Below are 144179 nucleotides of genomic sequence, written 5' to 3'. Positions count from 1 at the left end.
CAAACCACCCAATCAAGACGGTAATGAAGTTAAACTGCACAAGATACATATAGCACGACAAATTACAAACATAATAAAATTACAATCCCCTTCAAATCGAATAAAACCAATAGTATATACTAAAGCGTATACCTGGATTGAGTTTAAAGAACCAATCTGAGAAGGAATTTCATGAATAGAATTTCTACTTGTATCCAACACTCTTAAGGAAGACCCACAACCCCATACTTTTTCAGGTATAACCTTCAATTTAAGAGATCTCCTCAGCAGCAAACTGCTGCTCCTCACCCTTGTATGAGACCTCAATCATGGGCTTGTCAGCTGGACCGGATAGAACCTTGAATGGCCAGTGCTTCATATCACCCTAGACAGTGGTGTTACTGAATCTCCTACCAATCAAAAGCTTGGCATTTTGTAAAGCCAAACAATGAAATTAGCAACAACTCTTTGACAGCACGCATATTTGCAAACTACCATCAAAACAAATATAACTAAACTCTTATACTATCATATCAGTGCAACTGACAGGATTTATGAATACATGTGCAAAAAAGATTGATACTTGATTCATACACTTAAAGATGAGTTACATGAAAAAATTTGAACTTATTTAAGCAATGAACCCTACCTATCATGTATAATTATTAAAGAGACATAAACTTAACACTAAACCCTATTTATGCAATGAACAGTACATACCACAACTAAAATCGTAAATCATAATCAGAAATCTAATATGCTCTCAGTTCAGATTGACTAATCATAAATAATAACTATGTACATCATATTGAGAAGGTTTATAATCTGTTTACAATGATTCAAATCAAACCCTAATTAAATATGGCTTCGTCTGCAGAGAATCAAACCCAACCCTAAGAATTTCAATACCAAATCAAACGAGTAATAAGAAACCTAAAATCGATTGAAATACTAAAACCTTAAAATCTAATTTACAAACTGAAATCCTACAGATGATAAATATTTACAGAGATTTGTGAAATCAAAAACCTAAACTCGCGTAACAGATGATTGAAGATCAATTCTTCAAAGATCAGATGATTTGATAACAGAATAGATAAAACCCAAAAACTGATGATGAGAAACTGAAATCGAAACCCTAAAATGATGATGATGACGATGATGATGATTAACAGATGATTGAAGAACTGAAATCTTCAGTTGAGAAGACTTAAAATCAAATGTGGTGCACATCTGAATATCCATGGGGAAGATAAGAGATGGGTTTACTCGATGAGAAGGGGGAGAAAAAAAGAGAGAGAATGGGAAAATAGAAATGGGGTATACTCGATGGGAATGGGAGGAAAATCAATTCTTCAAGGGTAAAATTATCCTCTAGCGTAATCCATGTTGGGTGGAAAAAAATGGCACACGACTGAATGGCACACGCGCAAATACACATGTTACCCGACTCTAGTGTGACCAAGCGTGTGAGCAGCACGCGTAAATAATTAGCCTGTTACGATTCGTAACAGCTGACACCTGTTACGAATCACAAAAAAAATTCGTAACGGCTTCAACCTGTTACAATTAGGTTGTAACGGCTTTTTCTAACTGTCAATTTTGTAACGGTTGCTGGGCCGTTACGAATTTTAGTTACTATTCGGGAAAAATGGTGTAGTGTATGCTTCTCGGGTATAAGCAACACATCACATTTCTCATTTGCCATAGACTAGTGCAATCATGTACTTGAGTGCACAATGAGCATCCATGTTTAGGTCGTTAGATTTGTTATTATAGAGAAGAGATGCGCATAAAGTTATATGAAATATAACGGCTTTAATATGCATGTTCATTGTGTTGTTTTGAACACAAATGCGTGATAACAAGGCTCTTTACAATAAAAAACCAAACAAAAAAAAGGAAGAGTAAAAATGAGTATAGTTAGGCTGGTGGTGATCGAGTTTTAGATAGTGGTAAATAGGTTGTCGTTCGCTCGGACTTGATGAGATTGATTTTAATAATTAATAAACTAAAATCAAAGAAAAATATATACAAAATATTATCACGGGATGAGGAGAGTTACTGGGACTAGGATTTCGTCGAATTCATAACATAGGGTTCAATTTATTTATTCTCAATAATTAAAGCTCAATAAATAAAATTAACATGGACTCTGATTTTACCAAGGTAGATTCTCAAAAGATTAGTTATAAATCCTAAGCATGATGTATCAAAACATTTAAGTTAAGCATACCTCATCGAATTAAATGACAACCAATTAATTCAAATCGTATTTCGATTAGAATTAATGAAAAATTCTTAAAATGAATTAAATAATTTTACCCATGTACGAAATTCGTCTTCCTCTGTCGTCCCAGTGTTGGGGTTTAGCTCATCACGTCGAAAACACACTTAGAATATTTATTCATGGATCAAAATTGCTTACAATGGTGAAATTGGAGAAAAAATAATCAAAGTAGCGTGTTTGGAACGATTTATGGACGTTACAGAATCGCTGTTACAAAGCAGTGTTACAAGAAAACTGTTGCTCAAAACTGTTGCAGTACAACAGTTGCAAATGGTGAGAATATATGTCACATTATAAACGACAGACTACCACTGTAGTTTTTTTTTCTTCTTCTTCTTCTTCTTCTTCACCTCTCTGCCACTTGATGTTTTCTGCTCTATACTACTCCCTAACTCTTCATATCCCTTCTGCTAGACCCCAACAACATATTTATGCACATTTGGACCAAGAATAACTCCTCATTAATCCAAGAAATCTTCCCATTACTCGGCAGTCAATGAAAATATTCCCGAGAGCTCAAGAAGTATATTTCAAGTGTGTATCTTAAAGCATGTGTAGTGTACGTGTGGTGTAACCGACAAATGTTAATTAAGACAGATAGATGACCGGTAACAACTGTCATCTGATTGTTGGTCAATGTGCAGACCAATCATAGTCTTTAAATACCTGTCATCTCTTTCATCGAGTCTGTAACGAAAAACACCTGATTAAATGAATCAAAAACTTTCAGAGAGAATTGTCTAGCGACATTGTTCTCTTTACATTATGTTATCAAAAACTTTCCTCATCTAAGACAACTAAGATTCATTTTTTTGATACCTCTCCATATAGTTCTATAGAGATATTTAGCTTCCTCCAGAGCCTCATCAATAGTCAGACACCAAATCCTTCCACAAGAATGACTCAAACATATTTATTTTTTGTTTGTTTTCTCTCATTTAAAATAAATTTTAGTTGTTACCTATTGATATTCTAATAATATCATGTCAAAAAGGTTGTTAATCCGCCCAATCCATGTGAGATTAAATGAATATTAGATGAAGTATGCTTCTTGGGTAGTATATGGAACATAAAATTGATAATTACTCCTTGTCAACACGTTCGCCAAAATAAAAAAGTCAATATAACCAGGCAACCCCGATATGGTAAACGAAATATCTCCCAATTGATTTAGCTGCAAAACTCAAAACCAACCACGGAACTCGTATTTGTTTTGTCAGCTTATTGTTTGAGAAGGGAAAAAATTGGGGAACATTTTCGTACATTTAAGTGTGTTGATATTTAAAAATTCTTTTATGCTTTTTCTCCTTTCAAAAATGTATTTTGTAGTTGCTGCCTATTTATATGATAATAAGAGCATGTTAAAAGGTTGTTAATCCGCCCTATCAATGGGAGATTAAACGTGTATTACATGAAGGATATGCTTCTCGGGTATAATCAACACATCACATTTCTCATTTTCCATAGACTAGTGCAATCATGTACTTGAGTGCACAATGAGCATCCATGTTTAGGCCGTTAGATTTGTTATTATAGAGAAGAGATGCGCATAAAGTTATATGAAATCTGACGACTTTAATATGCATGTTCATTGTGTTGTTTTGCACACAAATGCGTGATAACAAGGCTCTTTACGATAAAAAACCAAACAAAAAAAAGGAAGAGTAAAAATGAGAATAGTTAGGCTGGTGGTGATCGAATTTTAGATAGTGGTAAATAGGTTGTCGTTCACTCGGACTTGATGAGATTGATTTTAAGAATTAATAAACTAAAATAAAAGAAATATATATACAAAATATTATCACGGGATGAAGAGAGTTACTGAGACTAGGTTTTCATCGAATTCATAACATAGGGTTCAATATATTTATTCTCAACAATTAAAGATCAATAAATAAAATTAACATGGACTCTGATTTTACCAAGATAGATTCTCAAAAGATTAGTTATAAATCCTAAGCATGATGTATCAAAACATTTAAGCTAAGCATACCTCATCTAATTAAATGACAACCAATTAATTCAAATCATATTTCGATTAGAATTAATGCAAAATTATTAAAAAGAATTAACTAGGACATTAATCATATTAGAGCTAGAATGAACTGGGCAATGAAATTTCTAGCTCTAATATGATTAATGTCCTAGTTAAAAACAATTTCTCTGAAAAAGAGTGGTTGTTAACAGGTTTTTATGGGTCACCTTATAAACCACTCAAGTTAGATTCTTGGAAATTTTTAGAAGATATAGCTGTTAAGGTAAATTATAACAAAATTGATTGGATGGTAATAGGGGATTGGAACAAAATCCTAAGTAAAGAGGATAAACAAGGAGGAGCACCTTTTGTTGAAAGTGAAGTTGAACCTTTCAAAAGGCTTCTTGTTAGATCAGCTCTAGAGGATTTTGGTTTCCAAGGACCTGATTTCACCTGGAATAACCATAGAGAAGGAATTGAAAATATCCAAGAAAGATTGGATAAAGCTTTTGTCAACATAGAATGGCAAAACCAATTCAATGACTCATCTCTTAAAGTCTTAATTCCAGTAGGGTCTGATCATTGTCCTATGTTGGTTAACATGGAGGGACAAGATAAGAAGAATTATTCATACTCTTTTAAATTTTTTGATACTTAGTTAAAATATCAAGCTTGCCTAGATCTTATAAACTCTTGCTGGATTAAAAAGTGTCCTAACCAAACTGAGGCTTTGACTTTTAATCTTCAAAACTTGGGAAACCAACTTTCTTTTTGGAGGAAAAATGTTTTTGGGCTTCCTTCCAAGAAAATTAGGAATCTTTTGACTGAAATTGAAAACCCGAATAAAAAAAAGGTTCCCAAATTCTTATAAACTCTAAAATGCTTTGTTTGGAAAAACTTTACGATTCTGAAGAAGAAATTGCTAAACAGCTTTCAAGGGATAATATAGTTAACTTAGGGGAAAGAAATACTAGGTATTTCCATTTAGAGACAATGAAAAGAAGGAAAAGAAACAATATAGATTTCCTTATTAACTCTAATGATAGGGAGCTAAATGATAAAAAGGAGATAGCTTTAGAACTTCAAAATTAATTTGATAATCTGTTTAAGGCAAAGCCAACCGACCAAAATGAAGACATCTTCTCCCATCTATATGTAGGAGTAATAGAGCAAGATAACATAACTTTAATGACCACTCCTTCTCATGAGGAAATCTGGGAGGTGGTAAGAAGTATGAAACCTAATAAATCACCGGGACCATATGGGTTCCCGGTATCGTTTCTTAAGCATAACTGGTCTTTAGTTGGAGATCAGCTGGTGGGGTTAATTAAGGAATTTTGGGAAACAAAGAAACTAAATCCTGAACTTAACAAAAAATTTCTCTTTTTAATTCCTAAATGCAAAGAACCAAAACTTTCTTCTGATTTTAGACCAATTGGCCTTTGTAACACTCCTTACAAAGTAATCTCTAAACTGTTAGCTAATCGGGTGAAATGTTTACTGGATAAGCTTATTTCTCCTTATCAGTCGGCATTTCTGTCTAACAGGCAGGTATCTGATAAAGTAATTGTATCTCATGAGCTAATTTATTATACTATCACTACACCATTTTTTCCGATTCGAAACGATTATTGAGTGTTACAAAAGCGGGGTTGTAACGGTTTCTGACCGTTACGAAAAGGGGTGATACAATTTCTTCGCAACGACCCAGCAGCCGTTACGAATTTTTTTTGTAACGACCCTTCTAAAGGCTCTACGTGGCACTGTCGTAACATGCGCGAGCCGTCACAAATTTATTTAGTAGCAGGACGCTGTAACAAGTTGAAGCCGTTACGAATTTTTTTGTAACATCAAAAAAAAAACTTCCGGTCAACCTTGACCTGGTCAAATTTCCGGAATACGCCGGAATTCCAAATAACCACCTGCATATACCTTTCATTTATCCTTCACAATCAAAAATATTTTCTTCAACCAAATTCATTTCCATTCAATCAATTCTTATCACATTCAAATGGATTCATACAAAAAAGAACTTAAATTCTTCTAAGTACCAAATTTTATTTGTTAAGTATCAAATACTAGGGGAATATATATTAAGTATCAGTTCATAGAAATTCCTATGTTCAAAAATTCATCAAACTTAGAATGTACATAGAAACTTACTACAACCTAATATCTTCCTTGTTCTCCAACCTTTTTGCTCCAAACTTATCGCAGTAGAGCATCATCCAATTAAACTGCAAACACAAAAAATATATACTTAGATGGAAGTATGCGCAGAAAAATCATCCTTAAGTTATGAAGTTACTTCTGCAAGTAAGAAAAGTGGAGGATCATACTACATTAAGTTCTTGTTCATTTCGTAGTAACCTACTTAAGTTCCTAAGTTCATTCCATTTCGTAGAAACCTAGTAAATTAGGGAATACATAGAAACCTACTTCAGATCCTAAGTTCATTTCATTCTCACTTGAAAATCATTATAAGTAGATATTGTAGAAAGTTACTCAAAACTTGCAGCTTCAATCAATTGAACCGATAATCTATGATAATTATCTCATTTATGGTTTTTCAGAATTATTATACATACCGAGGCTGTTACGCCATCTAAGGACATAAATAATAAAATATGGAGTAAGCCTTGAAACACATCAACATCTTGACCAACTTGAAGCTTCAAATTTTAAGACATCTCGTCAGAAATCCATGCATAAAGTTATAGATCAAAAGTATCTTCTAAGTTTAAACTTCATTAGCATATATACCAACCTATGTTAAAAGCAGATAAAACAGATGAAACTACACAAAAATATATATTGGGGAAAAGAACAATGAGAAATACTTATAGTGGTTTTGTAATAAAGAACAAGCCCATGATTTAGTCATCAAGATCTTCAACTGAAACTGTAACCACTGATCCAGGCCATCATTGCAATTGGTCCTGAAACAAACCAAAGTCCATAAGCTCTCTCGCACGCGCAATAAACCAAAGTCCTGTAAGAAACATGGAATCTAGAAAATATACAAGTTAAGTACTTACCTAGTAATCTAGCAGGTACACAAGTTGATGCCAATCCAGCTGTAGTTCACTTCCCACCATCATAATACCTCGCAAGTATAAATTGAAGGTCAAAATCCACAAATTTAAACTTTATAGTACAAATATAACCAAGTGAAGTACTTACCAGAGATTGATATTTCCCCGTCTGGCTACTGCTACTTCAGCTGACCTTGTGTCCTGTGCATTCACATATAACAGAACAAAAACCATCCACACATATACAAATAAATGATGAACTGAAAGTGCGTATCCATTCATAAGCCGATTTTTGTTCACATAATTCAGGAAAAAGTTTGATTTGGCTCCATGAATGTGTCTGTAGTGGAAATTGCTGAGGTTACAATTGCGATCTGATGTTGGTGTGGTATTAATATTTGCTGATGTTGCTGTGGTACTCCTTTCTATGCAGAGAATACAGTAGGATTTAGTTTCAAACTAAACTAATAAAACATATAAAGGAAAAAAGATGGTTCTTAATTACTTCATAGCCACTAAACATTACCAAGAGAATTACAGGCTTATGGGCGACGAACAATTGTGTATATGGGTCAGGGGCCTAAGGCTTACCAAGGTATGAAGTCCACCTAAGCAGTAACAGACAAGATCCATATCTTGGAATTTAGGCCTATGGTGCAGTGTTCACGACCACAAACTCTATAGGAAACCAATAAGGGAGACACAAATTTATATACGAACTCAAAAATATGTGAATCAGTTAATTGGTCCCGTGAGTCAAGGGCATTATAATTCCTTACTCAAATCGGATTGTATCAGGAGGTAAGTTTGAGCCAGATCGCTAGTCAGAGTTGACTCTAAATAAAAACATCTGACTCGAGCTGAGTCAAGGAACGGGTCAGATTCAGACGCTGAGTCTTCATAAAACAAACTTTAAATTTCATTCTTGTAAGAAAATTCATAAATAAGTAAAAATGTCGAATTAGAAGATAATCAAACCAATAAGGGAGACACAAATTTATATATGAATTCAAACTTGCTAGAATCGCGAGCGTTGGTTCCTAGTGATCACAACGACCAATTTTCATCGAAAACACGATATGTTAATAGGTTTTCAGCAGATTCATCTCCTGCTTTACTACCTGCTCCTCATCAGGTAACATCTCTCTCTAAGTAGCAATAATCTTGTTCAAACTTTCGATTGTTATGGGAATATCACTAATTATCTTGACATGAATTTTTTGTTAGGTTGTGGTTTTGAGGGTGTCCCTCCACTGCAAGGGATGTGAAGCTAAAGTCAGGAAACATGTCTCCAGAATGGAAGGTACAACTAAAATTCACAAATTTGCTACTTTATAAATTCTTGCAAACTAATTTTTATGCAAGACTGACATTTTTTCTTTTGGTTTGCAGGGGTGACATCTTTTAATATCGATTTTGCGAATAAAAAACTGACGGTCACGGCGATGTGACGCCACTGAGAGTCCTCACTAGTGTCTCAAAGGTAAAGAACGTTGAATTCTGGCCTGCTTCTTCGTCGACAACATCGTCACCCACCTCCAATTAGTTAAGTTTCAGAGAATCAATTAAAGTTTAATTAATTTGTAATTAAAGTAGTGGTTGTGTATGGATGTGTTCTATTAAAGGTATTCTTCTATCATTTTCATCTAATGTAATCAATTCGTATCATTTGTAATCAGACCTGTATCTTTTTTGTTTTAATTGTATAAACTATGAAAAAAAAGAAAAGGTAAAGTAAGAATTTCTTTTGAATTCGTTTAGCAAAACTGGTAATAAGTCCCGTATTGTTTGTTTTTTGCCGACTCATCTTAGCTTACGGGATCTGACTGATATCACCTGATTCGTCTATATCTGATTTTATATGTTTATTTTTAAATCAAATCTTACTCATCTGACTCAAAATTATGTGAATCAGTTAATTGGTCCCGTGAGTCAAGGGCATTATAATTTCTTACTCAAATCGGATTGTATCAGGAGGTAAGTTTGAGCCAGATCGCTAGTCAGAGTTGACTCTAAATAAAAACATCTGACTCGCGCTGAGTCAAGGAACGTGTCAGATTCAGACGCTGAGTCTTTAAAAAACAAACTCTAAATTTCATTCTTGTAAGAAAATTCATAAATAAGTAAAAATGTCGAATTAGAAGATAATCAAACCAATAAGGGAGACACAAATTTATATATGAATTCAAACTTGCTAAATTTCAAAAGAACACAAAAAATACCTTGGGTAAAAGTGTTTCATAAAGCTTGTGGTATTTAGCTTCAAGGGAAGCCCTCTCCTCATAAAACTTCGCTTCGAGATCATCATGTTGGCCCTGCAAAGTATGCACCAAAACTTTTACTTCTCCTCAAACTCAACTACAAGCTTACCCCCACCAAGTTCAAGCTTATGATCGAAATTGAGCAACTTATAAGTGCTAAATACAAAATAAACATACCATACAAACACTAACACATGAAAAGTAGCAAGAATCTCCAGTGTGCAAAGAGGAACTTCAGTCATATATGGCACTAGATCCTCATTGTCACCCAATCCAACAACGCCTTGAAACTCCTGAAAACAACAGATGCAACATTTCCTGGTAAAAGATCGGTTCTAGAGAGATTTATCCACCTATTTTCAGCAGATAATACTCAAGTCAAGAATCATTTCGAAAAATAAAATAAAATCTAACAGTTAAAAAACAAGAATCCACAGATCGATGATAAACACAATCACAATTCACATAACATAACAGGCTTCTATGAGGTAAAGAAAGTTTACTTTAAATCAAATTCCTAGCTAGATTGAAGTAGTTGATCTTGATTCCTTGTTATGCCTCAATTGAACTTCTGAATCATCACTTCAACCGCTAACCATCAATTTCATCTTAATCGCCATCATCTATACTCAAAGCCAGACAATAATTCCCAATTCCTTGTCTCTAATCAAAGTTCAAAACATCGATTCACCTCTTAAACCACCAAACCCAGTCTTTGATTTCTTCTTAACTATTACAAAATTGAACCTCCAATCAATTTCCAAACCCTAACTTCGTCTCTCTGAATTTAAACAAAGCAATTCATATTAACTGAAACCCTAAAATAGAAATTAAACAAATTAAAATTAAACAAATCAATTCATATACCTTCAACTTTAGTTCTTAAAAGTTCTTCAATCTTTCAAACCCTAGAATGAAATCAGAAAATCAGATTACTATATATCCTTCAAACCATATATCTTTCAAACCCTAAAATTTGATTTAACAGATGATGAAATAAATACTTCCCAAATTCTTTAACAGATAAAACTCTAAAATGAAATCATAAAAATAAAGCATATTAGATTTATCAAATCAAAAAACCCCTAAAGTGAAAAACCTTAATGAAAAGAAAACAGACGATTGAATTAACACGACTAATGAAAACCCGAAATCGAAAAAACTTACAATTGAAATAACAGATCGAAACTGTTGCAAAACTATAATATTTAGTCTCTTTGATCGATTTATCATATGACTGAATTAACGGGTCGAAACTGGTGAAACCCTAATCTCTGCAGGGGAGGCGATGAGAAGAGAAAAGATAGAGAGAAGGGGATAAGAGAAATGGTGAGCGTAGTCGATGATGGTATTGGATGAAATATCCCTTATCTCTTCAGGGGAGGAATTATCCTCTAGCACAACCAAAGTTGGGTGGGAAAAAATGGCACACGGCTGAATGACACACACACAATAAACCCTTGTTAGTGTGACCAAGCGTGTGATTAGCATACGTAAAAAATTAGCCTGTTACGATTCGTAACAGCTTTAACCTGTTACGAATCTGGAAAAATTTTCGTAACGGATCTTGCATGTTACGTCTAGGTTGTAACGGTCTTTTGTAATAGGAAAATTTATAACGACTGCTGGGTCGTTACGAATTTTAGTTGCGATTCGAGAAATATGGTGTAGTGTATGAACTATAGGAAAACTAAAGAAAAAGGTTTAGGAGTTAAAATTGATATGTCGAAAGCTTTCGACAGAGTGAGTTGGGATTTTTTATTAAAGGCTATGTTTCTGCAAGGATTGGTGTACCTTAATAGGACAATGCATATCCACAGCTTTAATTGCAGTTTTTTTAAATGGTTCTGCAGGAGATTTTTTTAAACCTTCAAGAAGATTAAGACAATGGGATCCACTATCCCCCTATCTCTTCCTCATTTGTATGAGGTTTTTTTTTTAAGATTTTTGATTTCAAAAGAAAGTTCAAAAAAAATTCAGGGTTTAAAAATTAGTATGAGCAATACTCCAATTTCTCATCTATTCTTTGCAGATGATTGCCTGATCTTCACTAAGGCAAATCCGCAAAGCTGCAAAAATTTACTAAATGCTCTTCATGACTTTAACCTGGTGTCAGGGTAAATGGTAAATTTTGAGAAATCATGAATCTTTTTTAGCAAAAAGATACACCATAAGCTGAAAAACATATGTCCAAGCTATTAAAAATAAAGAAAATATATATCAAAGATTCTTATTTAAGAATGCCTCTGTTTATTGATAAATCAAAACTTTTGATTTCATTGTATCTAGAATGGAAGAGAGGATAAAGTCACTTCTCTCTAGTATGCCCATCTACCAAATGGGGTGCTTCAAACTTCCCAAAAAAATCATAGCTAAGATTAATTCAATTCAAACTGAATTTTGGTGGGAAAAAGAATCAAATGCCACGGGCTTTTACATAAAATCTTGGAAATTCTTTTGCAAACTCATCTCCATGGGAGGTTTGGGATTCAGGGATGCTGAAAAAATGAACCAGATACTGCTGGAACATATTTCCTGGAGGATCACATCAGAACCCAATTCAAACTGGGTTAAAATGTTTAAAAAAAAATATTTCAAAAAAAAATCTTTTTTGGCTATTAAAAAAGCTACAAGATCTTCTTGGATGTGGAACTGCATTGTACAGAGAGCTTCCTTAATTCATAAGCATACTTTTTGGGAGGTAGGGGATGGACATTCCATAAATATATGGACTGACCAATGGATACCCGATCTAGATATTACTCTAGATCAACTTTGTTCTGAAAGGAACACTCAGTTAACACTTGTATCAGATCTGATTAATCCTGATACTAATAGGTGGAACCAAGACTTAATCATTTATTCTTTTCCTCATATAATTGCTCAACCTATTATGCATATTAAATTATTTATGGATAGAAATGATACCTTAGAACAGGACAAACCTAGGTGGAAACTAACTAGGAATGACATTTTCACTGTTAGGTCTTTATATGATAAACCTTGTGATAAGCATGATATAAATATAGACAATCAAAGATTTTGGAAGAACTTTTGGAAAGGAAAATTGCCACAAAGAGTTAAATTATTCTTATGAAAATGTATGAATGGTGCCCTGCCTGTCACAGAAATCCTTAGTAGACATATGTCCGAAGTAGATAACAAATGTATCTTTTGGAAAGATAATATAAAATCCGTGCAACATCTGCTTTTCGATTACTAGTTCACTAAGTCCATCTGGATGCAGCCTCCCTTTGCTGATGGAGGTAGGTATGATACTGTAAAAAACTCCTTCATGGATCATTATAAATGGTGGCAGATGCAAGGGGATATCGTAACAGAAATAAATTCTACTAAATGTTGGTTCATTTGGAAAGAGAGGTGTAATAGAATTTTCGAAGAAATACAAACTTCTATCATCATTCAGAGAAACTTAAACTTCTGGAATTACAATGGAATAAACTTAGCTATTCCAAATGCTAGTCCTACTATAAGTTTAAATCTTAATGTTCCATGGAAACTACCTGATTTTAATTGCTTTAAGCTTAATTATGATGCATCTTGGATTCCTGCCACAGTTTATGATGGTTTTGGTCTAATATTAAGAGATGATGCAGGTAATGGAAGAACAGCAAAGGGAGGGGTCTTCATGGCATCAAGTGCTGAAAAGAAGAAGCTTTAGCTCTTCTACAGGGATCTAAATAGGCTAGAGATGAAGGTTTATCACATTTCTGGCTGGAGGGAGACTATGAAAGGATTGTAGGTTTCATTCAGGGAAGAAACAATTTGATGGACTCGAGAAATCAGATGGTTGTCAAGGAAGCAGTGCAGATCTTAGAAAACTGCAACAACTTTTTGGGTTTTAAATTTGTCCATAGATCTGATAACTCTGTGGCAGATAAGTTAGCGTCGGAGGCAAAAAAATCCTCCATTTTTAACACTTGGAAGGAGGATTTACCAGCTGTCCTAAATAATTTTCTTAGTATAGATAAATTAGGTAATTAGTACGAAGATAGCAGTTTTACCATTAGGTTGTCGTAGACATCTCAATTTAGGGCATGTCCTTTTTTTATAACATGACAACCTGCGTTGTTTGTATTTCGTCCGTGTTTTAATGCATTTCACTTATTCACAAAAAACAAAAAAAAACCGGTGGTATCATACAAAGTCTATAACAGAGACATTTCCTATTACAGATCCGTAAGTAATAAAGTATACAACAGAAGACATTTCCTATAGAAATTGGGATCAGAGAAACATAGCATATCAGCCTTGGTTTTGATAGTTGCTCTTTTTCTTATGTTAGTATGGAAACGACAATTAAATAGCAGATAACCTCTATAAACTAGTTAGAGGTGACTACAAAGAGTGTTTTATTTCTTTCGGAAATTTTCCTTCTAGTGTATGTACATTCTTAGCCAAAGATCATAATTTTCATCGTGGTTAATGCTTATCAATAAATTCCTTTTAGTATAAAAAAAAAACGAAAAACTCTTCTCCAACTCGTTATCGTGGACTTGCAGTGCCATAAAAATAATATATTTGTGATTTCAAGTATTATGTACTCTTTACACACAACTAACACCCGCCTCTTTAATGCAGGCAATAGCGGAGTCTTTTTTTTTTCTTTCTTTTATTTTCTTAATAAGAAAGATAGATTTATTAATAAATTTAATGAAACATATCGATTAGATCCTGCCGAATGTTGTCATTCAACCACCCAGGATCATGTTGAAACCAATTTTGCCTAATAAAATTTGAAATTGCATGTTTTGCAAGCATATCTGCTGCTTTATTTGCATCTCTAGGTTGAAAGGTGCACAACCAGTAATCAAAAGAGCTATTTAAAAGAACAATAATGTCTTCAATCCATGTGTTTGTTGTCCATCCAACTGCACTTCTTGCTCCATTTATTGCTCTAATCACACAGCTGGAATCTCCTTCTAGGTGTAGTCTTTTTATCCCGAGTTATTTTGTTTTTGGTATTCAAGTTTTGACCAACTTTGTTGTTTGGTCTAACATTTGTCCAGTTTGGTGTTTGGTACTTGTAAATGACGTTGTTCCGGAAGAAAGGATTTTTTTTTTTTTTTTGAAGTACAGAATTTAGAAACCGAGTTAGTAGCTCAATCCAAAAATTAAACATATAGGTTTCTCTGTTAATTAGTGGTTTACTAACGGTTTCTAGACTTTTGGATCACCATGATGAATATATGTAAGAACGAAGATTTTGTACTCTTATGGAAAAACGACACCGAAACATGAAAGTTCGTTAAAAATGAGCAAAAACTACGATAAAATCAAATGGAACACCAATGTTTCAGGTAAAGGACGAACTGTGTGCCTAAATCAAATGCGAGACATATTTATCGAAAATTCTATTAAAAATTAAAGTCAATTTTCATCTATGATACTGATATCTTAACGTACCAAAATACGTTGAACCGGGCTAATGCTGCTTAGTTACATTTAACATAAATATTCTTCAAGTCTGTCAAATTCTTCTTTTAATTACATCACCAATCACTATATTAGTCTTCAGAAAAGAGTTATTATTTGACAGTTCCGCTACAAGGCATAGTTCAAGGAAAAAAAAGAGAAAAAAAACTCTAGAACTTCTTCTCCTTGCTCATATTCAGTTTTTTTGGGCTAGATCTCAGTAAGGATATTTAGTTTTTTATGAATAAAAGTAGTCTAATTTGTAGTTTTAGTTTTTTTCTTTTGTAGTTTTTGGTGTTTATGGACACATTTCTTCGCTATTTGGGCGATCTTTTTTTCGTCTTTAGGACGATTTTCTCTTCGCTCTAATAGCGATTCTCTCAAAACTCCATGGTGTTTCTTGGCTTGGTATTCTCGATTCATCAAGAACATCTATGATTCTGCTCGGATTCTCTTTGGATTCATCTTCAACAAGAGGGATTTAGGGCATCCGGATTCGTCTGGATCTACAAGATTTTGGAAAAATTAATCCATTTTAATTGGATCATCTCTTATTGAAGAAGATAATTATTTCAAATGGTCGGAGTTGATTTCGGTTCACACCATCATTCGTCAATACTAGTGGTACGAAAATTGGATATCTTTTGGTGTATTTGCAATTGGTGTCATCATTTATATTTGGGTTTTGATTATCTTGTATTTTGGTGTTTTTGATAATCTTGTAAGAGCGACTGCAATGGTACGACTAAACTCAAAGATCAAAGACCAAAAAAAAAGACTAAATATGAGTTTAATCTGTATTGTGACGTTATGGGGAGAAGACCAAATTTGGTCGCGCGTAAAACAATTTTACGCATGAAGACGGGCGGAAGTATTAGTTACGTTTCATTTCTGCGCGGAATTATAAATTACGTTTCAAACGGGCGTAAATATAAATCACGTTTGTTATCGAGCGTAAATATAAATTACGTTTGGTAAGGGGCGGAAGTATTAGTTAAATTCCGCCCGTTGATCAGACGGATTCCAAATGACCGCTCGAAGAAACGTAAAACTAAATTCCGCCCGAGTTAAACACGGTCACACAGCACGTGTGAGATCAGACGGGCGAACATCTGGTGTCCGCGTGATGAATTGTACGGACGGACATCTGCTGTCCGCGTGATGAATTTGTCAGGCGTAAAATATTATTACGCCTGAGACGGGCGTAACCAAAATTTCCGCCCAGTAGGTTTTCATTAGGGTTCAGGGTTATGGCGTACTCTTCCTGTCCGTCTGATCAAATCGGGCGTAATCTTAATGAACCCCCCTTCCACCAATACCGCCTCTCCTTCCCAACCACAACCCATCTCTTCTACACGAGCCTTCTTCTTCAGTTCAGTTCATTTCTTCCACAGTTCATATTCTTACACAGTTCATATTCTTCTTGCTTCACCGCCCTCTTCAGTTCATATTCTTCTTCTCCATTCCCATCTACCAACCGTACAATACCCTAAAAACTCCACAAAAACCCTAAAAACTCCATTATAAGGTATGTATTTTCTACTTTCTTTATTCAATTTGTGTAATAATAATATCATGTATTGTATTTTTTGTTCGAATTTATTTCAATTTGTGTAATAATAATATCATGTATTGTATTTTTTGTTCGAATTTATTTAGGGTTTTTACGTTGAAAATTGAATCAGACTTTATTACTAATTGGATATTCATATTGGGTTAATCAAATCTTATTAAAATTGGGTTAATCACATCTTAATCCAATAGTATGTTAATGTTAATGTTATTACTTTTGTTACTGTTTCGTAATTTAATTTAATTTTTTGTTTTATTTAATAGTTATAAATATTAATAATTGGATAATTATTTTTTGTTAATTTAGTTACGTGATTTAATTTAATATATTTTTTTGTTAATTTAATTTCGTAATTTAATTTATTTTTTTGTTAATTATAAATAGTTATAAATATAGTTAATTGGATAATTATTTTTTTTAATTTAGTTACGTGATTTAATTTATCTTTTTGTTAATTTAGTTTCGTATTTTAATTGAATTTTTTGTTAATTATAAATAGTTATAAATATAGTTAATTGGATAATTATTTTTTTGGTTAAATTTATGTTTATGGAATTTTATGATGTTGAAATTTTGTTCGGTTAAATTTATGTCTATTATGGTTCGTGGATTGGTCTTTTAATTATGAAATTGTATTTAACATGTTTGTGCGTAGAATGAACAAGTTTATATCGAGGTTTAGTGGTCGCCAAAAGACCAACAAGAGACAAAAATCTACCGAAGCTGATTACAACTTAATCTCTACCGGTCAAATTGAGGAGGTCGACGTCCCCGGGTTAGGGAGGTTTCCTATAGTGGAAGATGATAAGCCGCACGCTACTGAAGACATTACATTTTCAGACGCACCAACATTTAAGTTTAAACATCGTGGATGTCTGGCATCGGTAATTCATTATTATAAATTTATTTCAATACATTGTCCTAGAGTTAAATATTTGATTGAAAAAGCGGGGTGGGAAAAATTGTTGAACATAGAGTGTAGCGTTACCCAACATGCCGTTGTTGATTATATTGTTGAGAGGTTTTGGGATACAACCAACACGTTCCATTTTCCATTTGGTGAGATGGGGTTCACGCCATTAGATTGGGTCATGTTAACTGGACTGAGTATCGGTGATGGTTATGTAGTTCCGTATGATTCGAGCCTATACCAATTTGACTATGTCCGTGAGAAGATTTTTCCGGATATCACACAGGGAACAAGAGGCGCGTCGTGGATATCAAACTCAATTACAATTACATATTTAAGCTCATACTTCAAAGAAGATAAGTTGGTGGCGGCTAATGAAGATTCTCTCCTCGCCCATAGAATAGCAATTGCCTTTTTTATGTATGTTTTGGGTCAATTTTTCTTTCCTAATGCAAAGAACTATATTGATGCTGGATGGTTAGCTGCTTTCGAAGAAATTGATAAAATACAAGACCTTGACTGGGGGGTAGTGCCTTTTCGAGATTGTATGCAGGTCTCCGACAAGCTTGTAGGAAACAACAGAAGGCACTAAGCGGGCCCTTCCAAATATTAGAGGTATTTTGGTAATCGATTTTATTTTAATTTTCAACGTAAAGTATATTTTCATTTAAGTTTATTTCCTTGGATATATTAATTTGATTCATTAATTTTATGGACTAGTTTTGGGGGTATGAATACCTAGGCATATGTCGACCAGACATCTCAATGACCGGTAATGAACAGAAATGGCCTGTAATTTCCAGATGGAATGGAAGGAGGTGTCAGAATGATATTATTCGTTGTAGGATTTTACTGAATCAGCTGACGATTGACCAAGTGACATGGCACCCATGGGAATCATACACCGACGTCCTCAGTTCTGAGATGGGAAAGTCTGCTAGGAAGCTGTCGGACTCGAGATGGATATTTTCTTGGAATGGCGTTGTGAGTTAGACATGATTTTTTATATTATATCATTAATATTAATCGTCAATAACATAGTTTTTTATTTTTCGTTATTTATCTAATTAATAACGTACTCACTACAATTATATTCCCTTTTTGGTTATACAGCATAATGTTTATTTAGGAGAAAGATGTTGGAGGCAAAACCATCCCTCGTTTGCTGTTCCCATGAAACTACATGTAATTATTGGGCATTTGGGTGATGACCAAGCAAAACTCCTGCTAGCGGACGGTTTTGTTGATGCAACCGAGGTGGTGCAAGTTGTGCAGTATGAAGTATATTTAGAGTATTGGAAAAAGGTTACTAATTTCAGAAAATATGTGACACATCCTGATTGGGAGGTCCAAACATTTGGGTACAGCGGTGACTTCTATTCTACCGAACTTGGAAAACCAGATGAACATGTTCTTATTCCACCGCAACAACAATTATCGCCCGTAAGTGTTCGTTCAACTTTACATTGCTAATTCAAAAAAAAAAAAATCTCATCTATCTCATTTTTTCATGACAGGGCGATAGTTATGCATTATTCCAAGAATATGCTGATTTTACTAAACAATTTCGAGATTTTACATTACGAGAAACGAAAGATAGGATGGAGTGTCTATTAGCGAAAGATGAACTTATAGGAAACCAGAATAATAAGATCACGGAATTGGAGTATCAACTGTCTCTTTTCCGAACGCCACACACCATCCAACCTTCCATTGGATTCGGCGCCTTTTCCCCCACATTGCCACCACAAGTGTGGAGTTCTATGAGTCAAGGATCATCTTCAACGTCCTCGGTCAGGCCCATTCCGAGAACGGCTTTTATCCCACCGCGATCGGCGCCTCCGGATACGGGAAATGTTTAGCCTGTGATGACTATTTATATGGTTTAGCTTTGAATTTATTATGTTATTTATCTTTGTTATGTGTAGTCATACTAGACATTTATTATGTTATTTATCTTTGTTATGTGTAGTCAGCGAGTAGTCATTTCAATACTCAATCAAATTTCTATCAAATTTCAGCGAGTGGTTATTTGAATCCTTTATCAAATTTCAGCGAGTAGTCATTTCAATAGGCAATCAAATTTCAGCGAGTAGTCATTTCAATATATCAATTTCTATCAAATTTCAGCGAGTAGTATTTGAATACTTTATCAAATTTCACCGACTAGTCATTTCAATACGACAAACACCTCACTGACAAACAGTTTACAAAATTTGTCAAATACTTTATGTTATTTTATTTATTAATCCTGATGGAAAATGGAAGCATGTGATCTCCGTCACTCACTCTATAAATACCAACACACCTCTTTTTACAATCACACACTTATTCTGATTCGGATAGAATATGGAAGCATATGAGAATACCGCTCACTATTGTTCTTCTGTTTCATCTTCTTCTTCTTCTTCTAATAGTAGTTTTTATTCCTCGGATGATGATTCAATAGCAATTATGCAAAATAACATGGCCGTTAGTATGGGAGTCCTTGTTACCAATTCTAAATGGCCTCAAACTCGTATCAAAATACCAAGAGATCGTGAGACTGGTGCTGAACTTCTGTGGAACGACTATTTTTCTCCGTATCCAAACCAACCACCTAATGTTTTTCGCAGAAGATTCAGGATGCGTCGACAATTGTTTAACAGAATAGTGGAAGGTGTTACAGCCGAAGACAGATATTTTGTGCAAAGGCCCGATGCGTGTGGAGTTTTAGGATTAAACCCTCAAAAAGTAACTGCAGCGGTGCGAATGTTAGCTTATGGATGTGCGGCAGATGCAATAGACGAGTACTTACGCATAGGCGAAACCACGGTGTTGGAAGCAACTCGGAGGTTCTGCAAGTCGATTGTCAATGTGTATGGGAAAGAATATTTGCGTGAACCTACGGCTGGTGATGTTGAGTTGTTGCTCAACCAAAACAAAGATAGAGGATTTCCAGGGATGATAGGTAGCCTAGATTGCATGCATTGGAAATGGGATAAATGTCCGTCTGCCGAATCAGGGGCTTACACCGCGTATAAAGGGAGCGAAAGTATCGTGTTGGAGGCGGTGGTGTCGTATGATCTATGGTTTTGGCATGCATTTTTTGGTATGCCAGGCTCTAACAACGATATTAATGTGATGAACCGTTCATATGTTTTTCGAAGTCTGGTCACGGGAAAAGCACCACCGGTGAACTATGTGGTAAACGGTCATTCTTATGACATGCCGTATTATCTAGGTGATGGAATATATCCAGAAATTGCTACTATTATTATGGCGTTTAAACATCCGCTTGGTAGGAAAAAAGAGATATTTTCAGCGATGCAAGAGGGTGCAAGAAAAGACGTAGAGCGGGGATTTGGTGTACTTCAACAACAGTTTGGAATCATCAAACAACCTGCTAGAATGTGGAATCCAGATGTGCTTGCCTATATCATGAAAACGTGTATTATCTTACATAATATGATAGTCGAGGATGAGCGTCTACCCGGTGAATGGCCACATGTTTATGATCATCGTAGCAACCCGACACCGGTTAATATATTAAGAGGCAACAGTGAGGAGTTTTCCCAAATTAGAGCTGAGCAACGCCGACGTCATATGCGCAGCAAAGATAGGCATATTCGCTTGCGCGATGACTTAATCGAACATATATGGGCAGAATATGGGAATTAAAAGGTTGGAGACGAGGACAAAATATTGGAATTAAATGTTGTTTCCCATATGAAAAAATTATGTGATTTTATTTTAACGAATAATTTTATTGAAATGTATTAACTCTATTTCATATACTCATCACTTGGTAAATTAAAGTAAGATGTTACAAAATAAGTTAAAGTTGATTAAATTAAATGAAGATAAAATTAAATCCCAAATATTACATAATAATACGACTAATGACAAAATTAATACATATTAAAACGTAAATAAACTACTAAAACTATTATCACTTATTATTAGACTTAATACTTAAGGTTCGAACTATCCCGTTTTGACGATTATAATTGGCTCCTTTTGTCCCGTACTATTAAAGCCTTTCGAAGTTCGAAGTACTCCTTTTGTACATGATCCAATTTGGAAAGATCCATCATCATGATGCGAAATTCATCGTCTGCGACCTCCTTGGCTATTTTAGCCGCATGCTCAGCTTGTTTTTGTGCAAACTCGGCCTTTTTTTGTTCCATCTTGAATCTTGATTGTTCCCGGTAATGAGAATTGAAATTTTCTTGCTGTGTAATAATTATTCCCATCAATTCCTCTTGGGTTGGATTTCTCTCGCCCGGTTTTCTTCAGTCGTTTAGCTGCTTTTTTTCCCATCTGACGAAGGTATGTATTCTCTATGTCTCCTTTATCTGTGTCGTTACCGGACTCGACTTGAGTGCCATCTTCCTCGGTATTCACGCTACTATCCAAATCGTGCGTCGTATCAAAAACAAAAGTCGATCGACGATTATATTTTATATTTTCTATGACAATTGGGTAGCACTCTTCGTGCCTAAATTTTCTTCCATGATTGCATTCCTTAAACCGTTTGTTTACTTCTTCGAGCTGTTAATGTTTTTAAAAACAATTAGGTTCATGGGCATCTCAATATTAGAAAATAATTGTTTCAAAACAGAGAGAATACTCACGGTCATTTCCGGACCCCATCCCGTATGATATTCACCTTCCACTTCCGCCTGTTTTGCCGAAAACAACGCCACTTCTTTACTTATTCCCTGAAATCGTTTTTTCCAGGAACTCCAAGACCGCTCTGGTTTATCCGGTAAATGAGCTTCAATATCATCCTTGATACGAGTCCACAACGCAATCTCTGATTGATCGGCTCCAACGCCGGGATCTTGAGATATTGATAAATGAATTTTACACATCGTGACATCTTCGATTGTCGTAAAATTTGGACCTCTTGCTATTCGTGGTGTTGACATTAAAAACGATTCGATGAAAATTTTCAAAATGATTTGAAATATGGAAAACTATTTTTTCTTCCTGATACTATTTTTATCTTGCCGAATACAAACGAATGATATGAAAATGTGAAAGGAATTCATCTGGTATATATAGGTATAAAATAAACCCGTTATTAACATTCAATTTCAAACGTTCGAAAGATATAAATATCTTACCAACGGTCAAAAATCTGCTACGCAATCTCCAACGACAACGTTCGAAAAATTTATCATTCTAACGTTCGAAAATTTTCATTTCATGTTTCATAATTTTGCTGATAAGGCGTAAAAAAAAGTCCGTTTGAGAGGGGCGGAATTTTGGTGTCCGCCCCAGAGAGGCGGAATTTTGGTGTCCGCCCCAGAGAGGCGGAATTTTGGTGTCCGCCTGGCAACGCGCGGAATTCTTCTGTCCGTCTCATCAGGCGTAAATTTATGTTACGCCCGCAACAAACGTAAATTTAAATTGCGCCCCACCAACATACGTAAATTTGGTTTACGCCCGTTAACAAGCGTACTTTAAATTTACGCCCAGCATCAAGCGTACTTTAAATTTACGCCCGACTATATTAGAATTTGGGATTTGGTCGCGACCATATTTGGTCTGGAATTTGATCTTTGGTCCAAATTTGATCTTTACTCCGTCCCACTGTGTTAGGATCTCATCCCATAAATTTGGTTATACTCGCCCACTGTGGATGCTCTAAGAGCAACTGCAGTGGTGCGATCAAAACCAAAGATCAAAGATCAAAAAAAAGACCAAAATTTGGGTTTAGTCCGTGTTGTGACGCAACGGTACATGATTAAAATTTCGTCAGGCGGACTTTAAAAGTCCGCCCCATTTTTTTTTCATCAGGCGGACTTTAAAAGTCTGCCCCATTTTTTGTAAATTTCATCAGGCGGACTTTAAAAGTCCGCCCCATTAAAATTTCATCAGGCGGACTTTAAAAGTCCGCCCCATTCTTTATAACTTTCATCAGGCGGACTTTAAAAGTCCGCCTCATTCTTTTTTTTTTATTTAATTAAAATTTCATCGGGCGTAATTTAAATCTCCGCCCGTTAACAAGCGTACTTTAAATTTACGCCCAGCAACAAGCGTACTTTAAATTTACGCCCGATTATATTAGAATTTGGGATTTGGTCGCGACCATATTTGGTCTGGAATTTGATCTTTGGTTGGGATTTGATCTTTACTCCGTCCCACTGTGTTACGATCTCATCCCAAATTTTTGGTTATACTCGCCCACTGTGGATGCTCTAAGCAATCATGTAATCATTGTTTTACTTTGAATGAATTGAAATGTGATTTAAAAAAAAAAAAAAAAAGAGTTATTTATCCTAGCAATACCGTATCTCTTTTTGTTGGCACTAACATCTAAGCAGCGAATTAAACCATTAATAGAGACCACTAACATCAAAAAATAAATAGATAGAGACCACTGTATCTCCTTGGATCCTTTTCAACGTTCTTAGTTGGCTTGTTTCAATTTCCCCCTGCATCTTAAAAATTATCCAACTTCTCTCTAAAGTGCGAGCGTTTATTACTTCATCCAACAATGAGTTATATCTTTTGCTACCTTAGAAAAATAGTATTAGCAGAGGAAACAAATCAATATCGTTTTGTTCTTATATATGGAAAAATACACCAGTTGTATACATATATAGCATGCTTAATAATTCATATTCTGATGCCTTAAAGGCCTACTTAGACTCATTGAATTGACATTTCTGAAAGAAAAAAAAAATACTTAAAAATATCGTGAGGATCAGTTGCAAAATGAAATTGTTGCTTCATTTTGTTTTACTAAGACAGGAAACCTTATCATGTCCAATAAATATCACGTTCTCGGATCGTTCTAAACAAACAAAAACATTGCGCTCTCGGTTTATTCCTTATTTTTACCATTTTGCTCTTTTAAGAATGATTTTTCCCAGCGGGTTAAGTGAATATATACACTTTTTTATAGAAAAAAATGTAAGTTCGACCGTTGGTTTTATAGTGCATGGGTTAAGGTAGATGCAGACAAGCTTAGCGTATGTGCCTATATATATGTTCAGGAGATCCAACACAAATTTAACTTGTAAGCCAAGCTCAAAATCCATTAATTGATTTTTTGGGTGGTAACTACTAATTGCCACTAATTGCCACTAATTGATTGATAAACTCTAATTATCACAGATAACATCAAAAACTATTTTAGGAGATATAGAGATAGTGGCATTATAATTATATTGCACATTTGCATTAGGTGGAACCTGCCAATGAAATGATATATATGCAACCAGTGCAAATGATAATGGTTTATCAGGAGCAGTGTCCTCAAAATGGTCAGACACATATTGGATGAGTATGAGAGTAACAATCGTGATTCATGAGGCCCATCTGAAAATTTACAACATAGGTGTCACTAGAATGTATAGAATGTACTGTACCATATACTCAATTTCACATATATCACAAGCAATTACATGGACCACTGCAGAATTTCAACGGAAATTTTCTTTCAATGATGAAAGCAAACATTCAGCTCTCCCTCTTCCTACCAACTTCAACTACCAAAATATGCATACATACTCAATTTTACCAACCCTCACAAAAGTATCCGCTCCATATATATAATTCCAAAGTGATGACTGGTTTCTGTTAACAGAAATCCATGACACAACTATAGATAAATCTAAGGTTGGTCATTAGAGATCCTTTTTGTTTTTTGTTTTTGATACAGAATACAGGCCTATACCATCTCGCCCGCACTATGGATGAAAGGAGGTTGGTGTTGTCATTGTACTGGACTGGACATTGGAACCCAAAGTTTAGAGATTCATTATTAGGTCACTGGTTCTGTATGTGACATTGTCATAGGCATCAATTTAATCTATATAATCTATCAATTCATGCTTTCATGGGGTTTACATGTCAAATCTTCCTTCTCTTCCTTTGCTTTTGATTGATACCACATTTTTGGGCATAGGCTATTGCAAAAGAAAATGGAAAGTAAAAGGTTTTAGTTCCACCACTATCCAACCAACACCATTCGTCAAATGCCACCCCAATAGATAACTAAAGATACTATTTTATTCCTTAATAATTCAGTAACTCATGATGATCATAGATTTAAAGTAGTATGCACAACTAATTAAACCACCTTCATTGGCGAATATCAATAGGACCCAATTTATTTAAATTTTGATAATCTATTTTTTGTTCCCAAGTATGTATATATCTAATCTAGCTAAATAGTCAAGAGAACACTTTAAGGGCGGTGCCACAAAAAGAGATCGATTTTCACTTTAAATTTGTTTATTCCTTCTTTACAACAAGTATCTGTACCTACATAAAAGAGATGGATAATGTTTCTTCTTCTTCTATTTGTTCTTGCTTTGACAATGGATATGCTTTTAGACTCTTAAATATTGACTACAACGAAGACTTGGGGTCTCTCCCGATGGACATCTTTTATTTACATTTTATATTTCATATTCAAAAAAGAAAAGTTCATTTCATATTTCTTCTCAAAGAAAAAATTGTGCAGGAACCATCCCCCAGTACCATCAATTCCTATCTTCCACCCTGCAGGGAAAACTTGAGGGTTCGAACCCTCTTAATACCAGCCAACTTAATAAATCTTACCAGAACAAATTTCAACTCTGTTTGAGATTTGTTCTTGGTTTTGCACTGATTTCGTGGCCAACAACAACATTTTGCTGGCAAACTGGAAATTGCATGCCCCCAACTAGTATTTTCGGTTGCTGTCATCGGAAAAACCAGTGACAGGGTTTGCGAGAGAAAATTGAGTTTTGTGGCCAGCAGCCATTGGGAGGGCTACTGCCCTTCAAAGACTACTAAGTATTCTTTTTCTGATTTTCTACACATGCATGTTAAATAAGAAATTGTGTCAAACAATGTGCCACAGTACGGTTACGGTTAACTTGTGTTATTTTACAAACTAATTAAAGGCCCACGTCTTTTGACGCGTGATTGGAAAACAAAATGAATTTCTATTGTACTATTCTAGCTAGAACGAATATAAAGAGAAGGTTCGGAGAAAAAGAAAATGATAATTAATTAATGTGAATACAAAAGTAGTGTGGAATGGATCAGATCAAACCACATGTTCAAACCCTAGTTAGTAAGTTCGCGAATGATACGCGAATCATTCGCGAATTTTTCCGTATCACGAGTTTTACCGTCTTATTCGCATACGTTTGCAACTCCGAATCCAAGTCGCGTATTATATGGTATTTTCGAATTATTCGCGAACCGTTCACGAATTTTACGTATCCCGAATGATACGTCCGCTTAATTCGCCATAAATTTTTTAGCTTTTACTTTTCAAAAACTCCATTTTTTAGACTTTACTGCCTCCCGAGCATACACGACCGAATATTAGACGTGTTGTGATTTTTATGAAACAAAAACGACTGAAGAGATTTGAAGGTGAAGGTGAGAGAGATCTCAAACTCACTAACCAAGCATCTAAACCACCATACGACGTCCTCTTGGATAACTAATGTTGTATATATTATTAATATCATCATATTAAGTTTATTTTTTCTTTAAATAACTCACACATATGCATAAAAATTGGTCTATGACCTTATAAATACAAATTATTTGTTATATATAGATACCGAATTTTCAGAGCCGAACTCACATTTATAAATCGAATCATACACGTACTATGCCGTTCCGAATCACTGACGAATCACGTCCCGTTGACCGAATTTTGGACCGAATCTGAATTTTACAAAACCGTATAATACTCGTACGTTTGTCGTTCCATACGTTTACCGAATCCCGAATTACTAACTAGGGTTCAAACACAAGATGAGATCGAATCATAGATAATGAACTATATATATAAATATATAAAGAGGAAAAAGTAATTTCACGTCTGATTCTTTCATTAGGAAATATATAGGGGAGAAAATGGGAACAAATGCCCGAGCTAATGTATTTGTTGTTGACGACTGTTTAAATCAAAATTCATTAATACGGGATATCTTCTCGGCGTACCAGGAAGAAGTAATTTCCAAGTTTCCATGCACTGTTGTTAATCCCTGATGACCGACCACGAGCAAAATGATATTTCACGCAACTACTTTAAAGAGCGGCACTGAAAAATCGAGGCACACAGCAACTTCCTACTGGAGGTGGCACTGGGACCTAGCTCAGTACTGCTACTTTATCAGTCAAAGAACTAAACTACCCATCAGATTCCAAGCTTAAAAGGACATCAGAGTGAGCTCATTCGGATTTTTATTTCTAGCTTACACCAAACGCATTTTCCATATAAACACAAACCATCCCCTTGTTGTTTCAGTTGTAGAAAAGTTATTTTAGAGACAGAGAGAAAAATGAAAGGAATAGATCTTTTTTGTTCATCTTCAGCTTCAACAGCAATATGTTCAAGTATGGATCAAAGATCCATGGTTCGTAATCGTCATCTCGGCGGGAACAGAAGACCATTCGACCATCATCAACATCGTCGTGGTGATTCGCATGGAAGATCATCGGTAGATTGTGGATCCAGAAGATCGAGAAGAAGAGGAAGTACTAGAATTCTAGCTGCTACTACTAGTACTACTCATCCAGCAGTATCCACAAACAATAACCCAGAGCACAATCACCACCATAGTACCAGTGGTATTACTAGTAGGAAAACGTCTACCAAGCCAACTATCAGTCACGGGCATGACAATAATCTTCTTGACTCTTCTAGATACTTATTGAGTGACGCTACTTTCCTCGACGACCATCAGTACTCATCCGAAGTGAACATGCCCGTTTTGGATTCGGTTCCTCGCCGTCCACGTCCTTTTATAAGGTCTGCCCACGCTTTGGGTCATTATCTTAATGAACCACAGTCATCGCCACCACCATCGTCAAGGTCACGGGCTTTGGTTCCCCTTGACGAACCGTCTTCAGTAAGGTCAACCCCTGTTTACAATGAAGAACAACCACGGTTGTCATCATCATCATCGAGATCTCGTGCTCTGGTACCTCGTCATCATGAAAAACAACCACGGTTATCATCATCGAGAAATCGCGCTTTGGTACCTCATCATGAACCACTACCATCGCCATCAAGATCGCGTGCTTTGGTTCGCCATGAACAATGTTCTTCATCATTAAAATCGCGAGCGTTGGTTCCTAGTGATCACAACGGCCAATTTTCATCGAAAACACGATCTGTTAATAGGTTTTCAGCAGATTCATCTCCTGCTTTACTACCTGCTCCTCATCAGGTAACATCTCTCTCTAAGTAGCAATAATCTTGTTCAAACTTTCGATTGTTATGGGCATATCACTAATTATCTTGACATGAATTTTTTGTTAGGTTGTAGTTTTGAGGGTGTCCCTCCACTGCAAGGGATGTGAAGCTAAAGTCAGGAAACATGTCTCCAGAATGGAAGGTACAACTAAAATTCACAAATTTGCTACTTTATAAATTCTTGCAAACTAATTTTTATGCAAGACTGACATTTTTTCTTTTGGTTTGCAGGGGTGACATCTTTTAATATCGATTTTGCGAATAAAAAAGTGACGGTCACCGGCGATGTGACGCCACTGGGAGTCCTCACTAGTGTCTCAAAGGTAAAGAACGCTGAATTCTGGCCTGCTTCTTCGTCGACAACATCGTCACCCACCTCCAATTAGTTAAGTTACAGAGAATCAATTAAAGTTTGATTAATTTGTAATTAAAGTAGTGGTTGTGTATGGATGTGTTTTATTAAAGGTATTTTAATCTAATGTAATCAATTCGTATCATTTGTAATCAAACCTGTATCTTTTTTGTTTTAATTGTATAAACTATGAAAAAAAGAAAAGGTAAAGTAAGAATTTCTTTTGAATTCGTTTAGCAAAACTGGTAATAAGTCTCATATTGTTTGTTTTTTTGCCAACTCATCTTAGCTTACGGGATATATCACCTGATTCGTCTATATCTGATTTTATATGTTTATTTTTAAATCAAATCTTACTCATATGACTCAAAAATATGTGAATCAGTTAATTGGTCACGTCAGTCAAGGGCATTATAATTCCTTACTCAAATCGGATTGTATCAAGAGGTAAGTTTGAGCCAGATCGCTAGTCAGAGTTGACTCTAAATAAAAACATCTGACTCGAGCTGAGTCAAGGAACGGGTCATTCTTGTAAATTTCATTCTTGTAAGAAAATTCATAAATAAGTAAAAATGTCGAATTAGAAGATAATCAAACCAACAAGAAACTATTAGCTTCCTGGTTGTTTTCGTTTTCTAGCAGTAGAAGTCGCAAAAGTAAAAATACTTCTCATAATTGGTGAATTGGTTATGTCTGCCTCAGCATTTCGCATCACGACGTTGATCATTTTTACTTTGACAAAAAGTATGCACCCAAAGGATAAACACACTTTAATGATGATGGCTTTGTATGGAAATTGCACTCTCAGTTGATGTGATGACAATATGATTTCCTGAATCCAGGCTTTTTCTCCCCTGCTTTTCTTGCTTTTTCGGATTTTGGAAGCATTCGCTTTCTTCTTTTTTCTTGTTCCAAACTTTTGATCCATATCCCCGGGTTGAGGGTGGAAAAACAACAATACGGATATGGCAACTTCTTTTCTGTTTCAAGATTTTGTCGGATATCAAACAGTATGTCACCAATCACCTAGATCATCATCATTTACGTTATAGATGGTGTCAAAACTTTCATTGATTCATAGATTCACAATTTACGCACATTTCTGAATTCTAGTCTGCCTTGTGGCTTCAAGGATTGTCCGAGACGAGAACTGTTATATATAAGTAGATGCTCAACAGCGGAAGGTGCCAATATATACACTCCCAGAGATGCTGCTTATGTTACTGGAAACAGGTAATACTAATGCAGTCGCTGCCCCTTATCATCTAATTTTGGTGGTATGACCACCATTTCATGCATCAATCCAATACTTGCACATTCATAGTCTAAGTAGTTGTGGTAAAAATTAAAATGTGTACCAAAGAAAAATTAACGTGGGCGGTTTCTGTTACGGTAAGGATTTCAGAGTGCCTTAGTTGGTCGATAACATAGCATCAACTAGAATGCATAGAATGCACTTTTGGACAATGTTCAATCAAATTGGGGAGAAATTTTAGTCTAAATTTTTTGCACTTTTAGACTATTTGACTAACGTCAACGATCCAAACTCAAAGTTGGACAAGCTTGAGACCCAAACTCTAAACCATACCAAAATTTACGACCAAAACACTAATTAACTCTAATTTTCTTAGGTAGAGTTTAATTATTTGGGGATCACTTATTTTGTCTGTAAACTCTTCTACTGGGTCTTTTGTTTTTCGCTTCCTCCTGTAAACTTGTTTAATGAATTTTCGTATCTGCCGAGGAAAAATAACAAAAACAAAATCACGTACCTAGATAAATTCTATTTTACACTTTTAAACATTTCTTTACCAGAGATTTTGGAATTTAAGGGTACCATTTACGGCGTTTACCAATAAACTCTGAGAATCTTGGTAACCTGGTCATGAATGATGAATGTGACCATGCATGTCCATGTACTTTGTATCATGTATAAGCTCGGAATTGATAGAAATCTTGGCTTTAAATGATAGAAATTGCATGGACATGCATCTTGGCTTTTATTAATGCAAAATCTAGTAACCTGGTCATGAATGTGCTCATGCATGTCCCTGAAAAATCTTGGGATAAAATGTTATTTCTTACTTAATAATTTCTGTTTAATTTGACAATGATTTTGTTTAGAATCTTTGCTTTTATTAATGCAAACACAAGTTCATGTACGATATTATCTATAATCCATATTTGTTAACCTACTTACTGCAGTGAAGATTTAAAGACCAGGAGATTTTCTCCTTAATTATTTGATCAGAAGATTTTTTTTATATTAAATGAGCACCAAGAGCGCATTTTCCGTACAGAAGTGCTTCTGGTTCTAGCATACTGGTCCGATGTTAGGCTTGCCTTATAAATTAGAGAAAATTGTATAAATAATTGAAAAGATAAAGAAGAAAAACAAACAGAAAAAATGTCTACGAATTTTCTTGTTCAACTACATAAGCAAACAATAATCCTAATTTTCTTCTTAATCTTCTTCATTGTTATTCAAGTTGTTCAACTATTTCCACAGATGCTGCTGGTCTTGATGAACAAGAAGGGAAGTTGAGATTTGTAATGCATCCTAAAGGCCGTGTACCACCATCTGGACCTTCTAAAGGTGTACCTCCATCTGAAGCTGGTCTTGATAAATAAAAAGGAAAGTTAAGATTTGTGATGCATCCTAAAGGACATGTACCACCATCTGGACCTTCTAAAGGAGTACCTGTACCTCCATCTGAAGCTGGTCTTGATAAACAAGAAGGAAAGCTAAATTTGTGATGCATCATGTGCCGCCATCTGGACCATCTAAAGGTGTACCTGTCCCTCCATCTGGTTTGGCTCAGTAGTCATATTTTCTCTCTTCAGTCCAGAATTCTTTCAAGTTTTTTATCTTTCATTGCCGGCATAAGTTATGTGTATCAACATTCGATATAAACTTATGATCCTAGCTAAAAGAGGATGCATCCGAAATCGCATGTTTTCAGTTCACTTTCCATTATGTATATATGATGATTGATTAAAATAAAAGATAGCCTAAAAAGAATTCCCCAAGAAACAACGTTGGGCATTTTATTGAGCTTTGATGTAGCTGTTATTTTTATTTTATTTATTTATTCAAAATTTAGATATTCTAACATGATTAACTAATTGGAAGCCTAACAAGCAACGTACTATTACATAGGTTGAACAGGTTGCCGTGCTAGCCTACCAGCGAGCCTCATGAGGAACAAAGCTGAAGAAGCCGAAGCGGATAGTGTGGTTAATGTCTTCGCAAGGGGGACAAGCTAACTCTAGCGTCCATGTCAAACTCTGTAATATTGCACCATCTGGAACTTGAATCTGGGACCTCCTGCAATGCATGAAACCTTTGTGAAGCGCATGAAACCAGCTGATCTACAGGTTGTATGATGTATCTCCATCTGGATTGTACGCAAACTCTTTACCTTTGGTAATTTTATAGTGGTTCAGGTTGCTGAACATCAACGTTAAATAATTTTAATTAACATGCAATTAAAAAGACATATTTTCATCTTACTTTTTTTTTTCTTTTCAATTTGTGCTTGGGTAGGCGTCCCTCTAACATATTCACTTATGCAAAACTGTACCCCTCTCGGCCATTCGTTAGAGTAACCTTGGCATCTCCCAAGATCAAGCGGCAAGGTCCGAACGAAGCCTTCACTGGCATACTTTGAGCCCATCCACCACTTGTTTTTTCAATGCTCGGACGATAATGATCCATAATCTTGTGTTTATAGTGAATGGGTTTGTCTTGATCTGGCTACGACCCTGAACATGACTCTCGTAAAGGATAGTGAGAAGTATTTAGGTGTTACCCTCCTTCTAGGCAAAGTCTAATGTGAGTCTTTGAAACCAATTCTTCAATCTGTTTGGTTTAGACTTAAAATTTGATAAAACATGTTTTAAATTCCGTCCAACTCATCATATGAATTGTTTTAAGATTTCTAAACGTCTTAAATGAAGTGATGCCCTTCAAAGAAATTTTTGGCGGAACCATCTTGATAATAGAGGCATAAAACTTATCGGCTGGTATAATCTTCAAAATCCAAAAGCTTTAGGTGGCTTAACTTTTAGAAATCTTGCAATGTTCAACCGGGCTCTTCTTAGCAAAATGGCATGGAAACTTTGTAATAACCATGATGACCTATGTGTTCGAGTCATCATGGCCAAGTATGCCAAAGATAACGATTTCTTACTGAAAATGTGGGGTACCAAAATTCACCACCAACTTTTTCTTAGGAAATCTATATAGACTAAACTCAAAAGCAATTCCGATAGTTACAACATTATGAATGTCAATCAAGAATTACATTATTAAGAGTTTATATTTGTATCTCACAATCAATATGTAAACGGAAACAAGTTCGTGAACCTGATAATGTCGTGAGTGTTCTTGGATGATTCTACATATCAATATCCAAGATCAATCAAGTCGTATCCAACAATTACGATGGACGTATCTACTTTGATTGATTTACATATAATTTGTGATATTTCAATTATAAAAATAAACCATATAATGCGGAAAAACAAATAACACAAACACCAGAAATTCTGCTAACAAGGAAACCGCAAGTGTAGAGAAACCCAGAACTTGTCCAAATTTGGACACCAAACTGTATTAAGGCGCTACAGGCTCAAGACTACTATCAATATTTCGAACTAGATTGTAGTTGAGAACGAATCCACCATCACATTAATTTAGTTACAGTCGCGCTCGTTACGCCTATTGAATCCCTTAGATGACGTCCTTTACATCCTAAGAGTTTCTTCAACTCAATTGAAAACTTTAAACCAATCTACCTCCCACAGATAAGCCTATGTGTGATTTTCGTTTTGATCAAAAGATCAAGGTGAGATAGGAAATCATTTGGAATAGACAAATTTTAACAAACCTTAAAATCCGGTACTTACGACTCCCGAATAGCATCCTAGACTATTATTCACCTCACAAGTAAAACCTACTCCAACTTCAACAAAGTATCCTTATAGAGGAATATACTTTTGGAATCACAAAGTCTAAGACGAAGAAACTTTGCGATTTTTATCTATCTTTCCTGATTGGAGTGACACTCAACAATCAATTACAAGATCAGCATACATGGCGTATCAAGATAATGATAGTCAGACCTGGCTTCACAAATTCCTAAGCGAAGTCTTTTTAGTTTTTAAACCTAAAAAGGGTTAAAGGAGAGGAAGACTCTAGTCTAAAACTAGGACACACAAGAAAAGTGTCGGGGATTCAAAAATCCCAGTTGCTTGAGGTACTCCTCATATAGACTTTCAAAATCAAAGGTTGCTTTAGATTTAAACTAAGGTAGCTTTGGAATCAAGCAATCAATATCCACCTCTAGATGAATATTTGATTTGAGAATAACACAACAAAATATACACTCTGGTTAGGATGAACTGTAACCAAACCGTGTGTAATGACTTTTTCATGAAAGGTTAGCCGAACCTAGCCATACGATCAATAAGCTTAACCATTTTCCAACAATACTTTAAGACTTTAATCTTGAGTTACAACCATAGGTTATAATGTGATCAAATATGTCTAGATGTGTTTTTAGAAAGTTATTCAAATGCCGATTATCTCATAGATATAATTTTGATGCATCTGAAAATATTCAACCGGGTAAGTAGGTGTACCTGTTACTTGTACTGACTTCCAGTTCGTGAGTTATTTTATCATGGTATATGTACCGGGTTTGTATACCATAAGAAAAAAAAAGTGCAAGAGTCCACGAGAGTTTTATGGTGTGCATACTAGGTATGTGTTCACGAGTCAACAAATATTTTTAGGTATGCATACATGGTATGTGTACCAAAATTCGTTTCCGAACTATAGATACGCCAGTATGTGTACTGAGTACATCTACTGCGGCTCCGTACATATAACAGTTGTGCCAGTATGTAAGCCGATACGTGTACTATCGTGTATCCATATTTACATTAGTTCTATATTTCTCTAATAATCAATTTGAATATTCCTGAATAACATCAATGACACATATCATTGTTCCATGATATTTTCAGATGATTAACTTGAATCACGATTTAGGTAATAAACAATAAACTTTTCTTAACCAAATTCATCAAGTATGAACAAATGTTCTTAAGCTTAGTCATACATATTCCGAGAATAATTAACAAGAAAAAGTTGACTCGAAATTTTTGATGTACATGTAAAGTCCAATTTAGTCATGCGACATAGTCTCATAGATAGAAAGGTGCAAACTTTAATATAGGTGGTTCAGTCTTTACTTAACTTTTGTTGATGAAGTTCTCCAAAAGCTTCGGTTGATCTCCGCCTTCAAAAGGTAGAAAACAATGATTAAATATAGACTAGAAATCAAGATATAGTTTTGATCAATTAAATTCGACAATAAGCTTGAGATATCAACGCTTGTGCTGAGCAATGCTCTAACACTTACATATAGAAAAATGAATAAGGATAACTCTTGGATTTGGAAGGGTTTATATGATGGTCATCAAGTTGTTAAGAAGTTTTTGTTTGGATTGTTAGCTGTGGGGCTAGAATTAATATTTGGTTAGATTGTTGAGCTACATGTCTTGCTATCCCGTCAGAGCCATCTTTTGGTTCGTATAATCATATAATCTATATAAATTTTTTTGTGAGTTGTTTGTTGCTAAAACTGAAATCTGGAATGAAGATCTCATCCGTTCTATTTTCTCAGCTGATAATGCTGAGAAAATTCTTGCAATGAGGATGTCATCTACGTGTAATGATACTCTTTTACGGAAAACGGATAAAAGAGGTATGCTTTCTTTCAGGAGTTGCTATAATTCTCTTTGTAAATTTGAGTATAACAATCCTACCGTTCCTGTTAAGATATGAAAGTTTATTTGGGGTCTTAAATTACCACATATGATTAAATTTTTTATATGGAAATGCATTAATGATATTCTCCCCATTAGGGATAAATATTTTTTGGTATAATCTATAAATAAATACCCATTATAGTTTTTTTATACTAATATAGAATCTGGAGGCCATCTTTTCATTAATTGTTCATATGCTAGATCAATGTGGTTACGTTAATATAGGTATCTTTCGGCGTCGGTTTGGGAACCTTTTAACTTGGGTTATTAGTATGCTCGATTTTGTAGGGAGTAACGATATAATTTATTCAACATTGGATTGTGTTTACAGGTGTATGATTGCTCTTTGGTATGTGTGGAAAGATAGGCGCAACCTTATATTTCAAGAAATGAAACCAAACATACACGATACTATTGTAAAAATTATTAACATGACTTCTCATTGTAATTCTATTGTTGTGAATGGTAGAAATAATGAAAACTCTTCCACAGTTGGATGCCTCTAATTCAACATTTCTTTAAAATAAGCATGGATGATTCTTATATTGAAATCTCAGGGATAACCATTAGAAATTCTGCAGGTTACTACTGGGACAAAAAGGAGATATTATAGTGGAGGACTGAATGCTAAATGTGGAACTGAATGACTAAAGTGCTAGGCAATGGAGGAAGCAGTAAAATGGACGTAAAACTTGGGATCAGAGAAAGTTGTTCTCGAGTCAGATTGTGAGTCAGTAGTCAAGTAAGTTGATGAGATTAACCGTAGTGTTCACTGGTCAATTCTGGGTTCAATTTAGACATTAAACTAATAATAGGTAGTTACCAATTTTGGCACTGGAAGTTTGTGGAAAAACTTGCCACTAGTCTTGCTCATTCTCTGGCTAGAGATGAGACAAATAAATTTTCAATTTTATGATAACTTTCCACCGGACATTATAAGTTGGTTGCTCAAAATATAATCTCTTTTAAGGAAATAATTTTTCTTGCATTAGGATTCAAAAAAGAAAAAAAAAACTGTTATATTTGTTTACCAACAACTGCTTACCGTATTCCAGATCGTAAGAGCATCTCCAATAGTGGGTGTTAAAAATCTTATGTGAGATTTTTTTAAGACCCTTATTTAGGAGGATTTGCACATATAGTAAATGCATGACCCCATGACTAATAAACCATCTCCAACAATATAGAGGTTTGACCTTCAGAAAATCTTATGTGACGAAATCTTAACCGTTTAATTGCATTTTAATTAATTGTTAAAAATAAAAATATGACACGGAGGTCATTCAAAACGTCAAGATAAGACTTTCCTCAAAACCTTCAAAATTAGTATTTCATCCATCCTGTTTTGTAGGACCTACTTTTGGAGATGAATTTAGTTAAATGAAGGTAGGGGTGTAAATTTTGCCCGGCAGCCCGAGGCCCAGTACCGTCCGTCCTGTCCCATGAGAGCCCATGGGTGACCGTGGCCCTTTACGGGCTGGCCCGACCTAGCCCATTTAAATAAGAGGGCGGGCACATGGCACAATTCAAATTTTCTTGCCCGGCCCAATACCCTCCCTATTATCCCGTCAATGCTACCCGCCATGCTAGCCCGCCAGTGTAATCCATTTACCTAGCCTAAGTGACTGTTCTCATTTGTTTTATCCTAGAATTACTTGGTACATATACTTAACACAGTCAACCCTCATAGTTTTCATATGTATTTCTTAACTTTTATTCCATTGGAGTCTAATTTTGTTAACCTTATAGAGAAAATATTGAGCAAAATCTAAGGCAGTTCCTTTTCCGATGATTCAATTCAGGAAAAATTATAGGAAGTTTGGTTTATCTTATTCCCATCTCAATTCTCGTATTTGATTATTAATTTTAAGTAAAACTGATGTATTATTATTATTTTATTTTTAACAATATATATGTATAATATATATATTTGTTTGTAATATTCAAGGCCCTCCCGACCCTACCAGCCCGAGCCCAAATTACAAAACAGGCTTGGGTAGGCCATGGGTACTAACTGTAGATAAATAACCCTGCCCGCCCGGCCCTTTTAGTTTCATGGATAAGAGATGTTCCGGCCCGCCCTATTCCGTCTCATTTAATAAATAGGTCGGGCTGCCCGGCCCGGCCCAATTTACACCCCTAAATGAAGGTTTAAAATCCTATCACTAGTGGAACATGCAAAAAAAAAGTCTGCCAGAGAGACACTTAAAAACTCTAAAAAAGACTGTTTCTGGGAGCCCTAAGATTGTAGTCTTATTTCTCAAAACGTCTGCTTTTGATATTCTTTGATTTTTTTCAAATTACAACTTCCTTGAACAGCCCAATAATGGCAGCTGGTGGAAGCAACTGTTTCATTAATTTATAATACAAAAAAAAAAATGTCAGTTGTTTCATTAATTTATAATACCAAAAGAAAAATGTCTCAACTGAATCTATAGCTGAAATAAAATATCAAAATTCACTAAACACGTGGATTTCATTTTACAATGACAAACTACAATCAGTTCCAAATCTAAAATAATTCATGAAACATCCAGAAATCTAAAAAGAAAATCATTGTACAAAAATTACAAAGGAAACATGAGTGATGTTTTGCATAACCATAATGCTTCTCCATAATCCCGGTCCTTGTCGGGTGGTGTCTTTGAAGAAGGGGAATCTGCAACACTTGAAATAGGAAGTAGCTGCACTTGGTTTTAAGTCAGAAACTGATAGGTCAAAGAGCTTGGTATTGCATTTTAAGATTCCTGAAAGCATAAAGCAAGAATCATAAATCCAGTGAAGATTAACAAAGAGACCGCTATATGGAAATAGACAATTAGATGTGAACTAAGATGTAACCAGTATTTGTAGCGACTATTGTAATGACCGCAAAATAGTGGTTATCTCATCGGCTACAACTATGATAGTGACTCCAAATAGTTTATTATCTCAGCAAGCATCAAGATTTTCCATATAAAAATAACCAATCCTTTATTCCCAAACAATTTGGGGTAGGTGTCACATGTCACAACAACAAACAAAATAAAAAATTGAAATTCGAAATGATGACTGAAAAGAGCCATTACATTTCAGAAGTTTGTGGTGATTGAGAGTGCAACGAGCAAGAGAGTCTTCCTGCGAAGAAAATAACACAATCTATGAGAGTCAAATAACAGGAGAAAAAGGTGTAAAATAACTATGAAAGACAAGAAGGAGCACAAACTGAAAAAAAATTACAGACACACATACAAGACATTAGTTAAGGTCCAAAATCAAAGTTACTACTGAAATAGTAAGACCATGACACTGGGGAAGCGTATAGTTGTACCTCGGATGGATGTATACCAACGAACAAAATGCCATGTTTCAAACTGTTAAGACGATAATAAAACAAATACCCAAGCGCATCTCATTTCATAGTCAGATTCACATCCAAACAGTATGATTCCGCTAGAACCTACAGTGTATCAAATAGAGCAAACATTAGTAAATGCAACTGGTAATACTTAAGAGCCACACCGAATCATGACAATCATGAGTTTCGGAAAGTTACTCAACTAAAAACCAAACCATGGGCTCATGTATTATGCAAGCTATACAACGAGTACACAAGTATGACTAATGTTTTAACTGGTTACTTGAGAAACTCTGCTAAACCTCTTATTATTTGAGCAACTTAAATATCTAAATATCTCAATGACAGTCACAACTTGAAGGAAATATCACCAAAAGATTATTGAGAAGAAAAGAATTAGTGAGGTTGAAGTTGTGCGTTTTCCGTGTATTAATCAAGAGAACAGTCAAAACAGATCACACGATGAAAACTGGGAAATGAGTGGAACTTGTGGCCACTTACAGGAGATCGAAGAACATGGTCCACTAGAAGTTGAAGGCCTGCATAGTACATAACTGCAAGTAATCATTAAGAATTGGACAACGCAACATGTTCTTCGTTTCCAAGCACCACTTTCGGAAGTTTTTCAACCGTCCTGTCACAAACTCTTACTTAGATATGAGACAACCAGTGAAATAAATGACCAAACTAATCAAATCATACCAACTATTTAATGATCTCAACAATTTCTACTTCTATAAGTCCTTTCTTACCGAGCATAAGAGAACATTCAATAGAATCATGTGCTGCTACAACAGACACTTCATCAGAATAAGCATAAACCAGAAAAAATAAATATTCCTGCAATAAATTTAACATGAAAAGCATTAGAGCAACCACAGTCATGAAACGGACCAAATACCAAAAGCCAGACTAAAAACCAAAATTTTTTGGTATTTTGGGTGACCCAAGCGCAGTGGGATAACACCAAATTTGGTGAAGCGTAACTTACACTAACGCCCGATGCCAGACGTAACTTATACTCACGTCTATTGATGAAGCGGATTTTTATTATGCGTTTGAATGAAACGGAGGTATAATGCCCGCTTGATTGAGGCGCAAGTATAACTAACGCCGGATATGGGACGGCGATGGAAAGTGCGTCTACTGGGACGGAGATGAAAAGTGCGTATCACTCGTACGGAGATATAAAGTGCGTATGTTTCGGGCGTTAATGGATTATGCGTATGTTTCGGGCGTTAATGGATTATGCGTCTGGGTGAGACGTTTATAGAAGAAGCGTCTGAGTGGAACGTTTGTAATACCTGCGTCTATGTGGGACGTTTGTAATACGTTCGTGTGAGAGGGACGGTTGTAATACGAGCGTCTGAGTGGGACGTCTGTAATACATGCGTCTGAATCAAGCGTTTGTAATACGTGCGTCTGAGTGAGGCGTGCACGGAAAATCCGTCTGGATATAGACGTCATTATCTCTTCTTCTCCTCCTCCTTTTACATAAACAGTTTTTACAGAAGAAAAAAAAAAGACGAAAACAGACGAAAAATCTAGGGCAAAACCTAAATCGAATGTGACGGAAATTTGATTGGGTGCGGGGAAACGAGTTCTTGCGAAAGAAACGAGTAATCTTATTCGTTAATTGGGTGCGGGGAAATTTGATTGAAGATTAAAGGTATGATTTGTTTTTGGGTAATTTGTTTTTGGTTGGATTGAAGATTAAAGGTATGATTAATTAGGCTGTTTTTGGGTGGAATGAGTGGATTGCATGTTGATTTCATTAAGCATAACCGTGTTTGTTTGATTTCATTAACCATATAACATGAGGTTACTGTTACTGTTCTTTGTTTGATTATGTTTGATTATGTATAGAATGATTTGAGTGATAGAATATGAATAATTTGTTTGTTTGATTATGTATGAATAATTTTACTGATAGAATACAAAGGGGAGATACAAAATGTTGTTGTTCATCTTCACTGATAGAATAATTTTACTGATAGACTAAGTTCACTGAAATCCATTAAACATGAATTGTTGTTGCTCACAAAGGGGAGATACAAAATGTTAAACAGTTGTATTATAAAGACGGTGTCTAGATTTTTTCTGTAAATTTTTTTGATCTTCTATACTGTAAGTAAATAAAATATAATCTTGGGGTTTATTTACTGTAAATTTTTTGGATTTTCTATACTGTAAATTTTGATCTTCTATAATATAGAATAGAACTTTTTATGGATGCTGTAAACTCAGAAAAAACAATTACTAACTTGTATTTATATCGTGCTCAGATGTTGAGCAGAATAACGTCGAGATTTGCACAAGGAAAAAAGATGAATAATAAGAAACGCAAAGGTAAAGGTCCAATGGAGCCTGAAATAGACCCTAATGTTGGAGATTTGGAAGTTCCAGATACCGGGTTCGATGAAGATAGCGAAGATGAAACAACACCGTCCGTGGTATCCCTAGATAACTACAATTGCCTGGAAGATAGTGACAAACACGCTTCTACAGATATTACATATTCAAGCGATCCAAAATTCAGGTACCAACATCGTGGTTCACTCTTTTCGGTCATTGTTTATTATAAGGAGATAACAAAACATAGTCCAAAAATTAAATACATTATCGACAAGGCAGGATGGGGACGTTTATTAGCCATGGAAATAGGAGAAGCATCACACCCAGTGATTGATTATCTTGTTGAACATTGGTGGGATACAACGCATACTTTTCACTTCCCTTTTGGTGAAATGGGATTCACGCCGCTTGATTGGGTAGTGTTGACAGGATTGAGTATTGGAATTGGGGATGATGTTCCGTATAACCCAGTCAAGTACAAATTTGATTATGTCCGTGAGCATGTTTTTCCAGAAATAGAAGAACCCTTAGATTATGAAGATCCCCCAATCTCTGGAAAAAAACGCCCCCCGGCACAGTGGATTTCAGATGCAATCACAATTAAATTTTTGACTACGTATTTCAAAGAAGATATCTTGGTTGCAGCTAATTTGGATGACAAACTTGCAGAAAAAGTGGCGAGGGCCTTTTTTATGTATGTTTTGGGAAATTTTTTCTTTTCCAATGCAAAGAACTACATTGATGCGGCTTGGTTAGCTGCTTTTGAGGATCTAAATGCAGTTGATATGTATGACTGGGGTGGTCCTGCTTTTGCAAAATTGTATGTGGCACTCAACGCATCTGGTAGGGGACAGAAGTCATTAACTGGGTCGTTCCAAATATTAGAGGTAAATTATTATTTATTTTTATTTCATTTAAATGTATATTTTTTGGCAGTTGATTTATTTGGTTGGTTATGATGGAGTAGTTTTGGGGATATGAATATCTGGGCATATGTAGACCGTGCGACCCAACTAGTGAAGAAAAATGGCCAAGAACTTCCCGGTGGAAAGCGAAGAAAAAGACTATCGATATTGTTCACTGTAGGAATGCGCTTAATCAGTTGACTGCAGACATCGTGACATGGAGACCGTGGGAATCCGCCATTGGTGTTCTTGACTCTGATGTTGGTCGCAGGGCTGTGGAGCTTTCAAACAAAAGGGTTATATTTACTTGGATTGGCAAGGTCAGTTAGTACGTTGTTTTTATATGAACATTATTACTTCAAAGTTATCATTTTATCCTAAGTTGAAGAACTTATTTTCTCTGATTACTGGTAATTTGACAGAATATGTGGTACCTAGGAGAACGATCTTGGAGGCAAAATCATCCTACTTTTGGAATTCCTAGAAATCCACCATTTAAAATTGGCGAGGTCAGTCATGAGAAAGCAAAACTTGTGAAAGAAGCTGGATGGGTAGATGCAAATATGTTTGTGAAAGCTGTTTCATATAATATGTATCTGCGATATTGGCGACATGTAACTAACTTCCATCAATTCGTGACCAAAGTCGATTGGGTAGTTGAATTACACGGGGTTGATGGTGACCGTGTTAAACACCTTATTCAACGACCTGCTCAGCATGTACCTATTCCACCACCACAACAATTATCATACGTAAGTACATCCCGTCATTATATTAAAATATATGGTAATCTCATTTCTTAATTAATTTTTTTTAAACGACAGCCTGAAGCTTATAATCTAGTTCAAGAACATGCCGATTTTAATCGTGCGTTTCGCGAGTTTGTATTATATGAAACGGAAGACAGGATGATACGTTTAAAGGCAAAAGATGAAGTAATACGAGGCCTTGCAGCTCGTAACAATTACCTGGAGGATCAGATGCAATTCCGTATGCAACAAACGCCGCGTCCCCCTATTGGATTCGGCAGTTTTTCTGAAACTATCCCACCAGCGGTGTGGGCTCCAGTGAGTCAAGCATCAACAATGTCGTCTGTTAACCCCCATCCGAGAATGACGTTTATCCCACCACGGCAAACACCATCGCATACTCCTACTGATGAATAAGTAACTTTTTAGCCTCCACTTTGGATATGTACTTTTTAGCCTCCACTTTGGATATGTACTTTTTAGCCTCCACTTTGGATACTCCTACAAAGTGCGTATGTTATCTCTATATAGGGTTACTTTTTAGCCTCCATTTTCAGACTCCATTTTCATTCTGACATGTTGATTTCTTTTCAGCCTCCGTTTCGGTACTTGTAGTTTAATTAGTGTTATTTCTTTTTAAGCCTTCATTTTCAATCGGTCAGTGTCGCTTCTTTTTAGCTATAGTCTTAGTCTTTGCAATCGTTCCTGCAATGATATTAATGTAATGAATCGTTCTTATATTTTTCGAAAACTTATCAACGGGAAAACACCACCGGTGAACTTTGAAGTAAACGGGCATGCATATGATATGGGATATTATCTCGGTGATGGCATTTATCCACAGATTGCTACTATTGTGATGGCCATTAAACAACCAGATTCACCGAAAAAATATAAATTTTCATCGATGCAAGAGGGAGCACGGAAAGATGTAGAGCGTGGATTTGGTGTACTGCAACAACAATTTGCCATTGTCAAACAACCTGCACGAATGTGGAACCCGGATGTGCTTGCCTATATAATGAAAACGGTTATTATTTTACATAATATGATAGTGGAGGATGAGCGTCTTCCCGGTGATTGGCCACATGAATATGACTCACGTAGCAGGTCGGCACCGGTGAATATATCGAGGGTAGGTACTGAGGAACTTTCCAGAATGAGAGCTGCACATCGGCGTCATGCTATACACAATAAAGAAACACATTTTCGCTTGCGTCAAGATTTAATCGAACACATATGGTCAAATTTTGGAGATAATTATTAAGTTGGGATGGAAATATGTTGTATCGTATTTCTTCATCGGAAAATATGTTGTAACGTTGCTTACTAATGTACTATTTATCATATAAAAATTAAAATTCACTAAAATTGACTAAAACTCACTAATTTTTTTATTAATGATAAATATTAAGGTTCAACTAATTCGGTCATGCTTTAAGATTGGTTTCTTTTGCGTTGTAGTATTTCCATCTTTCGAAGTTCGAAGTACTCTCTTGTTACAGTGTCCAATGTAGAGACATCCTTCAACATTATGGCCAAGTCATCGTCCGCTTCTTTCTTTAAATCGAGTTTTTCTTGCCTAGCTTGTTTCGCCGCAAACTTTGCCGCAGACTTAGCTTGTATCGCCGCAAACTTTGCCGCAGACTTAGCTTGTATTGCTTCAAACTCAGCTTGTCTCTGTCCCATCTTCATTAGTGATTGTGCTTTGTAATGTTCATTGAAACTTTGCTGCTCCTTAATTATATCCTCTAGCATTTCCTCCTGGGCATTGGATTTTGCTCTCCCTGTTTTCTTTAGTTGTTTCGATGCTTTCTTCCCCAACTGACGCTTACGTGTGTTCTCTATATCTCCAATATCTAGATCATCACTGGACTCGCCTGGAATTGTTTCCTCAATATCAGCGTTTTCCTCACCACTCTGAGAATCTTCCATTTCTTGGCCTGAATCAAACACAAACGTCGACCGTCCTGAATATTTGATACTATCTTTTAGAATTTCGTAGCACTCTTCGTGCTTAAATTTTTTGTTACCATTACTTTGTTTGAATCGCTTTCTTATCTCTTCAACCTGTTATTATTTTCAATACTCATCAGTTCCAATTACATGTATATAATTATTAAGGGTGCAAAAATTGACGATTACTTACCCTCAAGACTTCATTCCATCCGCTATGATATTCACCATCAACTTCCAACACTTTTGCAGAATAAAGTGAAACCTGTCTACTTATTCCCTGAAATCGACTCTGGATAGAAGTCCAAGTACGTTTTGGTTTACAAGGCAGGGCTTCTTCCAACTTATCTTTGATCCGACTCCATAATACTCTTTCTGGTTGATCGGTTCCGGTAGCAGAATCTTGAGATATGGCTAAATGGATTCTACATATCATTGTATCTTCCTCTGTTGTAAAATTGGGACCTCGTGGTGCCATATTTCTATATTTCTTGAAATAGAACACCAAATTTTAAATGATAAGATTATGCAGAAATAAGTTTGTCAAATGCTATATATAGATATACGAAAGAGCCGTTGCAATCTATCAAACGGTCGGAAAATCAGAAAACCAAAATCAGAATTCCAAAATATAACCGTTGGCGCACGTAATACATGCGCCTGGTAACAGACGCTCGTAATACATGCGCTCCGAACAAACGCTCATAATACGAGCGTCCGTCCCAGACGCTCGTAAAACATGCGCCCACTCCAGACGGTCCTAATATATGCGCCCATCCCAGACGCTTCTAAAACATGCGCCCACCCCATACGGTCGTAATATATGCGCCTCACTCATACGCCCATAAAACATGCGTCTCACTCATACGCCCATAAAACATGCGTCTCACACAGACGTTAATAATACGTCCGTCTCCCGCATACGGTCATAATACATGCGCCCGGAGCAGGCGCTTTTAGTAACTGCGTCCAAACCAGGCGTTTTTAATAACTGCGTCTGCTATGGGGCGTAGGTTTTATCTACGTATGGCCCGGCGGTGTTTATAATAACGCCTAACTCAAACGCTCTATATACATCCGCCCCATTATCATACGTTATTTATAAGTACGCCCGATGTGGAGCGTCCACTATACTTCCGTCTGAAATCATACGCCCACTATACTTCCGTCCCACTATAATCATTTTAGTCTCGGTTGGCGACCACATTTGGTCGCAAACCCTAATTAACTGGACTAAATATGGTTTTAGTCAGTACCACTGCGGCTGAATTTGGGACCAAATTTGGGTATAGTCCCCAAATTTGGTCATGACTGTGGTTGCTCTTAGTCTCAAAATTTTGACAGCTAAAATGAGTTTTTCTCTTAAGAGACATATCCCATGACTTGACAATTACTGCATTTTTCAAAGTCCTTCAAATAAAAGGATAGTTTTAGAGTTGAAAACCTTTTCAATTTGGGACCGGTTAGTGAGATTGAGTATGTAAAACCATTCATGTCCTAAATATTTTATCCCAAAATTTCGATACATTTCGAGACAATTTTAGCTCACCAAAAACATGAACTAGCTCGTCTTCGGAGTGAAGCTACACTTTAACAATAGTCCACCAATAACAGATACAAGTCCTTGTCTAACTTTTCCTGGAGGATGCTCACAAAGCTGCAAAAATATAAGGACATGTTTGTGTATCCCAAATTATGACATTACATATGTAAGCTTGAACGAAACATGGAAGCTTGAATTAACATGGGCATAATGAGTTACCAATGAAGAGCCTTACATGACGAAAAGTTGCCACTTTCCAGTGACACTAGTGAAAAATGTATCCCAATACAAACCCTGAATACATAACAATTTAAGATTCTTCATCAAACACATTTGACAAAATAAATTAAGCTTCAGCAATGACAGAAGCAATTCAATCAACTTTTGAACCTCAAAGCAGCAATACACACGAGCCAAAATCTAAAAATTTTAATTTTTCTGTATTCCAATCAAACAAAAACATAAAAACCAGATTTTAAAACTTCATATAAACTTAAAAACCACAATAAATATTCAATCAATAGTCTGTATAAACCCTTGTGAACTTCTAAATATCAAACCAAAACCAAAACCAAATTAGACCAATACAGACAAATCAATCGAGAAAAACACAAGAAATTCTAAGAAAACACTGTTAACTTGAGCAACACCATGAGAATCATGAAATTGATACCAATCTATGATGGGGTTAAATCCTTCGTTACGAATTTACAGATGATTTCTTCAACCTAATAGACTCAATAAACAAACAAAAAAACCACCAGTAAGGGTTAAAGATAGAATTTTGGAGTAGTTATGTTCACAATCAGATTTAGGGGTTTTGTTTCTTACTCTAGGAGAAGAGATCTTCAACCTACTAGAGGAGTTATCTTATAGGAAAAAGTAGAAAGTGAATACCTTACTGCAAAAACGAGAGAAGATTAGAGAAATTAAAATCGTTAATAATAAAGTCTATTAAATTTATGAAACAACAACAAGATTGATATTACCTTGGTGATTTCGGGAGCAAATCAAGTAGATCCTGGGTTACAATGTTTGCTTTAGATTTCTGCTGATACATGGGTTAGGGTAATTGATTTCTGCTGAAAGGTTTGGTTGTTTGGGTTGCTTTTGATATAGGCTCACGATTCATCTTACTGAGAAGTTGGATTCATGATTTCATAGCATGAATCTAATGAAAGAAGAGAACTAGAAGAGACTGAGTTGGAGAGAGACAGAAGACTGTTTGGATGGAGAGGCGAAGATAGAAAATGAACGAAGAGAGATACCTGGGAGTCTGGGAACATGTAAAGGCAGATATTTTTTTATTGTAATAAAATACCCTTCAGTATTACGATTTCTAGGAGTGCTCGATTTAGTTTTATGGGTGAAACGTTTTCCATCAGAAGCCCAGTCCATTAAGAAAGCCTTTGCGAGTCGTTTTTATAAAATCTAAGCAGACTTAAAAAACCCATTTTCCACCAGTGTATGTGTCGTTAAAAAATAAATCTTGCACCTTCTCTTGGAGATAATCAAATAGGACCACCAAATTCTTCTCCTAGATATAAGGAATGACATTTTTTTAACTTTAAGTAATTGTTGCAAGGTTTTATTTATTTATTAAAATAAATGGAAAAAAAATATTTTACCATTCCATTCGTATATTGTCCAAGTTTACAAGGTTTCTATATTTGATTAGCATGTTTAGGTTTTCCTTCCATAATTCAGAATTTAGAGCGAGTTCAGAAAAAAAGAAAAATTATTAATCGAAAGAAATGATGTCTAAGAATTATCCTTTTCAACTATCTAGGTTACAGACAATAGTCCTAATTTTCTTCTTAATCTTCTTCATAAGTGGTTCAACTATATCTTCTGAATATGATCACGTACCAGCATCTGGACCCACCGAAAAAGTTCTCTTGAAACCAGCGGCTGGTTTAGAACGAGGAAAGTTGAGATTTGTGATGCATCCCAAAGGAGTACTTATACCAGCATCTGGACCCTCTGAGAGGTTCAATGCACATCCATTTAGTCTCTCGGAACCAGCACCTGGTTTGGAACAAGGAGGAAAGTAGAGATTTGGGTTGCTTCCCGTGTGACCTTAACCACCATCTGGACCCTCTGAAGGGGAAGTACCTGTGCCCCTATATGGTCCACTAATTAGTTATATTTCTTTTGGTTGATTTCAGTATAGGTTGTTTGGAGTTAAATGGAATTTGAATATTTACATGTAATTGATTAAGTTTATTATTTTAATTTTATTGTTTATGTTTGTTTCGCTTTGATTGGTTTGCGGAAACTTTTATTGTGGCTCTGATCGCTGAATATCAGAATTAAACAATTTTACCACTTAGTTATTTCAAAAACATGTAATAGGTGTAGCTACACCAAAACTTGTTATTTCTAGGCCTCTTAGTCATTTTTAAGAGGCCGACTTATGAAAAAAAGAAAAGAAAAAGGACAGCTATCTTTATAAAAAACAATTAATTGGGGGATATTTGTAATTACTGGAAACCCAGTAGCACACCCAAAGTGATAGTAACCAAGATGTAAGACATCTTAAGTAAAGTAAACACTGAAAATTCTTATTGATGAGTCATTTAAAGTAACAAATATACAAATTCTTGAATACCAGGAAATCCTAATCTCTCCCCTAGGTTAAACTCTCCGCTCTCCAAAAATCCCCTCCTTATACATTGCCCAAGGACCTCTATTTATAGGCCATCTAACCCTAATGAAACACATCTCATTTTATCTCGTCGCATTCTCACAGTAATGCTTTACACTTCGCCTAGACCGTTTTCCATAAAAAAATTTCCCTTCTTTCGCTTACTTCACATGGGCTTGTCGGGACACCTGTCTCCTCTCTTGCTCCTTAATTTATCTATCTCGTGGATTGCCTTTTCGGCCAAGTTATCTTACTTCGTCCTTTTTTACTTCGCGGCAGATATCTTGTAGGGTACTTCATGGATCCTTCATAACCCTTGTTCCTCTCGGAGCTTACTTCGTGATGAGACACTATCTCGCACATAGATTTTTCCTCGTCGACTTGTCAATAATGGTGACTCTGACTTGATTTGACAAGTCACTGACGAAGATTTTCGTGACAAGATGCAGGATCTTTAGTCCGGATTCTCTCGTCTTCCCTATGTCCATGTGGCGATCCATATTTTGGTATCCATATTTTGATTTGACAAGTCACTGACGAAGATTTTCGTGACACGATACATGATCTTTTCCCAAATCTTTCGTCTTCCCCCGAGGGAAATTCAGCGAGGAACTCTGCGATTACGTGCGACTTCGTAGAAGTATGTACTTCATACTTTAGCTTAAATTGATCAATCTGGGTATTCCATTTTTCTACTCTCCCAACTCTCTTTGAATTCTTCAGGACTGATTCTATAAGAATTCTTGTAAGGACCTTAATTTTGTGGGTTTGAAAATAAGTTTGTAAATTTTGTGACGTGTAAAACAATGCCAGTATCAATTTTTCAATCTTTGGATAATTTTTCTCTGCGGAATTGAGGGTTTTGCTGACGTAAAAGATTGGTTTCTCTACTCCTTCATCGTTTTGAAGTAAGACGGCACTAATAGCGTTTGGTGTCGCCGTAAGACAAAGCAACAACTCCTCTCTGGGTTCTGGTTTTTGCAAGAATGACAATTTAATAAGGTACTCCTTTATACCTTTCAATGCCTCTTCACACTCTTGTGTCCATACGAACTTTGATCTTTTCTTCAAAATGTCAAAGAAGTGCTTACATTTGTCTGAGGACCGCGAGATAAATCTTCCCAGAGCTTCTAACTATGCGTTTAATTTTTGTACATCTTTTATGGTCGCGGGTGAGGGAATTTTTAGTATAGCCTGGACTTTTGGTGGATCAACTTCTATGCTTTTTCGTGAAACTATGTGTCCCAGAAACTTCGCCGGTTCAACCCCAAAGATGCATTATTGGGTTTATCTTCATTTTGTATTTCCTCATCTGTTCAAAGATCTCCCCCAGGTCTTCCATATGATACCCTGAATCCTTTGTCTTGACCAACATATCTTCTAATTTAGTATGTACCCACTTGGCGAAAATTTTCTCCACCATCCATTGATATGTTGCCCCCGCATTTTTCATTCCAAATGGTATTCTTGTGTAACAGTACAACCCCTGGGAGAGAAGAAGGCCGTGTGTTACTGGTTTTCCTCAGCCAAGGGTATTTGATTGTATCCACAATATCCATCCATGGATGACAACCTTTTATATCCTGATGCTGATTCCACCATCTGTGGGATATTTGGTATGGGAAAACTATCTTTGGGACACGCGGTATTCAGGTCGCTGAAATCAATACATATTCTTATTCCATTGTTCTTTTTTGGCACGATTACCATGTTCGCAATATAGTCTGGATACTTTGCTGGCCTTATGATTCCTGCCTCCATCATCTTTTGAAGTTCCTTATCGGTTTTCTCATGATATATTGTGGCGATCTTCCTTATTCGTTGCCTGATTGGATTGATTATCGGATCTAGCTCCAATCTATGACATGCCACTCGTTGATCAATTCCTGGCATTTCCTCCATGCTCCACGCAAATATGTCTCCATATTTTTTTAGCAATTCAATTAGCCTCTATTCTTCTTCTTTGTCTATTGTCGTCCCAATCTTTAGGATCTTGGGTTCATTGTCAATCCCCAAGTTTACATCCTTTGTTGGTTCTACTGCAGCAAAGTTCATGACCAGTTCTCCTGATGGTGTCGGCTCCCTTATCGGTTTCACAATATTTTCTTCTTCTTCTGGTATCTCGATGGGTATTGCCCATCCATCTTTATCTCTTGCCATGTATACCCTTAACTCGTCCTCTTTTTTCAACTCAAGCATTTTCTTCTTTCGTTCCTTCTTCCTTTTCAATCTTCCCTCGTAATTCTCAATGTCCTTCTCATCACATTCTTTCGCGTCCTCGCTGCTTCCATGTATCCCACCAATCCCACTGGGCATGGGGAATCGTAATAATTGGTGATAGGTTGACGCGATTCCCTTTATCCCATGGATCCACGGTCGGTCCATGAGGGCGTTGTAGGGTGACTCCACATCCACCACGCAAACGGTAACCATTGTTTCTAATTCTCCTGCGAGGATCCTCATACATATCTCGCCTTTTGGTTTCATTGCCAACCTGTTGAATCCGTAAAGTCTATATGTCGATGGTATCATGTCAGAATCCTCAAACCCCAAGGCTCTGAACGTATGGTACAAGAGGACATCTACCGAACTTCCCATGTCTACTAAGACTTTGTCCATAGCCCACATTTTTTGTTGGCTTTCTTCTTTCAACAAATGTTTACACATGGTCAAGGTGATGACCAATGAATTCATGTGTTGATCCCCTCCTTTTGGTGCATCCCGTGCCGAAAATTGTATGTCTCTCTTTTTCCATTCCTCTAGTGTCTCCTTCTTCTCTACTAGCAATATTTCGTTCCCTTCATAGTCCACCTTGTATATCCTTGGGAGCACGTTATCTTGGAAGTTGAGGAAATCTTCCTACGAATGCACTACAAAATTGCAGCCGAACGACCTCCCTCCTTGGTTTGTTTTAACTTGATGTTGTCCCGTCAGGTACCCATAATAATATTGTGGTGCCGGTGGCAGCTCCCGACCTTCTACGTAATGTGCGAGTTTTCCCTGTTCCATGAGGCGAAGTATGATCTTCTTAACACTCCTGCAATTGTTCGTATGATGTCCATGAAATCTATGATATCTGCAGAACTTATGACTCTTCCTAAGAGTTGATTCTTATCCCAAATTTGGTGGTGTTGGAATTTCCTCAGTCAGTATAACTTCCTCCATATCCTCTCCATAGTTGCGTTAAGCTTCGGGAGTTCTAACTCTGTCCAAGCATTTAATACTTGCATCGTCGGCTTTATGTTCCTCAGCTGGTGTCCTTTGGCTTTATCACTTTTCGGCTTTCAATCCTTCTGCAAGGATTTTTCCCGCCTTTGGTCAACCCGCTTCATCTCTCCTTCCGAGATTGTTTTCACCATGACATCCAACATAACCTTCTTCTCCATCCATTGCACCTGGCCTTGACTTTGCGAATTTCCCATCTGAATCCTCAATCTTCGCAGCTCTCATAAGATTTCGTGGTCCGTAATCCCTCTTACCGATTCATCAATATCTATTCTCGCCTCTTGCTTTCGCTTTCCTCCTTACGCCTTTTTCCTTCTTCTTATCTTAGCTTATGATTTTCCGTTCTCTCCTTCACTAACAGCCTCCTTATATCTCTTTCCCGATCGTATCCTTCTATCAAACTTCTTCCTTGTGTTATTCGTTCGTCCTCTTCTTCATAACCTTCGTAGGGACTCTCCTCCCCATATACAGGGTCCTTTTTTGAGATGAATCCGTTATCATTTTTGAACTAGATTTTTCTTCTTGCGAGATTCCAACCTTCATTTTACTGCCACGTTCATACTCCTCTCGTTTCTCCTGTCTGCCTCATATTGTCGTTCCTGCTTGCCATTCCGGCTGGTACCTTACTCGCCCCTTATCTCGACGAGTTGTTTTACTCGGTTCTTTCGATATCATGTATTTATCACCCTCGTTCCCCTCCACTTCTTCTCTATTCGTTTCACCTTTCTTAATAGTCCGGCTTTCATGATTTGAGCTGGTTCCGCCATGGATTCATCCTCTACACTGTGCTTTCCTTTACTTTGCCTTGTGACTTCTCGTCTTTCATCTGTTGTGGGAGTTTCTCCCTGCTCCCCTTTCTTCAGTTCTTCCAACCGCTTGCTCCTCCTTGCCGACGATGTTCCTCCTCTTTCCATTCTTCCTCCCCTTCAGGCTTCTAATCGTTTGCTTCTCCTCATCGCTATCATGTGTGCCTCCCGATCTGGTGTTCTAATCATCGATTTTCCCTAATTTCAATATTGGTTTTTCTCTAAAACCTAATCTTAAAAATGGATGTTTGCTAAAATCTCTTACTCTTACAACTTTAGCTAAGATGTCTTGCCAAGATCTATTACTCCTAAAACTCTAGCTTTTCTCCACTCCTAAGATGAGGATGAATCCCCAATTTAAGTCCCTGTTTCTGGACGCCAAAATGTAACTACTGGAAACCCAGTAGCACACCCAAAGTAATAGTAACCAAGATCTAAGACATCTTAAGTAAAGTAAACACCGAAAATTCTTATTGATGAATCATTCAAAGTAACAAAGATACAAGTTCGTGAATACCAGGAAACCCTAATCTCTCCCTTAGGTTAAACTCTCCCACTCTCCAAAAATCCCCCCCCCCCCCCCTCCTCCCCCTCCTATACATTGACCAAGAACCTCTATTTATAGGCCATCTAAATCTAATGGAACACAGCTCATTTTATCTCGTCGCCTTCTCGCAGTAACGCTTTATACTTCGCCCTGACCGTTTTTCATAAAGTTTTTCCCCTTCTTTCGCTTACTTCACATGGGCTTGTCGGGACACCTGTCCCTTTTCTTACTCCATAATTTATCTATCTCGTGGATTGTCTTTTCGGTCAAGTTATCTTACTTCGTCCTTTTTTACTTCGCGGCAAATATCTTGTAGGGTACTTCATGGATCCTTCATAACCCTTGTTCCTCTCGGAGCTTACTTCGTGATGAGACACTATCTCGCACATAGCTTTTACCTCGTCGACTTGTCAATAATGGTGACTCTGACTTGATTTGACAAGTCACTGACGAAGATTTTTGTGACACGATACAGGATCTTTGGTACGGATTCTCGCGTCTTCCCTATATCCACGTGGTGATCCATATTTGGTATCTACAATACTCTTTTTAATTGGGGATATTTTACTGTAGCTGCCGGCATGGTTTTTCAATGCCGGCAATCCATCGACCATGCCGACATCATTGGAAGATCAAGCAGGCAATTAAAAAAATTATCCCCCAATTAACCCCCGTCTATTATAATATCTTTTTTCGTTGCTTGGATATTATTTCCGTAGAATAATTTCCTGCAATGCAGATTAGGGAGAAATTCTAAACGTTTTAGGTGATGCGTCTCTCTCGAGCTCTCGACCATTACTTATGTGACATGAGACATTTTGCTAGACATTTTGACACAAACAACTCGTGGTTTTACTAAGAGCATGGCGCATTGTTTTAGAGGAAATATGCAAAGCTAGGATTGTTTGAGCCAGCACTATGGTGGAGGGCATCCCTTTTCTATCCCTTATTTGTAGGGAAGGGATAACACAAGGAAGCCAATTTCACTATGGTGACCTCCTATCCCTTCCCTACACAATACGAGTAATCAGTAGTTGTGTGAATATATAGTGCCAAGCGGCTACTCAGTGGCCGTATTTTTTTTCTAGTTTTTTTTCCAATGGGAATATATTTGTCTTGGTAAAAAAAGATATTTTAGAGATAAAAAGTAGATATAATAAGTAAAAAAAGAGTTTTAGTAAAACAAAAAGAGTAGAAAAGGAAAGTTTTAAGGTAAAACTTTAAAAATCAGAAACGGTTAATCAGTAGCCGTGTAAAATGCTACGACTACCCAGTAGCTGTAAAATGTAAATAAATACCGCAACTGAGTAGCCGTGTGATTTCCCTTCCTTACAAGCGGATCAGATGTGATCCTCCATATAGGGAAAGGGGGTGATATCCCTACACATGTAGGGAGATGGGAGACCATAGTAGATGGGTTTTGAATTTTTTGAGAGACACTGAGGGATGGGGAAGGGTAGGTCTAGCTCTTAGACCACACACTAGAGTATGTATCTTTTCTAGCTAACTTAGTCGGCTTATCTTCTAGAAGATATGTACTCTTCCGAAAAATATACTCCAAACATCACAGAAAACTTCAACGATTCAAATTTTGACCCATCCTACAAGGAAAACTGGATTAAGCAACCGGGCAGTTTTGGTTGCAAAAGCCCATATTAAGTCGCACTAACCCTTAGAGCGACTTAATTTGGCTCTCGCTCTTGACTTGCAAAAGGTGGTATCTCTATAGGTCTAGAGCAGCTAGGCACTCGCTCTAAGAATGTTTCAACTACCATCAGCGATTAACAAATATGCTTGCTTTCAGTTTATTCCAATTATCCTAGAGTGAGTTGCTCTAAATTTATTTCAACCATCTTAGCGAGTAATATGTTACGTTGACAAAGGTTTAGAGCAACTTAACTGACCAATAATAAGTTTCTCAAGGGTATTGGATGTACAAGATTTTAGTCGGTGCAAACTTTCAGCTTGTCTGAAATTAGTTGCTATAACCTTTGAGTTTGCCAAAAATTAGTTTCTCATTACACAGAATGTTCCGGTTCATTTAAAGGCTTCCGACCAATTTTGACTCGGCTGAATAAAAAATGAAATCATAATTAAACAAAAAGCAAATACACAAAAAACGAAATGCAAAATTAATTTAATTTAATATCATTAAATTCAATTTAAAACATCAATTGTTAATCAGGAAAAATTACAATCTCATTTTACAAAAATTAAATAAAAATACAATCTCATTTCTTTAAAAAAAACAAATTACAAACTCTTCAACATACTTTAAGTTTGAAGGCTACATCATGCTTCTTCTTACCAAATACTTAAAGCTTTGAAGGCCACATCATGCTTCTTCTGAAACTCACTCAGATTCATACTTTTGCGACCTGATACCATATTTTCTAGATCTGGTTTTGATGTCAAAGTTTAGGCTGCAAAAGTAGAAGGATACCCAACAATCCTAGCTACTGCAGAATCAGCACCAACAATCCTCAGCTGCTCAGCACGCCATCATCTGCTCTTGTTGTGAGTCTCTAGATGCAACTTATTCAGCCATTCCACCTGTGCGAAGCTCTCAGCAATTCAGTGCAATAACCTCAAACCAAAAGCCTACAACATACACAACCAGCACCCATCATGTCATCCATTTCTTCATCACCAGAAGTACCATGAACAAACATCAACAACAAATCTTCCCCTGCAATAGAAGACCCATTGAATTCCTTCTGTTGCTATTTGAGAAGCAATACTGTGATCAAGAAAATATAGAGCAGCTACCATCACAGCTGGTATAATGGCATAAATGACATTTTATGCAGCCTGGCATAAATGACATTTTCAACAGAATTAAACTCAAATAAAAGCTGAATGCATGTGTTAGAGAGAAAACTAGCTGGATATTATCAGTACCTTCTCGCCAATAGCCTCACCCCCAGGATATTGAACTGATCATAAGAAGAAGTTAGATAAAGGAGCTTATACAACATTCAAAAACATAAACCTTTAAGTAAGTGTTGTACCAATTTGTTCCATTTGTTGATCATGATAATGATGCCCATATCCAGGGCTTGTTGTCGCATGAGCAATTAATCTTGTTGTATAGTGATTTATACCCAGAAAGTCTACCGAGTTCCTTAACAACTCTCTATCTTCATCTGAGAATTTTGGAAGCCGATCTCCAAGTTTCTCACGCATGGTCTTAGGATAGTCTCCAAAATATATTGGATCCAAATACCACCCAAAATGAAAATCAAGACGCCTTGAAGCAGCAATTTTATCCTCCATCTTATCCGAAAAAGGCTCTGCCCATTCACAATCAACTATTCCTATTTCACCACCACTGCTGAGCCTACAAGAGATACAAAATTACGAACATGACAAATGGTGAAATTGATGGGAACTGTTAATAGGGACGACAGCAACAGTACATTGAGACTATTTAGTACTCTTATAAGCATATGTATTAAAGAATATAAATCCCGTGTCAGTTGAATGATGAGGTTGTTTTCACCATATTTTTTCGGCACTGCAGAGCATCTAACTGCTATTGTAAACAAACCGTTTTTTTTTTCTTATCATTTGCACATAAATCGTCCGTGTTTGTAGCTTACTATAAGAGAAAATGGAAGTCTATCCGTATATTAATTATCAAACTTGCCGTATATGAGAGAATGTTTTTCTTTTTTTTTGTTTCAGTTTTCATAAGAGCCACACAAATAAAGAAATTTAAAATTTTAGACAATTATCAGGAAATGTAAAAGCATCAAAGCACAGATCGAAGAAATCACCTGAAACTTTTTCTTGTATATGGAAACAGGTGCTGCATGAGCCAGAAGTTGATAATGTGCAGTCAGATATGGTTCAGTAGAAGAATTTTCACTTCTTCCAGGAGCAAATATCCCGATATCATGTCCATTTACCGAAGTTTGAAGAGGTTCGTTTAATGTGATCCAATGTTTTACTCGGTCCCCGAAACTCGCAAAGCAAGTCTCAGCATATATTGCAAAACATTTTCTGCATGATTCCCAAATAAAGTATGGCATCCACTCATTAGTTCATAAGCTACACAGAATGGGATATGCAAAAAATAAGATTTTATTATCAAACTTACACAATTTTGTCGGATAACCATCCTCTCACTGACTCTTGAAGATGGTTCGGTAGATCCCAATGATATAATGTCAAGTATGGCTGCAAACCTGCAGAACAAACGATATTCAACTAAGCAGTTTAATCATCAATGGAAGGGACAGCCAAGTAATAAACAAGGACCTTTATCAAGCAGAGCATTAATGAGATTGTTGTAGTAGGCAACTCCTTCCTCATTGACCTTTGTTCCCAAACCATCTGCGCTAACAGAAAGAGACCTAAATTTAGTTCCATAAAGAGTTGACGGTTGAAATAAATGAAGAAACAAAAGAGAGTGATATTCTTTTACTTCACAACTCTCACAAAACAACAGGAGAGAAACATTTAATTCGACAAGGTAGCAGATAAATTACAGGAAAATACGAGACCATGAAACAGAAAAGCGGTAAGCCGCAAATCCCAGCTTGGACATAAGTCCAACATCTTCCTATAGAAGGCAAACATGCTTCTTATTATTATCAAGCATATGATGAATTGTGATACTAGTACGATAAAATTACACAGAGCTTCTTAGCATCACAAAGATAATATATTACCGCTAAACTGGAAAAGTACAAAACCATAAAGAAAATTCACTACCTTGTAGAGATGATAAAATCAAACACCATTATGTTAAAACAATGACAAAGAAAAAAAAAAGTAAAAACACAAAGTGAAATCCCAAACATTATACACAAATAATACTTACAATCCAAAAATTGTCAACACCACCAAGTACAGCAGCAGCAAGCTTTGATCTAAAAGGTAACTAGACTTTGTACTCAATCACTTTACTACCACCTTTCATTCCACCACCACCACGACCTCCTTCTTTGCTTCCTCCTCTGCCTCTACCACCACCACGGCCTCAAATTTTTCAAATCAAACATTCCCATCTCTAATCTTTCCCGTAAAACCTCAATTTCAGTTTCAGTCACTTGATTCAATTACATCCAAGAACCCTAATATCTATATTGGGAAAGAACAGAAACCCTAGCTTCTCTAATATTCATTAAAACTCACACATCAATCACTAATTCTTCCTCATCATACTGTGTTCACCAAACCCACTTTAATTTCTCAATTTCTAACTCCATTACCGATTCACCGAGGAAACCCTAGTTCTCGATTCATAACAGGACTCAATCCTATTCTTCATAATTAGCAGAAACACCAACTCCTTCTTCTTTGATACATCCTCACGATATAAATTTCTTCAAGCCATACCTCAATATGACCTCTCGATTTTCAACTGAAGAAGAGCAGAAAAGAAGAACGAAAAAGAAGAAAGAAGAAGAGAGAATAAGGAGAGAAAATGAGTTTCAAATAAGCAGGTGAAGAGGGGGAGAGGAGATGGCGATGAAGAGTAAAAGATGGGTTGAGTGAATTAGATTTTCCCAAGTAATGGCGCCGGTCATCGATCTATGGAGGAGACGAAGAGCAGAGAAGATGAAGATAGAGCAAAACAGATAGAGTTCGAGTGGTTGGGAGGGTTTGGTGGATGAATGAAAGTGATGGACGGAGTTCGTTGGATCCAGCCATACGGATTGAGAAAAGAATCTGACGGTTGAGATGTTATTTGTGATGCTCATACGGATTGAGACGCATTTGTGTTTCTTTTGTGTTAATACGAACTCATGTTTTCGGTTTAATTATCAATCTTTAACATGAAAAAAAAATCAAAAAAAATATAAATAAATTGATAACATTATTTTCGACATTCTGATATAAAAAAATCCAAAAAATGTATAAGAATGAATCGGGAAAATGAAAAATGAATTCGATAATTGGTGGGTTTCGTTGTGCGTTCTCTTTGTGTTTTTGTGCTTTCTCTTTGTGCTTCGGGTTTGAATTTCGACTAGTCATGAAGTAATTTTTACAAGTCATATAGGTCATGAAGTAGCTTTAATTCACACTGGTAAACTCAGGTTATAAGATTACTAGAGATGGACCACGAAATTCATGATGGTTCAGACCTCAAGTATATATATCGCCAGTAAGTCCCAAACTCAGATAAAAAGGGCATGCATACTAATGGTAACAGTTGGTTATGCATACCGTGTATGCATATCGTCAAGAAGTCTTGAAGTAATATCATGTTCTGGCATATTGTACACTGGTACGTTCTTACATAGTTTCCGACTTATAGTAGTCCACTCCCGGCTAGGTTTCGACCTTGGAACCACTTTCTTTTTCGAAGTCGCCGGAAAAAAGTTTCATCCGTTATATATTAATGTTATCCAATCTCTCTCGGCCTCACTCAATTTCTCTTAGATTCCCATTGGTTTAATTATAAGGTTACCGATTAATTCAAATCAAATTTCCATCCACTTCATTTAATTTTATTTGTTACCGGTCAATCTTACCAAATTTAGTTGTCGCATTCATTTTCAATCAGATATATCGGTTTTCTTCTAATTATTCATCATTTTAACCGTATGCGCCGATTGACTATAGTCAATTTCACATGTTATCAATCAATTTTATTTAATATCACTCGACATCACTCGATTGCTCCTGGAGTCAATGGGTTTATATGGTTAACTATTAAATCAAATCGAATTTTCATTTAGTACACTTAATTTTTTTTTATCTGTCAGTTTTACTTTATGTCGGTCGACCTCACCCACTTTCTCTTGTATTACATCGGCTTCTCATGTTATTGATAATTTTAGCCGAATGTCCATACTCTTTAGTCAATTTCACCTGTTATATATTAACCTTATCCAACATCGCTCGCTCCACACGATTTTCCTTGGATTCCATGGGTATAATTGTATTATTTCCTATTAATTTCAAACGAATTTCACCCGTTATTAATCAAATTTATTCAATAGTTACTCTATTTTTGTTGGATTCCATGCGTTTATATGGTTGACTATTAAGTCAACTCAGATATCCATTTAGTTCACTTAATTTATCCGAGACCAAAAATTTCACCTTGGCCAAGCTGATTTCTATTTTTCACCGAGATGAGAACTGATGCGTTAATCGGCATAATTGACCAAGTTCCACAGATTTTTTGACCGAAGGAATTATCGATATAATTTTAAATTTTCAAGATTTCGGTAAAGCTCCGAGATCTATTTCATGTTGTAGGATAGTTTTTTGGTTTCTTTTGTTTGTTTGTTTTTTCTCATTTGGAACTAGTTAAAACAGTAGTAGCCAGAAAATGACCGAGCGGACTGGGATCGGTTTCAAACGCAACCGATCCATCAATAGTTCAGTGGTAGTTTTGAAATTGAAAACCGAGTGTATACGGTTTGGTCAATGGTTTTGCCTAAAAACCATACATACATGCCATTGTGCACCCCTAATAGTAAACTAAGATAACAACCATGATCCGTATGACACTAATCTAACCAATAAGAAACTAAAATGAGATCATTATCGGTTTCAAATGCCTACTTCCAAAACTGACTTCTCTTTTGAACATGTGGTGGCCGCTTAAACTTGGTTGCTCAGAGAGAGGTTGTACCAACCGATTCATTTTTTAGTTGCTAGGAGTCGGTGCCTCAAAGTGAATAGCTACCTGAGCACTTTTCAAGCTGCTATTGATGACTTGAAAGAGTGATGTAGCGAGCAAACACATTCAGTCGTGGCTAGATATTAGATGACACAGGTTTGTAGCCGCCAAATTTTATGGCAGTTGCAACTTTGGATGCTTAAACCCTTAAAGTGACTAAAATTATGGGCTCTTGCTGGGATTTTGGTCGCTTAAGCCATGTTTTCTTGTAGTGGCAGAAAATCTTGCCTCTATAACTAGTCAACTAATTTCCAGCAACCACAAGTCAACTAATTTCCAGTATCAACAGTTTATAAACGGTCCATGAACAACCATGTGTTCCATGGTACCTTATAAAAAGAAAGTGCATGGAACTGCAGGCAGTTTCAGTAATATGCTGTTGGTATCTACTGCAGTTTTTGCTGCTGACTTGCATCCCATCGCCATATCGTTCCATCCTCACAGCAGCCAAGAATGATGCTGTCCAAAATTATTTATTTTCATTGAGGTCATCCGAAGAAAGAACTACTATTTACAAACGAATTTACTGTTTGGGAATTACCTTCCATCGAACGATGTAGCAGTTTGCCTAATTTCAACCTTGCTTTGAGGATGAGATAACCTGAAACAGCAAAAAGAGTTCGTAACAGAGATGAGATGAAATGAAATGAAAACACAGTGCTTGGAAGTACATCCAGTTCATTATTCAGTTGTCACGAGTCATGATCCACTTTACTTCCCACGCAGAGTGAGCGAGCATTGAAGGGGAATAAAAGTAAAACCTGGCTATGAGAACAGGTGGGCTAGATTGGAGCTCCCACGCGAAGATTTCCCCTTCCCTATTTCCTGTTAAACCAGAATATGAGATTTCTAGAAGATTGGCCAATGAAGCTTGACCAGCCTGGATTAGCAGTTTCCCTTACCTATTGCAATTATATTGTAATGAAAGTCACAGGAAAACTTGATAAACCATCTATCACACTCCGGAACAGGATACTTTTGAAGAATGTCAACTGTACTCTGGAAATTGAAACCAATATTGACAAATTATAAGGGCTGAAAATATGCATTCTGGCTCGCATGTTACATCCGTAATGTATCTTTCGGAATGACACAGTTTCTTAGATGCATGAATAAGCTAAAGTGAACAAAAGGAAATATTGCGAGTTCATGTACCAACCTCTCCAGGGCCTTGCTCCCACAAGACAATTACGTTGTCAACACTCTGTGTTGTGACACAAAATTCAGTGACAATAAATCATGGTGTTAAAGTTAATTTATCAAATCCCAGTTATACCACTCGGATAATGCTACAAGTTGAGGTCAGATGACTGATATAGTTGATGCAAAGCATGGAAAATACATTTAACTAATATAACCGAATGGAGAAAGCCACTGAAAGTAGATCATGGACATTGACCAAGTAAAATTACCTTTGATAAGACAAAATCACCAAGCCACCTAGTGCAGTCAACATAATTGGTATGCATGGTAAATACCTGGAAAATAAAAAGTCATTATACTGGAAACAAGAGTAATACATACCTCAAAGAAGAACGAAATTGTGGCTTCTACTTACTGGGAATTGCACATACTTTGTGGTAAACTTTGACGGAAGGTCTGTCCATGTAAATGACTTCTCAACATATTTCCAGAATTCTGTAAGAGTTGCAAAGGTTGAAATTAGGATGCTAACAACATTTACAGTTCAGTTTGTCATTTAGTAGCCATAACACATATCTTCAACTTCACGATATGTCAAGAGCACAACTTGGACAGCTTACATAGTTGTTCAACAAGCAAGATTAAGAAAGATTAGACTACTACCTTTGATCGACCATATCTTAACGGTGTTATCCATGCCACTACTTACAATACGGTATATGTCCGAAGGATGGAAATCCTACAGCACACGAGTTCCAGTTATATATATATGCAATATGCACCTAACTATGTCCACCCCACTACATATTATTAAACAAACATAAACGAAAGGAAAACAAAAGGTTGCACCACACTCAAAACTTCGTCACGATGACCGCCAGCTCCAGCCAAAATCAAAATGCAAACCCCAGTATGTACATTCCAAATCCGTACAGAGTGATCCTGTTTAATTGATCATTTAAGTAACCGTATATGCTAACCAAATAATAGAACAACCATATTTCTCATAGTTGGAAAAGCTGGGCATTCTTTACTTTACTAGCAGACACCACAAGTGAAGGTTTCAATGCTTGCGTCCTGATCTCGTTTATGGAGTCTCCATGACCAACTAAACTCTGCGGATACACCACACTAGTATCAATTCCTGTTACCAATTCTCCATAACAGGAGTTTCTAATATCGGGACAACCAAGATTGGATACAGAAAAGGCATTTGATTATGAATTTAGTTACAAATTTCATGGAGGTCACAGATATCAAAAGATAAAACAAAATGGTGTCTGAGATACCTTATGTATTTTTTCACTACCAGCATCAATGACACGTATAATACCCTTGAGTCCACCAGCAACTAACAATGGATTCCCATCAATATTACAAGCCCAACTCAAAGTATAGAATGACTCTTCCTCCTGATCTATATACAATACATGACCAAACCAGACATGCATCAGATGGTTAAATCACCAGCTCGATCATCTTTCAGAAAAAAAAAAGTCTTTACTTACATCTTCATCAACATAAGACTGTAGAACAGTAATTACTCCTCCTTCAAGGCATTGGTAAACATTTACCTGGAAAAAGCTTAAAAATCAAAAATTTAGGGGTACCCGAAATTTTATGCATTGACCAAGATTATAATCATATTTACTGACCCGGTTTTGACCAACGGTGCCAAAAACATTGAAGTAACGAGAATCCACAAAATTAAAGACGACTGCACATATTGGACCTTGCCCCTCTTGAATTCTGCTGGTAACTCTGTAATCTCTCTTTTTGGTCGAAGTTAGCGTCAATGAACCTACTGCTGCTTCACAACCTAATTTTGTTGGTGGTGGTAGTGGTGTTGGTATCTTCGCCATTAGAGTTGCCCTAGTGCAACAACGGTTGACAATTTTTAGCTGCAAATTCTCAGCTGATTTGCGATCTGACAATTTTTTCTTTCAAAACTTAAGTTTCGGATGGAGTTAATTATTTTTATAGATATGAAAAGAAAATACTATATATTTTTACGACCTTCGAAGTTATTACGTTATACGATGGTTATTTGTCAAAAAGGAAATTATTCTCGTAACCTGGTCATGAATCTAAATTGTAACAAGAGTACAAGACTAAAATGTCCTCTCTTAAATTCCAAAAACTAATCGTTAGATCTCATTCGTTGCATCTTTGCTTTTTTTAATGCAAAATCAGGTAACCTGGTCATGAATGTGATCATGAATGTGATCATGAATGTCCATGCATAATCTTGGGGAAAAAATGTTACTCCGTACTTAATAGTTTCTGTTTAATTTGGCAACGATCTTATAACCTGTTTAGGATCTTTGCTTTTATTAACGCAGAATCAACAAAAATCCATTTACAATATTATCCATAATCCACATTTGTTTTACTGCAATGGAAGATTTGAAGACCAGGAATTTTTTCTCCTTAATTAGTAAAGAATCAGTTAATTCCAAAAGGACCTGAACCACCAATTGCACCCTCTGAAGGAGAAGACGTGCCTGTACCTCCTCCATATGGTCTGGCTCATTAGTTATGAACATTTGATTATTTGTAGGTTCTATTTAAATGCATCCATCATCTTATATTTTCTTTTCGCTTTACATTAGGCGTGTTGGATAAATTTTTGATCCGAGTTGGGTAAATTTTGTTTACATGTTAATTAAACATTTAATTAACTACTTTATTGCATTAAACAACATACGTAAGGAAAATTCTGAACATTTTTGGTGAGTCCTATATATCAGCTGGAAGATATGCATTAAGCAACATACATACAAGTGGTGCAAGTTGATACCATGATCAATATCCCAAGAAATCTAAAATTTGATAGCACTGTACACGTGAGCTTCCAACCTTGGCTTAGGGTGAACCATTAAAGGTGAAGCTCTTGACAATCCAAGACCATAAGCTTCATCCATGTTCAAATTCTCAATCACTTGACCTTCTGATAACTCCCAATTAAAACCATGAATCAAACTAGCAGTCATAAACTGCACCATTCTTAATCCTAAACTCATACCGGCGCATATCCGCCGTCCAGCTCCAAATGGTATGACTTCGAAATCATTTCCTTTGATATCAACATTGGCCTTTTCATTACCGGGTAAGAACCGTTCGGGTTTGAATTTCAGTGGGTCAGGCCACATCGACGGATCACGAGCAATAGCCCATATATTAGTAAGAAGAGTGGTGTTTTTAGGAATGAAGTACCCATCAATTTCACAATCTTCAGCTGAAACCCGTGGAAGGGAAAGTGGCGTAGATGGATGAAGACGAAACGCTTCTTTGGTTACGGCATGTAGGAACGGTAGTCGGCTAAGATCGGATTCAGATACAAGTCGGTCTTTACCTACAATTGAATCCAATTCTTGCTGGGCTTGGGCTAGAATGTTAGGGTGACGAATTAGCTCTGCTAAAGTCCACTCCACTGTACTTGTAGATGTATCAGTACCTGCTGTGAATAAATTCTGCAACGCACAACTTGTGAGAGTTAGGTTGCAACAAGCAAAACATCCACCCTATGTTATTAGCTCAGAAGTAGTTATTTAGAAGTTATTTCTCTCCGTTTCAAAATAAAAGGTTGGTTTCATGCGCATTTTTTAATAGAATAAAATTCTGAGATCAGAAATTTATAATAGAATTTTTTTCTCTTCTGATTTTTCCACTTTCAAAAATCAAATAACAACCTCTTTAAATGATATTAGAACAGGCTACCATTCAGCAAGAATGAACGAGACATAAAAACTACTTACCAAAAGAAGGGCCTTAATTTCAGTGTCAGTTAGCTTCCATTCTCCACCATCCACATCCTCCTCTTTGTAACCAATCAATTTACTCAGAAAATCTGACTTTTTTGACCCATTACCTTTTTCATTAGAAGCGGCATTGATCTTATTATGATCATCAATTATTTTAGTTAAAAATGCGTCAAATCTTTGATGTATATTCTTCATTTTAGATGCAATTCCTTGTAAATCTAACCACTCTAAAGAAGGTATAAAATCACCAATATTAAAAACACCTGCCAATACCATAATTTCAGCTATCATGTTTTTGAAATCTTGTGATTTTTCATCAGCAAAACCTTCACCATCTCCACATACTCTTGTCCCTAATAGAACCCTAGATAAAGCATTCGTTATGCATACAGTTAGCAAGTCTGTTAGTTTCACTGGATTGCTCTTGCTATTTTTGCTTGATTGTGCCAATACTTTTGTCAACACAGCCACTTCTTCCTGCAAAAAAATGCGTAGCTTTTAGTTAATCCAAAAGGATTATAAATGAACAATTTCGTAACATATATGTTTGTGTCCATAAAAAGCTATGAAAGAAGTCACTAAGCATTTACAGTAACAATACCTGGCGAACGTACTGAAACTCATCAAGAGCTTTGCCGGAGAACAAATGAACAGCACATATTTTTCTAAACATACGCCATCTACGACCATACGGAGCAAAAACAAAATCTTGATTGTTATACGCAATATATTTAGCCCCGGAATTTGGTGGTCTACTTGAAAAATTGGAATCATGGGTTTTCAAAAATTGTGAAGCTATAGATGCTGAATATGCAACAACCACATCAACAGATCCTAACCGTAGATATATAATAGGACCGTATGTTTTGGCCATAGCTGCTAGACTTTGATGCACTGCCATACCTAAGTGAGGTAAGTTTCCAACAACTGGCCATGGTTTTGGACCAGGTGGATATGGAAGTTTCTTGCGTCTTAGAAGAAGAATTTGACGTAATTTTGGAATGAAGTAAATAATTAGGATTACGCAAAAAGTTGGTATCAAAATCTCTAAAGAAGAAGAAGAAGAATCCATTTTTCCTTTATCATTTTGTAGTAAATAATTTTGTAGTGATAGTTTTGTTTATATAGCAAAGGTTACAAAAGTTGGTAGCTACATTATCAATTTAGATTTATTTATTTTTATCAGTTTACATTTATTTATTTTATTATCAGTTAAGATTTATTTACGTTCTGTTTTAACACCTTCAATAAAAGAAAAATGCGCCCCCTACATCTTAACCAATTTCAAGTATCAATAGTTCATAAATGGTCCCTGAGCAACCATGTGTGACAAAATACACCCCTCATAATTACCTTACCAAGAAAAGAGCAACTTGTACATGTGTCTCTGTTACATTCTCTTGTTTTTTTTTCACAACCACGGAAGGTTTATTCTCCTGTTCTTTTTTCACAACCACGGAAGGTTTCGAAATATGTGATATTGATAGTCCAACAATCCCATCAATATTTTGGTGGAAGTTTGACTTTAAACAAATTACTCACTTGCCATACGAGGTAATGTGATCGAAGCCGGACTTGATATCATGGTTGATCTGACGTAAGGCTTCGATCACTCTATGTCAGAACTACTCCCTCCGTGCCATTTATATAGCGAGATGAGACAATTCTCTTAAATTAAGAAAAGCATATTGGATTCATAATTTTTTATGCTTTTTCATGTTCTACCTCTTGTCCTATTAACAATGTAGTTATTCATGTACCATTAATAAGGATACATGTGGAAATATTTATCTTGGAAATAGTAATCCGCATATCTAATGGGACAATCAAAATTCAAAATTCCACTTATATATGTGGTACAGAGGGAGTCTGCATTAGCGACGGGTGGTGATCCTATTAATTACTCATAAACTTTTCTTCTGAAACATTTTCTAGCTAGTAGATATAACCGATCTGAACACCTCCTCCGAGATAATGGTTGGTGGAGCCGAAGCTTCCATGATGCGATTGTTCTGTTGGTCGGTGGAGATCCTTATGATGACATAATTATTGGTGAACTTCCTTCCGTTTGGCGTAACTATCCAAGTAACTGGCCAGCTTCCCTGATGTGTCGGACTGTAATTACATTTTTTATAGGTAAGAATTCCAGTGTTGGCGAGTTTCGTACTCATATGACTTTACCACTGTAAGTAGCTTTTCACATACTTGGTGGGTACATAATTGTTAAAAATGACATTACATACATTAGTGTTTGTAAGAGATGTATCCTAGTGGTGGAATTTTTGCATTTCCTTTTCCAGTTTGCTTAAAAGCCACTGTAACTTAGGACCAACCCTTTTAAAGGATCAATGTCTTACAAAAAAAAAAATAGAGAATACGACTGTGTTGAATAGAAAACTGATTTTTGAAGTTTTCAAAAAAAAATAATAACTTATTGGTTTCTTTTGCGAATGAAACTTTTTAGTCCCTGGTCGGTTATCAGCCGACGCAAAAATGATTTAAGTTCTTTCACTTTATGATTATAAATAAGAGTATAGTTATAAGAACAGATTCGTTCTACAAGGAGATATGAGTTGTTATTTGTAATTGAAAACTTAAATAACCTGGGGAGATTTTCGATTTAGGTCTAAAATAATTAAACTAATAACAATAGCAAAGAATGAATAAAGAGAATATTGGTTAAGGGTCCATCATCAATCATAATACATGCAATTCGACTAAAAACTGGTGTTGTCACTCAATCATTCATTATCAAGAGTCCTAAAGTACCCCATCGAGAGCATACTCCGGTACATTCCTTATGTCATCACATACCATAACGATGAATATATGAATACTACCTAGTGAACAACCTAATGCAACGTGCTATTAGGTTTAATCCTCCAAGAGCTTTAAGGTCTATGAATTAGACTAATCCATGCAATAGAAATACTACGAGTAAACCATTTAATATAGGTCAAGCTTCTACTTGCAATCACACAAAGCTTTTGAATACAATTGGTAATCACAATATGTTACTTGTGACAAGGTTCATCAACAATTACGTATCTCAAAACCCTAGTCTAGCTGTAGATATGCATCCATGCTCATTTAGTAGCGCTCATAAATAAACAATCATACACGATAATAAATAGGAGAACAACACAATGATGATTTGATTGAGATAACGAAACCAATATATTAATCTAGTAGCATGTTTATGATATCCAACTACATTCTTCACCAATATGGAGTGTTTAGCTACTCATGAATTTATTAAAATCCATGAAAAATAAAAGAAGAAAAAGAAAGCAAACCCTAGATTCAATCGTGATGATCAAATCCAAAATCACCAAGCACTGGCTCTTGTTCTTCTCTTCCCAAAAGTATGATAAAAAATGAATAAAGGATAATTGAAAATATCTCCAGTTCTATCTTAATAGTCGTGTGAAATCATCTCCCAGCCAATGGACTGCGTCAATTCATCCAAATGCCCAGCCCACTTGATCTTTGGCTTGTCAGTTCCAGGAAACTGACAACCTACTCTTTTTGCTTCATCACAATCACGGTTACTCACCCAGCCGTGAGTTTTATATTTCAACGGATACTCTCACCTGAGAATATTTTTCCCCTGGATTTTCACTTTCCTCTCTTCGGATTCACGACCACACATCACTCCGTGAGTTTTAAAAGTTACGGGACTTTTATTTGTTCGACCAACTTTCACGGTGACTCATCCCTCGGTGAAAATCCAAAACACCTGAGTTTACTTTTTCCGGTCAGGAATTCATGCATACCAGGCCCTCCGTGAAAAATCCACTTCTCTGAGTTTCTTTTACTCGACCCATCTTCATAACAGCGACTGCATATCTCCGGATTCACTTCACCATCACTGCCATGAATCTCATCATCTACTGCTTTCAGCTTTTGTCTCGAGCTTCAACCATCGTCTCCATAGCAACAACATCATTATCTCTGTCAACTACCAATGCGAGCAGCTACTCCTTCCATCTTCCAGCAACTTCAAGCATTCAACCCTTGATCACCAGACTCTCTCCATTTTTCTGTTGCTGTCAACCGTCCACAGCTCCGATCAACAGCCAACTGTATGATCAATCACCATTACTGCCAGCTTGAAAACCCGTGACATTTATGTACAGCAACACCATCGTTAATCATCCATCTCCATCGAGTAAACTCGAGCTTCACTGCAATCATAAGTTCACGAGCAACGACCATATAATTCAAAAACAAAAATGTAAAAAATGCTGCATTATCTTATACAGTTATACTCGTAATTCCTTACCTTTTAAATGAAAAATATCTCCTACTCCCCGCACAGTAAAATGCCACTCTAGATTATATCAAATCTAATCAATCAACTACTGATGAAAACAGAAGACATTTTTGGACGCATGCATAGGTTAACCAAGACACTGTACTTGTTGCGCCTTCTGCTAAGATACCTAGATCACTTGTTAAGTGGCGTTTTCCGAAGAAAGGAAATAAAAAATTAGCGAGAGAGATAACTTTGGGCATGTTAGCTACAATCCATATATTAACTTACTAATGACAATATTCAACAAGATATAGTATACAGATTCAATGATTAATCTTTCTGTTCTACTTATGTTTTCTCTCTAATCATGATCTACTTTTCCAAATAGTTGAAGTGTTAAGCGATTGTAGAATCGCTTTTAGGATCTTCTTAGATAGTTCTTTTTTACTCTTAGACCATTCTTTTGGTTTTTCCATCTTTTTGTTTTAGCTTTCTTGCATTCAAAGCCTGAGTGTTTCATATACTCATTTTATCTGTTTAAAACTCCATGAAAATATACTCTTTCCTATCTTCATGTGTAGATAACCAGGAAAGTAAATTGTGGGGAATCCAATGGTGGAGTTTCAATATTCTCCTGCATTTGAAATACATGCAGTGGTGTTATTGGCAGTGGGGCTCATCATCTTTTCTGGCAAGGGGGTCCATACTAGTAGAAATCCTACAGCTCGATCACATCAAAATTCAGAATCAAAGGGAGTATTATCATCGTCTTCAAATCCAAAATTTGCACGTCTATCACCCATCCAGTCAACTCAGAATTCAAATTTTTTTTTGCCTCCTAAGCTGCTACGCTATCAAAGGAGTAAAAAGAGGAAACAACCCAACCAAAAAGGAAATTGCATGCAAGTCACAGGTTTGACTTCATATGAAAATTTTCATCTCATTAATTCTCTCATATTGTTACGTTATCAAATGAGTAAAACAAGGAAACATCCCAACCAAGAAGGCAATTGCATGCAAGTCACAGGCTTGACTTCATATGAAAATTTTCATCTCATTAATTCTCACATATTGTTACGATATCAAAGGAGTAAAACAAGGAAACATCCCAACCAAGAAGGAAACTGCATGCAAGCCACAGGCTTGACTTCATATAAAAAATTTCATTTCAGAAATTCTCGTATATTGTTGTATGATAATTCTCTATATATTCGGATCTGCAAAACAAACTCGAAAGGAAAGTCATATCATATATATAGAGTCTCTCTTCTCCAAAGATCACACACATCTCATTCAAGAAGATATACAAGAATCCAGAGAAACCCTAAAATGTCTGCAAACAAAGAAAACCTAATCAACATGCTCTCAAGACAACTTAGGAGTGCTGCTATTGAAATCCCAGCCACTAACAGACATGCGGTGGGTACTTCAAGAAACATCAGTGCTGCAGCTGAAGAATGGACTTATGCTTTGCTTGGAAAGCTAAAGCCAAAAGCAAAGATTGACATGAAAATTATACGTGTAGGAGTGAACTCTCTTTGGAGGCAGTACATGGGAAAAGAGATACGGTTTATGGGTCATAACCTAATGCTGGTGAAGTTAAACAATGAAGAAGAGCAAGATACAATTATAAAGAATGGTCCTTGGATCATTGGAGGTGCACTGTTTGTTGTTCAAAAGAACAACTCAAACATTCCCTTACAAGATTATGTTTTTGATACTCAAGTTTACACTATTGAATTCAAATATCTAAAACTAGAACATATGAATGTCGCTGTCATCGACGAGGCTTTGGCTTACATGGGAAAGAATATTTCAACAACACCAACGAACTGTAGGCAAAAATATGGAAGTACAGTCTCTGCCAGAATTAAAATCGATCTCAAGAAACCTTTACATCGAGGAGGCTGGTGGAAGACAGTTTCTGGTGAAGAAGTTTGGGTCAGATACCATTGTTGCTTACAACCTAACAGTATCTGTGACAAGTGTTGGGTCATTGACAATGTGGATAATACCTGCATGCAAACAAACTATCTCTTGCATCTTGATAGTCTCTCTACTGCAGAGTACGAAGCCTATATGCGTGAAGAGGCCGATGTTTATGAAGCAAATGATGATGAAAGAAACACGGATAATTCTTTTGCCTAGAAGATGGATGTTGAAGCTGAAGATACGAGACAGACCAAGAGATCAATAAACTCAAATCTCAATCAACCACCCTCAATGAATCCACATAACTTGTATGTGGTACCACCAAGCACAGGGGGGAGATATTACTTCTACTAGTATGGACAACCATTCTGCGGAGATGATGGAATTTGATATTACAAATGCAGAAAGCCATTTGAACATCTGCTCAGGTAACACATCATAAATACTTTTTAACTCTTGTTTTAAATGCTCACGCTTCCTTTTATTTTTTCTCTAATACTCACAACAGTATTTTAGTTGTTTTCCATTATACTCATATCATGAAAATTGTATACATCTTGGAACTGCAATGGCTTTGGATCCAAAGATACTAGAAATTATTTTAAGGATTTAAATAAAATGCTTGAACCTGATATAGTGTTTCTTCAAGATACAAAAATAAACTCTCACAAATTTTTAAACTATATTAGGCCGCTAAATTTCCCAAATAATTGTTATGTTCCTTCTATTGGTAGATCTAGAGGAATTTGCCTTCTCTGGAAGATGGGGTTGATTTGGACATTATTTATAAATACAAAAATATGTTCCATTGTCTTCTATGTAGTGATCCTGCCAAACCAAAATGGCTCTTGTCGTGTGTGTATGGTTCTCCATATCCACAAGAAAGAAGCAACAATGGAATTTTATTGAGAATTTATGTGATAACTTCAACATTTAGGCCCCTTGGGTCATGGTAGGTGATCTAAATATTATCTTGAATAGTGAGGAACGCTTAGGTAGTAATGGTTCTACTTCTCAACCATCTCCCATAGCACAGATAGTTCAAGATATATGACTACATGACCTAGGATTTCACGGCAACCCCTATACCTGGACAAGCAATAAGCATGGTACAGGGAGATGTAGATCTCGCCTGGATAGAGCCCTTACAAACACTGATTGGACAATACACTTTCCAAATGCTTGTCTTAAACATCTTCCTTTCTTAGGATTTGATCACTGCCCGATTTTCCTTGATATGTCACCTACTGGTTCTCATAATGCTAGAAATTGGAAGTTTTTCGAATGTTGGTTGCGTGATAATTCTTGTAAACTTCAAATAACCAATGCTTGGGACAAGCATGTTAATGGCTCTGCAGCTTATAGTTTGGATCAAATATTAGTAGATTCAAGGAGAACTTTGTCAGTGTGGAACAAAACTACTTTTGGAAACATTCAACAACAGCTGAAAAGTTTGCAGCAGCAACTGGATGATTTTCAACAACCAGGACAAATACTGGACAATACTGACAAAGTAGTTGAGCTAGAGAAAGAAATAAATGAATGGCACATCAGAGAAGAGGAATTCTACAAGAAAAAAGCAAGAGATACAAGTTTTCATGAACCAAATCATAACACAAATTATTTTCATGTACAGGCCAACAAAAAGGAGGGCACGGAACAGAATCGAATCCTTACAAAGACCAAATGGGAGTTGGTGTAGTGGCAGAGAAAACCTAGAAAATATGCTTATAAATTACTTTCAAACAATTATGAGCACTACTGATCCAATACAAGATAATGACTTCCTCAACATACTACCAGAATGCATTACAGAGGAAGATAACATATCTCTTGTCAAAGTTCCAGATGTAGATTAAATCGAAGCAGCTCTCAAAAACATGCAACCATGGAAAGCACCTGGACCGGACGTCTTTACACCAGGTTTTTTCAATCTCAATTGGAAGTTGTGAAACATGATGTCATAAAAATGGTACAAAGATTTTTCGTCTCAAGGAGAATGCTAAAGAAGATGAACATAACCAATATTTATTTGATACCCAAGACAAATCTCCCACATACTCCAAGCGACTACAGACCGATAGCCCTATGCAACTCAACATACAAATTAATCATAAAGATTATGGCTAACATACTGAAGAAGCATCTCGTCAAAATCATTTCACCTATGCAATTATATTCCGGGCAGGAAGATAGGTGACAATATACTTCTGGCACAAGATCTCATCCACTGTATGAAGAGGAAGAAAACAAAAAAAGGTTATATGGCTTTAAAACTTGACATGAACAAGGCTTTTGATCGAGTAGAATGGACGTTTCTAAACAATGTTATGAGAAAACTTGGTTTTAACAGCAAATGGTGTCAACTGGTACAAGAATGCAACAACACTACTGAAATACAAATACTTCTGAATGGATCACCATGTAAACTCTTTAAACCAACGAGAGTTATATGAAAGAGTGATCCATTATCACCCTATCTATTCCTTCTCACGATGGAAGTTCTAACCAGATCTTTGGCACAGGCTGAAAACTCAAAAAAGTTGCAAGGAATCAAGATATCAAGGAATGCTCCACAAGTTACTCATCTTTTTTTTATATACGTTGCTTGTTGTTTGCAAAAGCCGATATGCAGAATGTTAACACACTTTTGGATGTCATTAATAACTTCAACAATATTTCTGGGAAACAGATAAACTTTCAGAAGTCCGCGGTTTTCTTCTCCAAGTATATTCATCCACGACACTGCAGAATTTTATTGCGGAGACTCAAGATGAAAAAGATGTCATTAGATGAGAAATATTTGGGTATTCCATTGTTCTTAAATAGGAAAAAAACCACTTATTTCTCTGGCTTGGTAGACAATATGAATGTAAGATTATCAAGATGGAACGACAAATTCATAAATCAAGTGAGCAGATCTGTGATGGTTAAAAGCGTACTCAGCACTACATCTTCTCACCACATGAGTGTGTTTAAAGTACTAGATGCAACTATAAAATAAATGCACAAGGTTCATCGTAAGTTCTGGTGGGGAAAAAAAGGATGGCAAGGGTTATCATTTTATCTCATGGCCATCTGTTGGGAAAGATCAAGCTATGGGAGGTTTGGGTTTTCGTGATTTACCTTATTTCAATCAGGCGCTTCTAGCAAGAACAACATGGCGTCTCTGCAATCAAAACGACCAACACTGGTCAAATTCTTTGAAACAGTGTTACTTTCCAACAATGAATGTGATGCATGCAAAAAGAAAACTCGAACTGGGCATGGCAAAGTGTATAAACACATGATGAGTTTTATCCGTCAGTTCAGTTTTTGGATGATTGGTGATGGAAGTAAAATGTGCATATCGCATGATGTTTGGGTTCCTGGCAAAATCTTACCGCCAACTCCAAAAATACCAACAGATGAAGCACATAACTATAAGTTTGTGTCAGAATTAATTGATCAAGATACAAGATCATGGAAACAACAACTAGTTCAACAGTTGTTTAATCAAGAAGATGCAGCAATCATTCTCAAAATTCGTATCCCATTGATCAAAGAGGATAGACTTATTTGGACTTTAACAAGAGATGGTCGTTTCACTGTTAAATCGGCATATAGAAAGCTCGTTGCTATCAAACAGAATGGAACTGCAGTCTACAACACAGTAGAAGCCAAATTCTGGAAACAACTATGGAGTTGACACCCTACCTAAGATGAAGCACTTCTAATGGAAGTGTCTTACTGATAAACTCCCATCTAATGAAAGAATGACAAGAGTGACATGCTATGGAGGAGGAATCTGTAAAATATGCAATCAAGGGGTAGAAACTACTCGTCATGTTCTCACTGAGTGCATCTTTTCTAGAGCATCTTGGCTTACTGTTCCAGGTGCAATGCATAGCATACAAAACAATGAAAACTGTGTAGCAAATTGGATACGGAGCTGGTTCTCAAATGGGATGAAGGACCTAGTGGATGATTGGACAATAAGAATGGAAAACACAACGTGGGAAATATGGAAAGCTCGCTGCAACAACATTTTTCAGGATATCAAACCTAACCTAGATGGAGTAATAAAGTGTGTACAGCTACTGAGTTTGGGAACAGGGAAAGCCATGAAACAAAACCGCAAGCTTCCTAATAATGCTCAACAAAATACATATCATCTTCCTCAGTAGATATCACCATCTGCACCTTATTTATCCATATGTTGTGATGCTTATTATAAGAAGAGTAATAATTCTCATAATTAAGGGATTGGTCTAATTGTGCGAAATTTTGCAGGCTCATACGAGTGCGGGAGATGTCTCTATGCAGATACATATGTAACTGCAGAACAAGCTGAATGTGGATGTCTATGGCTAACTTTGACATGGGAGAAGGGGAAAGGGATCCGGCAGGCTGATATAATATTTAATGTGGGTTTGTAGTAATAAAGGTTCGAACTCTAAGATTTGTGAAGGTGAAGGATTTTTACATTTATAAAAATTATATACAAATATAGAAAAATTGGTAGAGAGGTACTGGGACTAATGATTCGGCCAATCTTCATAACATAAGGCTTAATGATTTATTCTCAACAATAATAGCTCAAAACATATATGGACTCTTATTTTGCCAAAGTCGATTCTCAAAACATTGGTTGTAAATGTTATGCATGGAAAATCAAATCACCTAAGCTAAGCATGATCCATCTAATCAAATAACACCCAATTTAATCAAATCATATTTCACTTAATTTTTAATGCAAAAGTCTTAAAAAGAATTAATAAAATTACCCATTTATGAAGCTCGGCCTCCTCCGTCGCCCCAGTGTTGGGGTTTAACTAATCATAGTAAAAATGCTCTCAAAATATTTCATTGATGCTCAAAAGTGTTTTACAATGAAGAGAAATACAAGAAATTGATGTAAAACAGAACTCTGCGACCCACAGAAGGCGTCCAGAATCAACGACAGAGCTGAGTTGCTGTTGTCGTTGAAGAACTACGACCCACAGCGGACAGTCGATGTTGCTGTTGAAAACGACTGCTTCTGCGAGTCCGTTCTTCGTGTTCTTCAGGCGTGTTAATGGCAGCAGCAGCAGCAGGTAACTTCTCTGCAACTCCTCCTGCGCCTCTCTGCTCGCCTCCAAACCTCCCCAAACTCTCGACAGCCTCTCTGTAGCACATTAGGAACATATTTATACGTAATTGAACCATTGAATCTCCTCCATTAATCCAAAAAATCTTCCCATTACTCGGCAGTGAATGAAAATATTCCCGATATTTTTTTCTTTAATTCTCTGATTTGTTACGGATTGTTCCATGTTTTATCTCTTCTCACGCGTCATCCTTGAGCTGTAGGGATTGTTTCCAGCCAATAAAATCAACCCATGCACGTCTCTTCCATCCAAGAATTCCAAGAATAGAATATTTTTCTTATTTTAGAATATCTTCCCTGATTTGATTACCACCGGTTATCTAACCAATTTTGACCGAATCCAACACCCATACCAGCTCTATCTAGGCCCTAGGAACAAACCCATTTAATTTGGGCCATTGAATCTCCTTTAATCCCGTCCAAACTTCCAACCCTAAATCTGCCAGTTGATAACAATTTTTTCCCGCCAATTTTGTTTTTTTGAATTTGGGAAGAAGATGTCCTCCCCCTAACCAGAACTTGGGTGCGAATAGCAGCTGCCTTGGGGTGACCTGGGGGTGCCCCTTAGTAATTAGGTTACCCCTTATCCAAAAGCGAGAGTCCGAATAACACTTGTCCTCCGGGTGACAAAATCAACTTTTCGAGCAGAATTTTCCAAAAATGTTTATTTCCAAAAAATACCTACAAATACATAAAATAACAAAATTAGTACAAAATCGAGTGCCAACAATATATAGTATTGAGATCAAATTAGACAAAAAATGTGTCTATCAAATACCCCCAAACTTATTATTTGCTAGTCCTCGAGCAAAATTTATTCTTGAAAAGTGACCGAGTTAATCTCGGGTGGGTTTATCAGAGGTGTACCCACAAAAACCAATACTCCAGACCCCAGCTATCTACGCAGAACCTTGGAAAGCACTAAAGAACCTCCTTGGTTGGCATACAATTATTGACTTTAAGAGGAAGAACCCTGATGCGAAATTCCAATTGCTGTACACGAGTTTGCACTCAAGCATACTAAAATTCATATAAGTGACAGAGCTCTACTAAGATAGTTTCACGATGGACATCATACTCGGAGTCAGACTAATCACATGAAAGATTAAGAAGATGGAAAAAGAAAAATGTAGATGGTTGAAAAGTGAACGGTGTTTCCCATATCTGTCTGAAGGCCTCTGCCAAGGTGAACCTAACCTAAATGACTGAGATACCGGTCTGACTAATATTAACACACTGGCATATACAAGGGAACCAGTGGTCAATAACTTAAATCTAGATCAACAAACTGGCAAATACAAGGGAACCAGCAGTTGACTACACATAACAATAACCATTTTTTTTTTTTTTTTTTAACTTAACGGCATGAATAGATCTTTTGGATCCAAGTGCATGCTTCTTGTCAGCAGATTACACGATAGTTCCCACGGGTCCTGCATTCCACGCTTGCTTAGGCGACGGAAACAGGGAGAACACACGCATATTGCTATCCAAGTGTTAATACTTATTCCGATTGGTCTAACTGGTCCGGTTTTTTTTTTTTTTTTTTTTTTTTTTTTTTGAAAAAGGTAACTCAGTCACTCTATTTCACCCTAGCAAAGGTAACAACTTGAATCGTGTGCCCCACCAAATCACTTGAAACAAAAGAAAACTAAAAATAGAAAGTGAAAAGGACGACAAGATATGGCGAAACTATCATGTTATTTCTAACACCTGAGCTCTGTGCTTTTATGAATAGACTCTATAGATGTTTCCATCTAGTCAGATTGGTTCCTCAACTCCTAAAACAAAAATGTTTCCATCCACTTAGATTGGTTAGTGCTATCCTTAATACGCATAAATTTCTAGGCTCTGGAGTTTATTTATTGCAACTAAAAAGTTTCTCCCATACCCCCAAACTTAAATCTAACATTGTCCTCAATGTTCTAAAGATGAAACTAAAAGCATGAACAAGGAGAAATTGTTACCACTTGAAGCAAAAGAGATAAGGAAGGATATTACCATGTCGCAAGAATATTGGGTTACCTCCCAAGAAGTGCTAAGTTTAAAGTCTTCAGCCAGACGTAGGAAAGGTTTAGTCAACTCGAACCGTATAAAAGTAGCCGGAATAACTGTGGGTCTTTAAAACCAAAAAGAGCTGACAAAAGGAAACTGCAGTGAACCAACGAAATGAACAACACTAGCATGCCCTTACCTAGTTTCCTGATAACTATCGCTAATTGTGGTTCAGGTTCAGGTTCTATGAAAGGGTCTAAATAGAAATTTTCATTGGCTGCGTTTCTTCATAGTTGGATCCAAATTAGGTTAGAGTCTGGAAAAACTCAATAAAAATAATAATAACCTAAATAATTGCGGATCCTCTAAGTCAATCAGATTGACTTACAATTGACCACAGAGAGTAGTGGTCATTCTTAAGCAAATGTGTCGATTCTAATTTCCTAAGGCATTAGGTTTAGTCTCACAACTTAATATTCGACACATTTGAATCTATACGTTCCCACAGTTGGAAGAAAACTATTTGGTGGGAAAACAAAATCAATCTTGGTATTATTGCCTGGGTTAACCACATCAACCAGAGGATGGGTTTCTAACATTTGAGACTCTTGTTGGATATCATTAGGTTCTGGAAAACGATTATGAAGATAATCTTGTAAGATGGTTGAGGCATTGATGTCAAGTCCCAAGTGAGGGACCTTACTAAGAGTTAAAGCACATGGAGAATGATACTCACCCCCAAACTTAGAGTTTTCGGCGTCTCTAGATAGACTGGTCATAACCTCCCTAATTTCTAGGTCGGCAATTGATTTTTCTAAGTCAGGTTCATCCTCGCTAATCTCTACGAGTTCATCTAAGACTATTGTTTCTAAATCGTTTGACTCGATCTCAAGATAAACTGGTTCCTCTAAACCATCATCGGTTTCGTAAACAGGACATACTACATCGTCTGAAACGGGGGTATCTCTAGTCAAATCCTCGTCCTTTTGAATAGGTGAATAATTTTTAAAATTATTAGGATCTGAACCAGAAATAATATAATCATTATAAGGCTAGGGGGTAACAAATTCCTGATCACTATTCCCACATATTTCAGATTCTTCATCATCACTATCCTCATCATCATGATACAATTTTTGAAATTCAAGAATTCTCAATCTTTGTTCCAAACTACATGGTCTATGTTTATAATATTTCTCATAGATCGTTAGAGGTGATTCCTCAATAAAAGTTGGAGTATCCATATATCGCTGCCCACGCATATATTCACCAAGAGTCATTTCCGAAGACGTCTCTTGATAACGAGAATTTCTAGACATATATTCTCGCAACGTCATCGCAGGTGGCGTCTCCTCAAAAGGATTCATCACCGAAGAAATATAAACTACAGAGGGATTCTATACAATCACAAACAAGGCCGACTCGACTCCACCAAAGCAAACCTAAAGATTTCTAGCAAACAAAAAGCATGATGGCTCCACTTAGATTGTTTCTAGACCAGCTTCTATCTTTCGAAAGGGAATTCGTTGCAATTTGAGCAAACCCCTCTGGAATCAATCCGAGTCAAAGTAAGTTGAATTGAGGCGAGGGAAGCTCAGTGGAGCTTTGATACCCAAGGCCTCACCGCTATCACAAGGCGGCGCAGTCACGCATTCAACCCACAGAAACCATCATGAACTTTGGAGTGTGCTTAAAGAGCAACCAATATTTTTCGAACGAGTTTCCTATTAAGCTCGTTACCCTATCGGTCTCGTTCTATTCCAAATTTTAAAGCTTAGGTTCGCGTTCGGTTTCGTTTTCCTAAGGCGGGCAAGAAGAGAACGGTGATGAAATCCGAACCCTTATCTTGTTTAGGCCAGGCCTTGCCCTTTACTAGGAAAATAAAAACAGTCTGATTCGTCCTCAAACAATTATCACCTTAAGGCAGACAGTAACCCGCTTGCAGGAGATTCGCGGGTGTTTCGATTGGACTTACCTCCCGTACCAGACGGGCGATGAACCGTTGTCGTCGACTCGGGCCACGACTCCTATGCCGTGTGCGAACCCGAGGGGCCGAGACGATATAGTAATCGTCGTCCTTCCCTGCACACAGTTTATATAATAATTTTTTTTTTTTTAATAATACCCTTCCGTAGGGTTAAAAAAAAAGAATAAAGTCCAATTGTCCAGAATAAAGTCCAAAGTCCAAAATAAATAAAAAAAAAATTTACAGTTTTCCTCACACACTCAAAAAAAAAAAAAACAAATTTAAAAATTAAATCCTAAAATTGTCCTTTTTTTCTTCTCTTTTCGCTTTTCGCTTTAAGCTTTTTCCTCTCCAAGTCCTTAGTGCTCCACTTCGAACCTGTAAATCAAAGACAAAAAGACAAATTAAAAAGGAACAAAAAATAAAGAAAAAAAAAAAATAAACATAAAAATTCTACCTAAGCACAAATCCGCGTCGGCGGCGCCATTTTGATATAATATTTAATGTGGGTTTGTAGTAATAAAGGTTCGAACTCTAAGATTTGTGAAGGTGAAGGATTTTTACATTTATAAAAATTATATACAAATATAGAAAAATTGGTAGAGAGGTACTGGGACTAATGATTCGGCCAATCTTCATAACATAAGGCTTAATGATTTATTCTCAACAATAATAGCTCAAAACATATATGGACTCTTATTTTGCCAAAGTCGATTCTCAAAACATTGGTTGTAAATGTTATGCATGGAAAATCAAATCACCTAAGCTAAGCATGATCCATCTAATCAAATAACACCCAATTTAATCAAATCATATTTCACTTAATTTTTAATGCAAAAGTCTTAAAAAGAATTAATAAAATTACCCATTTATGAAGCTCGGCCTCCTCCGTCGCCCCAGTGTTGGGGTTTAACTAATCATAGTAAAAATGCTCTCAAAATATTTCATTGATGCTCAAAAGTGTTTTACAATGAAGAGAAATACAAGAAATTGATGAAAAACAGAACTCTGCGACCCACAGAAGGCGTCCAGAATCAACGACAGAGCTGAGTTGCTGTTGTCGTTGAAGAACTACGACCCACTGCGGACAGTCGATGTTGCTGTTGATAAACGACTGCTTCTGCGAGTCCGTTCTTCGTGTTCTTCAGGCGTGTTAATGGCAGCAGCAGCAGCAGGTAACTTCTCTGCAACTCCTCCTACGCCTCTCTGCTCGCCTCCAAACCTCCCCAAACTCTCGACAGCCTCTCTGTAGCACATTAGGAACATATTTATACGTAATTGAACCATTGAATCTCCTCCATTAATCCAAAAAATCTTCCCATTACTCGGCAGTGAATGAAAATATTCCCGATATTTTTTTCTTTAATTCTCTGATTTGTTACGGATTATTCCATGTTTTATCTCTTCTCACGCGTCATACTTGAGCTGTAGGGATTGTTTCCAGCCAATAAAATCAACCCATGCACGTCTCTTCCATCCAAGAATTCCAAGAATAGAATATTTTTCTTATTTTAGAATATCTTCCCTGATTTGATTACCACCGGTTATCTAACCAATTTTGACCGAATCCAACACCCATACCAGCTCTATATAGGCCCTAGGAACAAACCCATTTAATTTGGGCCATTGAATCTCCTTTAATCCCGTCCAAACTTCCAACCCTAAATCTGCCAGTTGATAACAATTTTTTCCCGCCAATTTTGTTTTTTTGAATTTGGGAAGAAGATGTCCTCCCCCTAACCAGAACTTGTGTGCGAATAGCAGCTGCCTTGGGGGTGACCTGGGGGTGACCCTTAGTAATTAGGTTACCCCTTATCCAAAAGCGAGAGTCCGAATAACACTTGTCCTCCGGGTGACAAAATCAACTTTTCGAGCAGAATTTTCCAAAAATGTTTATTTCCAAAAAATACCTACAAATACATAAAAATAACAAAATTATTACAAAATCGAGTGCCAACAATATATAGTATTGAGATCAAATTAGACACAAAAATGTGTCTATCACAGGCGTGTTTCGAACTAGATGCACAGACAGTAGTGGAGGCAATCAATGGTGATCAACACAAAGTAGCTTGGGAGAATCAGTCATTTTATCTTAGATATTAAGTTTATGTTTAGAAACAACCCTCTATGGTGTTGCAAGTTCATTAAAAGAAGCTGTAATAAGCCAGCTGATATAATGGCTATGCATGCTAGGGTTTTCAAAATTTCAAGAGTTTGGATGCATAATCCACCAATTTTATCTCAACTGCAATTGAGAAAGACAGAGCATTAGAGCTCCTGTAATTTACCCTCTTCATTAATAAAAGCTTCATATTCAGTATCAAAAAAATAAAATAACCAAGATATTGTACTTTTTATTTTTTTAACATAATTTTCACATCTCTATTTAAGATCGAGGTTCTTTGGAGAAGACTAGTGTATTTTATCTTTGAAAATTAGTAATTAACAAAAATGTCAGAATTTTTTTTCTTCGCTTTAATCATATATAATATAATTGGTGTTTGCAGCGATACTAATACTTTTTACCACCAGTTCTTGTTCATCAGGAATCCTTTTGTCGAATGCTTCGAAAGATCGTGCTTTTTATATTGGAGGACTTCATGAACATGTTAAAGGGTTCGAGTCCGCAAGCAGACAGTGGAATGAATATAAGGAGTCATGTAAAATGGCGCACACTACCGTCAAAAATGGGAATTTGATAAAGCATGTCGCACTTGCGGATATTTGCTTCATTGTTTTTTCTTTTGTACTTTGTACCTTTAGAGTAATATCTATGAAAAATACAGATTGCACACGACTTGTGTTAAAATGATAGGTTCACCAGTAACTATCGCAAATCCAAGAGTCCAAGAGAAGTCTTTGTTGCCATATTCTGAGCCCATCGGTTGCTTCTTTTTTCTAAAGCTTGAGCTTCAACAAAATCAACCAATAGTTTAAGGAAGGGTGGTGTGTATGTATGTGGGCTAAAGAGTGGTTGAGATCGTCGGAAAATTCAGACGGTAGAGATTATGTCTTGGTCCCAAACCTAAACTCTTGCGGACTCAACTCTAACTAAACCGTGTAGTCTGTCTAAAAGTTAACCCTTTCTTAATCCAAAAAAAATTCATAACAAAAAAGTATTTTCACGGGTAACAAATACCATGAATTACATTGAGATTTAAATAACAAAAACAAGTTTTCTCTTGGATATTCTGCAGACTTATCGTTCAATACCACTGAAATTACAATAACGAAGCAAGTTTCACTGAAATATTCTGGAAAATATGAGGTATGACCATTAGATTTTACAAATTATTTTAAAGATCACATCATTTTGAACGGTGGAGATTATGTCACGGCCCAACCTAACCCTAACTCTGACCTGTCGACAACTAAACGAAACTCTGGCTCACCCCTAACTAAAAGAGTTTTAATTTCTTCTTCTCATCACGTCTCGCATATTGGAATGTGTTTATTTCTCATCCTGTTTAACAGATACGATTGATTAGTGCAAATTTTGGACGTCGAAGATTATATCTTGACCCAATATATAATCTTAATGTAACCCTAAACCTAACCACAACTCTAATATGCCGTTGTACAACTATATTTAACCAATAAATCGGACGGAAAATGGGTCATTTGTCCAAATATTTTTTAAAACATGGTTCAAATGGACGAGTAAAAATCATTATGGATGAAATGGACACCAAGAAAATAGAAAGGATGAAACTGGATTCATCCTGATTTAAACTTAAAAAATAGCAAACATAAAACTGGATGCATCCTAATGTAAATTAAAAATAAGAAAAAGTATTTTAAAATCGGTAGGATGAAACTGTTTACATCCTGGCTATTTTTACATTTTTGTCTATTAAACAGTATCAAAATCTAAATGTCCTTTTCACCCAGGAATTATTGATTTTGGTCTTTTTAACCAATTTTATGTAAATCGGAAGCGCAAGGTATATACTCGCAGGCTTTAAACAATTCTTGGACGTTCTCTTGGCTACATTTGAAGGGATTTAACGGGAAAAACAAAACTTCCCTGGCTCTAGAGTGACAAGGCTGATTAAGTAAGAAGGAACATACATTTATTCTAGAGGAAGAATTTATGGAGAGCTGCTTCTGATTGATCCTGCAACCCTAAAACTCACCAACTTACGGGCTATGCGCATGAAAGTAAGGAATGTTAATGGAATAAATTCCATACCTAGAGTGATAAAACTATTTTCTGGAAAACGGATGATCACTGCACACATCCATGGTACAGGGAAATCATCATCGGCTAGAGAAAGTTTCCTTATCACTCCTCCTGTGAATACGGAAACAATATCTAACGGAATATCAGTTACACAAGATTTGTTGGAAAGTGCCAGAACCAAAAAGAGAAAGTTCATCCAAAACAACTATGGTACAGTTGTTCCTTGTGTGATGGTACCCCGTAATGCATTAACTGCCAATATTTCGAATATCACAAATTCTGTTTATAAGGATCCTGTGAATAAGGATTCTGTGTTGAATGCGACTGCTTCAATTACGGAAGATATGTGTAAACCTACGCAGAAAAGACGCTATCGTAAAAAGAAAAGAAACAGATCCAAAACCAAGCCCATGAAGAAAATCTGGCAGCAGGTTAAGTGTAGGGAACTTACTTCTCAGTTCTCAAAAATTATTGTTGCAGAGCCAGTTATCTTAGCTGAGGTGGAATCTGAGTTGGCAGAAACATTGGACGTGGCTACTGACATGGAAGTTGATGAGATGAATAAGCCTGCAGCATTCAGGATTTCAATTCCTGAAACTTGTTTCGAACCTGTAGCCAAAAAAAACTGTGTAGATGATGTTAATCTGCTAATGTCGCCTTTCAAACCTCTCGTACAACACCTGTTATCATTCCCAAATCCATCTTCAATCCAACCTTCATATTTTATTTCATCTCTAGCTCATAGACATCCCACTGAACACCCAATTCAACACCCCAAGCCTTGTTTTACCCTACACCAACCCAAAAATATGAAAAAAGCTACATCAGATTACCATACCCAACTGGTTACTGACAGAAGTTAATCTCCTCTTCAACCTTGGAATTAAACTTGGTATTAGTTTTCAATCTATGCCAAATCAGGTGAGAAAATTTCTTGTTTATAGGGTTGCGACATCAGGCCCTGTACTAAAACCCATTCTTATTCTGCCAACAAAAAAACGAGTTCGAAAAGATTATGCAGTGCAGAATACAATCTATGCTGCAGGTGAGGAGATTATTCCGGTGTTTGAAGCAAAATCTACTTCCCTGCCTCTCATGGGTTTAGAGAATACTTTCTTGAATGGAGAGGATAGAGAATTCTCTATTACCTCTGACAATGGCATAGCTGATTACCCACCTGGATTTGAGCCACAACTGACATCACCTGGCACATCATATGACGTTTGGTCTACTAATCCAGACTCTGTCATTGAGTCCCAGCCAGTGATCCCCCTCAAATTGCGGAATGAGCTAAAGCGTCTTGGTATTTCAGTCGAGGTTATTGCTTCTCCTTCTTCCAGGCCAAGAAGGTCTGTCCATTCTAAGGGTAAATTTTGTTCTCAATGAGTCTCAAAATCCTAACATGGAACGTTAGAGGTTTAAATTCAGGTAATAGAAGAACAGTGGTTCATAAGATGATACAGATGATTAAAGCTCCTATCATTATTCTCCAAGAAACAAAAATGATGCATTACACAGCATGGGATATCCAACAAATATGTGGTTGTAAGAATGTGGGCTGGACAATGCAACAATCTTTCGGCAGCTCGGGAGGTATGTTAATTCTCTGGGATAGAGATTTGGTTGAAGTGTGTGATTCACTTGTTGCTGAGTATACACTTTCTATTCTATGCACAAATAAATTCGACAATTTTCAGTGGGTTCTTACAAACGTGTATGGGCCAAATAACTCAGTTGACAGAGCTGAATTTTGGACTGAGCTCGACACTATTTGCAGATATTGGCCAAACCTACCTTGGTGTATTGGGGGTGATTTTAATACAATTACCAAATGTGCTGAAAAAAAGAATTGTAAGAAGATTACAAGAAGTATGAAGAAGTTCAATAAGTTCATTGATGAACATGATCTTATTGACTTACCTCTCAAGGGAGCTAGATACACTTGGTCCAATGGACAAGCAAATCCGGTTATGTGCAGATTGGATAGATTCCTTATTTCACCATCCTTTGAACAACACTATCCTTTTTTTACCCAATTAGCAAAAACCAGACCCACCTCAGACCACATACCTCTCCTTTTAGATATTTCCGACCCCTCTTTGGGACCTAGTCCTTTTAGGTTTGAAGTTATGTGGTTCTTAGAGAATGGTTTCCTACAATATACTAGAACATTGGTGGCTTTCTTTTTGTTTTGCAGGTACTCCTAGCACAGTGCTCTGGTTGAAGTTACAAGCACTTAAAGAAAAGTTGAAGGTCTGGAACAAAGAAGTTTTTGGATATACCAATACTAAACTGAAATCTATTCTCTCTGGAATTCAAACTCTTGATGACTTGGCTGTAGATAATAACTTAAATGAAGAGGAGCAGAATGTACTTTTACAATACAAAGCAGACTTTGAAAGAATTTCTAAGATGGATGAGACTTCGTGGAAGATTAAATCAAATACAAAGTGGTTACAGGAGGGTGATAGAAACACTTCTTTCTTCATCAGCAATGCTTCTGCCAGGCGTAGATATAACAGAATCAGGCAACTCTACATTGGGGATGAGTTGGTTTCTGATAAAACCAGGTTGCAAAAACATATAGTAGGTTATTACAAAACTCTTTTCTCTGAAGAAGAGATCATTCGACCTGATCTGGAAGGGATTGACTTTGATTCAATTACCTCCACCGAAGTTGATATCCTAGAAGCTTATTTTACTGAGGAGGAGGTTTTGCATGCTATTAGAGACTTGGGAAAAGACAAAGCACCTGGTCCGGACGGTTTCCCTATTATTTTCTTCCAGAAGTGTTGGCACTTTATCAAAGGTGATATCATGGGTACTGTGAACGAATTTTGCACTACAGATACTATTTACTCTAAACACAACTCTACTTTCATCACTCTAGTGCCTAAAAAAGATCATATTGAGTCTATCAAGGACTGTAGACCTATTTGTCTGCTTACTAGTGTGTATAAGATTATTGCAAAAGTTCTAGTTTCACGGCTGCATCTTTTTATGGATAAGATGATCTCTCCGGTGCAATGTGCTTATATTCATGGCACACAAATCATTGATGGCACTCTTATTGCCAATGAACTGGTAGACTCTAGACTTCGATCTGGAATTCCGGGCATTATTTGCAAAATTGATCTTGAGAAGGCTTTTGATAGAATCAATTGGAGGTACCTTGAATTCGTACTTCTGAAAATGGGGTTCAGGAGGAAGTGGTGTAATTGGATGAGGTTTTGTTATTCAACTTCTTCTTTCTCGGTTATTATTAATGGATCTTCTTTCGGTTACTTCACTAGTTCTAGAGGCGTGAGACAAGGCTGTCCAGTTTCTCCTCTTTTATTCAACATTGCCATGGAAGGTTTTTCAAGGTATATTGATAGGGTTGCTAATCAAGGCCTTATTAGTGGTTTTTCTGTAGCTCCTACTGGTATTGTGGTCAATCACCTTCATTATGCAGATGACACAATTTTCTTCTTAAATGATAACAAGGAAGAACTCCATAACCTGTTTTCAGCATTATATTGTTTCGAATACATAGCTGGGCTAAAGGTAAATACCCTGAAAACCAGACTTGTTACCGTGGGAGTAGTTCCAGACTTAACTCTTTAGGCTGAAGAATTAGGTTGTTCACTAGACAATCTACCTTTTATGTACTTGGGAATGCCGCTTGGTGCCAAATCTAACTCCATCAGAATCTGGGACCCTATCATCGAAAAGTTTGACGCTAGACTTTCAGTTTGGAGGCGTATTTCACTTTGGAGGGGAGGTAAGCTAGGTCTTTTGAAGTGTATCTTATCCTCTATTCCGACCTACTATTTTTCTCTGTTTAAGGCCCCAAGCTCTGTCATCAAGATTCTTGAAAAGAAGATGCGTAACTTTCTTTGGGAATATAAAGATGGGGCAAAATTATCACATTTAGTTAATTGGGATATAGTTCGTGCTAATAAAAATAAAGGTGTTCTAGGTGTGTGCAACCTAAAAATCATGAATTTAGCTTTGTTAGCTAAATGGTGTTGGAGATTTGGGGTTGAAAAGAGTAATATTTGGTATAGAATTATAGAAGATAAGTATGGAAAAGATTTTTCCTTTTGGGTTCCCGGAAAAGTCAGTCAATCCTATGGGGTCTCTTGTTGGCGGGAAATAGTTGAGTCGGGAGGCTTCATTAGTGATCATTCAAATTTATTTCTACATTCTGGAACTGTCATTACCTTTTGGAATGACTGCTGGTGCGGGAAGCAACCTCTATCTTCTATTTGTCCTAAGTTGTTCAAGCTAATCAGAAATAAAAATGCTTGTATTGCTGACATGATTTGTAGTGAAGGAAATTGGGAGTTCGATTTCAGGCGGGTCCTTTCATATGCAGAGGCTCAAGAATATGGAATTCTCATTGCAACCATTGGTGATATCCCCCCTGTTCGTGACGGTTTGACAGACACAAGGAGGTGGAAACTGCATCCCTCTGGTGTGTTTACTGTCAAATCATTGTACTCTCAATTAGTGGCAGAAAATGGCGTGCCTCACTTTCCTACTCATTTCATCTGGCAGCAGGCAATCCCTCCAAAGATATGTTTTTTTATGTGGTGTTTGGTTTACGGCAAGTTGAACATTATAGATACGCTACAACGGAAACATATGTCTCTTCATAATGACTGTGCTTTGTGTGGTGGAGGAGAGGAGTCACAGAATCATCTTTTTCTTCACTGTAAGATTGCATACAAGATTTGGTGCAACTTAACACCAACAACAGGTTGGTCTTGGGTTTTGCCGGGATCAATGAGAGCCTTGGCAGATACCTGGCACACTCAGCACTTCTCTCAATCAGGCAACTACATCTGGAATTTAATCCCAGCAGCTATCGTTCACACAATCTGGAAAGAAAGAAATTGTAGAAGGTTTGAACCTACACACCTCTTCAAAACTGATAATGATCTCATTTTGGAAGTTAATACTTTAGTTCTAACTTGGGCTGAGCTGCAAGTCATAAGGTTCATCAAAACTGCTCCTACACGGTTCTGTCTAATTGGGAGGCATTGTTTTTGTAATTTTCTCTTTGTTTGTAGCGTAGCTTGGTTTTTTCTTTTCTTCTTCTACCCCTGATAGATTTGCATGTACATTCCTCTTCTTTTAATAAATCCTCTCTTTCAATCAAAAAAAAACATACAGTTATTCTAAGCTGTAAGTACTCAAATTACGAACATGTAAAAACAATTAAAACTTGGTGGATCCACTCTTTGTTGGTCCTGATTTTAAACGAAATCATCACCCACAACTGAACTAAAAATCGGGACCTATTAGAGCGTCCACAGTGGTGCGAGCATAACTAAAGACCAAAGACTAAAAAAAAGATCAAATTTGGGTTTAGTCCGTCCTGTGGCGTAGCGGGTAACGAGTAAATTTGGTCGCGCGTTGATATAAAGTCTGCTTCATCGTCCAGCGTAGATAAAGATTACGCCTGGCATGAGGCGTTGATAAAGATAACGCCTGGTATGGGGCGTTGATAAAGATAACGCCTGTATGGGGCGTGAACTATAGCAACGCCTGGTGTGTGGGACGGAGATTATACGTTCGCCCGGGTTCAAAAAAAAAAAAATGGGGCGTTGATAAAGACAACGCCCCAAGCAAAGTTTTCAAAACTTTGTGAAGGTGGGATCATGACTATATCAACGCCTGGGTGTCAGGCGGACATTATACCAACGCCCCATCCAGGCGGACATTATACCAACGCCCCATCCAGGCGGACATTATACCAACGCCCTGCATCAGGCGTTAACTTTACGAACGCGCGGCTACAGGCGGACATTATACCAATGCCCGTCGGGTAGGCGGACATTATATAAACGCCCGACTATATTTGGATTTGGTCTTAATCGCCGACCAAATTTGGTCCGAGTTTTACTCTTTGATCAAATTTTGATCGATGGTCCGTCCCACTACGCCAGCCCACTCGACACCAAATTTGGGTTTAGTCGTCCACTGCAGTTGCTCTTATCAGACATATAATGGAATGAATCTAATGAGTGGTGTCATGCCGAACAATCTTAGCATCACCAAAATGGACAGCGGGTAGCACGGCACGGGATTGAGTAATAGTTAAAAGCTAGACATAAAATTGGTTAAAAAGGCCAAAATCAACAATTCCTGGGTGAAATGGACAGTTAGATTTTGATACTGTTTAAATGGACAAAAATATAAAAATAGGTAGGATGTTGCCAGTTTCATCGTGCCCATTTTCAAATATTTTTTCTTATTTTTAATTTACACAGGATGTATCCAGTTTCATCCTTGCTATTTTTTAAATTTAAGCAAGGATGAAACCAGTTTCATCCTTACTATTTTTTTTTTGCCATTTCAGCAAAACTATTTTTTACTCGTCCATTTGAACCGTGATTTAAAAATATTTGGACAAATGACCCGTTTTCCGAAAGCTAAAAGGTTCCAAGTAAAAAGAAACATCATCAACTCTTTGCGATAACAACAACAGATACGATATGATAAATTTTGTTGATATACAAAGGATTAAAAAACGTTTGTCCTAATGTATTTTTTAGTAATGCAATTTGAGGTTGCAGGTGGACATTATGATATACCCTTAAATTTTATACCCCAACGAGAAATAAAAATCCTCGCGTTTTTAGGGACCACTCAAAAGGACTTAGGGGCCATCAATTTATACCCATCCAAAGACTCTAGTTAAGGGGTACCCTATATGATATTGAAGTTACATAAATGCCCTTCTGATAAAACCGTATAAAAACGAAATCAAAAAAAATTCTACTCATTTCAACTCTTCTTCTTCCAGTTTCATATCTTCCGATTGTGGAAGAAAAAAAACTTTCCCTCGTTCAACCGAAACATCGTCGCGAATCGTAAAATCAAAACATTGTCGATTCGTTTGTAAAACAATGGATAAGGGAAATGAAACCCACAGACCTAGAACCAAAAATGTTGCTCGGGGTATCGATCCAAAGATTGGGATTTTAGCAAGAAATAAAGAAATCGTTGCTGCAAATGAAGAAGAACGCGAAGAACAAGTACCCGGAAATGTAATTGGTGGTGGCGATTTCGATAGTCAAACACTTCGTCAACTTCAAATGGCCCCAATTAGGTAAGAATCTATCATTTTTGGTGTTTATTTCGCTTTAATTCGACGAATCGAGAAAAAAAATTCTAGGGTTTTCGGTTTTTTATCCAGATTAGGGCGATATTCATGCTTATTTACTTCCGGATGTAGTCGTGTTCTTCGTTTCTCAAGAACATCGACAGTATTCGGGAGATATATTTGTTGGTTATCTGCCGAATATTGTTGGCCATATCTTCCTGGATACAAACTGGTAATAATCGGTAGTTTGATGAATTTTTTGGCTTCCGAATATATTTAAGTAGACACACAATATTCGGAAGTACACTCACAACCGAATATATATATTGAAAAAATCTCAAAATTTCTGATAATAGGAAAAATCCCATTTTGGGGCCAGTATTTATTCGGAAGACAATATAATGTTTTATACCTCCGATTGTGTAGGTTAGACACCCCATATTCGGAAGTTCTGGTAACTGAGTTAACTTCCGATTATTTCAAGTTCAAAATTTGAAAAGTATCAGTTTTTCCCAAATTCTGATTTTTGGGCCATCGTTCATTCGGAACTTTACAAAAAAAATTATCCTCCGAATGTTTTATTCGGAGGTAATACGTGTATCGTTAGCAACCGATTGTAGTGCATCATTGGTACGAAACCTCAACGGCCATATTTTCAGAAACCTCAACGGACATATTTTCAAAAATTAGTGCCGTTGGAACTCTAATCTATATAAGGAGGGTAACTCCTCTCAGTTATTATTGAGTAAAAAATCAGAATGAAAAACATTTTCAATGGCAAGTCCATCATCAATCGACAACATACTTCGAAGATGCAAGCGAACAACTACATCAATTGCATCAATGGAAGAAGAAATACAAAAAAGGAACAAAAAACCCAAAAAAATTAAACCATCGTTAGTGGCAACGAAGGAGGAGGAAGAGGAAATCAAGGCTAAGAAGCGAGGTGAAGAACAATTCCATCATAGAGAAAGATTAAAACAAGTTGAGGAAGAGATCGAATGGATAAAAAATTATTACATTGTGAAAGATCTACCCAAAGAACAGCAAGACGATCGTATATTTTGGATTAACGTTTCATTGGGTCCTTTTGTTGGTAAGTACAAGAAGCCACGCCACAATTATGAACCATCCCATGTTTCTTCAAGGGTGCACCATGTTATAAAATTGTGCACCGAGTACAACCGTATTCTTGCTAGGAACAGAGACGACAGGTTTGCGGCACAAGATGCTTATTCCAAGGGTGAAGGGCTTCCTCCAAATTATGCATCAATATTTGCTTCTTGGTGCCGTTTGATGTAGCGTAACGCTCGGCTATTCGTGCACACAATTCCGACTCCAAGAAAGACGGACCATCAACTACCGGGGTGTTCGGAGTGAAATTTAATTGCTTCCAAAATGGGTGAATATCATCGATGTCAATCACTTCAACATACCTACCCAACTTATGACGACACGGGAGTCCAATACCTATCATATCCTTGCAAACACAAACCGTATTAAGTTTTATATAACTTCAATTGTTTCATCATGCGATTTATTTCCCATCTTGAAAGTTTATGAACAACTCCCCTTAGAAGCAATTTTTCCTTAATATGTTCCATCGGGAATTTGTGTGCACTAAATTGCATACATTTCCTAATCTTTACGAGATCACGATTGGTGAATTCATGGATTGCTTCTTGGATCGACACAACTCCATTTTGACTACCAATTAGTATTTTCTTTAGTCGACCATGAGACCCCTCCGTAATGCTTGTCGCCTCGTTCTTGAAGTTACGATATTCATATATCCATGCAAACACAAACCTCTCCTTAATCGTTAACCATTGTTTTTTACAATACTCAACCGGTTTTGGGTAGTCCATGCCGTATTCATCCTCAAATTTCTTCAAGTTACATTCGTAAATTTCCTCGGTCATCGACCAAACGATTTTCTCCCATGCTTTCATGAACATTTTCCAAATAATTCCATCCTACTTTCACTTTTCTTCAAATAGCCTATCCTCTTCCTTACGTTCTTCCACGGTTAATTTAATAATGCGCTCATCCTCTTCCTTTGACCTCTTGGTACCCTTCCTTGGTCTTTTAGCTTGGAAATGATGATGGCAATTGGTTTTGAGATTGCATTGAATGTGCCACGTACATTGCAAGTTTTGGGCTTCCGGAAACACTACCGCTATTGCATGCATTAAGTCTTGATCGTTATCCGTTACAATAACCCTTGGAAAATTATCACCGTTATAAATGGACCTCAACGTCTCCAACATCCAAATGAAACTCACATTGTTCTCATGATCCATTAAACCCCATGCAATCGTAAACGTGTTTTTGTCCGAAGTATGGCAAGCAATGTTCAACAGCGGCATGTTATACTTGTTTGTCTTATAAGTAGCATCTATCAACAAAATTTGATGAAAGCATTGAGCCAATTGGATCATTTCGGGATGTGCCAAGAAAATACGAACCACTATACCATCCTTTTCTTCCCTTCTCAAGGTGTAGTCGTGTAACTCCGCTAACCACTCCGATTGTTGCATGACCGTTCTACCATCCCATTCAGTCCTTTTGATCGTAGCTAGGGCCGACATAATTGTAGACAAAGAAGACAAGTTGTCGGGGTCGTCCGCCTTTATTTTACTTAAGATCGCACTCGCTGTTTGGATCCGCATAGACCTCACCGTCTGCATTTGATGTGGTTTTAACTTGGCAACCATTACATGTACAATTAAATCCAACGGATCATCATGGTTGTGACAACCGTTATCAACTTTATATATTTTATACTCTTTACCTTTAATACCATCGGGCTTATAAAAGACAATCTTAAATGGGCATCCTATCTTCTTGGTATTGCTTCGGTATTTCCTAGTCGTCTTCCGTACGTACTTCCTATTCTTTCCCTCGTGACTCTTTCGCGTCCCACCTCGCTCACAAATCATTTCAAATCGAGTGTCACTAACATGATTATTTTGAACTACCACGCACATGTTATCTTTTGCCTTGTTCATAAGCCATTCCTTTGCCTCCTTCTTACTTCCAAATGTCTAAACGTGCATAAAACAAAACAAATCTAATAAGCATAACCATTTAACATATAAATTTTGAAAAAAAAGAAAAGTAGTAATGAGTATACCAAATCGTTTGCATAGTATAGGGAAGTGTCGGGCCTCAAATAGAAATCATCAACAAACTCTTCAACGGCCTGCATATGAAAGCAACAAATTATTATACAATAATCGGAGGTTATTAAATAAGTAAAACTCCCGAATATATTATATTCGGAATCCTATCGGTTACCCAAAACACCCGATTTATGCAAATGAATGTACACAGTTTACTGAGTGCAAAAAATGATATAATCGGAATCTAAAATATATAGTCCAACAGCCGAATATAAATAACCGGGAGATAACTTTAATCGATAAACATCCGATTTTAAAGTTTTCGGGAATTTTATTTTGAGGCCACTGTTATATTCGGCAGTCAAATAATGTTAAACTATTACTGATTGTAAAGGATAAGAATACTGAGTTTTGAAATTTTTTGAGGAATTCGTTTTTGGGGCCATTCGGAGGTAAATAATTCTACATAACTACCGAATGTAGATTTTTTTGGAAAACCAGTTTGGGGTTTTTTCTCATATTCGGCAGTAAACTACTATCTTGGAACTACCGAATATACATATTTGGTACTCAGTGTGTTATATTCGTAAGTTTATTCGAGAAATTATCTACCGAATCTGGGTAGTTCATGGCATTCAATGCATGCAATAATCGCTTTTCTTGTTTACAAAAGCACACAAACGCATGAAAATCGAGTATTTGAGTTTCTTCACACAATACCTGTGTTTCAATATCAGGCGATTCTCCATTTTCTTCCATGAAAGCGTCGTCTAGGTTTTCCTCTCCACAAAACTTTGGATCATTCAACATATACCCCAAATCGTCTTCTCTAAACGGTCGTGAACCCTCAACATTTTGTTCTTCGCCATGATTCTCACCTTTTTCTTCATATCCATCCATTTTTGTAGTGATAAAATGGGTTTTCCCTTTTTTCCTTCACATTCTTCTCTATAACTCTAACAACTCAAAAATGAAAAAGAAATGGAAAAAATGAAACAGAAATCATTCTAATACTGCATCGACTACAATCGGGAGTCTGGGTAATATTTTGGCTTCCGATTACAATCGAAGGATAACAATGTTATCATATCCTCCGAATATATAAGGATAATTTCGCCATTACGAATTACGCGAGATAAGGGCTAGCTACATTTTCCCTTTGAATGACCTTTTTTGTTTTATTGTTGGCCCCTAAATTCTTTTGAGTGGCCCCTAAAAACGCGAGGATAAAAATGTGACACCCATATAATTTATGGCATCGCCAATTATTTAGATACAAAGGCTGAATGAGCTCTGTGAAGATGAAACCGTATCACTGATTATGGTTAATGCAGTTTTTTCTTTTTTCTTTTTGAGAATAAATCGATTTGTATTATGAAAAGTCAGCTAAGTGGATTGGACTAGCATCATTAAAGGTTACAACACGTTATGAGGCTTCAATTTGCATATGTAAGTGAGACATTTCTTCTGTGATTACGTACTAAAAAGTAAGAGTTCATAATGAGTTGTCGGGTTGATAGATGAACATGGAAGATAATAAACAAATACTCAAGGATTAACTACCTCAAATGCCTAATTACGTGTCATTGATCCAAAACGTTAAAACAACGGCCCCTAGCTCAGCCGGTCATTCCTGTTCCCCAAAGTTTCATGTGCTTCAGGAGGTTCCAGATTCGAGTCCCTAATAACGTAATATTGTAGGAACTAACATGGTTGGTAGAGTTAGCTTGTCCCCTTGTGACACAATCTCAGACCCTATTCTTTATCCAATAATAAGATTTACTAAAAAAAAAGAAAAAAAAAAGGTTGAACCCGGGCCCGTAAGACAGGGTGATACCTAGTATATCAATGAAAAGTAAAGCACTTGTTAATTTTAGAAAAACAAGATTCGTCAATGATTGACGAAAATTGATATACAAAGCTATAGCTAGCTTCTTGAGGATTTGTTGGGAGCTCAACTGGAAGCTAAACATCTAATGATTTTTAGTAAAAGCATACATAGTGCAATTTTTTTTACACAAATCTGATTTGATAATGGGATGGCTCTTGCACAAGCTAAACTTAGAGGCCAACACAAGGATCAAATCGAGTAACAGGGATAAGCGTAAGAGGATCTGCCTTTGGAAGTGTCAATCCAAATCGCTCACTCATATCGATCATTCGATCCTTTCCGACTATCTTCCAATCGAAACATTGTATCATTGCAGCCAACACTGTGGGAACTTCTAGTAAAGACAACCACATTCCCGGGCACCCTCTTCTCCCAGTTCCAAATGGTAGGAACTCAAAATGTTGGCCTTTAACATCATAGTTCTCACCGGTATTCTCATTTGCAATGAACCTTTCTGGTTTGAATTCTAAAGGATCTTTCCAGTACTTTGGGTTTCTATTCATGGACCATACATTCACAAAGAGTCTAGTATTAGCTGGAATATCATAACCTCCAACTTTACAATCATGAGTTGAATCCCTTATAAGCAATGGAACGGGTGGATGTAGTCGAAGGATTTCTTTAAATATCGCTTGAAGGTAAGGAAGGTTTGGAAGGTCTGCCTCTTCGACTAATCTATTCTTTACTCCTACGACTGAATCAATTTCTTCTCTGGCTTTCTTGAAGATTTTAGGATGGTTGATGAGTTCCGCTAATGCCCATTCTACTGCACCGGCAGATGTATCAGTTCCTGCCGTGACGATATCCTGTACATAAATCTCAATTTTGAAAGCATTAGTATGTGAATTATACATGCTAGACATTTTTCGATTTTTTGACATGTATGTAACATAAAGATAGCATACCAACACGACGGCTTTAACGTTATCTCTTGTGATTTTGACATCTGATTTCTCGTCAGCTACTGCATCTAGTAACATATCCAAAACATCCCTTTCTCCATCACCCTTCCTCATCTTTCTAGCTTGTTCCCGCTCCACTATGATTTGTTCCAGCAATACATTGTATCTACGTCTAACATCCTTGGCTGTTTTGAAAACTCCCTGGAAGTCAAAAAACCGAGGTATGAAATCTAAAAAGTCATGCACATTTAGCAGACCAAAGATTCCTGACACCTCTCGGATTAAATTGCGAAGTTCCTCGTCTTGAGCTTCCTTTCCATCAGTAGAATACCTATTAGTTACCATCATTCGAGTAACTATATTGGTTGAAAGCTTCATCAATTCATCGGTGACATTAACTTCTGCACCCTCTTTTGACTTGCTAACTAAGTAACGAACTAACCGATGAATCTCATCTTTACGAACAGGTTGAAGTTGAACAAGTGCTGAACCTCCAAGAAATTGAGACATAACTAGCTTCTTCATGAATTTCCAGTAAGGTCCGTAAGAACAAAAGGCAAAACCAGATGACTCGTAAGTAACATGATGTATAGCAATACTTGCTGGATGTGTGAGGAATTTTTTCTCATTGTTCATGAGTAGTTCTTTGGCGAGTTCTGGAGAAGAAGTGACAACGCATGGATGTGAACCGAGACGAAGATAAAATATAGGACCATAACGAGATGATAGTTTCTGAAAAGATCTGTTAGGAAAAGTATCTAGGAGATGGAGGTGTCCAATGATGGGAAGGGCTAATGGACTTGGAGGAAGATTGTATTTCTTGGATCTGTTCTTGAAGCAAGTTCCTAACAAAACCATAAAAACTAGAGAAATGAAGAAGATAATGGTGTAGAGGAAGAGATCATACAGAGACACCATTTTTACTCTGTATAGATATGTTTGTAAGTCTTATTGCACGTCTACTTATATGTGTTTTTCACTGTTCATAATGATGAATTGCTTACGATTTGGATGACTTCTACAACTACCACTTTGTGATTTTGATTTGTACAAACCAAACCAAATTGATGTGGCCTACGTACTTGCCGTGCTTGGTTCTTTAATGTCAAGGTGAAAAGTCTTTCCATGAATAAGAGTTTCATCTAGACACTGAGAAGAAAGATTCGGTAACCTGAAAAAGTAGGTAGGTCTGCGAGCTCTCTGTTAGTTTCACATTGCACGTCTTCTTCGTAGGTTATGGCTCTACCTCGGATCAATGAGTGTTTCTACAAGGACCACAACCCTTTGAAACTTCTATAAGCCGTTTTCATCGCACACAAAGATTTCGTGGACACAATAGTCACCAAGGATCATGAGAAATAGATGATGGAGTTAGGTGCATTTTTCTTTCATTTTTGTTGGTATTACGCTTTTGACAGTCGTATTCGGATGAGGTCGAGGCAGGTACGTCTCTATGTACACACTGCAAAGAAAAAAAGGGTTAAACTGTTGTCATAAGTCCGCAAAGTCAAGCTCCTTAATAATTATGGTTTACTAGTATCAGATTAAGATACTATTTCTAATGTCATTTATTGTGTCTCTCACCAACAACTGAAAGTTAAAACCAACCTAATTAATCCCGGTGAGTATATCAGCTAGCTACGAGCACAAAATAGCTAGATCTACATACATTTCTGTGTCTCCGTAACTGTGATGTTCTCGCGAAGTTTTTAATTGTTCAACACTGTAGGCTTTAATTAATTTTCGCATTATAATTGACAACTGAGGATTATGCTGAATTTTCCATTTACATTAGATTTAGTGATCGAGCTAGCTAGTTAGGTAGGATTACTTGTTTGGACAAGTAATGCATTATGCCCATAGTGTTGTTATCAAGACATATACATGATACACAATATACCCTGGACCGGATCATGCGATCGATCTGTCCCAAATTTCCTAAGAAGCTTGGGGAGATTACGTTTGGTCCTTTGAATCCTTTCCTGAACTAGTTGATTCCATAGCTAGGGTCCATATAAAGGTATCAAACGGTGAGTCTTCCATTTCACTCTCCTTGCAACATAGGAAACCACGTTTGGTATCAATTCCGCCTTTTTGACAAAGTAGGCGTTTTGTGATTAAACGAGCCCATCAAAGTCATTCTTTGGCCCTCCACAACCTATTTTGTCCCCATAAGACTAATTTTAATCGTTTATGGGTCTGACAGACTACCATTAATAATTCTTCTAATTCTATAAAGTTGGCATGGTGATGGATCACTAAGATGAAATCAATCATTTCCGCCGACACACACTTTCCAAAAAAAATTATGTATTACTGGAGGCCTAGCAAATTCCAGGAACAAGAACATTTTGGGAATTAGGTTTGACATGACGGAAAGCCCAGGAAAATCACGTGGGTATGCCATTGAACTAGTGTCATATAACGCATCAAACATGCTTATTAGTCGTGCCATCATGCATACTCAACTTATGAAGAATTACAAATTCAATGCACGAACTTATTACCTCATATTGTAATTTAGGAAAAGCTATCCGGAGTCCTTCTTTACGCTTTATTCTATGCCCAGTCCGAAATGGTTAGCTGACGCGACAAAAATCACGTGAGTGTATATTCTTTCTGTTCCGTATATTTTCTGGTACTCCCCTGCTCCATTATTAACACAATTTTCGTCTGTCTTCTTATCTCCCTGAAAACAGATCTTCCCCATATTGAAAAATCGTTAGATCATATCTATCTCTTACAATCCAAGTTGAAATTAATGAGAAGACCAAATTGAAGGAATTAAAAACACTAGGTAAAGCTCATTAATACAAGACTCCATAACACTTTTACTTCACTGTTTTTGGAAAACAAATTTTGATTTCAGAATTTGTTTGGGTGTGTCCATTATCCTGCACACCATAACAATTGAATTCTTGAGATTTTAACTAGAGTCGAATCAAAAGATAATCATCCCTCCGATTCAATTATTGAATTTTGCACACCATAATTATCCCTCATATTTAACTAGCAGAGTCAAATCACTGATTTTAAGGGTTTAAATAGAAATTTGATAAGTTAAAATGAAATGAAAGGTGGCTTTTTGAACATTTCATGGTAAAACCGTTTGAGTTCATGAGACTTTACTACAAGAGAAAAGAGATATTGCTTATGAAGATAATGATGAACGTGGAACGGTAGATCTAATCTTGGAGGAACTTGGTGAAGAAAATTCTGCTGATGCTCAGAGGCAATCTAAAAGAATGAGAAACTATATTCTCAATCAAGAACCCTCCATGAATCCTCATAAAATTCATGTTAACCCACCAAGTATTATGAAGAACGACACAAATTCTAATGTTAATATCATCACAACACAAGGAATGGCCTACAACAATCCTTTAGAAATGCAATCTGAAACCACAAATGATTACCATGGAGAAACTGCGCAGGTATATCACCAAATTAAAAATTTAGTTTTCATAATTAAAATATCTCTTCTAATTTAGTTTTTATTGCATCTCATTATACTGTCTCATATTCTAGTCATTTAGTCATGAAGATTATTGCATGGAACTGCAATGGCTTCGCAGCCAAAAATACTAGAAATTATCTTGCTGATCTTAATAGGATGCTAAACCCAGATATTATTTTCCTTCAGGAAACCAAAATAGACTCAAACAAGATCCTAAACTTTGTTAAACCTTTGAACTTTCATAACTATTTCTTTGTGCCATCCCTTCGTAGGGCTAGGGGTATTTGCTTCCTTTGGAAAGATGGTTTTGAACTAGACATCATTTACAGTGATAAAAACATGATTCATTGTCTTGTTTGCAGTGATCCATCTAAACCAAATTGGTTGTTGTCCTGTGTTTATGGTTCACCTTACTCACATGAAAAGAACCATCAATGGAACTTCATTAGGGGTATCTTTGAAACTTATAACATTTCAGCCCCATGGATTCTTGTAGAAGATCTCAACCTTACTCTTCATAGTGAATAAAGATTCAATGGCTCCAACTCTACTTTTAATGTCAGTATAGTAGCTCAAACTGTCCGTGATACTGGTATATCTGATCTAGGTTTTCATGGAAATCCATTTACTTGAACAAGCAACAAACATGAACCAGGTGAAATTAAGACTATGTGAGATAGAGCTCTTATAAACTCTGAATGGTTAATTTATTTTCCTAGCTCTTGTCTTAAACATCTCCAATTCATAGGATTTGATCATTGTCATATAATTTTGATATGTCACCTAATAACGTTGCTGATTCCAGAAACTGAAAATTCTTTGAATGCTGGTTGAGAGATAATACTTGTATGTCACAAATTAATAATGCTTGGGCCAACCATTTTATTGACTCTGCAGCTTATTCTCTGGAGCAAAAGTTATCATAGAAAAGAAGAACTGTATCTTTATGGAATTATGGAAAAATTCTGAGATTACTAATAGCAGTCACTGAATAATTACTATTTTACCCTAAATCCGCTGCCGATACCGCGACCTTTGAAAACCGATTTACATCTCATAATTTTTTATTAGGGGAAATTAGGCTCAGGCCCAACCCATGGATAACCCATAATATGAGGCCCTTAATTAAAAAAAGTTTAAATCTAGGCCCCGAGTTTTTAAAAGACCTTGATACCCTTATGCATATTGTCAAGCCCATAATTAAATAAAATTTAAATCTAGGCCCAAAATTATTAAATCTAAGCCCGAAATTATTAAAATACAGTGCGAAGGTGTAAACAGAAGTTACACATGCATATGGCATGTGTAACCAGAAGTTACACATCCTTATGATATGTGTAATGCAAAGTTACACTTGTATATATATGCAAATAAATAGACATAAAAAAAAAACACAAAAAAAAAAGTTATTACTTTAATATTCATTTACAATAATTTCTTAGCATGTGTAACTAGAAGTTACACACGCATCTGTTTAGTGTAATTGAGAGTTACATATGTGTCTATCTAGTGTAACTGAGAGTTACACATGCATCTGACTTGTGTATTCAGCGTCAACTCCAGTTCCAGCGAGACCATTACCACGTTTAAGCAATTAGCTTTTATGAAGTTATCTAAAACCTGAAATATAACAACAAGCAATCAGTATTTATACGATTAAAATGAACAGTACATAAAACAATGTATATTTCAGTTTCACAAGCATCTGATTAGTGTAGCTAGCGGTTACACATGCATCTGAATTGTGTAACTGAGAGTTACACATGCATATAACATGTGTAACTAGGAGATACACATTCACCTGGCTAGTGTAGCTAGCAGTTACACATGCATATGACTAGTGTAACTAGGAGTTACACATACATATTGATATGTGTACCCAAAATCAGTATGTGTAAGTAAAAGTTACATATGCATATCCCATCAAATTAGCATGTGTAACTATAAGTTACATATGCATATCCCATCAAATTAGCATGTGTAACTATAAGTTACACATCTAATTTGCATGTGTAACTAGTAGATACACATTTATGTGGCTTGTGTACCTAGAAGTTACATATTTAATTAGCATGTGTAACTACTAGTTACACATCCATAGTCTGCCAATGCTAGTTAAACGTGCAAATTGTCATGCATATGGCTTGTGTGATGTGCAGTTAAACAGATGTATGAGTTAAGTGAAACCATTCCAGACCTATATCCATATACTACCTTTCAAGAAAAAGAAGTAGCTAGTCGTAAGTAATCAAGAAGCTAGAACACTTCTCAGGTACGTATAAATACAACTTCCGTATAAATACAACAATGTATATTCAGTTTCACAAACATCTGACTAGTGTAGCTAGCAGTTACACATGCATATAACATGTGTAATTAGGAGTTACACATTCATATTAGTATCTGTACCCAAAATCAGTATGTGTAAGTAAAAGTTACACATCTAATTAGCATGTGTAGCTCGAAATCCCACATCTAATTAGCATGTGTAACTAGAAATTACACATCTATTTAGCTTGGGTAACTAGAAGTTACACATCCACTTAGTTTGTGTACCTAGAAGGTAAGCAACAATTATCCTATCTATGTAGCTTGTGTAACTAGAAGTTACACATCCACTTAGTTTCTTATGATATCCCTTTTCATAAGAACCTTCAATATATAGAACATAAACTTTATATCCCAGGATGTGTAACTGCTAGTTACACATCCTGCTAGTTACTGTTAGATCATCTCCAAACTGAATGATGGCCCTTTACTGAGAACAAGCTGGCCATAAAGAAACTTCCAACCAATGTTATCTAGTAATTCCAATATGATTGATATACCTTTTCATAAGAACCTGCAAATATAGAACATAAACTTTATATCCTAGGATGTGTAACTAGAAATTACACATCTATTTAGCTTGTGTAACTAGAATTTATGCATCCACTTAGTTTGTGTACCTAGAAGGTAAGCAACAATTATCTTATCTATATAGCTTGTGTAACTAGAAGTTACGCATCCACTTAGTTTCTTATGATATCCCTTTTCATAAGAACCTTCAATATATGAACATAAACTTTATATCCCAGGATGTGTAACTGCTAGTTACACATCCTGCTAGTTACTGCTAGATCATCATCCAAACTGAATGATGGCCCTTTACTAAGAACAAGATGGCCATAAAGCAACTTACAACCAATGTTATCTAGTCATTCCAATATTCATGATATACCTTTTCATAAGAACCTGCAAATATAGAACATAAACTTTATATCCTAGGATGTGTAACTAGCAGTTACACATCCTGCTAGTTACAGGTTTCAGATAACTAGCAGTTAGACATCCATATGCCAACATATATGGATACCTAGAAATGTGAAAATCACAATCAAATTTTATGAGTCATGTTTACCTGAAGCTCACTCGACAACACCATCCTCATCTGCTTAACCACTTTTGTGGTATCAATATCAACTCCACCACTCCCTGCAATCCATACATACACGTAAAAAATGTATAGAGTCATTAAGAACCTTATTTTTCTGAAACTTCATTTGGTCAAACAAAAAATTCACAACAATTCACAAAAAACAAAAAACAACAGAAAAATACAAATTCCATGCTAAAAATACAACATGATACATATGTTCCACATACTGTATAACAAAAAACAGCATGTCTACATCATCAATTTGAAGTTGTTCTTCTGCAACAACATTGTTTCTTCATCCTCTTCTCAGTATCAAACAAAAACTCACAAGAAATTCACAAAAAACAAAAAAACAAAAAGATAGATATACAAATTCCATGCTAAATATACAACATGATATACATGTGTAACCTTATGTTACACATACTTTATAAAAAAACAGCATGTCTACATCATCAATTTGAAGTTGTTCTTCTGAAACAACATTGTTTCTTCTCCATCCTCTCAGTATCAAATAAAAAACTCACAACAAATTCACAAAAAACAACAGAAAAACAAATTTCATGCTAAAAATACAACAAGATACATATGTGTAACCTCAAGTTACACATACTGTAACAAAAAACAGCATGTCTACATCAATTTGAAGTTGTCCTTCTGAAACAAAATTGTTTCTTCATCCTCCTCTCAGTATCAACAAAATATAAACAACAAATTCACAAAAAATTCTCGGATCGGACATGCAAGAACAACAAATAATCGAAAAAAAATGAAAAAAGTTTTGAAATCAAGCCAAATAAAATTCGTACCTAGATTTGTTGTTTTCCTTCTTCTGAAACAATATTATTTCTCCTTGTTCTCAGTATCAACCAAATCAAAAAATATAAAAACAAAATAAGAAAGATCCAAATCATAAAAATCGAAATCAATGGAATTCAAGACTAGATCGAAAACACACTATGTTGATTTCTCTATTCCAACCTGTTTTCTTCCTCTTCTCAGACTCAGCAAAATCCAAGCAAAAAAAAACGATAATCAGTAGAAAATCGAAATTAAAAAATAGATCAGAAAAAACTAGTGAATCAAACCTATTTTATACAAACAGAAAATAAAAATTGATACAAACCTATTTGTTGTTCTTCAATGCAGCGTCTTCCTCTCGTCAGATCTGAAAACAACTGAATCAATTCAACGATTTTCTGGGAAATATGTGTTGTTCTTCCTCTCGTCTTCAATACAGCGAATCAAAAATCAACGCACTTGTTTGTTGTTCTTCAATGCAACGATTTTGTGAAGAAACAATTCGAATTCGGAAGATTTAATATCATGAAGAGAAAATCTAGTGAAAGGAAGATGCAGATACAATTTTGCCGAGAGATCTTTTGCCGAGAGAGAGAAAGTGAAACAGGAAATGAATCTGGAAATGAAACTCATAGCCTATTTTATTAGGTATATATAGTCAAGGGTATTTTTGGTATTACTAATTTCTTCCAAACCCTAAACTTTATTACCAAGCCCTGAAATCTAAAGTTCTGGGCCTAGAAATATCAAAAAGTTTAATTATGAAGTTTATAGTAATGAATCCATTTGGCGGGGCTTGAAAATATAGAACCCATTTAGTTGGGTGATTCTAGTATTTTTCACTTTTTATTATTTGATCGAGCATATAAATACTTCTTTCTCTCCCCCGTTTCCAATCTCACTTTCTCTTTCTTCTTCTCCTCTCGGTCTCCCTCTCTAACCTAAGGAACTGGCTCCATGGAAATGGAGAAATCAGTAAACCTGTTGTTTCAACCAAACTAATAGAAACCCACCCTTCTCTTGATTCTTCTTCTGAAATTCCTCAACTCACTAGTCCAGTTGTAAATCTCAAATCTGCTGGGAACAGATTCAACCCGGTCACTTTTATTTTTTTTATCATTCTAGGGTTTTATCAAAATCTCTAACTAGATCTAAATAAATAAGCATCTCATGGATGATTACTGCTAAAGCTATTTGTTTTAGGGTGTTATAGGGTTTCCGAATCTGAAATTATGAGTGTGATGGAATTGGAGAAAGGGTTTCCTATGAATCTTAAAGACAAAGATGAAGAGAATTTGGGGTTGGAAGGAGATGAGTTCGCTGCAATTATTGAAGAAGATGATGATTTAAAAGGGGTTTCTGCTATTTCCGAGAGAAGAAGCGAAACAATGAGAGAATTGAAGTCACGAATTTGAGAATTAGAAGATGGAATTAGTGATATCATGACAATAATCGATTAGGGTTGCACTGGATTCGAAGTCAGATGGGTTTGATGATGTTGATATGGAGAGGAGAAATCATAGAAGATTAAGAAGAAATTGAAGTTCTTAGAAGTCTAAGATTGAGAAATCAAGAGATTGCATGAGATGAAGAAAATCCAATTGATTCCTGGTAGGATTTGAATACAGGGAATTTTTCTTAACACTAAGTATCATCGATTTACGAGGAGAGAACGAGATTAAGGATTATTCAGAATCCATGAAGAATGGAGAAGTGGTAGGGTTCCATACAAATTTGGTTTGAATTTTGATTGAAGAATCGTTTGAAAAGCTTGGCTTGTATTCAATGTAAGTAAGGTTTTTGTCCCGTTGCTTCAGTAAAATCTTATTTTTATTCTTACTGAAAATGCTTGCTAAATTGGATAATTTCTGCTTACTAGCGTATGTAGAATTTTAGTCATTATTGTGAGTATATAATTCGCATCAAGTCAAATGGAATTTTTGAAGTGACTATGCATGTTCAATTCAATGGTACTCATGTCCTAATACGTCTTATGTGTCTGAATCTCAGAGGACTAAGTTTTATTCTTAAGGTTTGGTTGATAAATGCCTGACTTGCCTAACAAAATTCGTCGGTTTACGGGACTAATGCGAAATTTCATGTAGACTGCATATTTATTTTCCCAACATTTTGTTAATATGAATACAGTGTGGCTTATTTACGTACGATGATTGATGGCCAAACGGGTATTTTTCCTTTGTATGTGCATGAATAAACTCTAAATCCTGGTAACTATTTAGTTGGGAAAATGAGATCTTAATCATATTTGTTATTATTGATTGTTGGATTATAATTGTTGAGTTCAAATGATTTTGTTACTATGGAAAAACTAAGCAAATGATTGTATAATTGGGTTAGCTGTGTATGGCTATTTTACTGAGTCCATCTTATATGTTGATTTAAGTTTTGAATTCACATAAATTGTCTACTAAATAAGTTAGTTGGTCTTAGAATTTAGCTCTTTTTCGGGACTTCGATGTTATCCACTATATTTGGTGCGAGCATTCTGTGGTAGTCAGATACATTTCGTATGCTTCATGTGGGTTTCATATCCTTTCATACGTTGGTATGGAAAGTTATTGGATTTTTCTGATAATTTTGTGTTACTAAAATTGACATGCATAGTGTGAGTCCTTGTATGGTGTGTCTTCCCTATCCCTTATTGGTCAGTTCATTGGAGTTTGAAGTACCTAAATTTACTGGTTGTCGTCTACCCATTAAGGCATAGATGGTGGAACTAAATCTCATCTCTATGTTTGTATGCTTTGTTTTTCATTGCGTTCATTTTGATCAACTCGACTAGAACTGGACCTAACTAGCATGTATTTGTAGAACATCACTATCTACGGTTGACTTAAAATGATATATATTCGCATTATCTCTTCTGAAATAGATGTATAAGGCTGCCAATTGATTTAGCCTTGTTTTGGTGTCATTAGTTGTTGGTCTTGAAATTGTCGACAGTTGTTCTATAATGTTTTGGTAATTGGTGGGTACAGGGAAATATAAAGGGGGAATTGCTCTTATGAGAAAGATTTAGGTGGAAGCAAGGTTTAAGGTACTAAACAGTAGTTAAATCGAAATGAAAATTCAGAGTATGGGTAAATTACGGCATTGAGCATTTTGGTTATTTTTTATTTTAGAATAAGCTAGCTACTGGTTAAATGCTGGCATATCACTAGTGGTGTTAAATAGTTTTCTTCTCAGTTTGTGTTGTTTATTTTAGAATAAGTTAGCTATTATATTGTTATCCTTGCTTCAGATGTGTCGTTTATGGGTGTGATTGTAAACTTAATCATATGTATGTTCAGGTTGAATTTATCTTGTTAGTGGTGTTAAATAGTTTCATATGGGATTTCATTTTGTGCCTTATGTTTTCTTCCCTGTTTGTAAACCTTTCCTGACTTAGCAGGAGTTGCATGTTTGAAGGTTGTTCCTGAAGGTACCGATGCTGCAGTCATAGTGGATTCTTCTGCTCCCATAGGTAATTGATCTTTGTGCAGGCTAATCGTACTTATATGTGACAGTCTCATGTAACTTGAAAATCGGTCTTATCTAATGATGGGCATGTTAAACTTCTGTCAGGTCCTACTCAAGAGCTTTTTGAGAAGCTCTTCTTTGAATCAGTGGCAAAGGCTATTCGACCTGGAGGAGTTGTATGTACCCAGGCAGAAAGCATATGGCTTCATATGCACATCATAGAAGATATTGTCTCAAACTGCCAGATATTTAAAGGCTCAGTTAACTATGTATGGACGACAGTACGCACCTATCCTAGGTTAGCATCACTCTCTATGGAAATTCAGATCTTCCGAGGCATCTGATTTTATGACTTAACATCAAGGAGAATACAAGGTGGCAATCCTTACAACTGAATTATGCAGTTAACATCAAGGAGAATACAAGGTGGCAATACTGGAAATGCTTGTGCTGCTCACCTGGGTATAATCCACAACGAAAGAGCTGAATTAAACTACAACGTACATATGGTTTACTTGAAAGATGAGCATTCCTTCACGTTACTTATACCCCCATCTGAGTTTGAATTACTAAGACCTTAATCTGGTATGCTTCTTGTGAGCGAAAGCATACAAAGTTATTTTTGATCTGTGACATATAAAGTTCGTTACTAATAAATGAGCTCACTTATAATCTTCTTCTTCTTCCACTTGTATCTCCCCTGCGCACATATGATTACTAGTTTAGCTTGTGCAAATATCTTCTTCTTCCCCTGTATGTGCCTTCGATTTCCCTGAAGCTTCTGTTTTGTTGCAATCTTCTCCTATCGTAGTTATGGTTCTGCGATAACTTTCCTGCAGTTTGTGGCCAATAATGCATGTATTTATATACATCTTCCTCCCAGCTAATATTATTAGTTGTTAAGTTACATATGCGATGTGCCCTGCAATAAATTAGCCAACTGTTATCTACATGATCTATATGTCGAATTACTTCACACATGTGCTTTCAGCTACTACCCATTGCTAGAAGGTCGTCTGTCAAATTACCTCACACTGTTGTACATGACCTATATCTGGTAACTTATTTTGTTCTACTGTGTATTATGAACTGAACGAAGTCATTGTACTGTTGTTGATTTGCTTTGCAGGAAGTTGCATGTAAACCAAGGACACATCACATGGATGCTCTGCTTGATATCATTTGTGAAGTATTGGCTAATTAAGTTCATTGTCATAGGAGGAGATGAATTATCATTTTGTTTTTTTATCAGTTGTCTGTTAGTTTAGCATGTTGTTGTCAGAACTTAGCTATCTTGGACATGTATTCTATGAACTCAGTATTGCACCTTTTTTGTGTAATTTTACACCCAATGGATAAAATGAATGAATGTTAAAATTCTCATTTTGATTATAAATTTTAGTTAAATTTGAAGTTGCACTTGAATTTCAGTTAAATTTGAGTTGAATTTGAATTTCAGTTAAATTTGAGGTTGCATTTGAATTTCAGCCTTTCAGACATTTCAGCTGATCTGAATCTATTGTTTTTTTAATATTATAATTCAAATCTATGACCAGTGAAGTTGGTCAGCATCTAGTTACTGCATGAAATGGTCTCTGTTCAGAGACCCACGTGTTAGGGGTCGTGCAATTAAAAAACGCTTTATCAACGGCCCATTCAGAGAATCCTAGAACAGGTCGTTTAACTCATATATATGACTTGTCCTGACGGTCGCGGAATGTCTGTTTCCCACTAGTGCAAGGTACAGTTGTGCTCCTTACGTCTCTGATCCCAGTAGGATACTACGCACTTGATTCCCTTAACTGATCTCTCCCACAAGTAAGAGTTGCTACCACCCAAAGTCGAAGACTTTAATAAACAAATCTGTATCACACAGAAAAGTCTACGGTAATAGATAAATCTGCCTTCCTTAGAAATACCTACGAGTTTTTGTTTAGTGTTTTGATAAATCAAGGTGAACAGGAACCAATTGATAAACCAGAATTATATTCCCGAAGAACAACTCAGTATTATCAATCACCTCACAATAATCTTAATGGACTAGCGAAAGAAGATATTGTGGAATCACAAACGGTGAGACGAAGATGTTTGTGACTACTTTTGTATCTTACCTATCGGAGAAATCAATCTCAAGCCAATCTTACGATTGTACTTAGTACTATAGAAACAACAAGATCAGATCACACAACTACAAGAAAAGTAGTATCGGTCTAGCTTCACAATCCCAATGAAGTCTTCAAGTCGTTAATCTACAGGGTCTCGGTAGAAACCTAAGGTTAAAGGAGAATCGACACTAGCTAATACAACTAGTATCACACATGACATGTGGGGATTAGGTTTCCCAGTTGCTAGAGTTCTCCCTTATATAGTCTTTTAAATCAGGGTTTGCAATCAATGTTAACTTAGTAACAAAGCATTCAATATTCACCGTTAGATGAAAACCTGATTAAATTCAAACTAATATCTTTCAACCGCTAGATCGAAACTTAGCTTGTTACACACAAATGAAATGCACGTTTATTTAGGTTTGTGTAACCGTACACAAAAATGTACATCTAGTTGGTTCAACAGTAGTTAACTAAATGGTTAGCCATATGAGAACTTTCATATCAACCATATTATTCTTTACCATAACTAGTTCAAATGACTCAAATGAACTAGTTGGAGAGTTGTTCAATTGCTTAGATCTTATAGAAGTATACACGACACAATCGAAGAAAAGACGATTTGATTCACTCGAATCGATTCATGAACTTTATAGCCACGGTTTGCAAACTTTCATTCCTTAGTTAATATAAGTTTAAGTTCACGAATAATCGTTTTAAGAAAATAACCAACTTAAGTACGTGTACTGGTAGGAGGACTTAAGTACCCGAATAAATTTGTTTTCAGTTCACAAACTCCAGCAGAAATTCTCGGAATAAGGACTTATACATGTATGAGTTACCACATAATGCTTATATCCAACCATGGTTATATAATCTGAACTCTCATTTGAATCATTGAAACATTCTTAGAGGACGTTATATAGTTGTTGTTCACACACTATTGTCAAAGAAATTTTCAAGTAATTGAAACTTAACATGACTTTCGTCACTAGTAAAGATGAACTTGGACAAAGCGAAAGCGAAATCTTACCAACACATATTTTGAGAAATAGATAAGCGAGTTAAACTCGGCTCGAAATAGCAAATGTGCATAATCAAAGTATATATAGCAAAACGACTTTTGTCTCAAGATAGGAGATAGAGTAGATAGACTTTTGAGTGATAGATAAGTTCAAGTCTTAACATACCTTTTAGTCGATGAAGTTCCACCAGTTCCTCGAGTATTTCTTCGTCTTTGTATGATGATCGCCATGGATTCTTGAGCTCAACTATACTTTCTATCCTAGTCCGAGACTTAGCTATAAGTAGACTAGAAATCAAGACTTATAATTTTGATCACTAACATTGACAACCATGCTTGAGATAGCAATGCATGCGAGTTCGACCGAGCAGTGCTCTAACACATTTAATGGACATTATCAGCAAGTAGCTTGGGAAAACTGGTAGGCCAGGGGATGTGTAAAATTAAGCGTAATAAAACGCGGGCCTACAGTAATACCGCAAGTGCACGGTCGTCAGTTGTAGCTCGTGCAAGTACGGGTCGATCCACAGAGACTGGGTGTGTTTTGTAGTGTTTAGGTATTTGGGCTCTAAATTTCTTTTGTTGGGCTTTGAATACCCTTTGAGTAAATTGGGTCTAATGGGTTTGTTTTTAACAATGAAATGAACTGAGCTTGGGCTCAGTTGGTCTTGAAGTGCACTAGGCTTTGGGCCTTTGAATGATGAACTGTGAACTTGGGCTTTGGTCTCTCAATTAGGCTTTTGCCTTAAACCTGAATTGGATTGGGCCTTTAATTGAGTTCAGGCTTTTGGATTAAGCCCACAGTTGACTGAATTGGGCTTTGAGCCTTAATCTAAACTGTGGCTGGGCCTTAATGAACTGGGCTTCAGTTTGTACAAACAATGGACAGTGGGCTTCAACTTTTGGTTCAAACCTGGGCTTGGTCTTGAACTGAGAACTGAGCTTGGGTTTTTGGATTGCTGTGAGCCAAGCTCAGTTGCAGCAGCAGCAGCAGTGGAAGGAAAGCAGCAGCAGCAACAGGGTTGCAGCAGCAGCAGCACAAGGCAAAGAAAGCAGCGGCAGCAGCAGTACTGCACAGCAGCTGCACAAGCAGTGGAAGGGAGGCAACAAGCCAAGGGAAGAAAACATGGCAAAACAAGGCAATGAAGAAAGAAGAGATGGCAGTGAAGCAAAGACAATGGAGAAAATTTACAAGACAATGACTAAACAGCAAAGAACTAAACAACAACAATGGAAGTGAACCAAGGCCTAAGCCAAGGGCAGGGGAGATGGTGAAGCTAACGGTGATGACAATGCAAGGCCAAGGCAGTGGCTCTAGGCATACAAATGGAATGGAAAGAGAATTAGCTTGCTATGAGCACTAATTTCTCCCATTGCTCAATCAAAACAATGCATCCTAAGCATACAAATGGAATGGAAAGAGAATTAGCTTGCTATGAGCACTAATTTCTCCCATTGCTCAATCAAAACAATGCATCCTAAGCATACAAATGGAATGTAAAGAGAATTAGCTTGCTATGAGCACTAATTTCTCCCATTGCTCAATCAAATCAATGCTTCAAAGCTCTAACCTAGCATTCCACTTCTTGACAGTGAATTAAACCTAACAGTGAACTAAACATAACACTAAACATTTACAGTGAACTAACATGGCACTAACATGACATTAAAATTAAACATAATTAAAACATTGCATGAGATCAAATATCCTAAACATTAGACAAAACAGGGGTATAAGCTAAACAGGGCATAACACATCAAAACATAACAGGAATTAAACATGCATTAACATGGAATTAACATCAAAACAAACACACAACAGTAAAATAAAATTGAAATAAAAATTGCTACTAAACCTAACAAAAATTGAAACATGCACAAACATTAAACATCAAAACAGGAACTGAAACAAGACAGAATTTTAACATGCAATAAACTGAAATTGAAGCAGGAATTGAAATTGAAAATTAAATTGAAATAGAAACCCTAAATTGATTTTGAAATTAAAAACAGAAATTAAAACTAAGGTATCCCATATTAGGGGGTATCTCGGCTAACCCAAGCACACCCCTCACACGTTCTACAAACCCCAGTATTTATACCCTAAATTAGGGTTCATCCAAAATTCCCCAAAAATCAAAAAGATGAAATTAGGTTTTCTATTTTACCTAACTCGTTTGGTCTTGTCGAACCCATGATTATTTTCTTCTTTCTCGGTCCTTCTCCGCCTCCAATTGTGATCTATAACCTCATCTATTTCATCAACTCTTCACGCCTAGGGTTCCAGCGAGAAAGAGGGGTGATGGGATGATGTAATAGATGTCTAGAGAGTAGGGGGATGATGATGATTGAGACAGAGGAGTGGGTGGTAGAGAAGGTGGAGTTGTTGATGGAGAAGGTGGTGGTGATGGAACTGGTGAAGAAGGTGGTGAAGTTGTAGAGAGGGATGGGGGAGGTGAAGTCGATGGTTTTGGGAGAAGGTCTGTTTGGTTGGGTAGTATAGGGTTTGGTGTTAGAGTGTTGATCGGGGATATCAAGTTGGATGATCTTCGAAGCTAGGCCATGGAATATGGAGATGGTAGGTGGATCGGACGGCTAAGGAAGAAGCAGCTTGTAGCGACCGTAGGATGTAAAATACAACGAAGTTAACGGCTCTAGATGGGGTTAGGTGTTGTAGTGTTAAGCGGAAGTATCGAGGTTTGATGCGCAGGCAAAGAAGCGACCGTATGATCTAAATGTGATCTAATCTGAAGGCTTGGAATTTAGGCACTATGGTGTTTTGCAGGAGCTTCAGATTTTGATGCGCGATGAAGGAGCGACCGTAGGATGATGAGTTGGATCCAATCTGACGGCTGAGAATGGAGGCGGTTTTGGTTATAGAAAATGGGTTTGGGTAAGGGTTTTGGGCCTTGGGTATGCCAAGCCCATATCTTCTTTAAGAACAATTCTTCCTTCTTGAGCCCATTCCTAGCTTTTTGGACTTGTGCGCACCATTCTTTGCGGCTTCCTTGCGTAATTTCTTCCGGCTTTTCACTACTTTTCAGCTCTTTTCTGCTCCGCAAGTCATCCAGACTTTATTTATTACCTAAAAATGCAAAATTAAGTAAGAAAAATATTTATTCTTGAAAACAATGAAAATACAGAATATGGGATAAAATGTAGAATTAATGCGCAAAAGATGAGTTAAATGCCAACAAAAAGGGATAAATATATACATTATTTGGCACTCATCAAATACCCTCAAACCTGAATTTTACTTGTCCTCAAGTAAAACAAAACTAAGGAAATCCTAACTATACCACTGTCGCTGGTCTCTCGAATGCATTTAGCGTATGCACTAAGCCTTTTAAACCACTAAGTGTCCCTAGTGGACGAGTTGAAGTCTCGTGAAGGTTTGCTTAGAACGTACCTACAAAGTTCTAGGTCAAAATATAAGCTCAGATTCCATCAAATGTGACATGTGCAAAACAGTTTAAGCTCACAGCAAAATGGAGATGTCAATCTAGCTATCAAAGGCACAATCCTAGCACTGATAACAAATAAAGACATGTGATAAGAGTGTAAAGTGTATCTACACATGTGTAAAGAAAGATCTGAAGTTATGACTACTAATCACCAAGAGATAGTTTCTCAGGCTAAGAACTGAGGTCGAAATCTAGCTAGCTGTCCAGACTTTACGAGAATTGTGAATGAGTTGGAGGTATTTCACAATTACTCGCGTTGTACATCAATGGCATACACCCTCCTTGCTTATTACAAAGAAACAACAAAATGACTCTTTACATGACTCTTATTTACATTGACTATTCTCTTTTTATTTTTGGAACAAGAGATGATGGAATTGATAAGTACTTGATTTTTTTTTTTTTTGATATTTTTTTCTGAATATATATTTTTTTTTTTTTTTTTTTTTTTTTTTTTTTTTTTTTTTTGAAGGAAACACTTTTGATAAATACAAAAGGAAAAAAAATTACATGACACTTTGCAAGAGGTAGCCCTTTTTGATGCACCCAGTTAAATTCGATGGTTGTCTTTCTTAATGTAACCTCCACCTTCTATCCCAACCAACCAAAGAACAAGCTAGTCAAGTTTCGTTCAGTATTCTAAAGTGATTGGCAATCGTAACTTCCTATCAAACACCTTGAAGATCGAGGCCATACATGTATTGGTAGATCGTGCGCGTGCAAATTTCTTATCACTATGTGAATTGTGCTAGAATCAGGGTGCCTAAATATCTAGACTAAGACTCCTAATAATTACATATTTGCACAAGAGTCAACATTTCAAGGTAAATGAGCTCCATTTTTATGATTTTTTAATTTTTTAATTTTTAATTTTGATTTTTCAATTTTTTTGGAATTTTTCAATTTTTTCAAAAAGAAGAAGGAGTTCGTTTTCAATTATGGCAAATTATCATGGTATCTACTCTATACCCCCAAACCTAAACTAAACATTGTCCTCAATGTTTCAAAATATGGAAAGAATTAAAATGCAACATATGGAAAGGGACATGCTGAGTAGAGTAAAAGGAGAGAGAATACCCGATTTCGGCGAAAGCAGAATTAAAACTCCGTTATTCAAGGCAAAAATCCAACATATTTCAGCCGAGATCATATTGGATTAGCAAAATATATACAAAAGGAACAAAAGGGTTTTTAAGAAATTTTATCTACTGGATTATATACAAAAAATTCACCATACACCAAAAGTCTAAAGAGTTGAGGATCAACCCAAAAGAAAAGTGTAGAGACATAGAAAGTTTCAAAACACTAAAATTGGACTTAAATGGGAGTGAGAGTGAAAAACCGAATGAATCACCCCTAAACCAAAATTTTCAACAGGTTACTTTTAAGCACAAAATCTAATTTTAGGGGTTCAGGATTCAAAAGGTCTAACTCATAATGGACTGTTTTCGGGATGGGCAAAGAAATGCATTCCAACTGTGGCTCTTTAAAAGTGTTATATTTTGAAGCAAAATAGTCCAAGAGGACTTGGGAGCACACAGTTCCAATCCTAGATTAGGAATTTCAGAAAAATGGTTTGACAATATGGGTACAAACCAAATCTAGGTTGGGTGGAAGGCCATCAGATTGTGACTTAGGTAGAAGAATAGGCATATCATTATCAATCAAATCAAAATCTCTAACTCATCTACACATGTCACATCATGCTCACAATCATCAATCAAATTGGCAAGATCACAATCAGAATTATCAACATCATCAACAGATTTATTCTCGTGTATCGGCACATCAGGGGAAACATCACATGGAATACTAGAAGAAATATCATGCATTAAGGTCGGGGCAGAGAAGCCTAATGTATTTGAACCCAAAGGTTCCATAACATTTTCAGTATAGACATGTTCTTCTAACATAACATCATAATCATCATCATCATCATGATAGGGATTTTGCAATCTAGGATAATTTTCAATCCTAAGGTCGGAGCTATTACAAGAATAAAACTCTAATTCATGGGGGTGACTCATATCATGTGGTGTTGTTCCTGTTTCCCTAACGGATTCCCATTGATGGGTTTTCTCTGCAATCTCGGCTAAAAAATTCCATGCATCATCCACAGATTTATCAATAAACTCACCATTACACATAGACTCAACCATGGTTCGAGATTTAAAGTCTAGTCCCTCATAGAGGATGACGACAAGTCTCCACTTCTCAATCCATGGTGCGGACATTCACTCAACAAATCATTAAAACGTTCAAAATAGTGAAAAACAGTTTCCTCATCCAATTGGACAAAACAATTGATACTTTGACGAATAGCGATGGTCCTATGATGTGGAAAGAATTTTTTGAAAAATAGATCTGTGAGTTGGTCCCAAGTGTTGATTGATTGTGGTCTCAAACCGTAAAACCATGTTTTGGCCCTTTCCTTTAAAGAAAATGTAAACAAACGCAATTTCAGAGAGTCTTCGGACATATGATCAGGTTGCATAGTCCGACAAATTTGTTCAAACTCTCTTACATGAGTATAGGGGTTCTCAGAATCGAACCCTCGAAATATAGGAAGTATTTGTATCATGCTTGCATTTATTTTAAAAGGGTTATTGGTTTGAGGTAATACAATACATGATAATGGAATTTTTATTGACGGATACATGTATTCATGGAGAGCACGAGGTTGGCCCATTTGAAAAGACACAAAGCCCACTATTTGGTTTTAATGGGTTTTCAAAAATTTGGTTTTTATGGGAAAATTTTGGTTTTGATGGGATATATTTGAAAAAGAAATTTGGTTTAAAATGGGAGCAAAGTAAAGAAATTTGGTTTTAAAATTGGGAGCAAAAGAAATTTTGGTTTTTTGGGAGAAAAGTTTTTTTTTTTTTTTTCTTTTTTTTTTTTAAGAAAGAAAATAAAATTTGGTTTTTGAATGGGAGCAAGCCCACTGTTTGTTTTGTGTTTGCTTTGGCTCCGCTTGGTTGAAAACTTTTGGTGGAACTGAGTCCAAAATCTCGGCCTAGAATTTGGGTACTCGGCCCACTAGCGAGTTCAACTAGCGTGATCGGTTACAAGCTCAGCTGGGTTTAAAAACCCAGAATATAAAATACAAGTCCAAATTAAACAAGCTCACAAAAATTAAATACACAAGCCCACAAATTAAACAAACAAACCCACAAATAAATTATTACAAACCCAACAGAAAATAAGAGAAGCCCAAAAATTGGCTTTAATATTACAAGCCCACAATTAAAAAATTGGAAGCCCACAATTCGGGTTCTCTTAAATGGGTTACCTTTTAAGCACAGCCCAGCTGCTCTGATATTGTTGCAAAAACCCAGTTGGGCTTTGGTTCTTTTCCTTGGTGGCGTCCCAGCAGAGGAAAACAGGTTCAGAACAGCAGGTCCAACAGCAAATGAAGTGAAGCAGATGCAGATGCAAATGCTATGCAGTGAAATGCAAAAATAGCTAATAAAACAACAAGAAAAACACAGCACCAATCCCCGGCAGCGGCGCCAAAAACTTGGTAGGCCAGGGGATGTGTAAAATTAAGCGTAATAAAACGCGGGCCTACAGTAATACCGCAAGTACACAGTCGTCAGTTGTAGCTCGTGCAAGTACGGGTCGATCCACAGAGACTGGGTGTGTTTTGTAGTGTTTAGCTATTTGAGCTCTAAATTGCTTTTGTTGGGCTTTGAATACCCTTTGAGTAAATTGGGTTTAATGGATTTGTTTTTAACAATGAAATGAACTGAGCTTGGGCTCAGTTGGTCTTGAAGTGCACTAGGCTTTGGGCCTTTGAATGATGAACTGTGAACTTAGGCTTTGGTCTCTCAATTAGGCTTTTGCCTTAAACCTGAATTGGATTGGGCCTTTAATTGAGTTCAGGCTTTTGGATTAAGCCCACAGTTGACTGAATTGGGCTTTGAGCCTTAATCTAAACTGTGGCTGGGCCTTAATGAACTGGGCTTCAGTTTGTACAAACAATGGACAGTGGGCTTCAACTTTTGGTTCAAACCTGGGCTTGGTCTTGAACTGAGAACTGAGCTTAGGTTTTTGGATTGCTGTGAGCCAAGCTCAGGTGCAGCAGCAGCAGCAGTGGAAGGAAAGCAGCAGCAACAACAGGGTTGCAGCAGCAGCAGCACAAGGCAAAGAAAGCAGCAGCAGCAGCAGTACTGCACAAGCAGTGGAATGGAGGCAACAAGCCAAGGGAAGAAAACAGGGCAAAACAAGGCAATGAAGAAAGAAGAGATGGCAGTGAAGCAAAGACAATGGAGAAAATTTACAAGACAATGACTAAACAGCAAAGAACTAAACAACAACAATGGAAGTGAACCAAGGCCTAAGCCAATGGCAGGGGAGATGGTGAAGCTAACAGTGATGACAATGCAAGGCCAAGGCAGTGGCTCTAGGCATACAAATGGAATGGAAAGAGAATTAGCTTGCTATGAGCACTAATTTCTCCCATTGCTCAATCAAAACAATGCATCCTAAGCATACAAATGGAATGGAAAGAGAATTAGCTTGCTATGAGCACTAATTTCTCCCATTGCTCAATCAAAACAATGCATCCTAAGCATACAAATGGAATGTAAAGAGAATTAGCTTGCTATGAGCACTAATTTCTCCCATTACTCAATCAAATCAATGCTTCAAAGCTCTAACCTAGCATTCCACTTCTTGACAGTGAATTAAACCTAACAGTGAACTAAACATAACACTAAACATTTACAGTGAACTAACATGGCACTAACATGACATTAAAATTAAACATAATTAAAACATTGCATGAGATCAAATATCCTAAACATTAGACAAAACAGGGGTATAAGCTAAACAGGGCATAACACATCAAAACATAACAGGAATTAAACATGCATTAACATTAAGATTAACATGGAATTAACATCAAAACAAACACACAACATTAAAATAAAATTGAAATAAAAATTGCTACTAAACCTAACAAAAATTGAAACATGCACAAACATTAAACATCAAAACAGGAACTGAAACAAGACAGAATTTTAACATGCAATAAACTGAAATTGAAGCAGGAATTGAAATTGAAAATTAAATTGAAACAGAAACCCTAAATTGATTTTGAAATTAAAAACAGAAATTAAAACTAAGGTATCCCATATTAGGGGGTATCTCGGCTAACCCAAGCACACCCCTCACACGTTCTACAAACCCCAGTATTTATACCCTAAATTAGGGTTCATCCAAAATTCCCCAAAAATCAAAAAGATGAAATTAGGTTTTCTATTTTACCTAACTCGTTTGGTCTTGTCGAACCCATGCTTCTTTTCTTCTTTCTCGGTCCTTCTCTGCCTCCAATTATGATCTATAGCCTCATCTATTTCATCAACTCTTCACGCCTAGGGTTCCAGCGAGAAAGAGGGGTGATGGGCTGATGTAATAGATGGATAGAGAGTAGGGGGATGATGATGATTGAGACAGAGGAGTGGGTGGTAGAGAAGGTGGAGTTGTTGATGGAGAAGGTGGTGGTGATGGAACTGGTGAAGAAGGTGGTGAAGTTGCAGAGAGGGATGGGGGAGGTGAAGTCGATGGTTTTGGGAGAAGGTCTGTTTGGTTGGGTAGTATAGGGTTTGGTGTTAGAGTGTTGATCGGGGATATCAAGTTGGATGATCTTCGAAGCTAGGCCATGGAATATGGAGATGGTAGGTGGATCGGACGGCTAAGGAAGAAGCAGCTTGTAGCGACCGTAGGATGTAAAATACAACGAAGTTAACGGCTCTAGATGGGGTTAGGTGTTGTAGTGTTAAGCGGAAGTATCGAGGTTTGATGCGCAGGCAAAGAAGCGACCGTAGGATCTAAATGTGATCTAATCTGAAGGCTTGGAATTTAGGCACTATGGTGTTTTGCAGGAGCTTCAGATTTTGATGCGCGACGAAGGAGCGACCGTAGGATGATGAGTTGGATCCAATCTGACGGCTGAGAATGGAGGCGGTTTTGGTTATAGAAAATGGGTTTGTAATAAGCAAGGAGGGTGTAAAGAGTCGGTATAGAAAATGGGTATAGGCAGAATGGAGACGGTATAGGCAGAGCAGGTGGTGGTGATGAGTGCTAAAAAGTGCATATTTCTATATATTTTTCTGATTTTGGGGGAAACTTTCATGTATAAATTGAGACTGTGGGTGTTGTTGTAGAATCATGCCTGGATTAACCAGAGCATCAGTAGAATAATTTTAGGTTTCCTTTTGTTTTGCAATTATAATTTTCAATCCACTGTTAGTATAAGTTGTTCTTTAATGTTTAGTGTTTCAATTTCAATATCAATGTTTAACATGTTCTAGCTTTACTTGTTAGGGAATGGATGAATCTTTAATCTCTGCTGTGTAGTACATTGTCATATTGCTCTTGAATGTTAAACCAGTTTAGGAATTACTTGAACTTGGTTAGTCATCACCTTACTTTCACATTGCATGCCATGTATGCATTGTAGTTAGATGCATAAGCTGTTGATAAATTGCAACTCATGCTAGATAGATAAGCTTTTGACTAGTTGTGCCTTAGAAAGACAACTAGTGCTTTGGAATCATATCATAGTTGAGTTGGGTTTAACTTTCTATAGGAGAATACATTGTAGAAGTTAAGGTGGATTCAAGCCCTTATTCCATCCATAACATCTTCACTCATCCACCTTCACTGTCCACTTTTGTTTTTTTGTTTTCCTTAATTGTTTTTCTCTTGTTCCATTGCTGTCTTTACAGCCCATCAATTGTCCGTTGTGGTGTTAATAACACCACACATCCTCATTGTTCACTGCCCCTAAGAACAAGTTAGCAAAAGAAGCAAGAAACTAAAAATAGCAAATATTTGCCCACCTTGTCCCTGTGGACAAACCCTGCTTGCCCTGTTCTATACACTAGAGCCTGTGCACTTGCAGGAATCATTTTTGTGACTCTTTTAGAGAGCCACCAAGTTTTTGGCGCCGCTGCTGGGGACTGGTGCTGTGTTTTTTGTAGTTTTATTAGCTATTTTTGCATTTCACTGCATAGCATTTGCATCTGCATCTGCTTCACTTCATTTGCTGTTGGACCTGCTGTTCTGAACCTGTTCTTCCTCTGCTGGGACGCCACCAAGGAAAAGAACCAAAACCCAACTGGGTTTTTGCAACAATATCAGAGCAGCTGGGCTATGCTTAAAAGGTAACCCATTTAAGAGAACCCGAATTGTGGGCTTCCAATTTTTTAATTGTGGGCTTGTAATATTAAAGCCAATTTTTGGGCTTCTCTTATTTTCTGTTGGGTTGTAATTAATTTTTGTGGGCTTGTTTGTTTAATTTGTGGGCTTATTTAAATTCTTTCATTGGACTTGTATTTTGGACTCTGGGTTTAAACCCAGCTGAGCTTGTAACCGATTGTGGGCTTGTTTCCACTCAAGAGTGGACCTCGAAACCAAAGTTTTAAAACAAACGTCGGGCCTTAACCAACTGGGTCAAATTAAACTTTCAAAATTAAAACTTAGTGTTTTGTGGGCCGCAGCATTCCTTCCATTCCATTAGAGGACAAACAGTGTGCTTGCTCCCATTCAAAAACCAAATTTTATTTTCTTTTTTTTTTAAAAAAAAAAAAAAAAAAAAAAAAAATTTACTTTACTTGCTCCCACATTAACAACCAAATTTTTCTTCTTCCTCCTTATCCCGACAAAACCAAAATTCTCCCATAAAAAACAAAAAGTTTTCCAAATCTTTCCCTAAAAACCAAAATTTTTCTTTTTCCCATCAAAACCAAATGTCTCCCGCCAAAACCAAAATTTTCCCAACAAAACCAAATTTTTCCAAAAAGTCCAATCCCTTAAAAACCAAATTTTGAGCTTTGTAACATAGTTACTTAGCTTTTGAGCCCAATCATGTCTAGATCTTGGTCTACAGTTGGGGAATACAACAAATCCCTTAGAGAACTTGCGTGCGGACATACTTCACGTTATGAACCTCCCATAGACCATGATGTCAATAGTCATAGGAATTATTATGGACATTTTCAAAGTCCCGAGCCTCAATACATGAACCCTAATGACTATTCACACATGCATCATTCGCCACAACGTGAAAATGAACATTTTGCTAATATCTCACTCACACAATCATCTCTTGAGGATCAATTAGAAGCTCGAATCGCAGCTTTAGAAATGCAATCACATGAGGAATCTGTCACATCTAATTTTCTTAGGCAACCTGAAATCTATGCATGTCCCGCATGTGGTAGTTTAGACCACCCTGTTGAGAATTGTCATATTTTGCATAATTTTAGCAAAATCCAAGGTATGAAATCCAAGGTATGAAATGCCCATAAATTGTGAGAATGGTAGTCATTGGGACCATAATCAATCCTTTGAGGGTTGCGATCAATCTTTTATAAACCCTAATGACCATGCACACATGTACCAATCACCACAATTTGAACATGAAGAATTTTGTACTCCCATGAATTTAGACTCCACCACAGAAGCTTTTAGACTCAGTGAGCAAAACTTCGATAGATCTACATCACGAATTCAGGCATATTTAGATCAGATTTTGCTTCACCTACAAAAGGAGGAAATTCATGAGGAAATGTATGTTGTCCCTAATGAAGTGTCTAGTCCCATTCATGTAAATGATATTGAATATGAACCTAATTTAGAGGAACATGAATCGACTAATGACACCACCACTGTTAATGAGGACCAATATGCATGCTACCATGATGATGATTATGATGATATGTTAGAAGAACATGAAAATATTGTGGAACCTGTTGGTTTAATAACATATGGCTTCTCGCCCTCGACCTTCATGCATGTTGTTCTTTCTAATACTCATTGTAATTCATATGATTTTGATATTGACATGTGATTCGTACAATTATTCTGTGAAGATGAGCATGACATAGGAATAGTTGAATCTTCTGTAGACACTAATATGCATGAAAATATATTTGATGTGTCTGATTCTCTACCTAGGTCACATTGTGATATTTCTCCTGATTTGCCGATGCATGAAAACGAATCTGTTGATGATGTTGATGATTCTGAGTGTGAACTTGCTAATTTGATTGATGATTGTGAGCATGATGTGACATGTGTAGATGATTTAGGAGATTTTGATTTGATTAATAATGATGTGCCTATCATCCTACATAAGTCACAATCTGATGGCCTTCCACCCAACCTAGATTTGGTTTGTACCAATATTGTAAAACCAATTTTTCTGAGAATGCCCAACCTAGGTTTGGAACTGTGTGCTTCCCAAGTCCTCTTGGACTATTTTGATTCTAAGTATAATACATTTGAGGAACCACAGTTGGAATTAGCATGTTTGCCCGTCCCTAGCACAGTTCACTTTGAGCTAGACCTTGTACATGATGAACCCCCAAAACTGCGAGATTTTGTTTCCAAAATTTTATCCGTTGAAAAATCCAGGTTTGGGAGTAGCTCATTTTGTTTCACAGTTTCACTTGCGTTTCTTTCCTGTTATATATGTGTGAAGCTGTTGAAATGTCTACACTTTGTCTTTTGGGTTGATCCTCAACTCTTTAGACTTTTGGTGTATGGTGAATTATTGTATATAATCCAGTAGATAAAATTTCTTAAAAACCCTTTTGTATATATTTTGCTAATCCAATATGATCTGGGCTGAAATATGTTGGATTTTTTGCCTTGAATAACGGAGTTCTAATATTACTTTCGCCGAAATCGGGTATTCTCTCTCCTTTTACTCTACTCAGCATGTCCCTTTCCATATGTTGCATTTTAATTCTTTCCATATTTTGAAACATTGAGGACAATGTTTAGTTTAGGTTTGGGGGTATAGAGTAGATACCATGATAATTTGCCATAATTGAAAACGAACTCCTTCTTCTTTTTGAAAAAATTGAAAAATTCCAAAAAAATTGAAAAATCAAAATTGAAAAAAATTAAAAAATTGAAAAAAACATAAAAATGGAGCTCATTTACCTTGAAATGTTGACTCTTGTGCAAATATGTAATTATTAGGAGTCTTAGTCTAGATATTTAGGCACCCTGATTCTAGCACAATTCACATTGTGATAAGAAATTTGCACGCGCACGATCTACCAATACATGTATGGCCTCGATCTTCAAGGTGTTTGATAGGAAGTTACGATTGCCAATCACTTTAGAATACTGAACGAAACTTGACTAGCTTGTTCTTTGGTTGGTTGGGATAGAAGGTGGAGGTTACATTAAGAAAGACAACCATTGAATTTAACTGGGTGCATCAAAAAGGGCTACCTCTTGCAAAGTGTCCATGTAATCTTTTGTTTCCTTTTGTATATGTATCAAAAGTGTTTTCTTCTTCGAAAAAAAAAAAAAAAAAAAAAAAACGATGTATATATTCAGAAAAAAAAAAAAGAGAGAAAAAATATATCAGAAAAATTCAAAAAAAAAAAATCAAGTACTTATCAATTCCTTCATCTCTTGTTCCAAAAATAAAAAGAGAATAGTCAATGTAAATAAGAGTCATGTAAAGAGTCATATTTTGTTGTTTCATTGTAATAAGCAAGGAGGGTGTATGCCATTGATGTACAACGCGAGTAATTGTGAAATACCTCCAACTCATTCACAATTCTCGTAAAGTCCGGACAGCTAGCTAGATTTCGACCTTGGTTCTTAGCCTGAGAAACTATCTCTTGGTGATTAGTAGTCATAACTTCAGATCTTTCTTTACACATGTGTAGATACACTTTACACTCTTATCACATGTCTTTATTTGTTATCAGTGCTAGGATTGTTCCTTCGATAGCTAGATTGACATCTCCATTTTGCTGTGAGCTTAACTGACTTGCACATGTCACATTTGATGGAATCTGAGCTTATATTTTGACCTAGAACTTTGTAGGTACGTTCTAAGCAAACCTTCACGAGACTTAACTCGTCCACTAGGGACACTTAGTGGTTTAAAAGGCTTAGTGCATACGCTAAATGCATTCGAGAGACCAGCGACAGTGGTATAGTTAGGATTTCCTTAGTTTTGTTTTACTTGAGGTCAAGTAAAATTCAGGTTTGGGGGTATTTGATGAGTGCTAAAAAGTGCATATTTCTATATATTTTTCTTGGCATTTAACTCATCTTTTGTGCATTAATTCTACATTTTATCCCATATTCTGTATTTTCATTATTTTCAAGAATAAATATTTTTCTTACTTAATTTTGCATTTTTAGGTAATAAATAAAGTCTGGATAACTTGCGGAGCGGAAAAGAGTTGAAGAGTAGTGAAAAGCCGGAGAATTACGCAAGGAAGCCGCAAAGAATGGAGCGCACGTCCAAAAGACTAGAAATGGGCTCAAGAAGGAAGAATTGTTCTTAAAGAAGATATGGGATTGGCATACCCAAGGCCCAAAACCCTTATCCAAACCCATTTTCTATATCCATACCCGCCTCCATTCTCAGCCGTTAGATTGGATCCATCTCATCATCCAATGGTCGCTTCTTCATCGTGCATCAAAATCTGAAGTCCCTGCAAAACACCATATTGCCCAAATTCCAAGCCTTCAGATTAGATCACATTTAGATCCTACGGTCGCTTCTTTGCCTGCGCATCAAATCTCGATACTTCCGCTTAACACTACAGTACCTAACATCATCTAACACCGTTGACTTCGTTGTGTTTCAAAATCCAACGGTTGCATCGATTCATCTCTCATCTCACCGTTAGATCTACCAACCATCTTCGCATCCCGCAGCTCAGAGTCACAGAACATCAAAATTTGATGCGCCCGCTCAACACCCTAGTACCTAATATCTATACCCCAAAACAAACGATCCCTAAACCTAAATCCATCGACCTCTTCTCCTCCACCTCCTCCCTCACCGTCTGCAGAGAAAACCCATGTCCGCCATCACCACCACCTGCTCTGTCTATACCGCCATCACCACCACCTGCTCTGCCTATACCGCCACCACTGCACTCCATCATTCTCCTATCCCCTAGCCACTCATTACATCAACCCCTCAACCTATTCTTCCCACTGAAACCCTAGTTTTAGGGGTTGATGAAATTAGTGAGCTAGAAACGCAATTAAAGGTGTGGGAAGCATCAGGAGACCATAAGGAAGCATGGGTCGACACACTCAAGAGTTTTCAGAGATTAGGTAAGGGCTAATTCAATTTTTGATAAAACCCTAATTTTAGATTTTGGGGGAAACTTGCATGTATAAATTGAGACTGTGGGTGTTGTTGTAGAATCATGCCTGGATTAACCAGAGCATCAGTAGAATAATTTTAGGTTTCCTTTTGTTTTGCAATTATAATTTTCAATCCACTGTTAGTATAAGTTGTTCTTTAATGTTTAGTGTTTCAATTTCAATATCAATGTTTAACATGTTCTAGCAAATGGGTTTGGTTATAGAAAATGTTTAATGTTTGGAGGCGGTTTTGGTTATAGAAAATGGGTTTGGTTATAGAATGGAGACGGTATAGGCAGAGCAGGTGGTGGTGATGGCGGTATAGGCAGAGCAGGTGGTGGTGATGGAGGACATGGGTTTTCTCTGCAGACGGTGAGGGAGGAGGTGGAGGAGAAGAGGTCGATGGATTTAGGTTTAGGGATCGTTTGTTTTGGGGTATAGATATTAGGTACTAGGGTGTTGAGCGGGCGCATCAAATTTTGATGTTCTGTGACTCTGAGCTGCGGGATGCGAAGATGGTTGGTAGATCTAACGGTGAGATGAGAGATGAATCGATGCAACCGTTGGATTTTGAAACACAACGAAGTCAACGGTGTTAGATGATGTTAGGTACTGTAGTGTTAAGCGGAAGTATCGAGATTTGATGCGCAGGCAAAGAAGCGACCGTAGGATCTAAATGTGATCTAATCTGAAGGCTTGGAAGTTAGGCAATATGGTGTTTTGCAGGGACTTCAGATTTTGATGCACGATGAAGAAGCGACCATTGGATGATGAGATGGATCCAATCTAACGGCTGAGAATGGAGGCGGGTATGGATATAGAAAATGGGTTTGGGTAAGGGTTTTGGGCCTTGGGTATGCCAAGCCCATATCTTCTTTAAGAACAATTCTTCCTTCTTGAGCCCATTCCTAGCTTTTTGGACTTGTGCGCACCATTCTTTGCGGCTTCCTTGCGTAATTTCTTCCGGCTTTTACTACTTTTCAGCTCTTTTCTGCTCCGCAAGTCATCCAGACTTTATTTATTACCTAAAAATGCAAAATTAAGTAAGAAAAATATTTATTCTTGAAAACAATGAAAATACAGAATATGGGATAAAATGTAGAATTAATGCGCAAAAGATGAGTTAAATGCCAACAAAAAGGGATAAATATATACATTATTTGGCACTCATCAAAAACCAATCTATAATCTTAGATATCAAGATCTTATTAAGCAATAATCCTAGATGGTATTGCAAATTTATTAATAGAGAATGTAATAAGACAGCAGATAAATTAGCTCAATCTTGGAGGATAATTTATCCACCATATTTATGGTCAGGCATGCTAGCAATTTGTTCTTCATATCTACCATATTTGCAGAAAAAACAATCTTGGAGGATAATTTATCTGTAACTCAATCTCTTCAGTAATGAAATTCTTCATAAAAAAAAGAATAATCTTGGAAGGTTGAGTTTTTAAACCCAACCATCAGCTCAAATTTTATCGAAGATTAGTTTATCGAAGGAAATAAAACATAATTTTTTTTTATTATTACAGTATAACCTCGATAAATGAATATCCTTGGAAACGGGAAAATATATTCGTTTAACGTAGTTTTTTATTTATCAATAAATGAATATTTTATTTATTTATCTGTAAATATTTATTATTTAGAGAGTATTTTTTTATTTTTTGCATACAATTTTGATGTTTCTGAACGAGAAATTGGTCAACTAGAAGATGATATTCAAGAATCAATTGATGTCTTTCTAACTCAGACTATATAACTGTGATGGATGTCGAACATCTAAAGAACTGTATGAACGAGAATGATGTAGTTATGGGATCGCCCAAAGGACGAAAAAATTATCAAGACAGTAATAAATATTGAATGCTTCCAAACCAGATAATAGTAACGCCATGTCAAATGTATTATCATAACAGGCATTTCAAGCAGATCTGAGCTTTGGTCACCTCTTTCTTCTCTCTCTTTCTCTTCCTGTTCTTAGAAGAAGAAGGAAAAAAAAATCCTATAGTCGACTTGCTCAGATTTGGTCTTTTTGGATCAGATCTGAGCAAGGATTCCTTTTTCTTTTAAAGTTTTTGGTAGTAGATAATTGAATAAGATGTTTGTGCATCGTTTGACATATTTCTTCGCCGTTTTGGGGCGATTTTTCTTCGTCGTAGGGTGAGTTCTTCAAATTTTAATGGCCGGTTCTTGGATTGGTATTCTTGCTGATCAAAAAACATCGACAATTCATCACAATATCGCTTTGAATCGGCATCCGTGTTTGTGTGGATCGACAAGTTTATGGGCAAAGTACTACTTTTGTTTTAGGAGCAGCTCTTATCGAAAAAGAATACAATCATACTAAATGGTCAGAATTTATTTCCGAATATACCATCATCTCTCCCTTATACATAAAAAAAAGGATATCTTTGTGGTTTATTGCTCTTTCTCTTCGTGATCTACTTGTAATTGATGTCCTTATTTGTATTAGAGTTTTGATTATCTTGTATTTTGATGTTTTTGTTATTCTTGTAAGCGAACATGTAATCCCTATATTGATTTGAATAAACTGAAGTATGTTGATTGTCCCAAAAAAAAAAAGTAATCACCATCAAAAATGACTTTCTATAACACGAGTAAAATATTCGGAAGTTGCACATGCATTACAAAAAATTAAGGATGGATGCATTTTTGTTTAGGTAAAAGGAAAAAGTAATAAATTACACGCATTTTTATAGAGGAAATGTTATTTACAATGATTGTTCATTTATATTTGGGTTTTGTTATCCTGTGCACGCATGCACAAGATAAAAGCCAATCATTGGCCTTGAAAATGACAAAACACAATAAAAAAAATGAAAGATGTTGTATTTTGCATCGTAGATGGTAAAGTTTGCACTTCTACAAATAAAAATTCAAAAAATCTCTTAACATTTGCTTTCTCCAGTACAAAATACATTATCTCACATATTTTTTTATTATTTTTTATCATTTCCAAGGCCAATGATAGGTTCTTATCTGATGCATGAGTGCACAAGATAACAAAACCCTTTTCATAAGGCTATTAAGGACTCAAATTTTCTTAGTCATCAATACATTTGGTGAGGTTGTTCATTTAGCCCAAATCGAGAAATCGAGATCGAAGAAATTATTCGTCTGTGGCGCTTATTCATTCATCGAACATTTATTTACCTATGTTAGCCTCTAATAGGCAGACAAGACTTGAATGCCTCTTGATAGAGCGAGTACTGGATTTTAAAACCAAAAGGAGCAAAATCTTATGTACACGTGCACCTTCGCAGATTAGAAAGCACATTCAATCCCCACGTGTTTGTTTCGTCCACCATCAGGTTCAGGTCAATTACACATCGAGGTTTAACGGACCGAAACGGGTACTCTGGTCAACGGAAAAAATAAACAAATTACTTATATATGATCTTTTAAATACTCCGTTACTTAAGATTTTGGAAATTAATGATACCATTTACTGCATTCACTAATAAAATCTGAGAATTGAATTTAAGGATTACCATTTACTGCAATTAGTAATAAAATCTGGGAATTTAGGCAACCTGGTCATGATTGTTATCATGCATGTCGTATCTTTTTACCTTTGAATTAATTGATGAAAATCCTATTAAGTTTAGAAAAATAATGTCCTGGCTAGATCGATTCAGCCATTAAAACACAGGCGCTTGCAGCTACCTAAATATATATATATGTCTCAAACTTTTATTCGTCTTAAACCCAAAAACTTCTTCTGTCCACAAAAGAAAACGGATCAGATAGAGAATCAATCAACCATGTCGACCAAACAACAAGAACATGGTCATATAATATTGATTCCATTCATGGCGCAAGGTCATTTCACAAGATTTTTAGCCTTAGCAAAGTTCATCTCTCAAAGAAAACCTAACATGAAAATCACTATGGTCAGTACTCCTCTCAACGTCAAACACCTCCAATCAACCCTTTTAACATCAGAAACCAACAACATTTGTTTAGCTGAGCTTCCATTCACAAGTACTGATCATGGGTTACCACCCAATTCTGAAAACTGTGATTCTTTACCACCTCATCTCATCAACACACTCTTGTACGCATCACAAGATTTAAAACCTTCTTTCGACAATCTTATAACCGAAATCATTAGAACTGACAAACGTGTTCCTAATTGTATTATTTTTGATTTTTTTTCTCGGTTGGGTTTATGATACTGCTAAACGTGTTGGTACATTTAGTTTTGTATTCACTCCTGGTGGCTATGGAACGGCTATGTATTTCTCAATCTGGTCACATCTCCCACACCGTAAAGATGATGATTGCAATGATCTAATTGAAGAATTTCACGTGCCTAAATTCCCTGATACCTGTCGACTACATTTATCTCAATTTCCTTTGCATCGAAGAGATTCAGATCTAGAAGTCGCTACATTTGCGAAATTCTGCCAGACACAGATATCTTTTTCACAGAAATCGGATGGAATGGTGTGTAATTCTGTTGAAGAAATTGATGTTGTGGGTTTGGAAGCTCTTAGGAATCATATGGAGTCGAAACCAGTTTGGCCTATTGGTCCTTTACTTCCTTCATTTTTACTGCGGCAGGGCAATCAGAATAAGAACAATGGACCTCTTGTTCCTCAATCAAGGACGGGGAAGGAATTTGGGATTTCTCCAGAGAGTTGTATTGAGTGGTTAAATCACCAAAAACCATCTTCAGTTTTATTCATTTCATTTGGTTCACAAAATACAATTAGTGCTCCAAAAATGAAGGAATTGGCTCTGGGTTTGGAGAAAAGTGGCAAGTATTTCATATGGGCATTAAAACCACCAAGGGGATTTGAGAATATATCTGAATTCGAATCGGAATGGTTGCCAGAAGGATTTGTAGAAAGAATGAATATAACTAAAAAAGGGTTTCTGGTCAAAAATTGGGCTCCTCAGTTGGAAATACTGTGTCATAGATCAACAGGGGCATTTCTTAGTCATTGTGGATGGAATTCAGTCTTTGAGAGTTTGAGTCAAGGGGTACCCATAATTGGATGGCCCTTATTTGCCGAACAACCTTATAATTCAAAGATGTTACAAGAAGAGATGGGGATTTGTGTTGAATTGGCTAGAGGAGATGAAACTGAGCTATGTAGTGAGGATGTGAAGAAAGTAATTGAACAAGTAATGGATAGTAGTAAAGGAGATGAAATGAGGAACAAGGCAACCGTAATTGCTGAGAAAATTGGAGCTGCAATGAGAGAATATACAGATGACGCAGGTGGTCATCAGAAAGGGTCTTCTATAAGATCGATTGATGATTTTCTTGCAACAATAACTTCTGAAAAGGAAGTCGTATGACGCGGATCTTTAACTTTCTATCAAGCATCGGGTCATTTTCAATTAAGCGTTTTCGTATTCCCCCTCCATTTATTCATCGTACTAGATTTTGTGCCACCGAGCAATTTTTTTTCTTTTTTTACCTGGTATGTGCAGGGCTTCGCCCCGTCCCGTGACGATGAGTTTTTGATTTGGTGTACGCCGAGCATCGCGCCGCCCCTTGCTATGCATTTATGATTTGGTGTAAACGATGTACTAACAAAATCTTTACTGATGTAGGTAATTACATCATTCTAGCGTAGCCTAGTATCTACCAGTACGCTTTCCTATAGAAATAACTTTTTCTTCATCCAGCAGACTTTACCTTCCAAAACAATAAAATCTTCATAATAAGACCATATTAGGCAATGTTGAAATAAAGGCCCTTGGAAGTTGAAATGAACAAAAGGCCAAATTTGCATTACTATCGTGATAGGGATTCAGTTCTGCGAAACCATACTGGTGCTCCATAGGCAATGAGATTAGACTTGCCCTTCCTCAGTACTGGTGTACCACAAATCTTGTGCAAGAAAGAATGGAATATAACATGTTGTCAGCAATTGAAGCTTATGAGAGTTCAAAGAGGAGTGCCGATAGAGATATCTATTATCAAAAATTCTAAACAAACCAAGTTTTTAAACTAAAGGAAAACCGCTTAGACACACTGTGGGTCCCATATACCAAGGCCCCTTGCAAATCCATTGGGGTGGCCCCTCTTTTTCTCTCTATAACAACGGTACGTTTAGAACAATTGATCTATTATATCTTTGGTGTATAGGTATACCGTACACCTATTTTAAAAGTAAAAGCATAACTGAAATTGAACATAAAATATGACAACGACTAAATACAACCTACACTTTCATTAAATATAACTGGTATTCTACTTTTGGAATTTTCATTTACTTTGTTTTAAATGAAAATGCAACAAGCAAAGAAAATAAAGAAAGAATGGAAAAAACATACTCACTTCTCTATGATCTATTGATCTTTCATGCACAGTACTTGTGAAATATATTGTCCATGTTCTTATATGCATTACAGTGATCACTACAAGAAAATTTACCTATTGTTGTAGTATATACATTGTCACACCTTAAATATATATGTTTCAAAAGAAAACTTTCAGTCGCAATAGTTCTCAAGCGTAGCTAAAAGCTATAATTTACTGTTGCAAAATGAAACTTTTGCCATACAACTGTAGCAACAATATGAAAAGAGTGTGACAAAAAAATATGATCTCTTGTTGCAATAATAGATAATGGGTACGGCAATAGACTTCTTGCTACATAGGTTATCATGACACAACATGATTTATATGGGCTGATACCAGCTCTACGAAGGGCTGATACAAGTCCACATAAGACAAAAATCCTGATCATTGGGTCGATGAACTGGTATCAACCCCTAGTAGAGCTGGTATCAACCTATATAAATCATGATGGATTACGTCATAAACCATTGGCTGCTACAATAAACTAATTTTCTTGAAGTGGATAATGACCAAAAAGCAACTTAGAATTACAGATATAAACTAAAACAAAGATATGATAATCATTAAAAGAAATCATATATTTTATGAGGAAAACATTGAATCAAAAAGGTTTCAAAGAACATTTTTAGGATTATCCTTTTATGTTACTGAACTAATTTAGGTTTGGGAATTTTTAATTTTGGGGGCGTATTAATCGGTTGATACTTTTAATCCTGTAGAACTCGGATGTCGAGAAAAAGGATATTGATATTTTTAGTATCTTCTCTACCTTTTTGGTGGAGAAGATGAAAGGGTGCTGGAGTGGGTATTTCCATCTCGTACTGGTTATTTTTTCTCACTCGTGATCAGGAAAAGTTGAGATTAAAATCGAAAAGTATTGTGATTTTTTCTCACATCTCGATCAGGAAAAAAAACTTTGAGATTAGGTTTGAAATGGATATTAAGAAAGAACATATTAGCAAAATATTAAAATTAAATCGGTCAATGGTTTGGTTTGTATTTAAGAAAATTGCTAAAAGTAAGTTGGGTTACATTTGGCTAATTACATATATATATATGGGGTCGTATTTAGCGAGGATTGCACTTTAACCTAATCGTGGGTTGTATTTAGTCAATACCTAAAATATATGATAAGACAAAATTTAATGAAGGTAATAAATGGGTAATCCCAACAAACGGTGTTCAAAATTATGTCTAGCTCTGCCCAAGCCATGGTATATGACGGAGTGGATCATGGTGCTAATGGACCACCACCGTACATTTCTAAAACTAATCCTGCACAAATGAATCCAGAAGCGGTGAGTTGTAAACTTCCATGGGTAGCAAGCTTAGAAATGAGTAGGACTCCCCATAAAATCTAACGTCCGAATTCCACGCTAATTTCAAATGTTTATTATGCAAATCTAGGTACGTAGATGATGCCATAATGGAAAGAGTAACATAGACAACTTGGAGAACACCAGTACCATTAACACCAGATTTAAGAAGCCCGTAATGGTGTACTTGATAGTGTGCAAATATACGGTATGCCTTTGAATTCAATTCACATTAAATCAAAATATAAGAGGTAGAGTTGTACAAAGTGAATGATCCCACTGAATGACACCAACCTGAGCAATTCAAGGTTCTTGCATTAACTTTTGTACTTCATGGTATTGCTTTCTCACATGTTTTTCATGTCATCTCTTCATGCATCATGCCTATGCTTTTGACTATTGAGGATACAGAGCAATATTGAGAAAACGGAATATCTAGGCAAGAAATCTTAATAATATGGTATGGACTCACTGTAATAGTTCCTCTATCTAGTCCTTTTTTCTTTTTCTTTTTTGTTGGTTTTATGGGATCATCAATTTGGACTCATTTTGTGAACTTAATGGAAATCAGTTTGCCGGTATTATTCATGCTTAAATAAGGAAACAGTATAGGCTCTTCGTGGTGCATGGCTATTTGAATAAGATTCATTTTAGTGGGGTGATACATATTTTCATCGTCGAGTGCATAAGCAATTAATTATGGCTCTGGTAAGAGTTGTAAACTGGACATTTAGGGCATCATGTGTGTTGAGTTCCTTAATTCTCAGTTGAGAGTTAGCCTTCATGTAACTCTAGCCACTTAATGTATCCAACCTGTGAGAAATTTACATTCCATGAAATGTTCCTGATCATGTTGTTTTATGTATTTACATATAATAGTATGCGTGCTAATCTAAGAGTGCGTATGCCAGTTCGAATGTACCATTGAATAGGTTACCAATGAACTAACGGCAAAACCAATACCTTGATAATGATCAATGAGATAAGTTTCTACCTGATGTTTCTTCATAAACTTTTTCCAAATCAGCTTCCAGCAAGTGTTTTATGTCAATGGACTTCATATGAGAAGACGTTTCTGCAATCAATGCCTGTCATTGAAGTATAAAATGAAAAATAAAATTAGCATGAACCCAATGAAGTATTAAGATTTGTTTTCTGTTTAAAATTAGAGAGTCTTATCCAAAATACCCATATCCAGTGACAGCACACAATATTAACGATATATTTCTTATCCAAATATTTCAATCACTTTAAAGCTAGATCTATGTTTAAATTACTGAAAGCCAGCATTTACCTGTCAAACTTCATAGACTAATTTTTTATCTAATGCACCTTCACCTAGTAAAAGACTAAACAAAATTACTATATTAACTAATTTTTCTCTAATGCACCTTCACCTTCATCTAATGATATAATAGCTTCAAGAGCACACATTAATGGATTTCCATAAGATTTGGCATGTCCAATCAACCGATTGTTGCAAAAGAATAGCATATTACAATACTTAAACGGAAGACCGACACTCTAATTTGGAGGAAGCACTCTAATTTGCAAAAAATTAACTGTCAATAACAACCACTGAAAATTAAAGAACCTCAGAATTAATCTAAGTAATCTTTAATCTCTGCAATTAAATCTAAGAAATTAACACAAACCCCATCGGAATAACCTTCTTCTTATTCTTATTCCATCAATCAATCCAACGAATAAGAAAACCTTAGTTGTTAAACTTTAAATCAACAACATAGAGAGATCCAAAAGTGAAAATCAATATTTTCGAAAACTCAAGAGGAAAATAGATAGAGGAAGAGAGGCGGAGAAAGTCTAATTAAGGTGAATGACCGATTTCCTTCTTAACACGAACTCGTGTATCAAGTGGGAAACATTAATAGGTTTCCTTAACGAAATCAAGTGGGAAACGTTAACGGGGTTTCCTTAATTTAACGAAATCACCGATTTCCTTTTTAAGAGGGATTCCTGTATTAAGTGTGAAAACTTTTTTATTTATTTATTTAACGTTTTGGAGGGAAGTTTTGTCCACCCTTATTAAAGTACCGCTAAATATGGGTGTAAACACGGTGTAATTAAATAATTCAAGTTTAAATTCTAACATAAGTATTGTCCACCTACATTTTTTTTTGAACACCGTTACTAATGAACAGTTAAGTAGATTATGTAAACAAATTGTAACAAAATTTTAATTATTCCAACCAATAGAGTCATGTCAAGTGTCCTCACGATAGCTTCTGCATTAGAAAAGACATTTCTAGACCAATATGTTAACGTGAGAGCGTATTTTGTCAAGACCTTTAAAGGAGAAGATACGGGGGTTAGTTCTTTTGGGTACGTGACCGTCTCCCTTTAATAATTCATGGTTTCCTAGTTAGATGCCTAGGTCTATGTTCTCCTTTAACTTTCTGTATCTTTGTCCAAGTATCGGTTCACTTTCTATTAAGCAGTCTTACATTCTATGATCATATAGTAGTTACAATGGCTTCTTCAACTTAACTGAGTGTCATCGATTGCAACTTCCTTTGAGCAACGGCTATGGAGTGAGTGTACTCATTCCATATGAATGATTTTCACTGAATTCGCTCAAATTAGGTTTTACTATGGAGTGAGAACACCCACTCATTCATTAATTATCACTGATACACTCATTGGGGCCAATGAATGGGCGAAAGGGGAGACTAAGCGGCTAAAAATCAGCCGTTTGGAGAGAAAACACATTGAGCGGCTATAAATCTGCCTCTCAAATCTATTTTTAGAGTTTTATTAATTTAAAACTCTTAGATATGGGACCCATAATTAAGTTTTTATTATTAAAAAAAGAAAAAGTACGAGAGGAGGCAAATGTTAAGCCGTTTGGAGAGAATTTTTCTCTCCAAACGGATAAAGATCAGCCCTTTAGTGTCTTTTCTTAGGCTCCCACGGTCAAAAAAAACACTCTTTCATTCAGCCTCTCACTCAATTTGGCAGCGAATGACCTTGCTCTTAGTGTTGTCCGGCACTTGAGCACGTTCATGGTATCATATTACTGCCGCAAGGAATTGAGAGATTTGGTGTTTGTTTTTGGTACTTAAGCACGTACAGGTTACCCACAGTAAACTTAGTTTGTTATGCATCCTCAACTACATGTACCATCATCTGGACCCTCTGGAAGAACAAATCATCCATATAATCTCTTGAACTAAATAGGTCACCAACAATAATCCTATTCTTCTTGATCTTCTGCATTAGTGATTTTAATTATTCAAATATTTCATTAGATGTAGGTCTAGATGAACAAGAAGGAAACTTGAGTGATGCATCCTAAAGGTCCTGTGTCACAATCTGGTCCCTCTAAACCATCCGCTGGTTCTGAACAAGGAGGAGAGCTGAGATTCGTAATGCAAAATTAGAATGTATGTAAAATTATTTTTATCAAGGGGAAGTAATTAGGATATGTGCAAAATTATTTGAGTGGTAAATATATACATTGATAAGGGATGGGAATTGTGAACACAGAGATCAATATCATCTGAGTATTCACAAAAAATGCGCGCAGACTCATGACAATAAGTAAATAAGCTGCGCCTGAGGGGAATGGATTGGTTATGTCGAATCCTTGACTCAGAGTTCTAATACTCTTCCTCGTCTCATCAACTACAATTATTGTTCTTAGCTCATACAATAAGATAAATAGTGGATGAAGTATAAAATGTACGAACATGATATACCATAAGTATCGAATTGAACAAATAAAGTATAAATGCATGAACATAGACGAAATGATTAACTTATATGATTCTCTGTCTGCGGGTTTGGGTTTTTCATTATATGTATGAAGGTTACAGAAATAGTCGAATGACTTTGAGATCAACGTAAGCCTGCGTAGCAGGAGGAACTTCACTTACACTTTCTCTCTCTCTCTATCTCTCTCATATTCTCCTCTCAATATTTTTTCGCCCCCCTCTTCACTTGGAGGAGAGGGGTATTTATAGGGAGGTTACGTGGGGTCCATTTCTGAAGCCCGTTATAACCTTATCCTCTTGTGTTTTGTGCCACTCACGCAGAAGTCTTCGTGTTCTCGGCTGCATCTGCGTGTTCTGTCTGGATACGCAGTATTATTTGCGCTTCCAATACAGGCTGACTGACACGTGTGCTATTTGAGGGTATTTAATGCGGGTAGTTGAGATGTCTGTCCGCGGTAGACAGCTGTCCTCTGCCCCTGTCTTGTCTGCGTCAGTCTGACTATCCCCAGCCGTAGATCTTAGATCTTTCTGGGGATAGGATAAAGTGACTGTTGGGTTATCCTCCGGTGCTTCGCAGTGTTCTAGTGTTTCTGTCTCCTCGATCCTCTACCGTTGGATCTGGTGGCTGGCGACGCTATCTTGTCAAGGCGCGTTTCTTGGCTGTCCACGTGTGATATCATATCTTGATGCTCTCAGCCGCATGTCCTCCACGTGTGTCTTTGTGGACACGTCGTGGAAGATGAAATGTAATTTTCCCCTTTTTATCCTACTGGGCGGTTAGTCGAAGTGGGAAGAAAAAATGTGTTACTCTTTTCATCTTCTCTTTATTATTTTCCTAGATTTTAGGACACGTTCCCCACTATTTGCAATAAATTCTTCTTGGGTAGTGGGCGGTTTTATTTCTCTTTGTACATATATATGAGAAAGAATATGAAAATTCTCTAGTCATAAATTTCATTCCTTCTCTTTCCTCAGAACTTTAATTTTTTGTTCTCTGCTTTTGTTTCCTTGTTATTAATTGTTGTTGCTGCTGTTGTTGTTCCTCGAAGCTTTCTGCTGCTGCTGTTGTTGTTCCTCGAAGCTTTATGCTGCTGCTGTTGTTCGTCGAAGCTTTCTGCTGTTGTTGTTGTTCCTCGAAGCTTTCTGCTGCTGCTGTTGTTCGTCGAGGCTTTTTTCACGATCCTGATTTTTTATTTATAGGTAAGTGGTTCTACTGTGGTTGATTATCTTTTGAAAAATATATTCGTTTTCTGTTGTTGCTATATGTGTTTGTGATGAAGAACATATATATAGATGTGTGTATGATTGCCCCTGTTCGTCATTATAAACAGTAATGATATCTTCCTTCGTGCATGCTTGCCCCTATTTGTTATTTCCCCTTATTTTCCATCTGGTTCATGATTATGAAGAACTGGATGAAATTGGGTTTTTTGATTTTCGTTTTGTCTCCACGGAAATCTGAAACTTGTTTGTGTACTACGCAGACATGGCTGACCGTCCGCGGGTTTCTTATCAAACTCTACCGCCTAGTCCGCGTAGATCTCCTCCGCGTAGGGATCCTGATGTTTCTCCGCCTGGTGGAGGTTTGTCTAAATATTCCCAAGGTGATGCCCGCGTTCATAGGGTTTCGTCTTCTTCTGGTCAGAGGAACTTAACTTCTAAGAGGGGTGAGTCGCGTAGAGGGAATACGCAGAAGGGGGACCGGCCAAAAGAGGCTCCTGGCTCCCGGTATGCTGTTTCTCGTCCCTTGGTTAATCCGCGTGATGATCGTAAGAGAACGCGGGATGTCTTACCTCTTCGTTCAGTGGCGCCTCCTTCCGCGTCTCATCAACATCCTCTACCTCCCCCTCCAGTGTCTCAACCCAAGGGGAGATCTTCGAAGACTGATGTATCTAAGGTTCATCCTAAGAGGAAAGCTTCCGAGAGAAACCCTTCGAAGGGTTCTGCGCCTGATCCCGTGGAGGAGGAAGATATTTCTCAGGAAATACGTAGCGTCGCTGTTGGGGAGAAGAAAGTGACCTTCAAACATATTGATCTGGAGGTTTTCAAGGAAAATCATGGTCTTCAGCTATTCGATGTTCGTTTTTACGCTGCTGATGATGATATTACTTATGAGATGATATCGACATATAAGTTTGATGAATTTCATCTGCTGACCACGGTGGGGGTCTTTGAAGCGGGTCTTATGTTGCCTTTGTACAAGTCTGGGGATTCTTTTTATTATGATGTGCTGGCTGGTCGAGAGGGTTCTTCGAAGAACACACACTGTCGCTCTATTTCCCAACTTCATGGGAATTATCTTCGTGCACTGAGGGAGTGTTATCTTCGGAGCAAAGGAGAGACAATGATGACTCTTTATGTTCCCAATCCTGAGGAAAGGGAGTGGTATACGCCTAAGAATTTTAACTAGTCTTTCGGTGACTATGTTAACAGTAGGAACCGTAAACCGTGGAGTGTGAGTCTTCGGAATATTGTCGCTCCTCGTGGTGAGATCCGCCTTCTGAGTGAAGTAAGTGGTGCTAAGGTAAAGTACGTCCCGGGTACAGAGAATTCTACTAACAAACTGGCGTTTCCTACTCGTGAGCGGATCAAGCGTGATCATGACTATGAGTGGAACGCAATTGTTATTGAGGTTGTTGGTCCCTGGGCTTGGGGGTGGGTTCCAGGTCCGCAAGGATGGCGTCCTACCGCAGATAGCCAGATACGTGCGGCTCCTCCTGCTCGTTATGAGAATTTCCGTCCTTGGCATTTGAATTTTGAGGGCATGAATTTCCAATATGCCCTCGATGTTGTTGATGGAGATGACGAAGAGAGTTCCGATGCTGATCTTCAGGTGAAGAATGCTGCGGTTGCCAAGGTAAGATTTCCATATGCCTTGTCCTTTAGTTGAGGCAGTTTTAATTCTTTTCAAAGTCAGGGGTTTTTATTCTTGTGCCTTGTCTTTTTAGGCGACGAAGAAAAGGAGGATAAATCCCAAGCAGTCCACCACCGCAACAATCGAGGAGGAGGAGGTTTATGAAGAAGTTAACAGTCCTGTGACTGAGCTTGGAGAGGATGAAGATATGTCTGATATGGAAGAGCGTACTGATACATCCCCTCCAGGTCATGATGATAAAGAATTTGTTGAAGGGAATACTACCGCTGGTGGCAGCGGTATTGGTGGTGAAATTAATCCCGCAGGTTGTCATGATGCTGGTGCCGAAGCTAATCCTGCGGGTTGCAGTGATGCTGGTGATGATAACACTGGCCTTGGTGATGAGGGTGTTGGTGGTGAAATTCCTGCTATGTCTCAGGAGTTTTCCTTTGGTCGGATTTATTCTGCGGAGGATAGTTTTGACATAAACGCTGCCCTGGGCCTGGATTCTGAGTTCAACCTGCTTTCCCCAAAGGATGATTGGGATGTGCTTGGAAACTCTAACAAGACGGACGGAAAGGTCAAGGGAGTAGTGGATGCTAGTGATGTTCCAGAGGGGAGCGGTGCTAGAGACATCCAGATTTGGATGCGGGAGTAGCCTCGAACTCTCCGGGTGCTAAATTCACGGACATGGGTAAGGCCTCGGTTGGGTCTTCTGGAGATGATTTTCCTCAGTCACTGATCCTTAGGAGTGATGATGCCATCTTAGTTTGGTTTAAAAAGAAGAACTTGATGTTCGTACCCAATCCATCTCCTGTGGTGGAGGGTGAGAAGAAATCTGATGCCTATACCCGTAAGATGATGCAATTGTCTCCCGAGGACCAGGTTGCAGAAGCATGGGATAAGAATCTTCGGGCCTTGGAGGCTGCTCTAGTAGTTGACGCTCCCTCGACTGTTGCTGATATGATGGCGTTGGCTGATGGGTATCAGTATGGATTTCCCCAACAACGGATGTTAGAGGTGAGTTCTCTTATCATTTTGCCTGGTATCAATTTTTAGCAATTTT

The 144179-nt window shown here is 36.6% G+C and overlaps 8 protein-coding genes, 3 long non-coding RNA genes and 1 pseudogene across 14 annotated transcripts; 6 read left to right on the top strand and 6 right to left on the bottom strand.

Annotated features, from left to right (window-relative positions):
- The window catches only part of LOC113322292, a 1748-nt pseudogene extending 1287 nt beyond the window's left edge, over positions 1 to 461 (bottom strand).
- Positions 462 to 8312: 7851 nt separating this feature from the next.
- Positions 8313 to 8709, top strand: LOC113321832. Its single transcript, XR_003346886.1, has 3 exons — positions 8313 to 8414; positions 8507 to 8582; positions 8672 to 8709. It is a non-coding gene; the product is annotated as an uncharacterized LOC113321832 (long non-coding RNA).
- Positions 8710 to 27617: 18908 nt separating this feature from the next.
- LOC113323207 (protein SODIUM POTASSIUM ROOT DEFECTIVE 1-like) lies at positions 27618 to 29255 on the top strand. The gene is made up of 3 exons (XM_026571484.1): positions 27618 to 28639; positions 28732 to 28807; positions 28897 to 29255. The coding sequence occupies exons 1-3, from the start codon at positions 27749 to 27751 to the stop codon at positions 29049 to 29051; spliced, it is 1122 nt and encodes a 373-aa protein (XP_026427269.1). The 5' UTR covers positions 27618 to 27748; the 3' UTR covers positions 29052 to 29255.
- A 12686-nt stretch (positions 29256 to 41941) lies between these two features.
- On the top strand, positions 41942 to 43789 carry LOC113322290. The gene is made up of 4 exons (XM_026570354.1): positions 41942 to 42436; positions 42517 to 42774; positions 42877 to 43206; positions 43279 to 43789. The coding sequence occupies exons 1-4, from the start codon at positions 41942 to 41944 to the stop codon at positions 43618 to 43620; spliced, it is 1425 nt and encodes a 474-aa protein (XP_026426139.1). The 3' UTR covers positions 43621 to 43789.
- Positions 43790 to 43927: 138 nt separating this feature from the next.
- LOC113322289 lies at positions 43928 to 44470 on the top strand. Its single transcript, XM_026570353.1, has one exon. It carries the CDS (start codon positions 43928 to 43930, stop codon positions 44468 to 44470), a length of 543 nt encoding a protein of 180 aa, XP_026426138.1.
- Positions 44471 to 44513: 43 nt separating this feature from the next.
- LOC113322288 lies at positions 44514 to 45637 on the bottom strand. The gene is made up of 2 exons (XM_026570352.1): positions 45353 to 45637; positions 44514 to 45273 (listed from the first exon to the last, which is right to left on the bottom strand). Exons 1-2 carry the CDS (start codon positions 45635 to 45637, stop codon positions 44641 to 44643), a joined length of 918 nt encoding a protein of 305 aa, XP_026426137.1. The 3' UTR covers positions 44514 to 44640.
- Positions 45638 to 61958: 16321 nt separating this feature from the next.
- On the bottom strand, positions 61959 to 64577 carry LOC113322287 (polycomb group protein FIE1-like). The gene is made up of 13 exons (XM_026570350.1): positions 64371 to 64577; positions 64224 to 64289; positions 64005 to 64127; positions 63750 to 63830; positions 63565 to 63657; positions 63379 to 63454; positions 63131 to 63210; positions 62985 to 63050; positions 62732 to 62776; positions 62475 to 62571; positions 62334 to 62397; positions 62114 to 62173; positions 61959 to 62031 (listed from the first exon to the last, which is right to left on the bottom strand). The coding sequence occupies exons 1-13, from the start codon at positions 64575 to 64577 to the stop codon at positions 61959 to 61961; spliced, it is 1131 nt and encodes a 376-aa protein (XP_026426135.1).
- Positions 64578 to 65451: 874 nt separating this feature from the next.
- On the bottom strand, positions 65452 to 67551 carry LOC113323649 (flavonoid 3'-monooxygenase-like). Its single transcript, XM_026571982.1, has 3 exons — positions 67081 to 67551; positions 66474 to 66956; positions 65452 to 66188 (listed from the first exon to the last, which is right to left on the bottom strand). The coding sequence occupies exons 1-3, from the start codon at positions 67549 to 67551 to the stop codon at positions 65538 to 65540; spliced, it is 1605 nt and encodes a 534-aa protein (XP_026427767.1). The 3' UTR covers positions 65452 to 65537.
- A 29968-nt stretch (positions 67552 to 97519) lies between these two features.
- LOC113322600 (3,9-dihydroxypterocarpan 6A-monooxygenase-like) lies at positions 97520 to 100126 on the bottom strand. 2 transcript variants are annotated; one of them, XM_026570730.1, is made up of 3 exons: positions 98962 to 100126; positions 98201 to 98862; positions 97520 to 97770 (listed from the first exon to the last, which is right to left on the bottom strand). In XM_026570730.1, exons 1-2 carry the CDS (start codon positions 99874 to 99876, stop codon positions 98227 to 98229), a joined length of 1551 nt encoding a protein of 516 aa, XP_026426515.1. In that variant the 5' UTR covers positions 99877 to 100126; the 3' UTR covers positions 97520 to 97770; positions 98201 to 98226. The 2 variants fall into 2 exon arrangements, with proteins under 2 accessions (XP_026426515.1, XP_026426514.1); XM_026570729.1 differs by lacking the exon at positions 97520 to 97770 and having other exon boundaries at positions 98009 to 98862.
- Positions 100127 to 107516: 7390 nt separating this feature from the next.
- On the top strand, positions 107517 to 111492 carry LOC113322367. 3 transcript variants are annotated; one of them, XR_003347116.1, is made up of 4 exons: positions 107517 to 108421; positions 109634 to 109692; positions 110047 to 110118; positions 110220 to 110802. It is a non-coding gene; the product is annotated as an uncharacterized LOC113322367 (long non-coding RNA). The 3 variants fall into 3 exon arrangements; XR_003347115.1 differs by lacking the exon at positions 109634 to 109692 and adding an exon at positions 111244 to 111492 and having other exon boundaries at positions 107520 to 108421; positions 110220 to 110699; XR_003347114.1 differs by lacking the exon at positions 109634 to 109692 and having other exon boundaries at positions 107519 to 108421.
- Positions 111493 to 133123: 21631 nt separating this feature from the next.
- On the top strand, positions 133124 to 134197 carry LOC113322282 (UDP-glycosyltransferase 92A1-like). Its single transcript, XM_026570346.1, has one exon. The coding sequence runs from the start codon at positions 133124 to 133126 to the stop codon at positions 134195 to 134197; it is 1074 nt and encodes a 357-aa protein (XP_026426131.1).
- Positions 134198 to 136237: 2040 nt separating this feature from the next.
- LOC113320972 lies at positions 136238 to 138358 on the bottom strand. Its single transcript, XR_003346380.1, has 3 exons — positions 138181 to 138358; positions 137520 to 137613; positions 136238 to 137338 (listed from the first exon to the last, which is right to left on the bottom strand). It is a non-coding gene; the product is annotated as an uncharacterized LOC113320972 (long non-coding RNA).
- Between the last annotated feature and the right edge of the window lie 5821 nt (positions 138359 to 144179).

The sequence above is a fragment of the Papaver somniferum genome, chromosome 11 (genome assembly GCF_003573695.1).
Source record: "Papaver somniferum cultivar HN1 chromosome 11, ASM357369v1, whole genome shotgun sequence".
Taxonomy (NCBI): Eukaryota; Viridiplantae; Streptophyta; class Magnoliopsida; order Ranunculales; family Papaveraceae; genus Papaver; species Papaver somniferum.
The sequence above is the reverse complement of the archived record's forward strand: the minus strand, read 5'-3'. Positions and strand labels throughout refer to the sequence as shown.

What these genes read in the sequence shown, in the direction of transcription:
- LOC113323207 (XM_026571484.1), top strand. Translation starts at nt 27,749, where the DNA reads ATGAAAGGAATAGATCTTTTTTGTTCATCTTCAGCTTCAACAGCAATA. An exon ending in TACTACCTGCTCCTCATCAG is followed by an intron (nt 28,640 to 28,731) that starts GTAACATCTCTC and finishes ATTTTTTGTTAG; the next exon opens with GTTGTAGTTTTGAGGGTGTC. An exon ending in ACATGTCTCCAGAATGGAAG is followed by an intron (nt 28,808 to 28,896) that starts GTACAACTAAAA and finishes TTTGGTTTGCAG; the next exon opens with GGGTGACATCTTTTAATATC.
- LOC113322290 (XM_026570354.1), top strand. Translation starts at nt 41,942, where the DNA reads ATGGGATTCACGCCGCTTGATTGGGTAGTGTTGACAGGATTGAGTATT. An exon ending in TATTTACTTGGATTGGCAAG is followed by an intron (nt 42,775 to 42,876) that starts GTCAGTTAGTAC and finishes GTAATTTGACAG; the next exon opens with AATATGTGGTACCTAGGAGA. An exon ending in CACCACAACAATTATCATAC is followed by an intron (nt 43,207 to 43,278) that starts GTAAGTACATCC and finishes TTTAAACGACAG; the next exon opens with CCTGAAGCTTATAATCTAGT.
- LOC113322288 (XM_026570352.1), bottom strand. Translation starts at nt 45,637, where the DNA reads ATGGCACCACGAGGTCCCAATTTTACAACAGAGGAAGATACAATGATA. An exon ending in GATGGAATGAAGTCTTGAGG is followed by an intron (nt 45,274 to 45,352) that starts GTAAGTAATCGT and finishes AAATAATAACAG; the next exon opens with GTTGAAGAGATAAGAAAGCG.
- LOC113322289 (XM_026570353.1), top strand. Translation starts at nt 43,928, where the DNA reads ATGAATCGTTCTTATATTTTTCGAAAACTTATCAACGGGAAAACACCA.
- LOC113322287 (XM_026570350.1), bottom strand. Translation starts at nt 64,577, where the DNA reads ATGGCGAAGATACCAACACCACTACCACCACCAACAAAATTAGGTTGT. An exon ending in TTACAATATAATTGCAATAG is followed by an intron (nt 62,398 to 62,474) that starts GTAAGGGAAACT and finishes CTGGTTTAACAG; the next exon opens with GAAATAGGGAAGGGGAAATC. An exon ending in GCTACATCGTTCGATGGAAG is followed by an intron (nt 62,032 to 62,113) that starts GTAATTCCCAAA and finishes AATTTTGGACAG; the next exon opens with CATCATTCTTGGCTGCTGTG.
- LOC113322282 (XM_026570346.1), top strand. Translation starts at nt 133,124, where the DNA reads ATGTATTTCTCAATCTGGTCACATCTCCCACACCGTAAAGATGATGAT.
- LOC113322600 (XM_026570730.1), bottom strand. Translation starts at nt 99,876, where the DNA reads ATGGTGTCTCTGTATGATCTCTTCCTCTACACCATTATCTTCTTCATT. An exon ending in ACGTTAAAGCCGTCGTGTTG is followed by an intron (nt 98,863 to 98,961) that starts GTATGCTATCTT and finishes ATTTATGTACAG; the next exon opens with GATATCGTCACGGCAGGAAC.
- LOC113323649 (XM_026571982.1), bottom strand. Translation starts at nt 67,551, where the DNA reads ATGGATTCTTCTTCTTCTTCTTTAGAGATTTTGATACCAACTTTTTGC. An exon ending in AGTTTCAGTACGTTCGCCAG is followed by an intron (nt 66,957 to 67,080) that starts GTATTGTTACTG and finishes ATTTTTTTGCAG; the next exon opens with GAAGAAGTGGCTGTGTTGAC. An exon ending in AAATTAAGGCCCTTCTTTTG is followed by an intron (nt 66,189 to 66,473) that starts GTAAGTAGTTTT and finishes TGTGCGTTGCAG; the next exon opens with AATTTATTCACAGCAGGTAC.